General features: G+C 37.5%; 1 protein-coding gene across 8 annotated transcripts; it reads right to left on the reverse strand.

Annotated features, from left to right (window-relative positions):
• Positions 1-5,338: 5,338 nt before the first annotated feature.
• On the reverse strand, positions 5,339-119,480 carry LOC129768263 (proton channel OtopLc). Of its 8 annotated transcripts, none has more exons than XM_055769800.1 (13): positions 119,270-119,480; positions 62,413-62,635; positions 62,165-62,349; positions 62,011-62,067; positions 27,497-27,681; positions 23,640-23,845; positions 23,336-23,428; positions 22,194-22,296; positions 21,971-22,131; positions 21,018-21,904; positions 20,671-20,955; positions 20,264-20,612; positions 5,339-8,853 (listed from the first exon to the last, which is right to left on the reverse strand). In XM_055769800.1, the coding sequence occupies exons 2-13, from the start codon at positions 62,590-62,592 to the stop codon at positions 8,713-8,715; spliced, it is 2,832 nt and encodes a 943-aa protein (XP_055625775.1). In that variant the 5' UTR covers positions 62,593-62,635; positions 119,270-119,480; the 3' UTR covers positions 5,339-8,712. The 8 variants fall into 8 exon arrangements, with proteins under 8 accessions (XP_055625775.1, XP_055625768.1, XP_055625760.1 ...); XM_055769793.1 differs by lacking the exon at positions 119,270-119,480 and adding an exon at positions 110,900-111,660; XM_055769785.1 differs by lacking the exon at positions 119,270-119,480 and adding an exon at positions 72,216-72,722.
• Between the last annotated feature and the right edge of the window lie 8,652 nt (positions 119,481-128,132).

The following is a 128,132-nucleotide window of genomic DNA, read 5'->3' on the forward strand; positions in this document are numbered from 1 at the left end:
GTCCTCTGATCTTCGCCATCACGACTCGATACGCGTTGCCCCATGGGTTGGCATCTGCCTCTCGGCACAGCTCCTTAAAACAGTTCGCTTTGCTCATTGTAATTTCCCGTTTCAAGGCGGCTCTAGCTGCTCGGTACACAGTATTACGTTCCTCTCTATCAGCACTGTTTCGTGCTCTCTGAGCGCGTCTTCTGGCTCGAAGACAGCCAGCGCGAAGGTTGCGGAGAGAGTCGTTCCACCAGTAAGCTGGGCGTCTTCCATTTTTTGGTGCAACTTTCCTCGGCATGGTAGTGTCGCATGCTCTCACCAGTAGATCTGTCAACTTTTCTGCGTTCCAATCTGAAACTCCGCTATCTAGACGAAGTGCTTCGACGAAAAGGTCCTTGTCGAAAGCATTCGTCTTCCACTTCCACTCACAGCTTGTTGTCCTCCGAACTCGCACGTGGTTTCGTTGACCGATTCTGTACCGGATCGCCTGGTGATCACTGTGCGTATACGACTCGCACACTTTCCACTCCGTACTCGCCAACAGCGACGGACTGTAAAAAGTATCGTCGATGATGGATTCGCGCCCATCTTTCCGGAAAGTGCTGGTGGTACCTTCGTTCAGTAACGTTACTTCCAGCTTTGCTAGAGCTTCCAGTAGACTGTACCCTCTGATGTTGGTGAATCTACTTCCCCACTCCACCGCCCAGGCGTTGGAGTCGCCTCCAATGACGATCGGTGTTCTACCAATTAGTTCCTCGGTCATTGCGTCTAGCATCTGGTGGAATTGATCAGTTGTCCATCTCGGGGGTGCGTAGCAACTACACATGAAGATTCCATTAATTTTGGCGATTACGAAACCTTCATGTGAACCTCCAACCACTTCCTGGATAGGATATCTGCCCATCACCTGTATTGCAGCAATCCCTAAACTATCCGTCGCCCAGCTGCCGTTATCACGGGGTACTCGGTACGGCTCCGCTATGATTGCAACGTCGCATTTTGTCTCTGTTGTCGACTGCCACAACAGTTGCTGAGCTGTGTTGCAATGGTTCAGATTGATCTGAATTATCTCCGTTACTGCGATTCTGCTAACGCCTTCTTATACGAGGGACACTTGAAGCTTCCTGTCGCATGGTCGCTGCCGTTCTCTGGTTTGCAGAGCAGGCATTTCGGTTGCTTCGTGCAGTCTATCGCAACGTGCCCTTTCTCACCGCATCTCCTGCACAGTTCAGACCTGTCGGGGCCTGTGCAGCTTCTTGCCTGATGTCCAAAGCCCATGCACTGGAAGCATCGCTCCATCCGCTCGGTCACCCGGGGCACCATCTTCAGCGAGCAAACCAACCAGCCAACTTTTATTTTGGTCGTTTCTACCATCTTATTGGCTGCGACTGTTGAGAGCCGTATCGACGCCGTCTGCGTACCACCATACGCCTTCCTCATACGGATCGTCATTGGTGTATTGTCCAGCTTACACTGTTCTATCAACTCGCGCCTTAGCTCCTCGTCTGTCGTGATTTCGTCCAGATTTCTGCATTCGACCACTGATTCCTGGGAAAGAGCCCTCACCTTCACTTCCTCACCGAGCGACTTCGCAACCAGTTCCTTGAAGGCTGAACTTTTGACCACCGGACCCCTCTTGAGCTCGAAGAGCATCTCTCCTTTCTGGGTACGCCTGGTTTTCACCACCTTCTCTCCCAGTTCTTTCAACTCCGGATCGTCCCTCACTTTCCGTAGGAGTGATGCATAAGTCACTCCTTCCTTCACCTCGACGATCAAGGCCTCTCCCTTACTTCGCTCGCGTCGGGGCCTAGGTTTTTTTGTCTCCTGCACCCCTTTCTTCTTTTCTTCTTTCTTCTTTCGTTTCTCCGTCTGTTTTTCGACAGTGCGCCATCCACTGCCTTCACCTTCCTTTTTGTTTCCCAGGTTATCATTTTTAACCTTCTTCAGGTCTTCTTCATCCCCTGGGGTATCCCTCTTCCTTTTGTCCGATCGTGTATTTCGTGGCGTCTTCGGCGTCTCCTGTATCTCGACGGACATCTTCACCCTTGCTTCAGCGAGTGCTTTTTCGACAACCTCTGCTCGCGTGATCATCTCCTTCTGTTCACGGTCAGCAGCCGTAACGGCCGATTTGATGCTTGTGACTAAATGTTTTATCTTAGTATGGACATTGTTTTTGTTGTGTTGGTACGAAGTGTGGTAAATTCATAAACACGAGAACGTCGAATGAACACAGCACATAATTCAGATACTTTACATCGTTTCTCACTTGTGTAATGCGCCCCTCATTTTATACACACACACATCAAATTCTAGCGCCCGTTTTTTCTTCGCTCCTTCTAAATACGGCGCAAAATATGGCGCAAAACTCGTTGCAAAACGGTGCTGATAACAAAACATTTGATATGTGTTTCGGGGCGTGCTTATTCGCCAGAGCACATGTGTATACATGGAGTGAGAGCTCAACTGAGTGCAAAAAACTTGTTATACATCTGCACCGCGTTGCATTCAGGAGACTGCCTGGCAATACAATCATTGCGACCCATCCCAGGCAATGAAAGCTGATGAATGTAAGCTGATGGTTTCTTATCCTATTCGATTATGAACTGATCGATCATAATTTTTGGAGGGTCAGTATTATTAATAAGGATTTTTATGTATATTTATGAAAATCTATACAATATAACATTCTCGTTGAGGTTTCCGTCTTAATGTTGAGACATTTATCTGATTTTTTTCAACCGGTTGCCTCTGAAAATAGAAAGTAGTGATAATTGATGCCAACGAATTTTTTCATCACTAAAACTCTTGAAACCCGTTTGAGGTACGATTCAATTCAACAGATCAGCAAACCATATCCGATCGTTTAAAAGCAATGGAAGTGATCCGCAAGAAGATGTCTATTTGGTGGGACCAGCTGTGTGTGGTGAACTATGAGCTACTAAAATCGAATGGAAGCATTACGGGGGACCTCTACCGACGACAATTGATGCGTTTGAGCCGTGCACTGAAGGAAAAACGGCCACAATACGAGCAAAGACACGATAAAGTTATTTTTCAGCACTACAATGCTCGGCTGCATGTCGCGAAACCGTTCAAAACATACTTGAAAAAGCTGAAATGGGAGGTCCTATTCCACCCGCCGTATTCACCAGACATTGCTCCGTCTGATTACTACCTTTTTCGATCGATGCAACATGGCCTGGTTGACCAGCACTTCTCCAATTTTGATGAAGTCGAAAATTGGATCGATTCGTGGTTAGCCGACAAACCGGCCGATTATTTCCGCAAAGGGATCCATGAGTTGCCAGACAGATGGGAAAAAGTTGTGACTAGCGATGGGCAATACTTTGAATATTAAATTTGTAACCATTTTTGCAGAATAAAGCATTAATTTAAAAAAAAAAAAACAAAGAAACTTACCGGTACTTCTATTACATTTCATTCTTTGATTGAAATTTTGTAGGTATCAAAGAGTTCAAGTTATAAATTTTTATAAATGAAATAAGAAAAAAATGTTTTGGTGAAAGATTACAGTGGAACGCTGTGGGACATTGGGCATCTATTTAAGCAACTTTGCATACTTGAAAACATTAGACATCTTTTTGAAACGGGCCAATTTTGTTTTCTTTTTTTTTACAGAAATTTATAACTTAAACGCTCTTGTAGGTAAATTTCGTTCAAAGAATGAAATGTAGTAATTGTTGAAATTTCAGTAAAATGTCAAAACATTTTTTTTAGATTACAGTGAAAAAAAATATTCAAAAAATTGAGTTTCATTTTTCTTAAAGACGTATTTTCAACAGTGTAATAGTATTAGTATTAACCAAATAATTTTGAAAATCAATCAGAATGCTGATTACTGACAAGAAGTACCTGACGAATTTCATACCGACTCGACTGGTCGTTGGCAGCAATATCTAAGAAGATGACATGACATTCTGCATTCTCTAAATATGTAATAAGTAGTAGAGTAGTCGTATATTTTGCTAAAAGTGGCTATCAAGTAGATTATGAAGCTGATCAAATGTTGCCTTTAAAGTTCATTGGTTACCTGGATAGTGTCACTTAAGGTGAAGGTGGAACGAAGCCATTGTAGCAGCATAGGTAAAACCACGTGTATTCATTGGATTATAATTTTTTGTGAGAGAAGAGCAAAGCACACCGTTTGTTTTGGTTTTGGAACGTATATAGATCAATTCACTTATCAGACTGTGTGGCGCTTCACTGACACGAGTGTCAGAATACATTTGAAAAAAATAACAATTCTATACTGAAGTAAAATGTATGAACGGTAAACGGTTCCGATGAACAATTGCAAATATAATATATATATATATATATATATATATATATATATATATATATATATATATATATATATATATATATATATATATATATATGTATTTGCATATGAAGTAAAATACTGATCATACGCGAACGTAACATGAGCAAATTTATAACACATGCTAATTGGGGCTCTTTTGGTATTAACAAGTTCTTCCGCACAGTAACTCGATGTTGATAATAACTTAATATTTTCCTTCGTTGATCGCATTTTCCTATTCATGTTGGAGAGCCTTAACCCTTCTCTTCGTTGGCTGAGGCATTTTGATTGAATGTTACATTTTTCCGTTTACTATCCTTGAAAGCATAGGCAGCCGTGGCAGTGTTCCGAGCTCTGCGATACAATTTTCTTAACCAATGTTAAAGTTGCTGAAACTTACATTATAGACCGATTAAACGTAAAAATAATAACCGTATTGATATCAACACAGTTTTATTTTATTGATTTTCATGACATGAAACGCTATGACTCAGGATTAACATTGTATTGAGATGTTGTTATAGCTGTTTCTATTAAGTTGTCTGGCATTAGTGTCGAAAGAATAACGATGCTTTCACCAATACAAACAAAACCATTGCGGAAAATTGAAAAATGAAAATTGACCTTTCAGAGCACTAGCTCGAGTTTTCCGACGTTTTTCATTATACATTGCGACGGTAGATGAACATTTAATATCTTGTGAGTAATCGATTAGAGTTTTGTTGATATTACTTGATGGAAGTGTGCAAAAACGATCATTTTTCACACACTGTTTCGCAGAATTATAGATTTTTTTGCATATCTGGTGAGGGGTAAGGGAGGGAGATGAAGGAAATGAGCGACATTGTGGCAGCCATTTGTGGCTTCCTTCCATCTTCACCTGAATTATGGCTTCCGCCGTAAGGAATGTCATCAAACTTTGGGAGTGTGTTGAGAAAGATTCCTCTACATAAATCAATCACCAGTCGCTACATAACATATGAGAGGACCATCAATTACCAACTAACATAGGAAAACTTTTCTTTTATTTTCATCTTTATTTGTTAATGACTTGTTTTTCTGCATCTGTTTGTACAATCAAATTGAGACATATCATTGTGTTATTTAGTACATTACAAATATGCTTTTCTGTTTCTGGATTTATTTGCACAGTCCCCCCTTTGATGCGCCTCTGCTACTGCACCAACTCAACCACGCTTTCGTTAGTGAGCTCTTCTTCCATTCATAGCGGTTCCTTGTTTTGATTCTATTTGTCGACGACGACGACGACGACGATAATTCTGCGATTGTATACATGTGTGTGTGTTTACAAGTGTGAGTATGTGTGGATGTGTAATAGTGTGAGTTATGTCGTCTTGGTATTGATAGCGGTACTGAATTCAGACTACGAGGGGTGTAGAATCTTTAAACCAGAATTTTTACTCTTTTATGACTGTGATTTTTTCGTTTGTCTACTATTTCGGGAAATGATTTTACCGTTCAAACTGCTTTGCCTTTCTTTTTCCTTTTGTTTCGATTCGAGAAACGGTAACTCAGCGCTGAATAACGAAACCGACGAAAATTCAACCGTTACAGTCGTTTGAACAGGATTACTCAATTTGTATCTTATTTTTTTCACTTTTGCTCAAAGTTTTGTATATAAAAATAGACTTCAAAAAACGGATAGAAAAACAGATATCGCTTCCTAAAATTTTCATCTCGTTTACTGCTTGTGTGTGTGTATGTTTGTCATTTGTTTTCGTTTGTTTCCGTTGCTACAGAACAACTCTAGTTAGACATTTTACGTTCAAACATGCTTTTTTGGCTTCCTTTAAATGACTATATTATTGTTAATTTTGCTCACATTGTTCACCAAGTAGTTATGAATTTACGGGTTAAATTTTGATTATTAGTTTACTTAGTTTCGTTTTTCGTTTTGTTCGCAAACTAAACTTTAAATAATTAAATCGATTATTTCCCCTTCTGCTAGGTATCGGAAACACTCTCTCCCGTTCCTCGCCATGTTTGGATAGCTGTTTCTCTGTATGGGTGTATGTTTTTAAATTCGGCAGTGTTACACACGGATTTGAGTTTGGGCAATTGTGTCTCCGCCCTGTTTTTTTCTTGTATTTTCCTTCCTCTGAACAAGCGTTTAACTACTGAATCGGTTTGGATATGACAGTTTGTGATCAGATTACAGTTGAGAGATGATTTTTGGGACAACACTACGCGTACAGATTCGAGACGAGTGCTCGCGTTTCGCTTTGCTTCTTCTCTTCTAGGGGATCTGCTAGGAGTGCTAAACATCAAATTTAGAGAAGAATTCGGTGTCGATTCTCAATGGCTAGGTGTTTATCTTAGTGGACAGAGTCCATTAGAGATAGCCAGCTGATCTGTGTCAGCCATTGCTACCGTTGAGCTGATGGAATGATTTTACCTTGATAGACATGTTTTGGCCGATCGCGATTTTGTAAAAAGTTTCATTTAAAAAGTGTTATCAATAAAAGCTATCGGTTAAAGTGGTTCAAACTGCTTCATTGTTATTCTTTTGTTTATTCACTTTATACTTCTAATATTAGTAAATGAATGAGCGAAAAGTTTCCAAAACTAGACTGGTCCTCGATAAATGTATTTCAGTTGGAACGAATTTCTCTTTGTAAATGTTTTCACTAGGTTAGAAATGATGATGATTGACAGCTCGAAGTAATTTAAAACAGTGACTAGCCATAATAATTCTGAAGCTACATCACGAAACAATGGTAACAGAAAAAGTTAAAGAAAATTTTGATTATTACACTGAAATCTAAAATGCCAATAATTGTTTCCCAAAAGTATCACAGTTTAAAACTAAACGCAGAAACGAAAACATATTATTCAATGAAAATAATGAGCATGAAAATACTTAGTACTTATGATGTGTTCGAACTTTACTCACGAGATTCATTAGATTTTATCTTAACACTTTAAACTGGTTCACTCTATTGATTTTCTGTTTTTTTTCTGTATTAATAATTGATACCACAAACTGTTATAATAAATTTCAACAATTTAGAAAAGGCTGACACGTTCTGTTGCGCTTACTTCAGCATCTAGCGTTTTGTTCACACGTTTGTAAATATGGTGGGCATTTTGTGTTTTTTGCGTCCTTACGTTTTAGAAAAAAAACACTGTCGTCTAGTCTCCGGGGCCTACGGTTGTATCATAATTTTTTTTCAATATACTTTTATGTTTTGTTCTGCTCTACCGGTGATCGTTGCTTCTGTTCTGTTTTCAAGTTGCTTTCGAGACTGAAAAATCGAGTCGACTTTGCATTTTCATTTTGATGCGTTTTTTCTTCATCTTGTTTTTTTTTTCATATTTTCGTTTTTGAGTATGGGAGATTTGGTTTTGTATGGTTTAAACATGTGACATGTTACTAAACTAACAACTACACATAGATTTGAACAAGTTTCGTCCATTTTCCTCACTATGTTTTTTTTCTTCCATAGTTGAGATAATCCTAACGTCTAATATTTGCTTCGTCTATTTTAATAGGGTTTCTTTAATCTGCTGCTTTGTTTTGTCTTCCCTTAGTTTGTAATGAGTGAAATGTATATGTATGCATTTAATATTCTGAGTAAAATTTTCAAATTTTATAACTACCAATATACGATTTCATCCTTAAAGTTCCTTGCTTTTCTTATTTTTTTTTAGCTGGTATGTTTACGTTACAACTTTATGAAAGTATAATTCATACTCATTTCATGTAAGTACCTGGGGATTGACACAAGTCTATGTATATATTTAGAAAACCCAGCAAAAGACGAGTTACGTTTTCATACTTCTAAAAAATAAATAATTTAAATAAGTTCGACTCAACATAGAGTGAAACGTTTGCACTACAAACTGCAATCGATAATCCGGAAGGTGAGAAAAAAAAAGATAAGTACTCACTCGAAAACAAATGAACACTTTCAACCGATTTGTACAGCGATAGTAAGAAGTCTACAGATTTCAAAACTCTGTTCCTCTCGGAACGTTTGAAAATGATTGCTAGACAAATTACTCTGCGGAAACTCACCCTCCGTCGCCGTTTATTATTGACCCCTGCTCCCACGTTTTCTATATACCCCGGGCTACAAGGGGCGCGTGGGATGGTCCGATGTTTAATGTGCTCTACAAAATGGGAACCCCTACTGAGCTGTTGTTGTAAACTGTTGTTATTTTTTTCTCCATTTCGCTTCCTCAAATGTCAACGCTTTCGTGCTTTCGTTTCGATCTCTGTGTGTGTGTGTTTATGTACGAGTGGGTGACGTTCATGAATGACGTTCCGAAAGCGATGTTCTCGTTTTTATTTACGTTTTTTTCTTGCTTTTGGGCATGTGCGTTTGTGGATAGCTCTGAGCCGCTTACTTGCTGGCGTCTTCGTCACCGGTGCCTCACTCCAAGCGGGCCTTGTAGGTGGTCTTCCAGACCTCGGCTAGCGTAACGGCGCTGTGGAACCGGTGGAAGATACACAGTGGCAGGGTGACGCGTTGAATCAGAGCCCAGGCGATAAATCCGTAGAAATCCAGTTGAACCTGAAAAACAATGGTTTATTAATTCATCAATCAATTATTACTATCATATCGAATCATCATATTGATCGTTGTTATATTTCTGTTGCATACGAGATGTGGTTGTTTAATAACGAGATTGTTTTGGGAGCTCCTCCTCGCTCAAGAATTAAAACCGAGAAATATTTTCAATCGATTTTGTCGAGAAATGGTCGAGTATGAGCGTTCCGAAAACAATTAGTAAATCCATAATTCATAATGTTGCTTCTTATTTTCTATGCAATGCAGATGTGAACCATTAACAAAGCAGCGAAGCAATAACATTTTCAAATTAACTCTCGGCCTCTGCATTAATAGGTACCATTGATGCTCGCTGTCTAGAGCGACACTGAATCACTTATTGAATATACAAGTGGTTTCTCTTATCAAAACTACATCTTCAATGCTCCCAGATACGTCATTCCTAAAGAAAAGAAATAACATACAAATTAGCAGCAACTCTCGCTGAACGGTAACAGAAAATTCGAAATCGAATGTGTTGGCGCACGTAGTAACAATCGCAGTGGATCAAATTTTCAACCGAAGAACACAACTCTCATAGCTTAAAAATACATTCTCCCCATACGACTTGCACTGTGCTATACTTTGACGCCAAAAACAATGGACGAATTCGCGAAAATTAAATGATTCATCGGAATGTCAACAACCAATAAGCCCAAAAAACACTTAAAGGGCCTAGCCCACCCGTAAAAAGTAAAAAGTTGCCATACAGCTAGTAATTTGGTTTGGGGGAGTAAAAAGTTCCCCCGAACCAAATCACTAGCTGTATGGCAAATATTGTATAGGATATTAAATAAGAAATATTGACGGTTTATTTGAATCCCTATGTAGTTTAACATAGGATCTATAGTGAAAAACGTACTTTTTCGGTCATTTCACGCCATCCTCATAAACTTCGAGATAAAAATTTGAAAAAAAAAACTGAATGTGCATCTTACTACGGTGTATCAAGAAAAATTATCAAAAAAAATTTCATCAAAAATACTGAAGTACTGAAAAAATATTGAAATTTTGATTTTTTTTTTGTAATTTAGAGATTTCGTACTACTCTAATTCATATTTCAATGTGTTCCTAAGACTTTTCTAGATATGTGTGATTTTTTCCAGTGTTGCGCGGCACAAAAAAATATTGTTTTCTATATTTTCAAAGAGTCTGGCTGGGTAAGGGAGTAAAAAGTCCCCTAAACCAAATCACCAGCTGTATGGAATATATTGTATAGGGTACTAAATAAACCATTTTGGCAGTAGTAACATATATTTGAGTCCTTATATGGTACACCATAGGATCAACGGTGAAAAATGCACCTTTTAGTTTTTTTCACGCCATTCTCAATAGCTTTGAGACGAAAATATGAAAAAAAATACTGAAAATACATCTTACTTAGGTGCATCGATCAATATTTTCAAACAATTTTGACGTAGGACTACGTCTTTCATTTCTATACCGGGGTGTAAAATCAAAGTTTCGAAAACGAAAGCGTTACGCCGGAGACCGAGATTTTGAGCGTTAATAGCTCCTAAACAACTGAACGAAATGGTATGATGAACACTTCATTCGAAAAATAAAATGTCTACGTGTTCTATACTTGTTACTTTTTGATCCAAAAACTTGTTTCAATAGTCTTAAAATTGCTTTCAAAACAGGCTATTGAAATCACAAATCGGTATATAAGCGAGCGCCGCTCGTAAATCCACTCAGTTCTAATTGAACAGCGATTGGAGCATGTTGTCGCTGTTGTGGTGAAGCTCTTCGTTTATCATGAAAGCGCGGATGAACGGTGTCACCAAGATCCTGTTTGTGCACCCTAGGCCAGAAGGGAATCCATCAAGAGGAGAGTGATGTCACAAACGGTTCCCCGGGAAGACATCGCTACACACACATACACGCGCGGAATTCTTTCCGTTTGGATGCCATTCAGCATCGAGAAAGTTCCGGAAAGATCTAATCATTTTTGGAAAATAATCTGCCAGTTCCTCTGGGAATTTAAAAATACATTCATGTGAAAGAGTTTATTTTAATGTTTTCTAACCATATAAACAAAGCGATCAAATACATTTGATTTTGTAATTTTTCAACCAAGTGTAATTAGCAGGAAAGCTTCTGAAGATTATTCTTCCCCATCAGTAGGATATTTCCGTATCCAATATTGTATGCGTACGCAATCGATTATTGCTCAGACGCCGAAAGTTTCGAGCTCAGAGAGTTCATTTCCCTCTAGTTTGCCTTCCAAATTGCCATCGTAAACCACACCTTCTCTCGATTCAATCACGCACCAAAAGCATACTTAAGCGATATTCTGGTGGTGAGACACATTCATTTTTCGTGAGGACATCGACAAGACAACATCGTTGCCTAACGTGCTGGAGGAGGGGACGGCGAAGGATCGACACATACACGCGCAGAATTCTTTCCGTTTGGATGCCATTCAGCATCGAGAAAGTTCCGGAAAGATCTAATCATTGCTGGAATAATCTGCCAGTTCCTCTGGGAATTTAAAAATAAATTCATGTGAAAGAGTTTATTTGAATGTTTTCTATCACTGTGACCAAAAACATTTGGTTTTGTGATCTTTCAATCAATCGCAATTAACAGGATAGCTTCTGAAGATTATTCTTCCTCATCAGTAGGATATTTCCGTTTTCAATATTGTATGCGCACGCAATCGATTATTGCTCAGTCGCCGAAAGTTCCGAGCTCAGAGAGTTGATTCCCCTCTAGTTTGCCTTCCAAATTGCCATCGTAAACCACGCCTTCTCTCGATTCAATCACACACAAAAAGCATACTCAAGCGATTTTCTGGACGCATTCATTTTTCGTGAGGACATCGACAAGACAACATTGTTGCTGAGGGTGCTGGACAGCGAAGGATCGAGATCTGCCCTGAAACGCAAGCAGTTTGTTTGAAACTGTGAGGGAGCACAGAGAAGCCGATCCTTCAGGAGAAGAGAAGGTGACCATCGAAACAGCCGCTACACACACACACACATACACGCACGGAATTCTTTCCGTTTGGATGCCATTCAGCATCGTTGCTGGAAAATCTGCCAGTTCCCCTTGGAATTGAAAATTACATTCAAGCGAAAGAGTTTATTTTAATGTTTTCTATCCATAAAATATCCATATAATACATTTGGGTTTGTGATTTGTCAATCAAGTACAGTTAGCATGAAAGCTTCTGAAGATTATTCTTCAGAACAAGGTTTTTCGTATACTCTATTGGATGCATAAAACCTTGTGCCTCCAACGTAACGCTCTCGTTTTCGAAGTCCCCCAAATATTCATTTATTCATTCATTCAGAATGGATTTAGATTCAACTTCAAACAAATGATTTCTAAATCAACGATAGTCCTACGTCACCCTTGCGGTTATACCATATATATAACCCACTTCCTGTTTTTTTTTTCATCAGAAAATCAAACACTAAAAAAAAATTAAATGAATTTTTATTTTTATTTTAAATTAATATTCTTTTTGATTTTGAAATTGAATACTACTCTAGTTTGTACTCACATTTCTTCCTACGTCTATTTTAGGTATATGTGATTTTTTTCAGAAGTTTTAGAGTGTTTTTCGCGGCAAAAAATATATATATATTTTCAGGCATTTTGAAATTTTGAAAAAAAAAATGCTTTAAGACCATAATTTTACTCAAATTTTTATTTAAGTGCGTTCGTTTGTGTTTTATTCCACATGTAGCGTAATCTTTTCTTGAATTTTCAAGAGGATTGCGCTAAAAAAATATGATTTTTGGGCCTTTCAGCATTTTTAATTTATTTTGAATTCAGAGACCCATTACTGTTCTAATATATTTTTTTATTTTGTTTTTCATATGTCTAAATTTTTTCGGTATATTTAGAGCATTGTGCTATAAACAGATTTTTTTATCGTATCTTAAAATATATATATATATATATATATATATATATATATATATATATATATATATATATATATATATATATATATATATATATATATATATATATATATATATATATATATATAAATATTTTTTTGAGATTATCTTTACATTGGATTTAGATGGTTTACCAAATTCACAGAAGTTAGCAGTACGATAGAGTTCTGTGAGAAAAAAATAAAGTGAGAAGAACACTTTTAAAAATCCGAATTATTTTTTTAAAATTTTAATCCTACAATTTAAAACCACTAATACAATAAAATAATCGATTTCAAGAAAATAAAAATAATAATGCAGACGATGAAGAAAATTATGTTTGTGTCTCGCAATGCTCTTAAAAATTCAGGAAAAATTACTCCACATGTAGGAATAAAGACACATACGAATGCATTTAAATAAAAATTAGAGCACTTCTGGTCTCATAGTTATATTTTTTTTTCAAAATTTCTAAATGCCAAAAAATATATAAAAAAATTTTGTACTGCGTATTTTTTTATTATTAGATTTTTTGATAAAAAATAGATTGAAGATATTTATCGATACACCTTAGTAAGATGTACTTTCAGCATATATTTCATATTTTTGTCTTAAAGCTATTGAGAATGGCGTGAAAAAAACGAAAAGGTGAAATTTTCACCATAGATCCTATAGTGTACCTTATAAAGACTCAAATATATGGTATTACTGCCAAAAAGTTTTATTTAGTGTCCTATACAATATTCTCCATACAGCTGGTGATTTGGTTTGGGGGACTGTTTACTCCCTTACCCAGTCAGACTCTTTTGAAATATAAATAAAAAAAAAATTTTGAACCGCGCAACACTAAAAAAATCTGAAAAAATCACACATATATAAAAAAGCCGTAGGAACACATTTAAATATGAATTAGAGTAGTACTAAATCTCCAAATCCAAAAAAAAAAACCAACATTTCAATATTTTTTTTGTACTTCAATTTTTTTTTGATAATTTTTCTTGATACTTGATTACATCCAAGCATCCGAAAACGCGCTCTCGGAGAAAACTCTGCTCCGCAGCCTTCGTCGTTAACAAACGAAAACACACTCAGCACGATCAACGGCCACAAAGAGGAGAACAAATTCTCTTTCTCTCTCTCTCACACACTCACTCACTCACTCACACACAGTTCAATTAATTTGGTTTGGTTCAGAAAAGCAAAAGTTGTTTTCGTTGTTTTTTGTTTCTACAGAAATTTCAACTATTTGCTTACTGTTTCAACTCAAAACGCAACGTCTGGTCAGCGTCTTTCAATGTCGTTTTGATGTGTTCAAATGTGTTGTTTCTTTACCATGCTTAAAAATGGAAACGAAAATGCTATACATATGATTGTTATACAATTTAATAAACGATTCGTTTAGAATCATTGGGCAAAAATCTTCAAATGATTATTGAACATTCCATATAAAAATAGGTTTCAAATTAAATTACATAACACCTCCTAAAATTAAGGCTTCTTTTCAGTACTACATTTGATCAATTTGTCCCCGGATGATGGTATCGAACTTTTCCATCATTCCCATGAAAGCTTTAGAATAATTTTAGGTAGCGTACTTTTTGAATTAGAGCCAGTTTAAGGTAAATAGAGCCAAAAACAAGATAAGTTTGGTAACGCTGTTATAGTTGAGATTCAACCGTAGAAGTTTTTGTGTTTTTTTTTTATTTAAATCGTTTATTTTTACAGGCTCAGTTACATAGGTTTAAAGGAGCCGAACTCCTTACTGGATTGTTACTAGTATATATACATTTTTCCTTAATTCTAATGTTAATAATATAGGAAACCGATTACTCGCGGTCAACTCGAGTTTAGAAGGGTGACATATTTTCTTCAGGAAAAGGAGGGGATATGAGGATATGTTGACAATGATCACACTCACACTCTCAATCACACTCATCACACTCAATTCTTAAACCTATCTTATATCTAATATGTATTTACATTTCATCTTATTCTTAAGAAGGGATCCGATCTCTCACAAAGGAAAAGGAAAAGGAAAAACTAAGGGTATAAGGACAATCACACACGAAGATCGATAGCTTTAAGGAATACATATATTTGGGACATGTAATCAAGGTCTAACCGAGCCAACACGTCTCTCACCGGCACATTGGGCTGCCTTCCTCGGGCCCGAAGGGTGACTACTAAATTCGATCTGGCGACAAGATACAGCTCGCACGACCAAACAACGTGCTCGATGTCGTGGTAACCTTGGCCACAAACACAAAGATTGTTGTCGGCAAGATTAATACGAAAGAGTAGCGCATAAGTTTTTGTGTTATCATTTCCCGAAAGATTCCGGGTCACCTTGTATAAGAACCCAGATTCCTATATTTTCGAGCGGTTATAAGCACAGTGTGGACCGAGTGACGAAAAGTGCTACAAAAGTGCCCGAATTTTACCCCGCCTTGACACCCGCAGGCAGCACTGCCCTAAGCTTCTGCTATAATCACAATAAAACTACACGAATTGAGCGAATCGCTATCACAGCAGCATTTTTTTTTCCTCATTGAACTGTCAAAACACAACACAACAGTTTTTGGAAAGAGAAACGATTTTTGTAAGTATTAAAAATTGCTTTTATTTTCAGTTTAAACTCAATTTAATTCGTTCCAGATTGGCTTGATCGAACTCCCGAACTGCAGAGTAGACAGATAGGACAGGTGAGTAAGTTTATTTCACTGTTCTATCAGAAAAATCTGTTGTATTGGTCGGCAGAGACATAGAGGCAGTTGAATTATTAAAATAATTGTGCCGGATAATTTTCCCGTATCCAGGGATGTGACCGGAATAAATATTTGTTATCTGATAACGAATATTTATTCCGGTAATATAATAAAAATTATATCGTTTCTATAGGCTATAATATTTTATATACATGTATACTATTTATTATTTTTATTTCAGGTTAATTTCACATTGCCTTTTATTGCTCCAGCTTCAACAGGCATCATAGTAAATACAGGTGAGTACAATGATTTATTTGTGTTGCATAGTTTTCATGTTTTTGTTATGAACGGAATCGACCTAATAGTGAAAACGGTTCCTTGTTTTTGGTTTTTTTCTAGACCAAGGAATCGTTTTTGTTATCGTTCCTATTATCTCTAACGTATAATGTACTTTCGTATTAATTATTTTATTTATTTTCAGGTTAATCTCGCATTGTCTTCCACCGCTCCACCGACAGCAGGCATTCACATTAATATTATTATATACTACACATACTTTTAACATGAATATATATTCAGTATACATTATAAAACTAAGCGAATAACCGATAAGTTGATGATTGTATTTCAAGTTGCAATTGTATTTAAGTGTGAATTGCTTTTTCTAGAAATAAAATACATATTTTTTATCAACGGTATTTCTTTCATTACATTTTATTTTCATTTCCTTGAAAAGAAACAGAGCCATAATAAGGGTCGAGCAGTTTTGCGTGTGGTCGATGCGGTGCCAGATTGACCCAATGTTGGCTCATAATTGGTTGTCAAATACGAAGGGTTGGTCGACAAAATCATTGCAAAATGGCACGATATCGGTACCGTTGTCGACACCATTTGTTGGGACCAATTTTGCACAACAAAGTAGACTGGGAATGTTGACGGATTGCATGTTAACTCGCCCAGTTTCATATATTTTCGAGCGGTTATAGACATCATGTCGACCGAGCGAAGAAAAGTGCTACAAATGTGCAGGAATTTTACCCCACCTTGCCTCCCCACAGGCAGCATTGCCTATCGTTTTAGCTATAATTGTACAAGATAACTCGGACTGAGCGAAACGGCATCACTGCAGCGATTGCTTTTTCTCTTTCTCACAATTGTGTCATTCAAAACAAAACAGAGAAAGAATCCGGAATCATTTGGTAGGTATAGTTTAGGTTTTCATTTTTACTGAAAAAATACAATTGATGTATTTTCATTTTGATCTCAGAGACAAATTCAACCATACCGGGGCAAAATTAAAGATATATTACGTCAAAGGCAACGAAGCAGCAAGAAGGTGCGAACGGTGCAGACGATTCAGAAAACCGTTATGTTTTATATAAACAAAAAATCTACGAACGAAGAACATCATCCCAGAGGATAGATACAGCTGAAAACATCAACGAAGAAAAAATAGCAGATCGAATGGAGCGGAATCAATTCGATTGAGTGCCATATTTTCTCCAAGCAGGTCGCATTGAATGATAGTGCCGCCGGAGACGATGGAAAGTATTATGAACAAGCAAACCATTTGTCATGACAATTGTCATGCGTAAATGCGAAAACAGAATAGAAACATACGGTATGAGGCATGATGTCGACGCCAACCTCTCTCAGTTTCTATTCTGTTTTCGCATTTTCGCATGACAATTGTCATGACAAATGGTTTGCTTGTTCAAACTAATCATACTTACAGGTCTTCAACTTGGTTATGTTCGTGATGATGTTTTCGTTTGCGATTTCAATGAGATGACTGCTGATCCAGTTATAGTTTACCGAACATAGTAATATAGAATGGTAACATATCGAGTGAGACACTTCCGGGGCTAAAACCATTTCTACGCTGTCGAAAAAAACAACTGAACCAGTGCAAGCAGGAAGGTAGCTGAAAAATTTCACAAGTCAAAATTCCGACGTTCTATTGCACATCAGAAAAAACGTCTCACCCACATCACCGTTTCGGTCATCATTCATAATCAAGCAAACCATTTGTCATGACAATTGTCATGCGAAAATGCGAAAACAGAATAGAAACTGAGAGAGGTTGGCGTCGACATCATGCCTCATACCGTATGTTTCTATTCTGTTTTCGCATTTACGCATGACAATTGTCATGACAAATGGTTTGCTTGAGTTTGAACTTATTCTTATATGTTATAAATTTTATTTTCTCAATTTTATTTCAGAAACAAACTCAAACACAAAAACCAGCACGAATCTCTAGACTACACCGAAAATAGAAACCTTATGGAAACCGGTTGCATTGGAAACGGTTTTAGAGGAGCCGACGGCAAGATTATCAGGAAACATTATTAAAATTTATAGTGAAAATTACACAATTTTAGCAGTCGAAAACATTTAGATTCAGATTCAATTTTTCTTTTCATTAAAAAGACTGGCCATTTAAACTTTATTGTTGTGTTCAGGCGCGAACCATTAAAAAAAACTAAAATTCTAGTGTTTCATAACTGCAGAACCAGATGGAAATACTTTCACTCCTTTACGAAATTAACGTAAATTTCGCATGAATTACAATAAGTTTCTAATTCGTAGGTCATCTTTAGTTCTCAATCAGTTCAAATAACCCATTCGGAGTGGTTTTGACCAAGCTGCGCCATGTTGTAGATATACGTTCTACGCAGAGGACACTGCTCGTTTAAGCTCTTCAAATCACTCATACTGTTCGTAAGCTGCATCTACTATTCGTACAATCACTCCTCATAAGTTCTTGAATGTGTTTTGATCTGGTAAACGAGCTGACTAGTCCAGAATCTGAAGAATCATTAAACCATGCCATGACTTTCCGGATTTTATGAATTGATGCCAAATTACCCAATTATCAAAATGTTGTTGATGTAAAAACAGCAGTAAATGATTCTGAAGTACTTTTTTGCACTTCTGACTTCTCATTCGTGTTGATGGTAAGCTACCTAAACCAGGCTTTTCTGAGAAAATTCTCCCCAAACCATAAAAATTTCATCTCCAATGCTGCGGCTCCAAAATCTAATGTGGAATCCCATGGATTTCACTATACCAGGAGAACTTCTCTGATAACAATAAATACAACTTCAATATAATTTCTTCATACTGGAAGGACTTACGGAATGTGTCATGTAGTTTTTCAACTCGTAATTTTGCAGGCGGCAGTTTGATGGTTTGAGGAACATATTTTCAAAACGGCCTGGTTCAGATAGCTTTTCATCAACACCATTGTACAGTCAGAAGTGTAATGAAGTACTTCAGAATCGTTTATTTCTATTTTTGGATCAAAAACACCGTGATAATTGGGTAATTTGGCATCCATTCGTAGCATCCGGAAAGTCAAGGCATGGTTTATTGAATAGGGGCTTCAGATTCTGGACTGGTCAGCTCGTTTACCAGATCAAACCCCTATCAAGAACTTATGAGGAGTGATCGTACGAATAGTAGATGCAGCTTACAAGCAGTATGAGTGATTTAAGGAGCTTAAGAGCAGTATTCTCTGCGTAGAACACGATACACACTACAACATGGCGCAGCTTGGTCGAAATCATCCCGAATGGGTCATTTAAACTGATTGAGAACTAAAGATGACCTACGAATTAGAAACTTATTGTAATTCATGTGAAATTGACGTTAATTTTGTAAAGGAGTGAGAGTTTTTCCATTTGGTTCTATAATTATGAAACACCGGAATTTTTGTTGTTTGAATGTTTCACGCCTGAACACAACAATAAAGTTCAAATGGCTAGTGTTATAAATGAAGATAGTTGTTATATCCTACAATATATATACTTCAATTCATCCGAACTCTTACATATCTCTGGAAACTCAGAAAAAATGAGTGGTTCTATAGTTGTGAAACGCAGTGTAGTGTATTTGGAAAAGTTTAAGATAATATTCAAATATGGACTTTTGTTAAAGAAGTAAACTTTGTATCTCTTATAGCAAACCTTTCCTACTTAGAAACATGTCAAAAACATGGTCAACGCGAGAATTTACAAACAAAAATGTTACAAATGAAACACGATTTGTGTCAGGAGTATCCATAGAAAATTGCCATTTATTCCAGAAACCACAGAGATGAACTAGCATTTGGCTGAAAATCTCTTTAATAAAGAAAGAAAAAAGAAACCATAAAGTATAAAAAGTTCACGTCTTCGACAAAAGGCCATATTTTAATAAAATCCTAAACTTTGCCAAACACACTATATCGCTATCTTGACTTGGAACAAAATTAAGTACTTATCTACCAATGTATGGATGACTTGTAGTTTAATATTCATAAACATTGTCTTCAGATCTTCAAAAAATACGTTTTTACAGAAAAATGAATTAAATTTTTTTCAGCGTAATTTTTTTGAAAACTTTATTTGATATATTTCATCATATTACTAAAACTTTGTAGGTTTTGAGCTGTAAAAATTTAAGAAAAAAGTGAGCTCTTCTCAAAAACCCGTCTAGATTTTATTTTATAATTTCAAGTTTGTAAAAGCTGCTTACAAAATTTTACTACAATCTGAGGTACTGCCAACTCTCAAGATGATTTGGCATATAATTCGTCTATTTCCATCCAAAACGTTGAACAGTTAGAGCCGGATTAGGTATGCGAAAACTTTAGAAGTTGAAAGCAATTTATTAAACTAATGCTGAAAATATTCTTTTAAAAATCTGGCAAAAACGTACAAGTCTACAATTCATGTGTGCATTCTGCATTCTGAAAATCGTTATGCTTAACGAATAATACTCACGGGATTGGCAAACACCTTCTGCGCCTCGAATGTGTAAATGGCAAACATCGATACGTTGCATATCAACAGGAATGTGACGATTTGACGACCCGGTTTGATGCGATCGTGTTCCGGCAGGTGGACTCGGCGACGGGAAACATCAGCGATGAACAGCAGCTGTAGGACAACTTGCAAAACAGCCACAATCCCGGTCACCATCACCAGCAGATTCGGTTCGCTCTCCAGCGCATTCAGCGACCCAGCGATCACACTAAATGTCGAATAGATGAACAGTCCGAAGGCCGAAATGCGTAGCAGAATGTCGTTGAGATTGCTTTGCTCCTCGCAGCGGAACTTCAAGTTTTGCACGCTGCAAGAAAAATATATTACATATTATAAGGCCTCGGATGAACGACTCGAAGTCTCACCGAATGAACCCGATAATGATCGCAAAGATGGCCAGAACCATCAAAGCACAGTGCGACGCGTCAGCCAGGTAGATCGCCAGTAGCGACAGCTGCGGGTGTCTAACCAGGACGAAGAACAGAATCAAACAGATCAGCGATCCGACCAACAGGAGCAAACCAAAGAACAACCCCTTCGAAGCTCCCACGCAATCAACGCGTCCGGTACGGGCCTGCTGGGCCATCACAACAGCGCGACGCGATAGCATAACTTCCAGACGATGTTCCAAATCTTCCTCACTGGTGAACCTACGTCAAAAACAAAAAGAAAATTATGTTGATGTGACTTGAGTGTCATCCAAAACACTTACTTCGGGTATCGTCCAATGTGTTTCCACATAACGTAGATCACGGCGGCTCCGATCAGCGAGTACTCGATAATGAACGGATACAGATACGGGGCCGAATCCTGGACGATCGTTCCCATGATGTTGACCCGGCCGCAGCTAACGGCGGTTGCATTCAAAGCCGCCGCCGTCGAGGTGGCAATGAACGCTTGGGGGAATAGCGACTCCAGCGTTTCGTACGACTGCTCGAGACTGTTGTTACGCTGCAAGAAATCAACATGATCTGCGAATTGGTCGAAGAATCCTCCACTTCCGATGGTCGCCGTGCTCGTTGCTGCCGCAGTTGTGGAATCAAGACCGTCCGCGTCGGTGGTTGTCTCCGCCGAGGTTGAAGTACTTTCGGTTACCACAATGTCACGGATCCTATCGAACAGGTTAGTTGCGGTGCTAGCGATAGTGCTGGTAATGGCTTCCGTAGTGGTGGTTGCCCCTGGAGTTGTGGTTGATGTGCTAGTAGTAGTGCTGGTACTTGTGGCCCGAGCAGTTGTTGTGTTTATGATCGCGGTAGTTGATTCCGCTAAGGTTTGAGCGGTATTCTGAACCATTCTCGACAGAATGCTACCATCGTGGGAGGTGTCCGGCGAGCTCACGCTAACGCTGATCGGTTCCCATTCACCATTCTCGCGGGGTCCCAACTCAGTGCCCAGAACCATTCCGGCGTTCCTGAGCGTGTGCTGACGAATGTTCTCCAGGATGGCATTGTCTTCCGGCTCGGGCCCACGCCGCTGGTGATAGGCAGTGATTTCTTTGAGGGACTCCAGAACCAAGGTTCGTATCCAGACGCACACGTTGGTGGCCACGATGTGCATCAAACCGAAGCGAGCCAGCACCTTAAAGCGATGGATGTTGAGCTGCAATAGAAGACAATTTTGTTTAAACAACATTCACTTGATTACTGCTATTCGGGTTCTTATTACCCTAGCATTCATGAAAATGAAGTACATTTGCATGAAGGTGAAGATCATTTGAAGCAGCGGGTTGACACCTCGCAGTATCTGGTGGCAGGGAGAGGTAAACGGAATTTCGAAGAACGATCCAAACTCCAGTCCCGTGTAGATCATTGTTCCCAACCCGAATGCTGTTCAAAATAAAGGTTAGTCATAGTACGCAATCCCAGTTGAGATTTGAACCATAACTTACCAATAGCACCAACGCGCAGGAAAAAGCTACCGTGGACGGGATCTTGGGTCGTTTTGCGCTTGCAGCGCGGAGACAGTGCCACTTCCGGATCCGGCGTTGAATCCTACGTAGATTTGGAACAAAAAGCAAAAACGCCATCCCAGGGTATGATTAATCAAATTTGCTCTATGAAAACGTCTCAATGAAGTGCGAAGATCAAACACAAAAAAAGGTTGATACCCAAATTGTTGCTGGTTAATGGAACAAAAAAAAAATACCGAAAGGGAAACTGAAAAGAATCAATCCAACCAATCGAACTGAACTGAGATCCACGAGATTCAATTAGTCAAGCCAAATTAGGTGCAACCACAAACACAAAAAAAAAGCGAAAAAAAATCAAAGCCAAGTAAACGAATTCAATACCGAAACAAAGCGATTACTTTCGCATTGTTTTTATGATGTTTTTTTTATTAAGTGTGGGGGGATTGGTTTTATGATCGCGCGGAATCATTCGGAATCTACAACAGGGATAACAGAACTTTTAACAGCTAATTCGCAGAAGTTGATGAACTTGATTGTGTCGACAAGTATGCGTACATTCACTAAGCGTTGGAGGCTTTTTTTTGTTATCCTGAGAGACAGAAACAAGTGATTCGATATGCATAATGGAGTGGACAGATTGAGACTCAATTTAGGTAGCTAGACGATGTAGGAACATGATGAACTAATAATCTAGAAAGGTTCCACAGTGTGATACAGACATGAAACACTAACAGAATGTTTTGGCCAAAACTTTTCAGACGAATAACTCTAACATTGAAACGGAGGGAATGTTACAGATACTTTTTGGCGGACATTTTCGTCGACGACAGGACGACAAGAGAGAACGGTTGTAAATCAATTCGACATTGGGTAAAAAACTAACTTTTGCTATCAGTAAAGTGAGCGCTAGTCATAGTAGAACTTTTTTGTCATCGACAGACAGGATCGCTTTGGCAATGACAATTCTCTCGAGGCGATGTGACGGCTAAAGTTTTTATTAGTTCCAAAACCGTGATCAATTGTTAGTTATTAAAACACAAGCCAGAGAAACCAAACGGAGAAATGTTAGACACACCATGATGAAACGGGTTAAATCAAGTTACACACTACTTGGCAGGTACCTTTGGTAGGCTGGAATGGCCACTTCTACTACTACTACTGGCTAACCTCTGCGATTCGCGGACCAGATCACGCTTCTTCTTCGGATATACTTCCTTTTTTGTTCGGGACCGAGTTCGTGTGGGTGTGTTTGTATGTTACACAATTTTGATGTTTTAATGTGATGTGGTGTTGTTATGTATGAACGGTCAGTAGTTTTGACGAATTTTGAAAAGACAAATAAAAGACAAATTTAGCGAAAAATTATAAGAAGAGCGATAACAAAGAGTGCGCTAGGATATCCATTTGCGGGTGCTTTGGAGTCACCTGATATGGGCTGGGTTTGCCGGTACTCTTGGTGCTGGACTTCTCGTCCTTTCCTTTGCCGCCGCCGTCCTTGCCATCCTTTCCGCTGGCGGCTCCGTCCTTGCCGTCCTTTCCTCCCACTTCGTTGTCACCCTTTTTCGATTTTTTCTCCTTCTTCGGTTTCTTCTCTTTGGGGGGCTTTGGTTTTCCGTTGCAACAAGTGCTCTCTGGTGGAACAAACATTAAAAGGAAATTGATTAGAATATCTCACTTGCAAAATTTTTCAATTCGGAATTATTACGAAAGAGTGTAAGAGCTCGCAAGCATCAAAACATAATAAAAACAAACACACAAACTATCGTACAACAACTCCGTACAGGACGACTAAAACATTATCGGTCCTTACCCGACCATCTCAATTTCTTCAACTATCATTATATACTACTAACTGATCCGGCAAACTTCGTCCCGCCAAAAATTTGTTTTTTGTTATCAATACCTTTAAACATTCACATTTTCTCCAATCGCAGAACTGTTCATTGATTCATCTTTTAATCGACCCCGTTGAATTTATTTCTTACAATAAAATTCCTAGTATTTCTTACAAAACTCATCATAATAATATCAGATTATTTTCAGACACAATTCTCGTTCAAGATTTTTCAACCAACCAACCAACTTGCAAATAGCATGTTCCTCCGTTACATGGAATAAATGTTTTGTACAGAAAATATGATAGAATAAAGACAGCTCTAAATCGGACAATTCCTTCCTCGAGTTCTGCTCTTATCAACACATCCGACGATCCTTTTTTTGGTATAGATAGAAAAAGATATAGGAGTGCGTTTCATCACATTAAAATCCATTTCCAGTTTCGAACAAAGATCAATTTCGCTAGCGCAAACATCAAATGGACTAACAGCACTTGTCACCATGTAATTGTAGAACATATGGGGATTTAATTTTCCGAATTTTCCCATTTTCCTTCAGAGTTTTTCGAAAATTTTCAATTGTCATGTTTGGAAGAGTGTCATACCATCATAGAAACATTTCTCATACCCAAAAACCCTCACATCCCAAATTGTGCTTGATTAGTTCTCGAGTTATACAGAAATTTGTATGGCAGCCCCCCCTCAGAGAGCCACCATAGAAATATTTATTGCACCCTAAAACCTCCATATGCATAATTTGGTTTCATTTGCTTGATTAATTCTCGAGTAATGAATAAACTTGTGTTTAATTTGTATGGCAGCTTCCCCTCCCCCCTTTAGAGAGGGGGGTGGAGAGTCTAACCATCATAGAAACATTTATTGCACCCTTAAACCTCCACATGCCAAATTTGGTTTCATTTGCTTGGTTAATTCTCGTGTAATGCAAAAATTTGTGTTTCATTTAGATGGCAGCCCCTCCTAAGAGAGGGTGGAGGAGTATCTAACCACCATAAAAACATTTATTGCACCCTAAAACCTTCATATGCCAAATTTTGTTCCATTTGCTTGATTAATTCTCGAGTAATGTAGAAATTTGTGTTTCATTTGTATGGCAGCCCCCTCTTAGAGAGGGGGGTGGAGAGTCTAACCACCATAGAAATATTTATTGCACCCTAATACCTCAATATGCCCAATTTGGTTTCATTTGCTTGAATAATTCTCGAGTAATGCAGAAATTTGTGTTTCATTTGTATGGCAGCTCCCCCTTAGAGAGGGGGGAGGGGGCTCAAACTATCACGAAAACCTTCCCCGGCCCCAAAGACTCCTACATACCAATTTTCATGTTGATCGGTTCAGTAGTTTCCGAGTCCGAGTCCGAGTATATATAGATTGGCTGTCCAAATTACCATCTTCGATATTTATATGGCCAACTTCAGTTGAAACTATATTTTTATGAAAGCGGTATCAAAGTTAGGGACGTTTGGGATGTAGAAAACTTACATAGTTTAAGACATTTCTGTCTGTCGAAATGAAATGAAAAACACATTTAAGGCGAAAATACCAAAAATAACCGGATAGTGTAAGTCATCTCCCCTTATTTGGGTGCTAGTTTAATGTGCCGTAGATACGCTATTTGAAGGAGCAGTAGTGACCTACATTCCTTATAACAAAACATCACCGCTCCGATTTATGCGTACTCTATTGAGACAATTTTCAAAGCCACGCCTCTGCTATCATAAATATTTGACTGGACTTGCTTTTCGTGTAGCAAGCTCCAAGTTAAGACCCTAGACATCCGTTTATTACCAAAAGTCTACAATCAGATACTTCGAAGTTATTTAATACAAACCCATTGCTTTCACTACGAGTTCGCTTTCAAAAATGTGTTCGAAATAAGTTGTACATTACCAAAAAATTAGGAAAGGGCCTTAGACATGAAGCGTTAACCAAGATAATTCAAGAAGTTTGACAATACCATTTCACCCATAAAAAAAAAGGCATCTGGACGGAAAAATCCTATTGCAACAAAACTATATTCCAATCGAATTTTGATGCGTTCACTAAAAAAGGCTTCGTTTCCGTGCCTCAATCAACCAGCTGATGATTTCAATACATTATATCAGGTTGGAGAAAAAGTGATCCATTATTTTCTCGGTAGCTGGCTTTAGTGATTAATTTCTTGCGTAATATCGATCATACAATTTCACCGTTGTAAAGGTGGCATTTCACACTAAAAAAATCTTTTGCTGTTTGCTGCTGGTTTGTTCCATTCAGTTGTGAGAAAAATCGGTACATTTTGCACTTTTCCTTTTATAAAGACGAAGATGCAAACCAGGCCGCTGAAATTGTGAATGGTGTCAATGGTGCCGATACTGTAGCAGTAAAATACGTACAATTTATTTTTTATAATATTTTGTTTCTGATTTTTAATAGTGCAATAGACTAAATTTTGAGAGTCAACAAATGGACCGTTTGAAGCTAGCGATTGACCAGAAACGTCCAGAACTGCTCAACAGCGAAGATGTTGTGTTCCATCAGGACAACGCAAAGTCACACATTGAGCTGGATTGAGATGTTTCATTGCATCCACCATATAGTCCTGACCAGGCAACAAGCGATTAAAACCTTTTTCTCGCATTGTAAAACTTCCTTAGTAATATGAAATTGGGATCGATAGAGGATTGTAAATATCTATTGCCAGAGTTTTTCACTAATAAGGTCCAAGACCTCTATGAGGGAGGCAATACGAAACTACCTTCAGAATGGTAACACATTTTACAACAAAACGGTGCATATTTGACCCAAAAATATCGGATTATTTTTTCTCCAACCTAATATGTAGGTTTATTAACTCTCCTGTACTCGCGCGCAAAATCGTAACTTGTATACTCACATATTGTGCGTGTCTCTGTAATATTGCGTATTTGTGTATTTTTAGGAATTATCGATATTTATTTAAAGAAAAATGTATAGTTGAATAAAAAAAGCTTATAAAAAGAAAAAAATATTTTTTCTTTAACTTCATTCAGTTTTAATAGTCATTTAATTCAGCCACCTCATTGATTCTCAGTCTGTCAGACAGTATGCGCGAGTACACTCTGTCCAACTTCTATAAGACCACCCTGATTCTGTTTCGTTGCAACACAAACAGTTAGCATTTCAACAAGACACATTCATACATTGTTGAATGCTTAGAATAAAGAATATTTAACGTCAATTCTCAATAAAATTCTATAATAAATTCATAAGTATTAACAATGAAAAAATGCAAAACGATCGACTGATTTACATGTCAATCAAACCTTGCCATTTCGGCTGACAACCAGGAAAATTCGTGTTGGAATACTATTTATCATATTTTATAAATATTTTTTTAAATTTATTTTTCCATGTTTCTGAAATTGCGAGCTCTTCAATCGTGGTGTAGAATATGGATTTGTGACTCACCTTGCAGCAGGAAGCAGAACACATACAGCAGGAAGAGTATACTCGCTCCGTACAGGTAGGTGAAGAATCCTTCGTAGTAGATTACGGGCAGGCGGTGGGTTGTTACATCACTAATTACGTACGCGACGCAGACCACTATCAGCAGCATCGCGTAGACTAGACTAGTTACGATGAATAGGGACGTTCTGTTGAGGAGAGAGAAGTAAAGGAAAAATATTGAATCAACATGGTCCGTTAATTATAGATTTAACCGAAATGACTTGGGAAGGTGAAGATTTGTTTGGATGAAAGAAGCATATAGTGATTACATGCTTTGTTCAATATGCTTGCTCATGTACATACACGATTATTGCTTGAGAGACATCTACAAACATCTTCTTCTTCTTCTTCTTCTTCAATGGCACTAACGTTCCTAGAGGAACTTCGCCGTCTCAGCGTAGTATTACTTGCGTCATTTTTTATTAGTACTTAGTTGAGATTTCTATGCCAAATAACACGCCTTGAATGCATTCTGAATGGCAAGCTACGCGTGATACGCGTGATCACAGTGCAAGTCGGAGGAAATTTCTTTGACGAAAAATTCCCCCGACCAGAACGGGAATCGAACCCGAACACCCGGCATGTTAGTTATGACGCTAACCACTCGGCCACGGGAGCACACAAATCTTCAAACATCTATAAAATTGAATAAGAATTATTATTTGCAACATTTTTTTTGTTTTTTTTCTACTTCATTTTTGTTTGTTTTAATTTATTGAAAACGTACACCTATCTTAACATTTCATAATCGACAGAAAAACATGAAAATTCAAATGTTTATAGTTTATAATAACTGACCAAAACATATCAATAGATTCCGGATAATATCAATTAATTCAATAAAGAATAATCGCACCGCAAATCGAAAGGCGATGCGATAATTATTCATTGAATTATTCATCATCAAAGACAAATAGTTAATTTTTCATTCGAACTAAAATATCTCTGTATTGAAAATTCCCATATGAATGTTTTTAGAATTTAATGAATGTTGGTTCATAAGGTCGCTTGGATTTACTATTGAGACAGTTATCCTAAAATTATGTTAGTCCACACTTATATTTATTTCTTTTCGATATTTATAATAAATATAATAAATCACTAAAATATCACCTTCAATTTTCGACTTCGAACACTATTCCTCTATTTTATTTTATCGAGTGTATGTTGAAAGGCAAATATTACTGCCTCCATGGTTTCCCCACAACTATTAATTCGAACCATACTTGAGGCATCATAAACAACTGAAGAATTACCGGAATACAATATATTCTTATTATCAAGTAGTAGGGTGAGCAAAGAGTGGTAATTATCACTATTATTACATTGTGATTGTAATGAATAATCTTTGTTTTATTTTGTGAAATTACATTCTACATTACACAGTACATCAAACTGTGTTGCAGTCCGATCGGCACAATGTCAATATTGGCAATGGAATGCCGATAAGGACCTTATATAAAGGGTGTGTCACATCAAATTGCATCACGGAAAAAACGCTGTAGAAACTTAATTTTTAGGAATTATATCTTTAGCTTACGCTTATAATCAGATAAGAGTGTATAGATCACGTTGGCCATGCTTCACTGTCAATTTTTCGTAAATTTGGAAAAATGTCGTCGAACGAAAAAGAGCGTCATGAATTAATCCTGTGCACTCATTTCGAGAATCCGGAGTTGTCACATCGGGGCATCGGTAAGATGCTGGGAATCGTCGAATCCACGGTCAGCAGAGTACTAAAACGATACTTCGAGAACCTAACCATCGACCGGAAGGTGAAGAACGGCAAAAATGGATGCTCCGTCAGTGAAAAAGATCACAAGCGCGTAGTTAAGCAGTTTAGACGTGATCCGAGAAGTTCGGTCCGGGATGTCGCCAATAAGCTGAATTTATCAAGTTCATTCGTCCAGCGGACCAAGCAGCGGGAGGGCCTGCGTACATACAATGTTCAAAAGGCCCCTAACCGCAGCGAAAGGCAAAACATGGTGGGGAAGACGCGAGCCCGGAAGCTGTACACCGAAATGCTGACGAAGCCGCATTGCCTGGTAATGGACGACGAAACCTACGTCAAAGCGAACTTTCGTCAGCTGCCGGGCCTGTTGTTCTTCTCCGCAGAGGACAAATTCAGCGTTCCGGAGGAGATTCGCAAGCAGAAACTATCCAAGTTTGCCAAAAAGTACATGGTGTGGCAAGCGATCTGCTCTTGCGGAAAGCGGAGCGCCCCCTTCGTGATGACCGGCACTGTAAACGGGCAGGTTTACCTTAAGGAGTGCCTACAGAAGCGCTTACTACCACTATTGAAGCAGCACGAGGACCCGACCATCTTCTGGCCGGATCTCGCTTCGTACCACTATTCAAAGGACGTGTTGGAGTGGTACGAGGCCAACGGGGTCACCTTCGTGCCAAAGGAAATGAACCCGCCTAACGCGCCGGAGCTTCGCCCAATAGAGAAATATTGGGAGATTATGAAGCAGGCCCTCCGGAAGAACCCAAAAGTTGTCAAATCGGAGGCGGACTTCAAGAGAAAATGGATTTCTGTTCAAAAAAAACTACAACCTGACGTTGTACAGAACCTTATGGACGGGGTAAAGAGGAAGGTGCGAGCATACGGGCTTGGGCTCGATGTATGAATAAAAAGAAAATGCCAAAAGTTGTTTAATAGTTTTTATTTTACTGTCCGAAATTTTCAAAAGGATCGGTCTACTGGGCGAATTTCTACAGCGTTTTTTCCGTGATGCAATTTGATGTGACACACCCTTTATACAACAAGGTTTTTCCCACGCACGTATAACTCATCTTCACAAGAGAATAGCTGTCAGATTTGCGTCGTCTATATAGGGGAACCCGGGGCAAGAGTGCCACCTTAAGCTAATACGCGTTTTTGAATGCTCTTCTGTTATATTTTTTTTCATTCTTTTTTGCTGGTTTGTTCATTTATACTCCTGCTTAGGTGTAGCTATGCATCAAATTGTTCAAAAGTTATGTTTACTGATGTTTTTGGCTTGTATTTTTCCAGTACGGGGCAAGAGTGCTAATCTTATAAAAATATAATATAATATAAAAATATATAAAGCACTGTGAAATTCACGGTGGTTCCAAAGAACGCAAACTCAAGTTCTGGTGGCGTTCACGAAAACCGGCAAGCCAATCTTCTCCGGCCAATTTGGATGTTTTGTCGAAAGAGTGATCTAATTTATTTCACTCTGCGTTTTTATACCCTAGGTTCGGGATGTCGTGTGTTGTCAGCCCACAAAATAACTTCTGTATATTAATTAACACAGTTTTAAAACGGCCTAACTTCTGCACATATTTGGTCAATGTTCTTCTGGGCAAACTATATTCCTCCGCAGCTCGTCTCCATGATTTACAGATTGTACGGCAACAACCATAGTCCATCTGCCACTGGTTTCGGAACGAAATCCGTTCTGTAAATATGACCGTTCTGTAACCATGACCACAACAAACACAACCAAGGCAGGCTGTTGAAATCACCAATCGGTATGTAAGCGAGCGCCGCTCGGAAATCCACTCAAGTGCGATCAACGTAAGACCACGTCTTTCGGCAATTTATTAGAGGTGCAATGAATCTTAAGAACGAATTACCGCTCTACGCGCACTGGCATACGATGTTTACTCGACAATTTCTCAAACTAGAAATGGCTGTTTTGAGAAAGGATAAGCGAACGCAGAAATTATGTAGACTGGTGTGATGCAACAGATATTTTGTCTATTGGAAATGGGATACAAATCATATCACAATACAAGCAATGTATTATGTATTATACAACTTTCGTGCGATTGCTTTTTTTTTTGCTGAATATTGTGCCTTAAACGTAACGCTCTCGTTTTCGAAGTCCCCCAAATATTCATTTATTCATTAATTCAGAATTGATTCAGATGCAACTAAAAACAAATGATCACTAAATCAACGATAGTCCTACGTCACCCTTACGGTTATACCACAGATATAGCCCACTTCCTGTTTTTGATATTTTTACCAACCAAAATATTCTTCAAAAATAATTTACAAGTTTACAGAATAATGTTTGACGGGCCGGATAGCTATTCCTAGGGCGATGGAAAAACGAAAAAGAACATGACGACGACAGATCTTTCCTTAGATGTAAACGGGAACTGTCCATGTAAACCGTTTTCCTCCTTCCCTCTTTTCCACTTTTCCTCTGAGAAAACTTACCCTAACTTTTATTACTCGCTACAACTTCAAGAAAAGCATAAAGATTTTGTGTTTCACATGGTTATTATTCATCGTTATTTGTACTCCTTATTTCGCGCAGCGAATGATTTGACATATGTAGCAAAGTTTCTCGCTTTATTGTAGAAGCCACCCCACTTTTCAGCTCTTATTTGATACCCGAGTCGATAACATATGAGAGCACGACTTCAAATCTCACCTAGAGGCAAACTATAGTCACGCCATTCGCCTTCGGGAACACCGTGACTTGAGCCATCGCACGTCATTCGCCACGCGGAATAAGGAGGAGTATGATTTTTGGTTGGAGATATGTTGGTGCTCATGTATCCAACTGTAAAGCTAGTGCATACTTTAGGGCGGATATTTTGTCCTCAACCACAATGCGATTGGTTTCTACACTGAGGATATATATTTGTAATTTTTGTGACGAATTTCTTTGTAATTGAGATTAAATTGAAAAGTCATGTCATACGTGGATTGAAAGTTTGTTCAAAATTGGATTCAAATGTTGCCCTGGTTCGATTTTGGCAACAATAATTTTCTGAGTATAACATGAATTGCCACAGCCAAAGTTTAAAAAAAATTGAATTCCTTGCCTCAAACATATCATATCAAACATAACATATCAAGCGTTCTTGGAAAATCAAAATTGAAATTCAACCAGAATCCAAAAACATTGCCTCAGTATTGCCCAGTTGAAGATTTCTATGAATATTTGATTTTGTTAGCGTATCATAACAATTGGAAAGCATGCATTCCTTGACAAATGTTTGGATTGATAGAATCAAAACATGCGTTCGCCAATCTGATCAAAAAGCTGCACGACCCCTCCTTTTGCAGTATAATGACAAGGTTTTATAATCCAAGACAAAAAATCTCATTTCCCAATTATTACCCGTTATAATGAATTGATGGGTTCCTGGGAGTCTCATTTTTTAGTGTACAATAATATGCGAGGAACAAAAACTTATCGATTAGTAAATATACCGACTAATGGCTACAGGATAGATTGATCACAAAACTTCATGGCTGACAAAAAAGGTGTGGCGGTACATCAGTAATACATTAACGCTACGAGAAATCGATCTCGTACTCAAACTGCAAACTACATAATGAACCTTCCTTGTTTCTCCACATCTTAAATCTGAAGGGAATCGACCTTCTTGACAACATTAGGATGTATATTGTTATAGGATATTCAAAGTAGTAAACGGTTTGGCTCTTTCACAAAGCTGCCAAGATATATTAAACGTTCAACAACACTCACCGAATTTAAGAGGCACTGTATTTCACACGTGAAAATTGTATTTTATTATCAACCATATGATTTTTGTTTTTATTTTTTTTAAAGTATGATCTAGAATAAATTAATTTTTTATTGTTTTTTTGACGATAATTTAATGTGAACTTTTTCTGCAGTTTTTTCAATATCTAAAATGAATTATCGTACTTGACGAAGTTTTTTAACGGATTATATAGTGTGTACAATTTATTTTTGACGTAGGACTGCGTCTAACCGGAAGATATAGGGGGTGAAATGGAAATCTAGGCACTGAACAAGTAGGAAAAAATGCAAGATTTGGAACGCTTATAACTCGAGCATTTCTCAATAGATCGCAAAGGTTTTTGCATCAATTGATAGGAAATATATCTACGCATCTATCAAAACGAATAACATTTCATTTTTCTTGAGATAAATAATTGAATAATTGTGAAATATCAAGCATTGTTAAAATGCACTATGTGCCCATTTTTGATTGGTCCATTTTGTGCTCCTCAAATCGTACCGACCAAAACGGGCAACCAGAGCAGCAGCGAAATAGAATGAAGCACGATTGGAAAGGAAAAAGAAAAAAATTAACGAAACATTGGTCGCAGTCTCCCACATGCGTAATTCTCGAGCCAGCCAGTCAGCTTAAAAATCCCCGCTCCGCTGCCGTAACGATCACTCTCATTCAAACCGTACACCACATCGGTTCGCATCACAACACATCAACAAACCAACCTAAGCAGCCATGTCTGGACATGGTAAAGGAGGAAAAGTGAAGGGAAAGGCAAAATCCCGCTCAAACCGTGTTGATCTGGAGTTCCCCGCAAGGGTAGCTAGGCAGAGTGCGTTAGTACCAGTGCACCAGTCCACCTAGCCGGCGTTATATAGTTTCGGCCGCCGAAGTGATGGAGTTAGCTGGCAAAGCTGCTCGCGACGATAAGAAAACGCACACATTCGGTTCGGTGGACATCAAGACAAGAGGCAGTTGCAGCGAGTGGCGAGTGGCAAACGCAATCGCAAAACGGCAGCTGGTAGCAGAAGAAAAAAGTTTGTTCTTTATACAAACTGCTTTGGTGGTAAATCCAGAACAAGGCGGCATCGAGGGCGTTCGAAATGGTTTTTTTCAAAACCACGAGTACTAAGTTTTCTAAATTGGAACCATTCCATAAAACAAGGCGCTTTTCAAGGCCATTAAACCTTCCAAAAAAGAGTTTAGGAAATACAGTTCAATGCTTTCTAAAACAATATCCAAAATAATAATAAAACACAAATTGATTTTTTCATAATTTGTTTGCCAGGATATGATGAGTATGTGAATTTGGCAGTTGTTCTGAGCTTATTGATTTTCACCAACTCTTAAATTGCTTCTAGATTGAAAGTACAGTAATTTACGCTTATCTCGACATTCAGCTAATTGGACGGACCTGTAATGCGACATATTTAGTTGGACATTTTTGTAAACATAGAGTTCGGGGTCCAAATTAGGACTCCTCATTGAAAGCCGACACTGTACCACTGTCATCGCAAATGTTCAATTACAGTTTAAAATTACCTCCAATCCGATACTGAGTGGTGGTAATGCGACGTGCCATTGAATGTAATTTACTGTAAAATATGTCACAAGCTGGATGGGAAGAAATTTTCCAACTGTGAAAGCTGTGGCGAGTGGCAAATGAAATCGCTAAACAGAAAGGTTTAGCCGAACAAGATGGGGATATCGAGTGATAACAAAACAATAAACTCTTTAGATTGAAGATAATTTTGTGATCCTGAAAAGGACCCTTTTTAGCCTGCATGTGAATCCAACGAGCGAACAAATCGAAATGAATGTATTTTTTTGCCATCGCTCCCTTTTAACGCTCATTCGTTCGTCTCGTTGGACTCGCCCCTCTGGCTGAGTCTGCCGATTTGTCTCTATCCTGTGAGTGTGTACCGCTAGAGTATAAAACACGCGGACCCCACAAAAATATTTTATTTTCTTTCAAACCGTAAACCCGTGTGGTTGTACGGCATCGGCATCGTGGACGTAACAAAGGAGGACAAGTTAAGGGAAAGGCAAAGTCTCACTCGAACCGTGCAGGTCTCCAGTTCCCTGTTGATCGCATTCACTGATTGCTCCGCAAGGGTAACTAGGCCGAACGGATTGGTGCCGGAGCACCAGTATACCTAACAGCGATTATAGAGTTTCGGCCGTCGGAGTGCTCGAGTTGGCTTGCAAAGCTACTCACGACAATCAGAAAACCCGCATCAAGAACAGAGCAGCTTCGGTTCGGCGCTCAGCAAGGCAACAATTAGTTTCAGTGAGTGGCAAAGTGTTTCTCCGGCATGTCGCATTAAATGTAATTTACTGAACAACATGTCACAAGCTGGATGGGAAGAAATTTTCCAACTGTGAAAGCTGTGGCGAGTGGCAAACGCAATAGCTAAACAGGAAGGTTTAACCGAACAAGATGGGAATATCGAGTGATAACAAAAACACAACACCAAAGGTTCTTTTCAGAACCATCAACATATTCATAAAGAGTAAACAGTAAACTAATCCATTTTTCAGGTAGATAGGTAGGTATTCAAAAAAAATAGGTAGGTAGGTAGAAGAAAATAAAACAATATATTTAAAATATATATTTAACAAAAGCTGTCCCCTTTGTATAGTCCTACGTCACTCCGGTTATGTCCCCGACATTACCCACCCGTCTTTTTTTTATCTTGTCTGTCATGAGTTTAGTGATAATGGACTGTTATAATTCTTATTTTGTTTATTGTATTTGTTAAAAAAAATAGAAGTTGTCTACAAAAGTATATTATTGTACAAACGATATGAAATTAAAAGTTATTTGAGACCGATCTAGGAATTTTTCTTAAAGGAAAATTCCTCGATTTCTCTGGATGGAAATTTTAAAGGTCAATCCAAAACAAGGCTGGCGGATGGACTTGTACTTTGGTGGATCACTTGGCTGCAAGGGTCTCGTCGGGACCGTATCGGCTCTGTGGCGTACAAGTCTGAGTAATGACTTGTGTTTTGACATTGTACTTTTTTCAACTTATATATTATATGTTTATACAGCCATTCCATGCCAAACCGATATAGTGGTTCTCAGATTTTCGTCAGAAGGGGTAGTTTTGTTCTTTATCGCAAATTATGAGACCCGTATTTTTTTTTTGTGGGGGTGACCATTTCCATTTTAGGGTGGTCCAAAACAACATTTTTTCGCCTTTTTGCCAAAAATGACTTTTTTCAAAAATTCTTAACTTTTGACCTACTAGACCGATTCAGATGATCGATATATCAAATTAAAGCCAATCACCTGGTCTTTTTAAATACTACACCTGCAGAAAATTTAATTCTGCTCTCGTTATTATCGATTGTATCCGTTTTTTATTGTTTTCATAGTCTCGGGACCAAAGGCGCTATAGTTTTTTATGTTTTTTTTTCTGGAAAGCTGAGGATTTTTCACACAATATATCTCGAAACCAGGGAAGTGTTTTTTTTTTCGTTTTTGAGTTATGATTTTTCAAAGTTAGCCGATGGTCCAAAAAATCATTTTTTTCCAAAAAAGTCATTTTTGGCAAAAATACGAAAAATTTTTTTTTTGGACCACCCTAAAATGGAAATGGTCACCCTAACAAAAAATAGAAAAATACGGGTCTCATAATTTGCCAAACTGATTTCAATGCTGAGAAAGAACAAAAAATATCTTTTAGACTCGGTGGAATCATAATCATCATTATTATCTTCAAAACTACTGAGAGAGAATAATTTCTCATGTTTGAAGAATATGTGAGGCTAAACTCTAATGCCAAAGAACAAGCAAACGATGTCATGCGATCAACCTGCGTGCTATCCAATGAAAATGGGTGTCTCCCTCCAGATCAGATCTAATGGCTACGAATAGCGTTTCTCCTCAAAATCACTGATTTTTACCCATTGTCGTTGACAAATTATTACTGGAATTCCCGGCATTTGAAAGACAAGGGTAATGGTGGTCACATGAATTCTTCACAATTTGACCGACAAACAACAAGAAAATCGTTGAAGCATTTGCGAAAGGTCTTTTTTTGCATCGGATCTCAACCATAAATGAAAAGAAGATATATTTCAAGAATCCCAAAAACAAAAGATCATATATCAAGCCTGGTCAACATGTCACATCGACCGCAAGTCCGGATCGCTTCGGAAAGAAGACAAAGTTGTGTATTTTCTGGGATCTGCGATGCAAATGATACACGAAAGCAATGGGTTGTTGTAAAATTTCACATGTAACTCAGAGAACCCGCTACGAGATCTCTCAACTTATTGGAAGAAACGTATGCTAATGAATGTTTTAATTGCAACATAAAAAATGGATCACGATATACACCCAAAATTGATTTTTAGCTCATGTTTTGTCATCCTAATTTATGACATTAAATGAGACATAACATAACAGAAAATGTCATGACTCACAAATACTGGTAAGCATTTGTATAATATACATGGTACAGCAATATAAGATTAATACGAGCGAGCGAAACAAAAGACAAATAAGCTTTCCGCATGCTTTGCCACATACACGGCCCCTACCGAGATAGATATTGTTCTTCTTCATGCGCTCATTTTTTACTCTTAGAAAACTCTTCCCAACTTCATTTTATAATCAGGTGCAATACTATCACGTATTTGCTAAACAACTTCTTAAGCATCATTAGTCATGTGGATAGCGTGGTCGTGTAAATTAGCTTTGCATTCCAGCCGGCCTAGGTTCGATCCCCATTGGTGGACGTCGTATGGACTTTTTTTTTGCACAATCCCAAATGAAATGAGAAAAGAGAACAGAAAGAGATGTCTGCACGCAAACATACAAACTATTTTTAAGCTTTCAAAATAGCTCATTATTTGCGCATTTGACTCAACAGCACATTAAATGGCATCATTTCTGCCAACGCTAGTTTGGGTGTAGAAAAAAAATCAGCAACATGGTTTCATTCGGCAATAGTCTAGAAAATTGCCAAGCTTTACATAATAATTTCAACATAAAATGTGTTCCAAAAAGGTGCCAAGTTCTTAAAATCTAAAAGATTCAAGTGTATAAAAATGCAATGAATAAAAATTACTCAAACTTAAAGTATTATTGCAATTTTTTTTCGTAACTTCGAAACCTTATTCAGAGAAAATGCTACAATGTATTGTATCAAAAGTATAGTTCCTTTTTCGAGACGATTTTAAGAATCGACATTTTGGCTTCTTTGTAATATGACAGCTGTTTTTCGGCCAGGCCATAAGTCGTTGACCGCAACAAATTGTGATCGGAAGAATCGATGGATGTGAATCTCGTATCAAAAGGACCTCGCATTTCCTTCTCTGGCATTAAGAGGCTATTTCTGCACCTTAACTCGGAGACTGATTCTTAATATATCTGATGAATGTGGAATTATCAAAAAGCTACAGGAGGGTTGCGTCCGAGACACGACCGCATAGTTGACGTAGGATTCCGTTAGGCTATCTGTTGATTTTGAATATGTTTGAAGAATTACATCTTTAAATTCTTTTATAATGATTTGGTGGCCCTGAGAAAGACAATTTTGTTTGGTAGTTGGGTATGGTTTGTTTACTCCATCAGTGTTTATCGAGTGATGATGACAGAAGTATGGTAAACAGTCGTTGGGTGGTGAGTATCAGATAGAAGATGCCGAAGTGGAATTATATATGATGAGAACCGCCCTCTGTGACCCAAGACGAGATGCCTCCTGTGTTATGTATGGATGAAATAAAGATAAAAGAACTCACCAATATAATATAACATAATTTCCAATACCGAACACAATTATCAATTTTTCTCATCAGTAAAAACATGTTACTTTAATATAGAGAAACTTATTTGAAATGGAAAAGGTAATTTTGTTTTAATGGTGTTTATTTATGAAAATTGAAATAGTTTCATATATCAAGTCATTTTTAACATTTTTTACTTGGTAGCAGCATACAATTTTACAATTACACTTGTGCTAAATTTTTCACAATACACTATCGGTCATTGATATGAAATTTCACGAACATTGAAGTTCCAAATTTAAATTTTATTTGCTAGAATTAATCGAATCACTCACCCTACGTACAATATAAAAATGCCCCCGACTTGCCTATATTTGTAGTGCCGATTCCCCTCGGGCATCTTGGTTTTGATGTCTCTGTTAGGGAACACATTTCGGTGGGAGCAAAAGCTCCCCCTACTTTCATATATTTGCAATGCCGATTTCCCCAGGCAGCTTGGTTTTGATATCTCTGTTAGGAAACCGCCGTATATGTCGTCAATTTCGACCAATTAGAAGTGGATATTTCCGTTGGAATAGGGGTTGAGATTATTCAATTGTTCGATAGTTAGTTTCATGACATATATTATTCAATTCGATATAAAAAAAAATGGTATGGAGTGCCGAAATCGATTGACGCAAAAATTTAATCAATCCATCATGAAATGACTGACCAATAAGCGTTTGAAATTGTACAGTTTCCACGATGTGCTCGATTTTCGATATTCAATTTGTACCCCAATATATTCCCGAAAGACGTAATCCTACGTCAAAAGTGTACCACAAACGATCTTATCCGGAGAGGAGAGATGATGTGACATTTCAGATGGTTCAACATTTTTATAACTCAAGGTATCTTCATGACTCAACAAAAAAGTACAAAGTTTATTGGTAAGAAGGTAGACAGACTAAATGTGAATGTGATTAATTTAATATTCAAAATTGAATTTAAAAAGAATCTTTAACCTCTATATCTTTGCTAAAAATCTATGATACAGATTCTGTATCTGAAATATGGCGTAAAATCTGTAAAATGCAGAATATTCTGTATATATGGCAACTCTGCCTCATACGAACAAGTCTTCCATGAAGGCAATTCTAATTCATTCGGCCGCTGATCCGATTTCTTTTAAATTTGGTACTCATGTTAGAAGCTACCAATTTTTTTTTCATACGACCAAGCAAACCATTTGTCATGACAATGTCATGCGAAAATCCGAAAACAGAATAGAAACTGAGAGAGGTTGGCGTCGACATCATGCTTCATATCGTATGAGTCATACCGTATGAGCGCCAACCTCTCTCAGTTTCTATTCTGTTTTCGCATTTTCGCATGACATTGTCATGACAAATGGTTTGCTTGCATACGACCAATTTAAATTATTATTATTTTAAAAGTGATCCGCGGAATCGATTTCCATAACAAATATTAGGCTGTCAAAAAAGTCCTGCGGTATTTTTTTCTGAATTTCCATTTGTTCATAAAATTAGTTACAATCATCTGTTTTAAGTCAAATATGCGCCGTTTTGTTCGATGACTTGTTCCCAACGAGATGCCAACTTCATAATAACCCTGTTATAGAAGCTCGCTTCCTTATTGGCAAAAAAACTCGGATAGCCAATTTTCACAGGCCTCTTTTGTGGCTAACTTCTGACTACCTAGCTCGTTCGCCATGGACAAAAACAGGTGGTAGTCACTTGGTGCAAAGTCCGGACTATACGGCGGATGCAAAAGAACCTCCCATCCGAGCTCCCGGAGCTTCTGGCGCGTCACCAAAGAAGTGTGTGGCCTGGCGTTGTCCTGATGGAAGACAATGCGGCCTCTGTTTATCAAAGATGGCCTCTTCTTCATGAGTGCTACCTTCAAGCGGTCCAGTTGTTGGCAGTACAGATCCGAATTGAGCGTTTGGCCATAGGGAAGCAGCTCATAATAGATTATTCCTTGACAATCCCACCAAATACACAGCAGAACCTTCCTGGCCGTTAATGAGGGCTTGGCCACCGTCTGAGCCGCTTCAGCGGGCTTCGACCACGACCGTTTGCACTTCACGTTGTCGTAAGTGACCCACTTTTCATCGCCAGTCACCATCCGCTTCAGAAACGGGTCGATTTCGTTGCGATTCAGCAGCGATTCACATGCGTCGATACGGTCAAAGATGTTTTTTGCGTCAACGTGTGTGGCACCCATACATCGAGCTTCTTTGTGAATCCAAGCTTCTTCAAATGGTTAATAACGGTTTGATGACTTATCCCCAGCTCTTGGCCGATGCTACGGCTGCTACTATGCCGGTCTTTCTCGGCTAATTCAGCGATTTTGTCGCAATTTTCGACGACAGGCCTTCCGGAGCGTGGCGCATCTTCGACGACCTCTACACCAGAACGAAAACGTTGAAACCATCGTTGTGCGGTGGAAATGGAAACTGTATTGGGTCCATAAACTGCACAAATTTTGTTGGCAGCTTGAGATGCATTTTTGCCTTTGTCATAGTAGTACTGTAAAATATGTCGGATTTTCTCTTTATTTTGCTCCATATTTGCGACACTATAACTCACGAACGACTTAACCAAACAAAACACTGTCAAGGACTATATCAGGACTATAAATACCTTTCCAACAAGCTATAGTATGACTCGATACAATGAATACAACTAGAACTACGCGCTTACAACGACACCTCGCGGAAATACCGCAGGACTTTTTTGGCAGCCTAATATATTGGGCTTCCTGGAATCTGCTGGTGAGTGACAGGCGCATGCTCTTTTGTTGTGGTCATGGCTTTCACATTATCCTGACCATTGGTGTACACTACCTTATAGATGGACAGTTTAACACATTGCGGACCGCTCACGAGATTTCTCGTGTTTCGCGTTCCGTCTGTTACGGATGGATCACGAAATAACCAATGTTTTCTACACTTGAAGGTTAAATCCTTGGTTTCCCAAGAATCTAAGAATGCCTACCGTTGCCTCGCTTTCGTCTAATCCACATCGAAGGAAACGATCGTGGAATCCGAACAAATGAAGCGTTCAAGTTTGCCCCAAAACGTGCGGTCCTTAATGTGTTAATGATTTTCGTATTGATAAAACATAGGTTTCATGCCGAAATATCATTTTGTCGGTCGTGTTTGCACCTCATTCCAAGCACTTTATTGCATTATCCGCGATTTTCGTTATGTGCGGTGACTTTTCCATACTATTTTGCCGATAATCGGGATTCTACTTTATTTAAATTAATTAGACATAAGGATTTTAAGTAACAGTTTTTTGAAAAAGGAAAAAAACATTAATGATGTTGAATACACCCTTTTAAAAATTAGTCGTCATTGATCATATGATAAAGAAAATTGGGATTTTGGGTAGCTCTACGTTTCAAAAAAAATCGAAGAGATCGCCTCAAAATTTGCTGTTTTCCGCTGATTTTGCGTGGGATTGCTCTTGGTTATGTTCTCGAAAAGGAAAGGTTCAATTCAATTCAGATATAAATATGGCGGCATTCCGCTAACCAATGTTGACGATGTAGGAACTTTTGAGATTGCAAACCCGATTTCAATGACTCAAAAACCGTTTTCAGTACTTCAGTACGCTCTAGCTGGTCCTACTACCGACACGGAGTGAACAGATAATTAATATCGTCAAAGCCGAACAGAGTCTGTTGATTGTAACTATGAAATGCATGGCATATAATCCAGCGGCAGACGAGTTGAGAAGCTCCATACTGCATATTTCAATGGTTCATTAAAAAAATGATTTCAAATGATATTGCTCTACGGATCCATTGTGTGGAAATGAAAAACATTTTTTGTATTGTGGCTATATTTACAGATTCACTATTACAAGCTCTCCACTAGTAGCTTCACGAGTGTATTCAACCACAAAAAGCATCAAAAACCACATTCTGCTGATTTAAAAATAAAAACGAACGTCGAATCTCGGCAAACAAACAAAACCCCCGTTGCAAAAGCTGCGGATTATGATCGCCATAATTGCCAGCAAGATTCAAAAGCCCGTGCTATTACCGTACCACAACTTCCGCTCGAGAGTTGTAGGTCAAGTCCCGTATTTACGAATGTTTCAACATTTTCCCCACCGCCACAGACCCTGCAACACGGTGTTGTCGCTCACCGCCGAATCTCTCGGCCGCACGGAGAGCTGGAGCTGACCCAATTTCCCGAACACACCACAAGAGTCCCCCGCTGGAAGGCTCAATCTCCCCAGTTGTTCACCGAAAATACGTGTTCCAATTCGAGGAGTGAATACCTTGTAGTACCCGTGAAGATTAAATCGTAAAAAACGCCCTCCAAGAAGAAACTGCCCATTCAGCAAGCGAACTGTGGGAGTCAGGCAGTCTGGAAAAACAATTTGGGTTTCTCCGAGTAGCAAGTGCTAGTGAATTGAAGCTGTTAGAGAGCGAGGCACTCAGCGTGTGGAGAGTGAGCGCTGAGGTAGCTCGTAGCCAGAAGAAGGTCCTTCCGATGGTCTTATCTTGATTGTGCGAACAAAGAGAAATCCTTTCTTCCGATCGATTTTGCGCCACTTGAACGAAACCATCCCAAAACTGACCTTTGCAGCGGTTTTGGCATCACATTTTTGAGCTCCATCTCCTTGTTGGCGGCATTATTCTTCTCTGCTGTATCACTTTGGCTACCTCCGACTCCGCCGAGGGTTCGTCCCACGGGGAGTGTAGCCATATTATCACTACTCTCGACGTCCACGGTGGCCACCTTCATCTCACCGGTGACCATTTTGGGGCCGTTCGATCCCGTTAAATGCTTCACTTAAAATCCACTGGAAATATCACTCGGATCGTCTCACCAGAGACACTTTTCACTGGCTCACAGCGGCGACATTTTGTTGGTCACAATCCGATTCTGAAAATTCACAATAAATTTACACAGAATGCTCACTCGTTGCTGAAACGCGGTGCTGAAACTATTTGTTCAACTTTCGTCCCAGCGAGCCAATTTGAGAAGGGAACACAGCCACCGTTTCAATAGTTCAGTGACTCCTGAAATATCGCCACACTCGCTAACCCGCAGAAATCTCTTCCCCGAAAAGACGCAATCCGCGGATTAACACCAAACACAAATCGAAAACAAATATCCTGAAGGGAAGCGATGCTGCGTCCTGAGAATGAGAGCCACACACATACACACTGCTGGCGAGTGAGAGTGACAGGAGAGTGAGGATGCTGCGCGTCTGGATGCTGTGTGAGTGACCCTGCCTTGCTATCGGAGGGCGATCGCTTTTCGATTTTTTGTTAGGCGAATTTTTCCCTTCTGGGGTGGGGTCGATACTGGCAAGCTAGGACGAAAAAATTTGGGAAAAACTATTCGTTTTTCACCTAAGTATTTCACTTCTGTCTCAAAACACAAACTCTGTTGGCCTAATTGGCGAGCACTAACTTGCATTCGCAAATTCACAACCAACTCTGGTTTTGTGCGACATTAAGCCAATTCTTGAGCGAATATTTTCCAACCCCGTGCTCCGTGAACTCCGAAATGTTATTTCCAGGTAATCCTGTGGACGGAACTGACACTATTTTCACAAGAAATAAACTTTCTTTGTCCCAGCACTTGGCAAACAATTTCAATTTTCGAAGGGGGCCCCACTGAGCTCCAGCTATTTTCCACTGAAGAAAGAACCCGCGCGACACAGCGAAACGGTGAAACGGTGTGAACTGCGAATCGCCCGAATGTAGACTGAGTCCACAGGAGGCACGTAACTGCGAGATGCGAGATGCGAGAGTGCCCCGCGAGATGAATCCCGGTGAGTGCCGTCCGTTCTCACGACAGCAGCATCAGCAGGGAATAAAACGACGGATACGACTACACGTACCGATAGGGACGTGATTCTTCTGAGGAATTCTGCTTGCTGTGTCTTTCCTCCGTGACACGACTGTAGAAGGAGGGTTAATTCCTTACGCTTCATATGCTGCGGCGAATAGCCCATTCCGTGGGGTAGTTGTCTGCTTGGGAGGTTGCCGTGGGGTGGCGGGAAAATCAAGAGTTCGAAAGTGTGTGTCGGTGTGTGATTTCGCTGCAGAAGGAGGCGTACTTCGGGTGTCCTTAGCCTCTTACTGGCAGTGGGCTTTTGTTTCGTTTCTCATGCATCGAGATCGATGCGCACGGCGAGAAATGGCAACTCATCCAGTTTATAATAGTTTTTAGTTTACACAACATTTGAATTGCTTCTCAAAATAATAAGATTTTAGTAAATTTTCACCCAGATTATTTTTAATACTACTGATGAGATCATAATGAAGTAAACTACTGAAAATATTTAGGTCACATTCAGTAATTTAGATTTTTGTAAGTCGAGTTAAGAAGTAAGAAGTTCAAACAATATTTCGGGTCATTTTCAAAGATGGGGCGAAGATTTGGTTCAAAGATCGGAACGATCAAAATTTTCTCAACTACTCAAATATTAAAATTTGGTCAAGATACTCTCATATCATTGTACATATAATAAAATCTCACTTGATAGATTTATTCGACGTTTGAACGAACCCTCATCATTTTTTTACCAAATTTATTAGCCTCAAAGCTTGGCTCAAGCTATCCGTTATTGCATCGAATACATAACATTCGTGCAACGAATACATCTTTTATGGGAATTCCAAATATCCAAGATCCACGAATAACTTTGTCTCAAAAATCAAAACTAGGCAATTTTTCCAGCAACCCGAATCAAATCCCAAATCAATGGATGTTGATCCTTCGGTTAGATCATGACAAACAAACTATGGCAACCGACTTTCATTTAAAATGCTTAGGCCCACCTCAAACTCCAAGCACACAATTCGGCACTGAAACGATTTGCCAGTATTGTAGATATCAATGAAGAAACTGAACATTACGAAAAGTAGTTCAAGGTAAAACATAATAGAGAACGAAACCGACTACCATACACGAAAGTTGCCCTATCTAACGGCAACATGAAATTTGTTATTAGACACTGATGCTAATATTAATATCATTGATACCGAAGAATGTACAAATGATTCTATGTAGAGATACCATCTGGTGGGAGTTGAAAATTAGGACACTTGTCACTGCTACGATTATGACCAAACCATTGTAAATCTGCGAGATGTAAATAAATAGAAAACACGTGAAATTTATTTATTTAACACTAGCTGACCCGGCAAACTTCGTCCCGCCCAAAATTTGTTTTTTGTTATCAATACCTTCATTCACGTTTTCTTACTAAGCGCAAGATCATGAGTCCAATCGCAGAACTGTTCACTGATTGATCTTCTAATCGACTCCGATGAATTTACCTTTAACTAAAAAATTCCTAGTACTTCTACCAGAACTGATTATAATATCAGATTATTTTCAGACACAATTTTCGTTCAAGATTTTCAACCACTTGCAAATAACATGTTTCTCCGTTACATGGAATAAATGTTTGATACAGAAAATATGATAGAATAAAGACAGACCCCTCCCCTCTTCTCCCCTTAGAGAGGGGGGGGGGAGAAGTGTCTATTAACTATAGAAACCGTTCGTGTCCCCTAAAATCTCCACATGCCAAATTTGGCTCCTTTTGCTTGATTAGTTTTCGAGTTATACTGAAATTTGCGTTTCATTTGTATGACAGCCCACCCTAAGAGAGTGGGGAGGAGTGTCGAACACCAACCAGAAACATTTATTGCATCCTAAAACCTCCACATGCCAAATTTTGTTTCGTTTGCTTGATTAGTTCTCGAGTTATGCAGAAATTTGCGTTTCATTTGTATGGGAAACCCCATTAGAAAGGGAGGAGGAGTGTCGAGCCAGACAGACAGACAGACAGACAGAAATCCATTTTTTTATACATGGATGGATTTCTGTCTGTCTGTCTGTCTGATTCATATGGACTCGGAAACTACTGAACCGATAAACATGAAAATTGGTATGTAGGGGTTTTTTGGCCGGGAAAGGTTTTCGTGATGGTTTGAGACCCCTCCCCCCTCTCTACCATATAAATGAAATGAGAACTAATCAAGCAAATCGAGCCAAATTTGGGATGTGAGGGTTTTGGGTACGATAAATGTTTCTATGAGGGTATGACACCCCTGGATCAGAGAGGGGTTCCATAAAAATATAACACATATTTCAACCAAAAGTATTCCAACCAAACATGACAATTGAAACTTTTCGAAAAACTCTGAAGGAAAAAGGGAAAATTCGGAAAATTAAATTCCCATATGTTCTGCAATTACCTAGCATTGTTAGTCCATTTGATGTTTGCGCTAGCGAAATTGATCTTTGTTCGAAAGTGGAAATGAATTTTCAGGTGATGAAACGCACTGCTATATCTTCTTCTATCTATACCAATAAAAATGCCCAATTTCGTTTCATTTGCTTGATTAGTTCTCGAGTAATGTAGAAATCTGTGTTTCATCATTTGTATGGCAGTCACTCCTTAGAGAGAGAGAGAGGGGAGTCTCAAACTATCATGAAAACCTTCCCCGGCCTCAAAAACCCCTGCATACCAATTTTCATGTCGATCGGTTTGGTAGTTTCCGAGTCTATAAGAATCAGACAGACGGACAGACAGACAGACAGACAAACAGACAGACAGAAATCCATTTTTATATATATAGATAGATAGATATTTGTTGAGCAATCCATTCGGTGAAAATACTCTGGAGATGATGGCTTCTGTCTTTTCACGAGTACAGGAGATTTTTTGGCGGTTTCGAAGTCATCAAACATCAACTGCAGTAGTACCGAACTATGGGTATAAAACGCAAGAGCTCCTTCTGCAACCCAAATTTTCTGAACGGCTGGATTTCTACACCACATAATTCAGCATGGATTTGAAAGTGGATTCGAATCGAATGTTCTGGCAATGTTTCGGTGTTTGGATATGCTTTTCCTAATCATATCTACCTGTAATGTTTCATTGTTGATTTCAAACTTCTGCTTCAACAAAATGACTGAATCTAAATACAGCTATGAGCCACCGACACTTATGAATCACATATGCAAAGTTGGCCTCATAATCCTTAAGTTCGGTAAAACATTTCTAGTAGTAGTACATTTCTGACATTTCTGAAAAAAAATTAACTTGGAATATCGAGACAAAAAACGCAAACATCATCTTGGCCAGTGAAATCCAATCTCCAAATGAAAATAGATGAAAGATCTCGTGGATGATCCAACTGCTACTCTTTATATGCTCATAAAAAAAGGTTTTACTCAAAAACATAGTACACAGAAAATAATTCTGATTCTGCAACAAAATTGAATTTCTCATGAAAATCAGGACATAGTCTAGATTGTGAAAAATAAATCAGGACGCCCCGAATAGATCTTAAAATCAGGACATGTCCTGCTAAATCAGGTAACCCTACTTCTGTAGGAGTCTTGAGCCACTCAGCAATTCCAAATGAAATCGTCCTAAAAATGCAGATTTTAAAAACTTGTATTTTTGATTCCAAAGAAAGTGTGTATTCCGTTTGGGTTGGAGGAAATATGAGTTTTTCATTGCAATTGGGAACTGAAAAATCTTTTTTATCTTAATACAAACTTCAATCAATCAAAAAAATTGTTGGAAATTATAAGAAAATTCATAAAATTTCATGAACATGACGGTATAACACGACAAACACATTAAAAGAGATTATTTACTATAAAAAAGACAATAAATTAGAAATATTTTTTTTAAATATCTCGAGAATGGTTGCATTTAGAAGGAGATTGATATAACCTGTTTTAAATCACATCAGAATTCATAATTTGTGGCTAATGATTGCTAACATACAAAAATTCGAAGTTTCGAAAATTCCTAAAAAATTCGAGGTTCCACAAATTTCGTCAAAAATAGTTTTACCATCCTGGGTCCATTTTTCAAATTTTCTACATGACTTCTATTTTATATGAAAAAATTGAAAAAAATATGAAAAAATACATATTTTTTGATATCGCAAATTAAAATTTTATTTTGTAAGTAAAAAAAAAGTACTAATTTTTTTTCTCAGTGTATATTTTTTTCAAATTAAGCTAACAATACTCTATAACTCTTCCAAACACACTATTTCGGTACGACTCATATTTTTTGAGATATAAATTATCAAAGATTTCTCTTACTCAAATCGATACGCCCTTTTCAAAAGTTACGCTTGAGTCAAAAAATGAACCATAATGATGTATTTGGAAAAGTTGTTGGAAATTATAAGCAAATTCATAAAATTTCATGAACATGACGGTATAACACGACAAACATATTAAAAGGGATTATTTACTATAAAAAATACAAAAAAAAAGGATTTTTTTTAAATATTTCGAGAATGGCTACATTTAGAAGGATTCTTAATTTGTCACATCACATCAGGATTCATAATTTGTGGCTAACAATGATTATTAACATACAAAAATTCGATGTTTCGAAAATTCTTGGGCCCATCTTGGGCCCATTTTTTAAATTTTTTTCATGACTTCTATTTTGAATGAAAAAATTAAAAAACAAATTAAAAAATATGTATTTCTCGAATTTTTTTCTCAGTGTACATTTTTTTTCATATTCAACCATCAATACTCTATAACTCTTTCTAAGACACTATTTCGGTACGACTCATAGTTTTTGAGATATAAATTATCAAAGATTTCTCTTACTAAAATCGTAGTTCCGATCGGGCCGTCGTCGCGTGCAGACGTGTTTCTTTTCGCTCCGCGATTGCTTGTTGTATTGTCGTTCTACCTTCTTGTGTTCTATTTATGCTTTCTAGGTGCCAGCGGTTGTTTGTTGTTTCCGGTGAAAAAGTTCAGTGATTTCGCGTAAAAGTATCTTTCACGACGTTCGCTTAAATTTCCTTGTTAGTTGCCGAAAAAGTAGTGAATGAAAAGTCTATTGTTCGGCGAAGAAAATATGTTTCTGTGTGTGTTGGTGCTTTTGTATTCATTCGTCTGTCTCTCGTTCTAACATGTTCGTTCGCTCAGTTCGTTGAGAGAAAGATTCTCTCTGGTATTCGCGAGGCATGTGCGCGAGTGTATTTTTATTCAAGCGGCACATTGAGAGTGATTCTATTTTTATTTTGCGTAATCGTCAAAATTATAGCGGTATCCGTATCATACCACTACGCGGTAGAATCCAGTTTCGCAAAAGTGTTTCGTCGGATTGCTATTAAGCAATATATCCGATTCTAGTGGCGTTTGAAAGTCGTGTTTGAAAGAAAGCACAAAATTCGATTATACGGTGGAACTTTTTTTTCGTTTTTCCATGTGTTAATCAACGAAACCTTGTTTTAATTTTTGACGTGTGTAGCATAAGAAGTCTCACTCTTCACCGTGTGTAATAATACACGAGTGTGACGAAAAGAATCACCTACAAAGTGCGGAACTCCGAGTGATTTTAGGAATGCAATTGCACCCATATGCGATCTTTGTAGTGTTTGTATCACGTTGCTTATTTATTAAATATTGAACGTGGAAATTTCGGTGCATATATATGAGTGCGTAAGAATGATAAATTGTAATTGGAGTTCTATAAAACAATTGGAGTTCTATAAAGCGTAGAATAGTTCTCTCGGTGACCTTATCAGGTTTCCCAAATATAACTCTTCGCCTTAGCGGTTGGATTTAGATTTAAAGAACGTGCGATAAAAATATTACACATCCAATTAGTTTTATAGGTTTTCCTTCTCAGGATACCTAAAAATGACCTTGTCGATAGTTCGCACTTACCACAGTGAATCCTGATTCATACCTCTCCCTACTAACAACTATCCCTTCCATGATAAACGCTAGGGAACCACGCTATAGAGGCGACCCTTCTGGCCTTCGGGCGGCGAATATCATACTAACATTCCTTCCCTTCCCCTGGTGACTGTAAGGACGTGGCCGGTGTCGTTATTGACCATTTAAAGTTCGAATCACCGAGAACTGCACAACGAGAATGATTTGCTAGTCCCAAGCGTCATTCTGTGTGTTCTTTGTGCAATTTGATTGGTTCAGGTCAATCACGGAGAGCAACTACGAATTGTACAGTCTACCCAAGCTCAAGCTCAAAGATTTCTCTTACTAAAATCGATACCCCCTTTTCAAAAGTTACGCTTGAGTCAAAAAATTCCCAATTGCTGTGGAAAACTCATATTTCTTCTAACCCAAACGGAATACACACTTTCATTCGAATCAAAAATACTCATGTTTTGTCATTTGTCGATTTCATTTGGAATTACTCGATACTGAAGGCGAATGAACTTTCGCGGTTCGTGAACTACGTAAACATGAGATGTGCAATAATTTCAGAGAAAAATGTAAAATACAATGATCGTTTGACAATTCTTCCACTCACATATTTTGGTAGTCATAGGCATCATATCAAACGTAAAAGGACGTTCATCAAATTTATTTGTAACGAAGAACATAATCTATTACAATAATTTAGATCGTTTTTTGACGTAGGACTACGTCTTTCATTTCTATACCGGGGTGTAAAATCAAAGTTTCGAAACCGAAAGCGTTACGCCGGAGACCGAGATTTTGAGCGTTAATAGATCCTAAACAACTGAACGAAATGGTGTGATAAACACTTCATTCGAAAGATAAAATGTCTACGCGTTATATACTTGTTACTTTTTGTTCCAAAAACTTGTTTCAATAGCCTTAAAATTGTTCTCAAAACAGGCTATTGAAATCACCAATCGGTATATAAGCGAGCGCCGCTCGGAAATCCACTCAGTTCTAATTGAACAGCGATTGGAGCATGTTGTCGCTGTTGTGGTGAAGCTCTTCGTTTATCATGAAAGCGCGGATGAACGGTGTCACCAAGAGCCTGTTTGTGCACCCTAGGCCAGAAGGGAATCCATCAGGAGGAGAGTGATGCCACAAACGGCTCCCCGGGAAGACATCGCTACACACACATACACGCGCGGAATTCTTTCCGTTTGGATGCCATTCAGCATCGAGAAAGTTCCGGAAAGATCTAATCATTTCTGGAAAATAATCTACCAGTTCCTCTGGGAATTTAAAAACATATTCATGTGAAAGAGTTTATTTTAATGTTTTCTATCCATGTAACACTGTGACCAAATATTTTTCAATCAAGTGCTATTAACAGGTGGTTATCGAGTTAGTATTAACTACTGGTGGGCTTCCAGTATCGAGGAAAATGTGGAAATATCTAATCGTTGCTGGAAAATAATCTGCCAGTCCCCTTTGAATTGAAAATTACATTCAAGCGAAAGAGTTTATTTTAATGTTTTCTATCCATAAAATATCCATATAATACCTTTGGTTTTGTGATTTGTCAATCAAGTGCAGTTAGCAGGAAAGCTTTTGAAGACTATTCTTCAGAACAAGGTTTTTCAGTATCCTATATTGGATGCATAAAACCTTGTGCCGCCAACGTAACGCTCTCGTTTTCGAAGTCCCCCAAATATTCATCTATTCATTTATTCAGAATGGATTTAGATTCAACTTCAAACAAATAATCTCTAAATCAACGGTAGTCCTACGTCACCCTTGCGGTTATACCATAGATATAACCCACTTCCTGTTTTTTAGATCCTAGATACAACCCCTTAGGGGAAGTGGGGGCATAGTGGTCATTCTAAGGAATATGCCCATTTCCAGCGCCTACATATCGCTTCAATCACCGTTTTTGGAAGAATATTGCAGTACAACTTATTGTTATTCAACACGGTTTCACACGGTTTTTACTTTAAAAATTAAAAAAAGTACATTTTTCATTTTTAGAAAAAAAGTTGAAAAATCGAACATTTTTTAGCGTGGAGGCAAAGTGGTCACCCATACATATCATGCTAAATTGTATAAATTTATGCGTTTTTTTGTCAGAATTTGTTAAAATCATCGTTGAAATAGTAGGTACGTGTATGAAATAAGCTTGAGCTATTCGCCTAGAGTCGTAATTGAAATTTTCTCATACATACAAAAACGTAGTAAGAAAGACATAACGTTTCACATAATGAGGCTTGGTTTAGTTGGTGTGGCATATTTTTCCACGGTCAAAACCACAGAAGGGACTCCTTCAAGAACAGAATGTGATGAGGTATATCAGCTTTAGCAAACATAACATTGTAAGTCATTATAAACCACTGACCACTTTGCCCCCAAATATCAAATTTATTCCTATGCGAATTAATCACTGAAATTAAACCAAATATCTCTTCACCTCACCTAAAATATGTGAACAGTCGTCAAAACTGATGTTTTGTCGAAGATATCAGGTCGAATAAACTAAATTTCACGAAAAAAAACCTTAAATACGATGTGCACAAAACTACGGCCGAACGGCTACCGAGAAAACGATTTCTGTTTTTATTTATATTTTGACATGCGGTAGCTCTACTGAAGTACATGGTGTCTCAAAAGTCATTGAAATCCTCAAACATAAGGTGAGTATCAATGCGGTGTCTGTAGTCAATAGTTATACTACCAAACAAGCAGGTGACCACTTTGCCCCCCCCATGACCAATTTGCCCTCACTACCCCTACATTTTTTTCATTTAGAAAATCGATATCCCGATACCGATACTTCCAACCATCTTCCTGCATAAATAGTATTTGTGTTTGAATATAAACTTGTATGGTTTGAGCTTGTGCACAATTTCACGGACTGCTATAATAAAGCTATAACAATTTTTCGATGACTATATTGTTCGTAGAGAAAGTGTTTTGCTTCAGAAGGAGCAAATAATATTAATTTAGAAAAATAGATGAAGCATTTTCTTGAAAAATACAAACTCCTGATATATATTTATTATAAAAGTTACCGAAATCGCACGAATAGAACCAGATAAATTACGAGTTGTCGTTTTGCGATTAAGTATCACGTATACGTACCCAGTTGTGACGATGAAACAGATGGCGTAATGACTGAAAGGTGTTTTTTGGTATCGAATTCCAATGGAGAATTTCAAACTAAACAAAAACATAATTTTACAAAAAAATAGAAATTCTTTACTATATAATTTTAAATTCATGCAATATTCAGTTATCACTCGATTGACATAATCGAAAATGTTTCTCTCCGTGCGTCAATTTCCTTCCTCGGGACGTTACTCGTTTTACGCTTACAAATACATCCTCGAGACCACACATAGCGTGTATGTTGCCTTTGTTCGCTCCATCCATCGATTCGAATGCGTTGAAATAGCGCGAAAAGCCACACAAAGTTCCTCTGTACGACAACCCTTACCGTACGCGGTGCACATTCGCCCCTCCGGCGGCTGCAAACGCATCTCCCGTAAATCCTCCCTCACAGTTTTTCATGAACTGGAATAATGTAGTACACCCGATGCGCCCTTCGCGCGCTTTTCTTCCAATCAACTCCCAGTCAATTCTTTTGTCCTCCGCGTCACGGTAAAACAATACTCCTTGCCAGACTTAGAGGGGTTCAGCCTTGGAGTGATCTCTTCAGCCTGTTAACGGGAATGTGCTTTTTCCCACCTAGCGTGAGAGCAAATTTTCTGAGGACTTTAGAAATTTCACTATTGATTTTTCCACTTCCCGCGGTTGTGTGCTCGTTATCTTCCGAAGTGGTGGGAGGGCGCATATGCTACGCTAGTGGGACTCACAGGTAACCCAGCGAAACTCACCGGCGCTCATACTCGCGAGATGAGTGACGGAGGCAAATCTGGTTCGGAAATTTTCACCCCAGTTGTTTTTCTTCTGCATCTCGTGCGATTTGGTAGAAATCCGAGGTTATGTTGAGGAAGGCTATGTAGGCTTACCGAAAGCCTTAAATCCTATCGCGTAGACAAGGGATAAGAGATGTTTTAGGAAATGGAATTTCTGGTTGGTGCTGTCGAAAACACGGAACTCTAATCGCCAAAAGAGGAATGTTTTTCGCTCAAATCGTTGTATACCTTTGTTTATTCTTCAATTGCTGACTCGCGTTTTTCAAAACTGTCGTATGAATATGACAATATTTTGAGACCAAAAATATCGAAATGCAATACACAACAAGCCTTTCAAATCGCGATTTCCATCGCTGCCAAATCGTTCCGAATCAATTTTTGCGTGCATATAAACAACAAACAAACGCTGCAATCCGGCGATAAGCCCCTTTTAATATAAGCTCCATGAGAACAGTTCACCCATTAAGCTCAGCGATAGTTTCTCAATAAACAAAACCCGGAAATGTTCCATCATAGCCTTCCCATTCTACTGCTGTTGGTCGGAACCATACTTGCGATGAAGCCAGCTCCAGCTCCAGCACCAGCTCCTAAGGCCTCAGCCCCTAAGGCCCCAGTCCCGGATGACCAAGGATTCCGACAACTTTGCTATCCGCTGTGCGCAAACCGCTGTTTCGACGATCGAGGCGAATGTGCGGCCAAAATGTGTCCCAAGATATGCTGTGAGAAAGCTCCCAGATGCTGAACGATCCACCCCGAGTTATCTGGCCGTAAATAAATGTGTGCATTGAACTGATCTAGTCTTGTTTCTTCCCCTATCCTGCCAACCCGAGCGTCGCCGTCGCCGTCGAGCCGTTGATTTATGGGAAAAAGTTTTATGACCTTCAACTTGAACGAGAAACGGTCACGTGTCGCGAAACGCTCCTGGGAAGGAAACATTAACGGCCCATGTGGTGATTTCATTATTGCATTGTTCCGCACGCTGCGTTTTGGGGGGAAGGTTTGCCTCGTTTCCTGCGCCTTACGAGGGTGGAAGACCGTTTCCCCTAGGCTATCACAAGCGGGAAATGAATTGCAGATTTCACGCCAGAAAGCATATTCATCGTAGTTCTCATCAAAAAGGGTGGCATTGTATATTAGAGAGACTCGTCGTATGAAAACAAAATTTTGGGATGTTTGAATGATTAGCTGTTTCTCGGGATAACGAATGGGCAGGATGAAATCCTTTGGAACTATCACTTCAAACGCTTCGTTGAGTGAAGGATGAGGGTGTCACAATCCTCCTCTCAGAAGTCGTCATGGCTGACATTTTCGGAGCAAAATTACAAAAAATAACACATTCCCTCACCCATGTTCGTTAACATGTTCGGATTTGGTGTGACTTCAAAACAATATTCTGTTTCATTTCCTGCTTCCTTTGTATTATTTAATTCAGGACATTCTCCTGAACAGTCATTCCGTAGTCATTCCATGCCAAAACGATACATGTGGTTGGTATTGTTAGATTTCTTTGTAATTGGTAGTTTTGTTCCTTATCACAAAATATTAGACCCGTATTTTTTAGTTTTTTCATTAGTGTACCCTTTTCTATATTAGGAAGATCCGCAAAATCATGGTTTTCCAATTTTTCCCAAAAATTATTCTTTTTTTCATAACATTTGAAATACTGTACCAATTCAGATGATCTGTATATACCAATAAACTAGTCGTTTTTGGAAAAAATATTACAAATATTACAATCGGATTTTGCTTTCGTAATTATTATTGTATTTGTTTTTTCTAGTTTACATGGTTTCGGACCAAGGGCACTATATCTCTATATATAGAAATGGATTCCTGTCTGTCTGTCTGTCTGATTCTTATGGACTAGGAAACTACTGAACCGATCGACATGAAAATTGGTATGTAGGAGTTTTTGGGGTCGGGGAAGGTTCTTATGATAGCTCGAGACCCCTATCCCCTCTCTAAGGGGGGCTGCCATACAAATGAAACACAAATTTCTGCATTACTCGAAAACTGATCGATCATATGGAGCCAAATTTGGCAAATGGAGGTTTTAGAATACAATAAATGTTTCCATTGTGATTTGACACTCCAGGAAGGAATTGTCCGATTTAGAGTTGTCTTTATTCCATCATCTTATGTATAAAATTCTCGTGTCACGATGTTCGTGGTCAAACTCCTCCGAAACGGCTTGACCGATTTTAATGATATTATACTCAAAAAACTTGGTAGGCATGAGAATAGGTCGTAAACTATATATGATATCCCGCTAGGATACCTATTACTTTATATTTGATACCGATTAGGGTGATCCCATGCAAATAAAATCGGAATAAATTTGTTTCCGTATTTTTGGCATAAATTTGGCTTGAAAAAAAACTTATAACCATATATAATCAATTTTCACCCTCATCTCCTTTTTTATCGCGATATATTTATTTTTATATAAATGATATCAAATAATTGATTCATCGTTCGTTTTTTAAACAGGACGAATTTATTTACGTTGTTTAATGCCAGATGGCACTTCGTCCTCTTCATCGAATTTCACCCTACACATACGCAAGTAACCTCAATTCGACTAAAACTAGGAATATCGCCGGTGAGCTGGAAGCCTTTTTGGATGAGCAGGATGAATTATTGAAATTATTCTAATCACACCCATGCTCGGAATGTAAAATAACAGTCACGCTATTGTCGCCAATCCTGATAAAAACCCGATTAAAGTGCACGTGTGTAGATCCAATGCGCCACAGTTACTTTAATTATTAGGAACATCATTACTCATTTTGAATTAATCTATCTATCTATATATATGAAAATCTCGTGTCACGATGTTTGTTACCGAACTCCTCCGAAACGGCTCGACCGATTTTGATGAAATTATACTCAAAATACTTGGTAGGTATGAGAATAGGTTGTAAACTATATTTGATACCGGTAGGATACCGATAACCATACATTTAATACCGAATAGGGTGGCTCTATGCAGAAAAAAAGATCTGGATATTTTTTTTCAAAAATTTGACTTCATACCATACATATAACCTTAAATTTTGACCCCAATTCCCTATTTTTAATTGCGATATTATTATTTTTGTGTCAAAAATATTCTAATAATTTTTACCGTTGTTCGTTTTTTCAACAGAACGAATTCATTTAAGTTGTTCAATGACTGATAGCGTAACGCCCGCTTCATTGAACACCCATCTACAAATACACAAGTAACATCAATTCATCTAAAGCAGGGTGCATCTCCGACGAGCTGGAAGCCTTTTTGAATGAGCACAATGAGTTATCGAAATTCTTCAAATCACATTTGCTCGGATTACAAAATGACAATCACATATTGCCATCAACCCTGATAAAACATCAGCTGGAGATCACGCGTGTAGATCCAAAGGAATCATGATAGCACGGTGACACGAGAAATTTAATGCGAAGAAAAAACAATAATCTGGAATTCATCGTTGACACACACCGTTCTTACGACTCTCGCTATGTTCTTCTTCAATGGCACTAACGTTCCCAAGGTTTACCTTCTCAAAGTAGTACTACTTGCGTCATTTTTATTAGTAAATAGTTGAGATTTCTATGACGAACAATACGCCTTGAATGTATTCTGGAGTGGCGAGCTCAAGAATACGCGTGACTACAGTGCAAGTCAGAAGGGTTTCTTTAACGAAAAATCTCTTGCATAAACATTAGACCAACGAGACCCCGTCACAGATACTTAATTCATTATGAACATCATTTCTCATTTTGATTTAATATTTATGAACATGCGACGAAACAAACAGAGGGCGCCGTCGAAGGATTTTTATATTTATCATATGGTGATTTGACATGGTCAAGAAATGCCAGTTCAAGATATCGTAAGCTGTGCCAAAAATTTATGGTCGACATATACGCGAAGGTAGAGATTGAACGACTGCAATTCTTACTACACAATCAACAAAAGCGGTGCGAGGAATAATACATTCACTTGCGAGACACTATCATGAGCAACGCCGACACAGCTTTAGTTATAGCCAGGCCAAAGCGCAATGCATTGTCATGATATTGCGCGTGTGTTCAAACACAAAATGAAGTACGATCGTATTCGTCCCCACATATTGTTGGTTGTATTCTGTTGAATGGAAAAAGCGCAATTTTGCATTCTGTCCAAGCTCAAGTCCAATCGAGTTGAGCAAATGTGACAACCTTGCCACGCAATTCGACGTAAACAACATTGGTCTCCATGTTCCATTTCTATGAAGCAAAAATAGTAATGGTTTTTCGGGTGGAATAAACACGCAAAATTTAGCATTCAAACACATTCAAAACAAATTTAGCATCCAAACGAAATCGAATAATAATTTTCATTCAAATTTCAACAATTTAGAATTATTTCCGGAATTATGCCGATCAGATAGAGAATAAATTGAACCATAAATATGGATGACTTATTTTGACCATTGTTTCGCGACAAGGCGAACGAATTTAAGAGTGTAAAAGTCGATTTCGATCGAATTGTAAAATCCGATCACTCATATGCATATATGAATATTGAGTTCTACAAATCGGTGAAGAGTAATAAAAACATCCATGAATAAAGGAAGCAATATGGCTGTGTTTCAAACTTAGATTACCGATGTGAATACTCCTTGATTGAATGACAACGATAAAATAACGCGATTCCAAACAGGCCGATTAATCAGCTCCATTGAAGTTAGCTGGCGTATCGCTGTTTTCCAATTTATGAACGAGACCAAGCTGTTATAAACTAAGCCATGTTGAAAATCACATGCACGTATTTTCTAACAAGGAGACAGCAATAAATATTAATTTTCTATATTTAATTTTTTCTACTTTACGACAAACTTATATTACTTTTTTCAGTTGACGTTTAACTTTTAAGAGATCAAACATGTCAGTTACGTTAATGAAATACACCAAGAAACATCATATAACCTTTCGTTCAAATCATTTAATTCGTTTTTTATCGGTCACATTCGATTTATTTTAAAGATCGTTAAAATATTCAAACACACTTACAAAACATTAGTGTGTTTTATTCAACACCCAAAATATTCACTAGAAATAATTTATTTGGCAGAACAACGTTTGCCTGGTCAGCTAGTCTTATATATAAAATTCTCGTGTCACGATGTTCGTGGCCAAACTCCTCCGAAACGGCTCGACCGATTTTAATGATATTATACTCAAAAAACTTGGTAGGCATGAGGATAGGTCGTAAACTATATTTGATACCGCTAAGACACCTATTACTTTATATTTGATACCGATTAGGGTGGTCCCATGCAAATAAAATCTGAATAACTTTGTTTTTGTATTTTTTGCATAAATTTGGCTTAATACATATAACCACATATAATCAATTTTACCCCTATCTCCTATTTTTAATCGCGATATTTGTATTTTTATATAAACGATACCAAATAAATGATTCATCGTTCGTTTTTTAAACAGGACGAATTTATTTACGTTGTTTAATGCCAGATGGCACTTCGTCCTCTTCATCGAATTTCACCCTACACATACGCAAGTAACCTCAATTCGACTAAAACTAGGAATATCGCCGGTGAGCTGGAAGCCTTTTTGGATGAGCAGGATGAATTATTGAAATTATTCTAATCACACCCATGCTCGGAATGTAAAATAACAGTCACGCTATTGTCGCCAATCCTGATAAAAACCCGATTAAAGTGCACGTGTGTGGATCCAATGCGCCACAGTTACTTTAATTATTAGGAACATCATTACTCATTTTGAATTAATCTATATATATACAGGGTTTTCCATTTCGGGCTTCCGAAAGTATACAGCCCTGCGCTGACAACCGTTTGACATAGCTGTCAACCAAAGCGTCATATCGTTAGTTGTCTGCCATTTTACAATATGGATCGTTTTAGCATCGCACAACGTGTTAATTTTGTTAAATTATACTATAAAAATGATGAAAAACCGGCAAAGGTTTTCATTGTGGCGAATTTTGCATTTGGACTTGCACCTACATCCATATAAAGTCCAACTGGTACAAAAATTAGAGCGTGGTGACCATGGAATGCGTCGGGCATACGTCGATTGGGTGAACGAACAACACCAGCAAAATGCTGAATTTTCGCATCACATTTTCTTCAGCGCTGAGGCACATTTCGAGCTCGGTGGCTATGTGAACACCCAAAATTTCCGTATATGGGACACATAAAATGCACACGTGATTGTTGAGAGGCCATTGTCACTGTTTGGTGCGCATTATGGTCTGGTGGAGTCATCGAGCCGTGTTTCTTTGAAAATGAGAACGGCGAGACGGTAACTGTGAATGGTGAGCGCTATGGCCGCATGTTAACCGTTTTTTTTGCCCCAAATTGAAAATATGGATACGGATAACATGTGGTTTCAGCAGGACGGCGCCACGTGCCACACAACACGACCGAACATGGCCATATTGCGAACGAAATTTGAGGGACGCATAATTTCGCGTTTTGGTGATACCTATTGGCCGTCCAGATCATGCGATTTGAACCCGCTAGACTTTTTTTTGTGGGGTTATGCGAAAGACCGTGCCTATGCCAACTCTCCGCAAACTCTTGAACATTTGAAAGACAACATTCGTGAAGTTATGACCGACATACCGCCCCATATGTGCCGAAAAGTCATCGAAAATTACCTGTTCCGGATCAAGGTCTGCGAGGAAGCCCTAGGTGGACATTTGAATGATGTTGTATTCCACACATAATGGCATAAACCAAACTTTAATTTGAAAGTTTCATCGAAGTTCGAATTCTAAGTGTGTTTTATTTCAATTTACTTTCGGAATTTAAAGTTGGAAAACCCTGTACTTCACTTCAACTAATCACAAAACTGGACGGTTTAGCTAGCTCCCATTCAGAACAAATTGCATAGCTCCGCATCGGCACAGCAATATTCATCACAACCTTCCATCAACCTACAATCATCTAGGCTGTCCCAGCACTTTATGTTGCAATAACGGCCACATTGATGCTCAGCTTCCGGATCTTCAGTTGGAAAAATACGCGAAAAACCTTCCACGACGTGCTTAAAGAATGGCGGCAGCAGCAGAAGAAGTCGGAACAATTGTCGAAACATTATCTGACAGAATGAATTTCCATCCCCCCGTTAACCATTAACATGCGCTTGGAACCGTGTATGAAGTCAGGAAAATCCATTTGTTATGTTGCAGAAATTGATTATCAAATGGAACACTGAAACAGGTTCATATATGAAGCCGCAACAGTGTAAAACCATCGAACACACGTCGGTTTACCCTCAGTACGTGATTATCGTGATTATCAACCGTCAAACATCATTCCCTCTGAGAATCGCAATCTACATGTCGAAAGCTATCGGATACGTGCATCTGCAACGCTAATACATGACTATGCCAGAGAACGGTTCTGTATTTCGACTCAATCTGTTACATCATCTTTGCGGGAATGATGTGAAAGATATGGCGGAGATGATTACTGCTGAGATGATGCGAACAAAAAGGTGCCATCGATGGGGGCGCGTTATGTTTGTGCATACTAGACAGACAAATCTCAACAAAAAAAAAAAAATTAAGTTTTAACAATACTTCGAACAAGGCTAACCTTCTTCGTCTTTTCTCCCTCTTGGCGATGACCGGTTGCCAGAAGGTCCAGAAATCGCTGGTGGAAATGGCGGGGAGAAAATTTGTTCAGTTCAGGCTTGATGTTGCGCCACACTAGAATAACTTCATCATTGGCTGTCTGGAAGAACACTTACTTTGCATTTTTAGGCTTACGGCCCTCGATTATGTTCCGGATGTGCGTTCGCAGGTGGATCCCATCGTCCTCGGAATCGGTGACGGTCGTTCCGAGCGCGTCCTCGTCATCGGTTCCGTTGCAAGGCACTAGCGGTGTTTTGTGATGTGTCGGTGTGGTGTGCGACCCAAAACCGTCTGGGTTTAACTGGGGGACGGGAAACTGAAGTTAGTTTAGACACAGGGGAAGTAAATTCCGGACAGAACCTACCCTAACCATCGTGCCAATCTGTCGACTCTCGGGTCTGCTCTCGAGCAGACAGTCACTTTCACGGTCCATAATGTTCGTGTTTTCCGGCTTGGCCAGAGGTATCGTTATCGGTATAGTGCGTCGCGGAGTTGGTCCCAGTAAACGTTCATGCATCTCATGAAGGTATGGGCAACGTATCATACCGTGCTCGAAGCTCGTTGGTATCTAGAAACTAGTGGCAGTGCTGTGGAATAGAGATAAGAGAATATTTTTTTTTTTATTGCAAATAAGTTTTTAATTTCGATCGATTCAACAACAACAACTAGCGAGAATTTCGCAATCAAAACGGCAGTGTTCCGCAACGTAGCGCTACTCTGGCTCATAATTTATTTTGTTTTCGTCCGCCGCGCCGCCACTTTTCTTCCGCGGCGGACGCAAGCTGTTATATTTCCCGCCAACCGAACAGAATATGGGTCATTACGCCTCGGGCATAAACGTAGTTTTTTTTTTCTTTGCCTCAGTCATTTCCACTCCTTTGTTTGGAAAAAGGAAGTACATAAATATAAAGAAAATTATAACGCCCTACCGCTGCTGGAGCTAGGAAAACCGGGAATGAGTTGGTCGCGGTTTTTGTGGCAGGTCCAAACAACTTGGTTCCGCAATCGCCATTTCCAGTTGCATCGGCATTTTATTGGTCCGAAAACTTCCCTACTCGACCAACATCTTGCGCTAATGTGTGTACATGTTTTTGTTATTGACTCTATTTTTGTGATTTACATGCCAATGTCTACCACCATTGTTTACTTAAGCATCGAAAGGAGCGTGTGAGCACATGTGTGTTGTGGCTGGGTGGTTGGGTGAGCTCATGTAGCATATAGCATTTGTGGTTAACAGGAGCGATTCTCGGCGCGGAAAGGATTCCGTGCACTAATGGATATAGAGCGTTCACTCCAGGGATGTTTAGGTAAAAAAAAGCACCGCAGTGACAACCCCTGTGGGGGTTTGTTTTATTATTATTTGTATAATATGGGTTGGGACACGGGGGCAAAGCAAAAAAAAAACTAACCCAGTTTGGTGGTAATCGTAAAGTCTTCTCCAGAGCTTGGAGGTGCGAGTGGACGACAACGAAGGCGCGAAATGTAGAGTCGGGATAGTTTTGTGCATAGTTGTGGAAATAAAATGAGATGATTTTAATAATGCCATGACAGTATTTAATTGCATTTCCTATATGAGGGCTCCAACACAGTTTCATATCAAATAAAATATTTGCGGAAGAAATTGAGAGTTCGGGATTCAAATACGAATTTTTGCCGAACGGATGATCTGTTTGGTAGAAATGCGAAATTTTAAACTTGAGCAAGAAATATAAAAATAGTATATTTGAAATTGCAGGATGGGGTTCAGAGTAGCCGAGCATGACTATTTTGTAAATTTCTCGAATATCGTTTATCATGAGTGCCGAAAATCTTGGTAAAACAAGTCGGACTCGATTATCCGGAATTTTAGACTCCATTATCCGGAGTATTTTATTTGTGATTTTTTTTTATTTTTAGATCAGATTTTGAATAATTACTTAATATGCTTTATAAATTTGATAGATCAATCAGTTGCGATAATCCGCAGTAGATTTATACAGCGCGGACTCGATTATATACAGTCTCCGATTTCTTTTCACTGTATATAATCGAATCCTGTATATAATTGAATAAAAAAAAAATTCTATTTGTTTTTATACACATATTTACCGTTTTTGATTATAAAAGAAGAATTTAATTTTTGATTAATCCCCTTTAAGTCATAAAATACCTTTCTCATATGAAAAATCCTAATTATTTCAGAATATGGTAGAGGATCATATTTGATGAAAAAAATCCTTCTGCGCATAAGTTCGAATTCCAACAATGACAGAGTTATTAGTTTTTTTTTTCTCTGTTTCGGGCCCTGTTTGCCTTAACTGGCTCTAATTCAAAAAATAGGCTACGTAGGACAATTAGGTTGCTTGCATTTGAAAGATATGAAAATTTTATACAGGATACTGCTGTGAAACTTACAAACTAGTGGATTTAAGTAACATTTTAGAAGTGAAAAACATCAATATTTGTGGTTTTTAAGCTTTATTCTTAATTTTATCCAAAACCAAACCAACCAAATTGAAGCTTTCTAACCGCTCTAAAATTTGTTCTTTGACACCCAACTTCTATCTTTTTTAATTTCGCTGCAATATCATATTAAACAATTCCTAGTGAATCTTCCACTAAAATCTACCACAATCACGATTTTTACTTAACTGTGCACGTAATTGCCAATTGACTTTCACTTTAATGTTGTTTAGTATTTAAACATACCTAATATGATAATTCAATGAAAGATGGGTGTAGCTAAGATGAGCACGGCCCGTTTAATATGTTTAAATCGTACTTTTTGCTTCAAAAATCATAAATTCAAATGAAAATATTAATTCTACAGGGTTTTCCAACTTTAAATTCCAAAAGTAAATTGAAATAGAACACACTTAGAATTCGAACTTCGATGAAACTTTGATTTCAAATTAAAGTTTGGTTTATGCCATTATGTGTGAAATACAACATCATTCAAATGTCCACCTAGGGCTTCCTCGCAGACCTTGATCCGGAACAGGTAATTTTCGATGACTTTTCGGCACATATGGGGCGGTATCTTGGTCATAACTTCACGAATGTTGTCTTTCAAATGTTCAAGAGTTTGCGGAGAGTTGGCATAGACACGGTCTTTCGCATAACCCCACAAAAAAAAAGTCTAGAGGGTTCAAATCGCATGATCTGGACGGCCAATTGGCATCACCAAAACGCGAAATTATGCGTCCCTCAAATTTCGTTCGCAATATGGCCATGTTCGGTCGTGTTGTGTGGCACGTGGCGCCGTCCTGCTGAAACCACATGTTATCCGTATCCATATCTTCAATTTGTGGCAAAAAAAATCGGTTAACATGCGGCCATAGCGCTCACCATTCACTGTTACCGTCTCGCCGTCCTCTTTTCCAAAGAAATACGGCCCGATGACTCCACCAGACCATAATGCGCACCAAACAGTGACTGTTGGCGGATGCAATGGCCTCTCAACAATCACGTGTGGATTTTCTGTGCCCCATATACGGAAATTTTGGGTGTTCACATAGCCACCGAGCTCGAAACCAAATGACGACCAAAATCCGTCCGTAATGCTCGAAAAACATTTGCCGGTTTTTCATCATTTTTATAGTATAATTTAACAAAATTAAAACGATGCTAAAACGATCCACATTGTAAAATGGCAGACATTCAACTAACGATATGACGCTTTGGTTGACAGCTATGTCAAATGGTTGTCAGCGCAGGGCTGTATACTTTCGGAAGCCCGAAATGGAAAACCATGTATAATCATAAATAATAGGATTTTATGTGCAACGGAGTACTAATGAAAATGGTCAACTGAAATTCACGAAAGGGACTTTCTGATAAATATTGAAAAAACACTATACAAAATTTCAGCTCAATCGAACTTTATTTACTAGTATCGCAAAGACGTCAAAGTTAGAGTTTCTCGAAAACCGTAAAATCGCCCAATGTACATGAGTTGAGAGTAAAATGTACATTTCATGAGGGAGTACATGATTTCCGAGTTTTTGAAAAATATCAAACTTTGACGACATGGCGAAACTAGTAAATAAAGTCCAATTGAGCTGAAATTTTGCATAGGGTATTTTCCGCGGGAATCAACGTCAAAATCTCTTTGAAAATTCGAAAGTCACTTTTTCCATACATTTATTGGCACTCTAATGTATTATACTTCCACCAAACCACGCAAATCATCGGCCCTTTTCAGGCCTATCAAAACCTCCTATGAAAGAGTTCTCACAAAAATTTCCATGCGTTCTTAAATAATATTCGAAATAATATAAAGTGAATTTAATCAAATAATTCCGTAGACAACGGAATTACGTCAACAATGCTATCCAGCCCCTTATTTTTTTTCCTTTTCCCATGTTGAAAGATTCATGAAAGTACGGTGATTTGCAATGATTGAGGTAATGAAGATTGCATCTATGGAAATGCTCAAGTTGTAACAAAAATGCTAATCAAAAGTGCTTCGAAGATTGGAATAATCGTTGGCACAAGTTTATTATATACTAGCTGACCGAGGGGAATTTCGTCCCGCCCAAAATATTTTTATATGGGTTCTTTCGAACATTCACGTTTTCTTACCGAGCGAACGTTCGTGGGTTCAATCGGGTACGATTTCCATTTACTTTAAATTTCTATTACAACCGTTCCATGCCAAACCGATATAGTGGTTCTCCGATTTTCGTCAAAAGTGGTAATTTTGTTCTCTATCGCAAAAAATTAGACCCGTATTTTTTTTTATTAGGGAGCCCATTTCCATTTTAGGGTGGTCCAAAAAACATGTTTTTTCCACTTTTTCCCAAAAATGCCTTTTTTTTAAATTCATTGACCGACATTCATGAACCGATTTAGAAGAAAATGAACTATCCTTTCATTCAAAAATATTGAACCTTCAAAAAACATGGATTTTATTTTCGCAATTATTGATTGTAGTCGATTTTTAACATTTTCATGGCTTTGGACTATTTTATTTTTTTATTAGGGTACCCATTTCCATTTTAAGGTGGTCCAAAAATTCCCAAAAATGACCTTTTTTCCAAAAATTCATAACTTTTGAACCACTGAACCTATTTGGATTATCGACATATGAAATTGAAGAAATATATCACACTTGCGGGTAAATTGGATTCTAGTCGAATAGATCTAGTCTAGTCACATAGGAATAGTGAACGAAGACTTAAAACATGTTAAATCTGCAAAATAATATCTTAAAAACGAAAATTACACCTCTCTGATTTTCGGATATATTATGTAAAAAAAAGCTTCAGCTTTACAGAAAAAATATCAAAAAACATAGCGCCCTCTATCTTCAACCGAGAAAACTTGGAAAAACTAACTCAATCAATAATTACAAAAACTGAAACCCAAAATTTTTGCATAAGTAATATTTTTTCTATGAAAACTAACTCATAAGCTTCAATTTGATATACCGATCATCTAAATTGGTCCAGTAGTTCAGATGTCATGAATTTGTGTAGTGAAAAAAGGGAGAAAATTTGTTTTTTTTCGAATCATCGGTTAACTTTGAAAAACCATAACTCAAATATGAAAAAATAGCATCTCCGATATCGAGATATGTTATGTAAAAAGCTTTCTTGAAAAAAATATAAAACAATATAGCGCCCTCTAGTCCAAAGCCGTGGAAACAACGAAAAACGACGACAATCAGTGATTACGAAAATAAAATCCATTTTGTTTGTAAGTTCAATATGTTTTAATCAAAGGCTATCTCATTGGCTTCAATTTGATATGTCGATCATCTAAATCGGTTCAGTGGTTCAAGAGTTATGATTTTTTGAAAAAGTCTGGGAAATTGCAAAATTCCACAATTGGGAAAAAGTGGAAAAAATTGATTTTTCGGACCACCCTAAAATGGGAATGGGTACCCTAATAAAAAAATAAAAATACGGGTCTAATGTTTCGCGACAAAAAACAAAATTACCACTTTTGACGAAAATCTGAGACTCACTATATCGGTTTGGCATGGAATGGCTGTATAGATTAAAATGGATCGTCAAATGTGTTGGTAAGCGCGAAACTCGAGAAATAAATCATCCGATTTGAGCTGTTTTTTTTTTATTATATTTTGATATTAAACATGTATTCCATGTATTGGAATTTGGGTTGGGTTTTCTGCTTTGATGGAGCCATTTGTAAGCGCAACAGAAGGAATGAAGACCACTCATATTTTGCACGAACATTAACTTTCTCTCAGCATTATTTTTACATCGAATATTTAATTTTATTAGGATTTTGTTTTGCCTTACATCCAAAATTAATTTTGAGCACATGTTTTGGCATCCCGATTCATTACATCAAATGAGCTTAAAAATAACGGAAAATTTGCTACTCTCAAATACTGGTTAATGTATATGGTATCAATAAGATCGAGCGAAACAAGAGACACATTGCAAATAAAGACTCATTAAAGCTTTCGCATACTTCGCCACATACACGGCCCAGTCCGAGAAGGATATAGATACACGTTTATGCTCTCCTTTTTACTCTTAGGAAACACATGCCAATATCATTTTATAATGAGGTGTAATATTATCACGCATTTATGCAACAGCACCAGTGGCTATGTGAATTGCGTTGTCGTGTAAAACAGCCTTGCATTCCAGCCGATCTTGGCTTGATACCCGTTGACATTGTTTAGCCTTTTTTTTGGTACATTCCCAAACTGACGTTTAGTCTGAGAGAAAGAGATGTCTGTTCCCATACATACAAACCTTTTAAAGCTTTTGAAAAATATGGTTTTATTTGTTCATTTCACCCTTCAGCACACGAAAAAGGATTTTTTTCTGCCGAAGGTGGAATATTTTCTGTCACCGCTAGTTTTTGGTGTATTGACGAATTAAAAATAAAATTACTCAGAAATAACACCTGAAGTGATTACGCAATCCAATTAAATACAATAATTATATAGTCCTACTTTCATCGAATAACAATACACTCTGTCCAACTTCTATAAGATCAGGTGATAATCTTGCTGCTTTGTGTCATTGGGAACAAACAGCTAGTGTGTAGGTATTGGTGACTACCATACATTGCATGATTTTCATATGTGTGCGTGCAAGCGCTGAGCGTAAACGAATGATCTTTGATCAATTAAATCTGGAAAATGCCGAAAAGAAAAGTCCTCACGGAGAGAGAAGAGAGACAAATCGATGCATTTCACCAAGAAAATGTTGGTATCAGAGAAATTTCTCGTAGGATTGGACGATCCCAGTAAGTAGGGCCCAATTATTATGACGAATCCTCAAGGATACGATAAGAAGAAGAGAACTCCACGTTAATCAAAGCTCTCTGACCGGGATAAGTGAGAAATAGCTAGAACAGGTTCGAATACCTCACAATCGCATGTGCAAATAAAGCAATAACTGCTCGTGTGACAATTCTTCAAATTTTGGTAAAAAATCCTCACATAAAGAGGGCTTAAAAGGTTAAAACTCCTCATCTTACACCATCTCACCTCGGAAGACGCCTAAGTCTTGCCAAAGCTCACATGAACCGACAGTGAGACATGGTATGCTATGACAAAAAATGTTTCCAAAAGAATACATTCTGCTGCATGATTTGGGCGGGATTCTGTGCAACCGGAAAACTCAAGATAGTTTTCACATCATTCAAGGATTACATACATGTTCTGAAATCCTCTCTCCTACCGTTTTTGCGTGGATATCGTCACAAAAAATCACATTCCAGCAAAACAATGCTACTATTCATACCAGCAAGGAAACTATGCAATGGATTAAGGACCAAAAACCTAATTTTTTTAGACTGGCCGGCTCACTCTCCAGACTTGAATCCTGTTGAAAATCTTAGGGGGGATCCTTGTACGCAGAATCTACGCTGAGGGAAAACGGTACAACACGATTAAAGAACTCAAGGTCGCAAATTCGGAAAAATGGGAAAATATTGAGAAATCCGTTCAGCAGAATTTGATAAATTCTGATTTGATTCCATCACGAATTTTCAAGGTTATTAGTCGAAATGGCAAGGTTACCAATTATTGACATGTAAATCAGCCTATCGTTTTGAATTTTTTATTGATAATACTTATGGATTTTGAAGTGGTCTTATAGAATCTGGACAGCTGAAATGATCATATTTAAGCACAACAAATAAAGAAACAACTTATTTGAACGTAATTGACGTTAAATATACTTTATTCTAAGCAGTTTATAATGTATGAATATATCTTGTTGAAATTCTAACAGTTTGTGTTGCAACGAAATAGAATCAGGGTGGCCTTATAGAAGTTGGACAGAGTGTATTCTAATTTCCACATGAACTCAGACAATTTTGTTGCTTGTATAGCAGTTTCGATAAATAAAAAAGAAGGGTCTCCAGCACACGGACTTACCACATATAATTGGTCAGGCGAAAAGCATATGGACTCGAGATCATTCCCACCTACTACTAGAGATAAGCCGTAGGTTGGAAACCCTTCTTTTGTATTTTTTTTTAAATTCGATTAATTATTATTCAAAACAAATATTATTCAAAACAAAAATATATTTTTGGCGGGGCAAAGGTCACTGGGTCTACTAGCTCTATGTAAAATTTGATTTGAAGTCTTTTTGAACTAAGGTAAAAAATGAATTGGACCATTCTTTAACGAGGAAAAAATTTGCAATTGTCATCGTTTTCGTTTTCGAAGTAATCATACGAAGTGAGTCGTGCGATAAAAACATGTTGACAAACAGTAAAGGCAAACCTAAGCTTAAAAACTTGTTCAGAGCACCTGAAATAAAAACAACACAACAACTAGAGAAACAATTAAAATGATTCGATGCGAATCGATGCATTTATTCGAAATTCGGCGTAGCGGTGAGGTGATTCACACCTTGGTGTGTTCAAATCACTGAATGTAATTCCGACGAGGCTAAATGTAAAAGATCTCACCCCGTCCACAAATAGACACATGCAGTGAAAGAACATTAAAGAAGACTGAAGGCTATCCGAATGTTCGTGTCTTGGCATAACAAATTGAATTATCTCATTCGGTAAGTCATCCGAGGCGTCACCTATCACGGTGACAATATCTATTCTATATCATTTCTATATTTAAAATATGACAATGAGCAAGCAGTCATCGACATGACATGCGTATTCAAAACGCATCTCATGAGTTTAAGAAAAATAATGATGTCTCTATTCGATGGAAATCGAAACATATTCAATTATCTACGATGAAGAATCCCTTTGGTAGCCGCAATACTATTCCTAGTGTCCGATACAGAATTAGCATTTCCGCGAAACCGCGGCGATCAAATTACGACCCAAAAATGGCCATCTCATTTGGGGGCGGCTATTTTTGGCTGTCATAACTCATTGCATCAATTCTTCAAATCACTCCACCGCCGGCTTCCAGTGCTTCGAAGTGACGATGCTTGCCATTCATTTTTTTTACGTATTTTAATTGTTTGTTTAGTTGCCGGACAAAGAAAATTATACGCCGAGGAATTAAGTTTAGCGAGTGTAATTGTAATGATGATAAAACCCGCTCCGCTCACGTCTCGGCGCGCGCGATGTATTTACATAAAAATGGCGCTACGCATGGGTGGACTTTAGGCAGCTCCCCCAGCAGCATGGTGAGCTGATGCGTTTCATTTTTTTTTCATTTAGAGCTCGAGCTAGGCAATCATATCGAGATTAATCGTGGTGACGCGGGGGAGCGATTGGATGAATGCAAGCAGCAATGAAATTAAATCAGTTTGCAAGCCCCGCAATGACAACCACTATTTGGTGGGGCATACAGCAACAGTGTGCACTTATAGTTGTTTGATTGGTTTCAGAACCGATCGCAATTGAGATTTGATATAGCAAAAAATAACAATCAATCCATCAACGTGACATCACCGCAAACCGTCGTTCTATTTTTCCATCGTCAAAAGACGGAACACACTTTCAAGCGGTAGGTTGTAGCTAAAATAAAATGTATCTCATGTTTTCCGTCATCGCTATGAAATAGACATAAAATAGAGAGAGCGTATTTCTAGCACCTGTCTAGACAATTCATGAACTAGATCTCAGTCGCATTTATCCAATTTGTCTTCTCTCATTTCTTCAGCCACTCGAAAAAAAATGGGAATCCTGAAAAACACCACAGATTGTTCGGACGCTTTAATCTCTGGCTCAAAGTCAACCTCTAACAGTGCGGTGAAATATAATGCCTACCCATTTCGTTCCACGGTAATCCCCCGCGAACTTGTACTGCTTCCAATTCGCACCACCACTGGCAATGTAGCAAAATAGTTATCTCTTCTGCTTCGAAACGAGCTTCTAAACAACAATTGCGGCAATCGAACGGAGCACTCTCACGAAACGTCAGGTTTAGCACAGGTACTATAATTACCAGCCCGGATCCGATCGGTCGTAATTATCATCGCACGCGAACGTCACAAGATCTCGCCAACAATCGTTTTCACGTTCACACGTTGGCATTGAGGAACATCACCCACTATCACAACACTTGTACCCGCTACCACCCACTACATCATGTCGTTTCTTTAATCAAAAACAACTCCAACAGGTTCAACCGATTTCAATCGAGTCGGTCTCGATGCGATGACTCGATAAAAATAAATAAATAAATAAATCCGAAAACTATCGACAGGAACCACTTCTTCCCGGATGATAATGACTCGCCCCGACGAGGTTCTGACTGCGACTGCGACTGTGGTTAGAATGCCGCAGTTCCGAAAGTGTATGCCGCCGCAAATAATAATGAATCGGTTCGGGAGATAGGTTTTGTTCCTCCGCCGCATGGGGGAGGGTTTTTAGTGCGCTACCAGAGGTTGCGAAGGGGTCGGCACACGATGGATAATTTTTCCCAGCCGTGAGCCTAGGGGACAGGAAGGAAGAATGGGGGGTAAACTAGGTATTCCTGCCGACCGACCAATCTTGATAATGACAGCGCAGACACAGTGGTGGCAGGTGGTTTCAGCGTTCCAGAACGCTGTATTTAGCGCGCGCGGTGCGGTGGGTGGGTTCTTGAATTTTTAATCCACGCCGGGGACGAATAGTTTCACTTTCTTGGGTGCATACGGAATGCGCCCGTTGGTTGGCCCGTCGCCTTGTAAACACATTGTATTTGGAGTCTAGGTGGGTCACCTAGACGACGACCACCTGTTATCGGAGTTCATTCGCACGGGGCCAATGTTGCCAAGGTTGATTGCCAAAATGCCTCGAATCAAAATTCGGAGATTAATTGAATTTACATGCTACTATCATTCAACCCTTTGCGGTCGTATTAAATTTGGGCATGGGTATCGTACTGGTCGGAATTATTTTTCCTTGAAAAAGCATTGATACATGCAAGATTATGAAAAACAAACATTTTTCCTTTTTTTTTGTGAACATACAGGTCAGACTCGATTATATACAGACTCGACTATATGTGATTCGATTATATACAATTTTGGACTCGGATACAGTTTGATAAAACATATTTTTTATAATTCAAATATGTCTTATTTCAAGAAAGAATGTAAATGTAATTGATAGGAACAATAAAATTTAATATAATTATCTAGGATAAAATTAATAATAGCACATTCAAAATTATTAACTTGTACGTTTTTAACTTCCAAAATGTTATTAAAATCCATCAATTCAGATGTTCCGCTACTAAATACTGTATTAAATTTACAGAATCGTCTTCCGTAGCGTAATTTTTTATGTAGAGCCAGTTTGAGGCAACAGAGTCCGAAACAAAAAAAAAAGTTCTATAACTCTGTCATTGTTTAAATTCGAACTTGTGTGTAAAAGGATTATTTCCATCAAATATGATCGTCTATCACCTCCTGAGAAAATCTGGATATATTTATGTTTTTCATGTGAGAAAGGTGTTTTCTGACTTTAAGGGGATGAATCAAAAATCAAATTCTTCTTTTTTATTAAAAAACTAAAAATACATGTATAAAAAACGAATGAGAAAAAAAAGTTTTTTTTGACTCGATTATGTACAGGTTTCGATCCTATCTATACAGTGAAAAGAGACTGAGCCTGTATATAACCGAGTCCGCCTACTACTTCAACTTCAACTACTTCAACAACTTCAACATAATTTGAACCAGTAGTTACTCAAATAATGATTTCTGCGTATCCGAAATGATCAGAACTTTTCACTTCAGATGAACAAAGATTTTGTCGCTTAAGACACTTATGCGATTATTCAAATAATTTGAGACATTTATGTAAACAGTAGTTCTGATACTTAAGAACAATCTTTTCCGTCACACCAATGTTTTACAATGGCTAAGTTCTGCTGTTATGATTTTTGTCCCACATTCCTATGCATTCAACGCACTGTGTGGTTTTGTGTGGGTGACTACTTTGTTTGATACTGAGTACCTTTATATATTACTCATGGAAGCATCGTATTGATTCGTGAACACTAGACATCAATCTTCGTTAAGGAAAAGCATAACGGTAAAAAAGGTATGGTAGCTAAGAGCAGACAGACGATCACATAAAAGTTAATAGCTGCAGACTGATGAACAGATGTGCAATTCGAGATACGAGTTTTTCACATTTTTTCAATGGTTTCAACATTTGAAAAAAAATGTAAGTGGTTGTATCTAGGACACGACCGCATATTTTCGACGTAGAACAACGCAATTATGTTATGCAATCCACTTGTTTACCACTTCGAATATTATTTTAGAATGCATCTAAATCATTGTAATAGATTATGTTCTTCGTTACAAATAAATTTGATGAACGTCCTTTTACGTTTGATATGATGTCTAGGACTACCAAAATATTTGAACGGAGTAATTGTCAAACGACCATTGTATTTTACGTTTCCCTCTGAAATTATCTGTTAAGAAATGTGCGAGTTATAAGCATTCGAAATTGACAGCCAATTGGATGGCTGCAAAACTTAAACAGGCGGAAAAATTTATTACACCGAGTATTAAAATTGCTCAACAGCTGCTAAGCCTTAATAAGAAAGACTTAAGCACATTTACTGGTCTTGTAACAGGACACTGCCCGAGTAAATACCATCTTAAGAACATAGCTTTAGCACAAGATGATATATGTCGCTTTTGTAATGCCGAAAGCGAAACCTCGAAACATTTGCTCTGTAACTGCGGAGCTCTAACTGGACGCAGACTTCAACACCTTGAAAAGGCTATTCTGGAGCCCAAGGAAATTTGGTCTGCATCGCCGATCATGATTATAAATTTTATCAAACAGATTATTCCGGATCGGCACCTATCACGCTATAGCTTTCAGTCTACTCCTTCATCATAGTAGATAAGCTTGAAGTGTAGTATAAAAAAGGGGTGTACCACAATAGTTCAAAATAATGGACGCAGTGGTTCACACCCAACAGGAGAAAAAAAAACATTCGAAATACGGGTAGGGTTAGCACACAAATCGGCAGAACAAATGTATGGAAAAAGTAAGTTCTTCCAGTTTTCATGAATTTAAATCATTAGGAGATAAGCATTTCAAACAAATCTTAGAGAATTTCCGATTCGATTGGTATGCAAATCATGAGAATTCGTTCACAGTGAAAATAGTTATTAGCGTTAACTTTATTTCATAAAAACGTGACCTGTTTTGCGATTTGGCACCCTTCCTGAAAAAGTTCTACGTCGAAACACAGTATTTTTTAATAATGAAAATGGTTTTGCGTTTCAACATGAAAGAAATGCAGCAAAACCACGTCATCTGTATTAACAAAGCCCCGGCAAACATAAATCAACGCTAATCACTTGTGGGGTTAGTTCACCAATGATATGAATGTGACACCGAAATTAACAAACAGATTGCTCTAACTGTCAATGTAATTCCCGTTCCACTGTGTGATTGATGCCATTTTTTTTTTAATTCGTTTTCCACATACCAGATTAGTATTGAAGAGTGTTTGCGATCAGTCATGAACATTGAAAATGTGCATTTAGAAAAATGGCGCAGAATCCTATATAATGCATTTTATGCCTTTCATTTATTTTATTGAGGATCCTTGATATTTTCAGTTATAATAGAGCCGAATTTAATCGTGTTTAAATAAAATCGTAGGACATATGATGAAGTCGCCAATTGTGCATGATGGAATCCTAACGTGCCCCACGATTTTATTTTAGTCTTATCAATGCCCTAAACTAATGAAGAAGAGGTGTGATAACTGCTAACTGCTACTTGCCTAATTATTTCTAGCTTTTAGTACATTGTTATGTTTACTTACAATGAAATCGTTTAACTTATGAAGTTTTTTTTACTTATTTTTTTTCTAGTTTTTAGTACATTATCTGTTTCATCAGAATATTTCTCTACAATAAACCCATTGTACTGTATTCTATTAATCAAATCATTTCATTTGATACCGATATTGAGTGGTTTGCAAAAAATACATAGTGTGTTCTTCAAGTTAAGATCCTTCGTTTGAAACACATATCTGAATCAACATTTTTGTGAGATAATATGGAATCAGCTAATTTGTAGCGGCGGCCAAATTGAATTTTTCTAGATAATGGGATAAGCAGTTTTAAAATGACAGCAGAAATAAAGGCGTTTCATAAGTTCCTATTGGTCAAAATTCTATTAATGTGGGACAACCCTACAGACATACAAACATAAGCCGGCTTCAGACGGTGCGAGTAAGCATACGAGTCGGTCTAGTCAGTTACTGCAGTGCAGCTACTCACACCGTGTGAACAAATCATGCCAGCTAGTGTCATGTGTGATCCGGCGTGCGAGCTACTTCAAAGTTTTTTTTAATTTACTCGCACTTGCATCCCTTGAAACGTCAAAAACAGAATTTAGCGCTCAAATCAGGGATATCAAATGTAAAGAAATGTCTCTATTTTTAAGATATTTAAAAATATGCGAAGATATTTATAGATTTAACAGTTCTTGGAAAAACTAAGAAAACCCTCATAGTTCCTAAACGATATCGATGTTATATTGTTTTGCACGCTGGCGGGGCACGCTTTCTTTTTGAGATAGTTTTCTTGAGAATCTCTAATATAGAATCATTATCAGGCACAATTTTCATTCAAAATTCTCTCACAACTTGCAAAGAAAGTATTGTTCTAAAAAACATAATACATATTCGATTTTAAAAAGTACATTTTCATTCATTATTTCAATTTTTGACGCGTATTTATTCCACCTGCAAATCTACCATAATTTTTATTTCACAAATTGGTACACGAAGCTGCTGGCAAGGCGAACTAAATAAAATTTAAAAAAATCTTTAAGGTTGTCATTTATAGCATCATATACTTCCGGAATTATCTTAGCTATGAAAGCTTTCGAGATTCCAAAAAATATCGACAACAATCTGAACGATATTCCAGAAGCAAGGTACATCAATGTCGTTTTTTAATTTCACTCTTGCAGGTATAGCATCCCTCATGAGTGTATCTCGGCGTTGTATTTTTGGACCAATGAAATCCAACAGAGTTTCCACTAATTCAGGTGTTTTTTTCAACACTGCTCTGTATTCCAGAGGATCATCATCATAGATTCCTACAATATTGTTTTTGTTGCTCCTTTTCCTTGCATTCAATTCCTGGCCCAAATCCTTTTGCCTTTCTGCTTTTTCGGATAGTACCTTCAGTTCGAAGAAATTCAGCACAAAGTATTTTTATACACGGTCAGCGTGTATTTCGCGATAAAATTGTGCAACTAAATAAAATAAATGCAACTGGAAACCTGAGACGAATACTGCCTATAGAGAAGTCGAATTCGGATCAATCATCTGTCAAATTCGGTCCTGATTGCTGTTTCTGACTATTTGATGGACATTTGAAAAATCATCTGGCATCCCTGGTAAGCCATTGCTACAGTATCTAGTTTCGCGTCAGCAGCTCACACTGTGTGAACGGACAAGGTGAGTCAACTAATTGTCAAGCGAGTTCACCGGGTCAGTAGCTGCTCATTCTCAAGTCAGCTACTAGCAATGTATAAATGGGCCTATACATACGAATAAACATACAAACAGTTCAAGCTAAATAAAACCGTTTAATAAAGTAATTTGCTATTTTGTGATTGCGACCATCTTGGATTTGGATGTTTCATGATCTACTGTGATCTACTATTCAAACCCTCTCATTTGATACCCATATTAATGAGGTTTTGAGAAAATATGTATTCCGACATTTTGTAGTGGAAGCCATCTTGGATTTGCATTTTTCATAAATAACTGTGTTCTACCAGTCAAGCTCTTCCATTTGATACCCATATTGATGGAGTTTTGAAAAAATATATATATGACGCCATTTTGTGGTGGCGGCCATTTTGGGTTTGCATTTTTCATAAAGAACTGTGTTCTACTAGTCAAGCCCTTTCATTTGATACCCATATTGATGGGGTTTTGGAAAAACCCATATCGATGAGGTTTTCAGAAAATATGTATTCCGCCATTTTGTAGCGGCCGCCATCTTGGATTTTCAAGGTAATGAAATACGCAATTTTATAATGACTACAAAGATAAAGCTGTGTTCCAAATTTCATATCAATCGGTCAACAGGAAGGGGGTCAAATTTGTATTAATGCGGGGAAGCGCTACAGACAAAGTTACAAAGCTACAAACGTAGGGGAAAAGGGGGGAATTTGGACCACCTAAGCAAATTGCCTCATATTTCCAAACCAATACGGTCTAAATAAAAAATACCACATTGTATACTAAGCTACACTTGTTTTCTCTCAATAAATATTTTTTTTTTATCTGTATTATAGTGACTTTCAACTCATTTGGCTGGTTCGTCACTTGTACTTCCATTTTTGGAAGAATGTCGGGAGTGAGAATTGAACTCGTGATCTTTAGCGTGAGAGGCATGAATGTTACCACTACGCCAGATCGCCACCTCGTCTCAATATATAATGTTTAATCATTATATGAAGCTTCAATATACGAAATATATCATAGAATAAAAGAGATGATTTTTGGACATTAAAATTTGATGCGGGGTGATTTGGTCCAGTGTGTGTTTTATCGAAAAAAACATACTTTTGTTTATGTAAAGCATTTTAGGATAATGTTACAATCAGTAACAATGTTTTGGGATCGATACCAGGTGTCTTGGCCAGATTCCAGATCAGAAAAGTTGGATTGACACCATCTCGAATTCTGCATGAATCTTTTCACTGTTGGTCGAGCATTTTCAAACACTTTTGATGCTTGGTCAATTAAAAACCGTTCTCGATGGCCTTTGTTGCTCTTTTAAGCTCCTCCTTCTTCCAACGTTGTCTGTCCATCCTCTTTTTGTAATTCAGTGGCATCTGGTATCAATTAGACCAAAGAAAAGTCTCAAACCTGTAGGACCAATTCACCCCACAGAAACGTGTCCATGTCACCCCACACAACACGCAAAAATTATAATGCAATTAAATTCATTTATTGTTATCAAAATTACAGTTTCGCTACATCAAATTGTTTCTCTTTTGTAGGCGAACAGAACTATACTGCACAATACACGAAAAGTTTGTTTAATTAGCGGGAAAAACCTTAAAACCACCATGGGAAAACTCACATTTTTTGACGATCGAAGTGCTTGCTGTGTTTATACTACCGTTTCCCTCTACTTGTGAAGTTTTACCAAATTTTTTTTTTACTTTAGGTACATACGGTTTAACAATAGAAGGAAATGACATTATAAAAAATCCAAGGTGAGCCGTAATTTTTTAGTTAAAGGGGTGGTTCAAATCACCCCATATGACCAAATCACCCCGTGTTACCCTACATACAAACGGGTGAAGCAAAATAAAACCGTTTGAAAAGATACTTGTGATAATGCCCTGTTGTACTACGATTTATTTGGAAACCCGTACATTAAGTTGCTTCTCAGCAAAGACTAGTTAGTGACCTTCCGAACATTCATTCGCCATGTTTATATAGATTATATGTCTGTTATTTGAGATTATATATCCGCTGTTAATTTTGATGATTTTATTAGAAATCCTTAACATAAAAAGAAGGAAATATGTTTGACTAGCTGGTGCAAAGCGTTCTTAAAAAAAAAATATAGGGTTGTATCCAAGAAAAAGCCACGTTGTTGATGTAGGACTAAGGAATTATTTCATTCAATTCGTATTTTTAAATTTTCTGCCGGAAAGGAGGTAAAAAGGCTGATGCCATGAGGGCTTGGGTTTCCCTTTTTAATCACTATAATACGAGGGTCGTTCAAAAAACAACTTTCAGTGCCTCAGAAATCGCGGGAAAATAAAGTTAGGACAAAAAACAAGGTGGTTTCCGTAATCTACGTTTCATTTTCTATTTTTCTACATAATCGCCGTAACGTTCGAGGCATTTTTCATAGCGTGGCACGAGTTTTTCTATTCCGAGCGCGAAGTGCGTAGCGTCCAACTTTTTGGAGTACGATGTAACTGCGTCACGAACTTCTTCAGTGTTATCGAATCGTTACCCGCCGAACGCAAATCAAGCAAATGAAACAAATTTTGGTTTCATTTGCTTGATCAATTCATGAGTAATGCATAAATTTGTGTTTCATTTGTATGGCATGTTTGCTTTGTTTGTTTTTCGTTTGGAGTGTGCGACCGAAATCGTATTATTTTTGTTCCTCTTTTATCTCGAATTTCCGACTTTCGACATAAAATACTCCTAGCAGAAACCAGCCAACATAAAACCAATGTGTCTGCATGATATATGTAAGTATTTTGAAGACATGCTAGTGTGGCTGAACATTGAAAATGATGTCTGAATAATTAAAAAAATCCGTGAAACCCGTCTAAAGGCGGATTTAGCTTGTAGAGGGTCAAAAAATACTCGAGATCCAAAATTTGAAAACTCAAAGGTCGCCGCAATCCGCAGAACGAGCTTGCATTTCGACCTTCTCATCACTAACCACAGTGAATCAGCATATTTACCCCTCCTATCTAACAATCATACTTTCTGGATAATTGAATAGAAACCAAGGAATTGAATCAACATTCTGGTCTCAAATATATACTTCCCTACCAAATTGGCAACCATAAGTGCGTGGTCGGCGTCGTTATTAACACGTTGAGCCCCGAATTGTTCTTGCTGCGCTTTCAATTCAGCCCACATCAAGAGCATTTGCATAATATCAGTGTCGGACCCAGCTGCAACAGATACTTATTTTTTTTTTATCCCATTTATTTATTTTAGGCTCATTAGCATTTTAGCTGTAACAGAGCCAAATTTTAATCGTGTACATGTCACATGGTTATCATATCTATAATTAGTACATTACACAGTTGCCATTCGCCAGTATTCCTTCTATACCATTACATATGGTACATTTACACAGTAGCCATTTAGGCGTAAGAGTTTTCTTTCTGTTCTTCCATTATCCAGTTGGACCACCGGACAGCGGAGACAGTTGATTGATCATTGTTGAGTTATTTATAGAACAGCAGCCCGATGTGTCTTGCAGAGCAGAGCAGTTGTATGGAGGAATCGATCTTATTTCGACCGTGGATCGATCTCCATCGCTAATGATTGTTGCGTGGACGTAGCTATTCTGTAACAACACAAAGATGGTCAATGAGGGCCCTGAGTTTTGAACTCACGATCGATCGCTTACCAAGCGAACGCGCAACCAATGTGGCTACGGAGACCCCCAAGAGATACTTATTGTATACATAGAAAACAATCAGAAATTCGACTAGAAAGTAGTTTTGTAAAACATTCGAAAACAAACCATATATATTGTTATTTTCTTATGTTGTAACTGTCAGTCCCAGTCTGTCAGCGTTTTCCTACCAAATAGTTCAACGTCGGCTCCTAGGGACCGACGCGGGGCTTAACGTGTTAACCGTTCAGTGTTACAATAACGGAAACTCACACAATGAGCACTCTCAAGCAGCATTCAGTGCGTTCTTTATGTAAATGTAAATTCTTTATATGAATGTGCACACTCTTTCCAAGCTCCAAGCATCACAAAAAATGAGAATAAGCTTACTCGCAACACTTCCTCCAACGATAGGCTCTAATAGCGTTAAACGTCTTCCTGGATGCAGCCAAGAAAATGCAAAACTTGTGCAAAGGGGTAGTCAACCTCTACTTCTGACCCCGGTTTCCCGGAATATACGTATACAACACAATCGCATCGTGCAAAATTAATTCAAAACATCGCTAACGACTGCGGAGTAGTACCATTCGGCTAAAGACGTGCAACAGGGAATACGGGAAATGAGCGCCGTCAGAACGGGTAATGTCAATTTGATGGTGAATGAATAGACATTTTATTTTTTGAAAACAACAGGGGGAAAATAGGCGTAAAAGAAAGGAAGGGACGCGAAACGGAAACGCGGAACAAAGCTTATCACGGAAGCAACAATTGCGTGGGGCGTAAAAAATGACAGAGGGTAAGAGTGACTAGCATGACAAGGGTGCGGGGGAAAAAGTTTGGTGGAGTCGAACGGAGTGATACGGGCAAACGATGAAATAGGGTGAACTTCAACGAGGCCATTTTATTTGTCGATATTTTCCACTTCTGGTGAGGAATAAAAAATATTACGGACGGTAGCAAGTGATAGTATTTTTAGGGGAAATAGAGCTGTTTAACACCGGTTTATGTTCGGTCATCCATGTGTGTTCGTTCCTGTCTCTCCGCAAGTGAAACCATTTCAGCCATGCGTGGAAATTTTGTCTAATCTATTTTGGGAAAAATTGACATAGTTACCTAGTGCAGTATGGTATGGTAACCGAACACCCAAAATAAATATTTATCACATTTTTTGACAACCTCATATACTACTTTAAATGAGCTTAAAAGTTTTATCAAATGTTATATCCACCCATACTGGGAGAGCATTTTTCCAAGTCGAGAGGCGAGTTTGTGTATAATGTATTGGGTTGGGAAATAAGTTCATAGCGTTGTTCTATTTCTTTTATTTTACAACAATTTGTTTGATTTTTTTTGCAAAGAGTAAGTATTCATTTGAAAGAACTCTTTCTGCTCTTCAAAACTAGTTTAATTGTATTTTTTAGTTATGTTATGCTGAGCAGTCGAACATTTACGTATATATATTTTTTCAAATAGTTCGCTTCTTCGCTGAAATGAGAATTATGAAAGTAACGTATATTAAGAGCCCCCGCAGACTACAAACTTTTTATCGGCCGACAGATTCATTACGGATAGGATTGCATCGGCAGTCTGCGAGGGCTTTCACTGTGAGCGGTAGAGTTATTTCCATTGGTAGCAGAGGATCATGCATTCCGCTAGGATGTTGACACCACCAAAGAATGTTAGAATTTTGTAGTATCGTATCAAAAATGCACGAAAATGCAATTTCCTTATGTGCGAGATTCGATCCAGCTTCCTCTCTTAACCCTTCTCAAAATGATCACGATCAACTTAAAGTGAGCTCGTTCTTTTATAATTTTTGGTTTATGGTTGTGGTTGTGGTGGTTCGGATAGTTTGGATATTTTCACCATTATTAGTTCAGTAAGATGAAGTAAAAACCGCTACGTTTATCTTATTATTGATTTGTGGAGGTTTTGCGAAAATGGATGACAAACAACGAATTCATTCATGGATGGACTGACGAATTAAAGTTAGTCACCCGGAACAAACGTCTGAGTTAGCCAATATTTTGTTTATTTATTGACTTCGGCTTGGATCATACCCTCAGCCTCATTTCGCTAATTTGCACCGAACAGTCGATGTTGCCAGATTGTTATTATTCGTCTCGCTGTTAACGCTGTTAACGCTGTTAACGGTCCCAAGTTAACTAGTCTTCAACAATGTTCATAGTCGGGTAGATGAGTTGCATCGTTACTTGGTAGCATCTTCTCTATTCGGATATCTTACGAGAGTTACACATCTATCTATCTATCTATCTATATATATATATATATATATATATATATATATATATATATATATATATATATATATATATAAGTTAACTACGAGACCAACCTTAACCCCCGAAGTGTCAACCCTGGGATGAACACGACTCCAAATTTACCTGAAGATAAGCAGTGCCCGCTCGAACAACTCAGAGCCCTACAACAGATACAACAACAACAAGCAGTTGCTCTCGAACTTTTAGAAAATAAGGAAACGATCCTAAATAAACAATGACAATGTTTGCCACACCGTAGTTAGACAGTAAAGATAAGCAACGAACAATAAGGACCGAAATAGCAATAAACGATTTAGATCATTAGCAGTATCTCACATTCAGGGAAAACACAACACAATGCCGATAATAGCAGCAATAAAAAGGATCGAAGGATCGATAGGGAAATATAGAACAAACAGGTAGAAATAGGAAGTTAGGAGTAAAATGTAATGATGAATAAAAATCAGTTGGTATTTTAGCTTCAAGAGAACAACATCTCTTTTATTTCAAATATATCACCTCCCGAACGTAAGTTATGTAACTGGCGCAGTCGAAAGCCCGGGGAGAGCGATAAATCGGTAAAAGTGTTAGTGCATCGGAAAATCTAAGTGTGTGGTTCGCGACTCAGTGCAAATCGGAAGAATTTCGCCGCGAGTGAAGTGAACAAACGCAGCGATCAGGACGGAGCAACGTCGGACGAGAGATTTATTGCCACACCCGGAGCGAGCAACCTACCTGGACGCACCCGCTTGTAAGCACCACTGGCGGAACACCAGTTGGTTCGAGGACCTTACCACTATAGAAGAACAAGATAGAGTTATAGAAGCCACACACGGCAGAGCCCACCGAGGAATAGAAGAAAACCAATCAGCAATTGCGAGAAATTTCTACTTCCCTCGAATGAGAGACAGGATACAGAAATTTATCAACTTTTGTGTCACCTGTCTTGAATCCTTTCCAGAAAATGTGGTACTACATTTTGATGTTTCTTGTAACAGTCAACGCACATCATCTGGCGATCGAAAACTTGCGAGACAACCCCCTGTTATTAATAAAAGAGAGAGAATTACAAAGTTCAGCAACTGTACACAACGTTCTACGGATTGAAATCCAGAAAACCTCGAAACAGACGTTGGGACATCATTGGCACAGTATTCAAATTCATCGCAGGAACACCTGATGCAGAGGATCTGAGAATAATTAATTGTACAATGAACGAACTGATCAACCAAAACAATGAACAGCTCAAGATTAATTTTCAAATAAGCGAAAGAGTTTCACAAATTACCAACACTATCAATAAAATCGTGGAGAATTCTTTCACAAACAAACTTATATTGGACGAAATTGAAACGATAACAACAATATTAAACATCGATAACATTAACCATCTTCTTGACAGTATCCAGGATGCAGTAACTTTATCAAAAAGCTCGCTTGTTAGCAACAAAATACTATCTTTGAGAGAAATAAACGCTATAAGGACACTGTTGCAAGATCAAGGCGTCGCAGTAAATTTTCCGGATGAGGCTCTACAATTTGTAATCCCGAAATTGGCGCTGAGAGACGATATACTTTTATATATACTTAATGTTCCCCAGCTGGAAAATACAACATCAGACATCATTAGAATTTACCCATTGGTAAACAACAACCGTATCTTACACCAGAATCCAACCTACATAATTAAAAGGAACAACAATCTTTACACAACAACAAAACCCGAAGATTTTGTCCAGAAATCATCATTCCTGAACGAGTTACGCGATGAATGCGTAGCTTCGTTGATTCACGGAAGACAGGCTACATGTAGCTATGTAATGCAAAACAAGACGACCCAGAAACTTATCACGGAAAATTCGATCCTGATTTCTAACGCAAAAAACCAAATCCTACAAACTGCACGATATTGTTTAACAATCAACGTTTCAAGAAAGCCGAGATAATAAGCGAAGCAAACGTCATCCAAAGAGCGTTTCACAATCTCAAAATCAACTGGAAACACCATAAAAACTACGAATTAGAAAAAATCAACAATGAAACTATCAGCAACAGAAATAAACTGGAGCATGTTTACCTCAAGCAAGTTCACATTAATTTTAAACTCTGGAGTCTTTTCGGCGGATTTTCTCTCATGCAAATTACATGCCTCATTGTAATCAGTTTCATTCTTTACAACAAGTTGTCGCCCACAAGAACCTATTCAAAAGCATCAGATATCGAAACGGGACGTTCCTCACTCGAAGGGGGAGTAGTTAACTACGAGACCAACCTTAACCCCCGAAGTGTCAACCCTGGGATGAACACGACTCCAAATTTACCTGAAGATAAGCAGTGCCCGCTCGAACAACTCAGAGCCCTACAACAGATACAACAACAACAAGCAGTTGCTCTCGAACTTTTAGAAAATAAGGAAACGATCCTAAATAAACAATGACAATGTTTGCCACACCGTAGTTAGACAGTAAAGATAAGCAACGAACAATAAGGACCGAAATAGCAATAAACGATTTAGATCATTAGCAGTATCTCACATTCAGGGAAAACACAACACAATGCCGATAATAGCAGCAATAAAAAGGATCGAAGGATCGATAGGGAAATATAGAACAAACAGGTAGAAATAGGAAGTTAGGAGTAAAATGTAATGATGAATAAAAATCAGTTGGTATTTTAGCTTCAAGAGAACAACATCTCTTTTATTTCAAATATATCACCTCCCGAACGTAAGTTATGTAACTTATATATATATATATATATATATATATATATATATATATATATATATATATATATATATATATATATATATATATATATATATAATTTGTGATAAGTGATAATTTGAAGGTGCAATAGACTATTTTCAGGTTGCAGTGAAACGTTTAAGGTGTAAAGACATTTGTCATCTTAGCAACTTTGCATACTTGAAATCTTCGAAAAAAAATTAGATTACTTTTTGAAGAGGACCTGGACGCGCGTTTTCTTTATTTAAAAAAAAATAATCAAAAACTATAATATCTACTAAATTCTGAATTACACCGTAAAAAAACATTATTTTAAAAATTGGAATTCACTTTTCTCAACGTATAAAACGTATTCTTTTAAAATTCTCAAAAAAAAAGACCTTATAATTTCCAACAAATCACCCATACATCGAAATATGGGCACATACAAGGAAAAGGTTTTTCTAAATACAACTTTGTCATGTTTAATCTGAAAGTCTCTGTAGTAAAAGAAAACATGATAAAGTGGTTGTGTCCATCTTCCGATTTATGGGTGAATTATTGAAAATTGTAAGGGCTATTCATATTTGATTTTTTTAAGAATAAAAAAAAACATATTTTTTTAGAAAAATGAATTAAAAGTTTTTTTGAAATATTCTCTTTCAATGATTTTTTTTAATTTGTTTGATATTTTTTAATGCAAACAAAAATAATTTCATACATTTCATTTCTCACCAACATTTTGTAGGTCTTATAGTTTTGGAGTGATTTTAAATAATTTTTTTTCAACTTTTTTTTCGAAAAATTCTTGCTCAAAAACTATAAGACCTACAAAATGTTGGTTAGAGAATGAAATGTAGGAAATTATTTATGTTTTCATTAAAAAAATATCAAAAAATGAAAAAAAAAATCATTAAAAAAAATATTTCGCAAATAAAAACTCCATTTTCTCAAAATTGTTTTTCAAAATTGTTCGAAAAAGTTTTTTAAATCATGAAAAAATGAATAAACTTAACAATTTTCAACAAGTCACTCATACATCGAAAAATGGGCACTTTTACAGGTATTTTTTACCCAATAATCAAATTTTCATGTGTCTTTTGAAAAATTGATATTAATGTGTTTAACATTAATAACATTTTTATGTATAATTTATCGCGACTTACAAGAACATGTCAAATGCGAGAATTCACACATAAAAATGTTATGAGCATCATTTTTTCAGGAGTCTTCATACAAAAATACCATGTATACCGGGAACTATAAAAGATAGAAAGTTAATGTCTTCGACAAAAGTTCATATTTTTATATGATCTAAAACTTTGTCCAATACGCTCTATTGCTAGCTTGACTTCAACAAAATTAGGATTGATTGTAAATTTTTCAACGAAAACATGAAAAAGTTGTTGATAGAAAAAAAATTTCCGTGTAAAAGTTCCGATGTATAGGTGAAAATTGTAAGGAATATTCATATATATTTTTTTGAGCATTTTAAAAGAAAACGTTTTTGAGAAAAGTGAATTCGATACCAGCACAAATTTGACCTATCAGAAAGTGATACTTAATGCGTTTGGATAATGCTTGACATTTCACGGTTATTCAATTCGATTAATCAATTATTCAATATTCCCTTTTAATTGATGCAAACACTTTGCGATCTATTAAAAAATGCTCAAGTTATAAGCATTCGAAATCTTTTTGATTTTTTTCTTGCAGGTTCTGTGTTTACGTTTTCATTTTACCTCCCCGTATATTCCAGTTGGACGTAGTACTACGTCAAAATTATGAATTTTGCCATCTCACGTCGTTTGCCGCGTGGAACAAAGGGATTTTTTTTGAGATTTCGATGTTATCTTGGACAGCAAACTGAAGTCTACTGAGTATATTCACACTGTTATTGCAAAAAGACTCGTAACCTTGGGATACATTCGGTAGATCTCCAGAATATCTTCGTACTGCTCATTGGCATGAAGTGTATCGGAATATATGCAACACTAGCTAACCCGGCAAACTTCGTCCCGCCCATTTACTTGATTAATTCTCGAGTAATGCAGAAATTTGTGTTTTATTTGTATGGCAGCCACCCCTAAGAGAGGGGGGAGGGGTATCTAACCACCATAGAAACATTCATTGCACCCTAAAGTTTCCATATGCCTAATTTGGTTTAATTTGCTTGATTAATTATCGGGTAATGCAAAAATTTGTGTTTCATTTGTACGGCAGCCCCCTCTAAGAGAGGGGGAAGGAGTATCTTAACACCATAGAAACATTTATTGCATCCTAAAACCTCCACATGCCAAATTTGGTTTCATTTGCTTGGTTAATTTCCGAGTAATGCATACATATACATATATATATATATATATATATATATATATATATATATATATATATATATATATATATATATATATATATATATATACATATATATATATACATATATATATATATATATATATATATATATATATATATATATATATATATATATATATATATATATATATACATATATGTATATATATATATATATATATATATATATATATATATATATATATATATATATATATATATATATATATATATATATATATATATATATATATATATATATATATATATATATATAAATGGAGTGATGTCTGTCTGTCTGTCTGATTCTTATAGACTCGGAAACTACTGAACCGATCGACATGAAAATTGGTATGTAGGGGTTTTTGGGGCCGGGGAAGGTTTTCGTGATATTTTGAGACCCCTCCCCCCTCTCTAAGGGGGGGCTGCCATACAAATGAAACACAAATTTCTGCATTACTCGGAAATTAACCAAGCAAATGAAACCAAATTTGGCATGTGGAGGTTTTAGGATGCAATAAATGTTTCTATGGTGTTAAGATACTCCTTCCCCCTCTCTTAGAGGGGGCTGCCGTACAAATGAAACACAAATTTTTGCATTACCCGATAATTAATCAAGCAAATTAAACCAAATTAGGCATATGGAAACTTTAGGGTGCAATGAATGTTTCTATGGTGGTTAGATACCCCTCCCCCCTCTCTTAGGGGTGGCTGCCATACAAATAAAACACAAATTTCTGCATTACTCGAGAATTAATCAAGTAAATGGGCGGGACGAAGTTTGCCGGGTTAGCTAGTGTTGCATATATTCCGATACACTTCATGCCAATGAGCAGTACGAAGATATTCTGGAGATCTACCGAATGTATCCCAAGGTTACGAGTCTTTTTGCAATAACAGTGTGAATATACTCAGTAGACTTCAGTTTGCTGTCCAAGATAACATCGAAATCTCAAAAAAAATCCCTTTGTTCCACGCGGCAAACGACGTGAGATGGCAAAATTCATAATTTTGACGTAGTACTACGTCCAACTGGAATATACGGGGAGGTAAAATGAAAACGTAAACACAGAACCTGCAAGAAAAAAATCAAAAAGATTTCGAATGCTTATAACTTGAGCATTTTTTAATAGATCGCAAAGTGTTTGCATCAATTAAAAGGGAATATTGAATAATTGATTAATCGAATTGAATAACCGTGAAATGTCAAGCATTATCCAAACGCATTAAGTATCACTTTCTGATAGGTCAAATTTGTGCTGGTATCGAATTCACTTTTCTCAAAAACGTTTTCTTTTAAAATGCTCAAAAAATATATATGAATATTCCTTACAATTTTCACCTATACATCGGAACTTTTACACGGAAATTTTTTTTCTATCAACAACTTTTTCATGTTTTCGTTGAAAAATTTACAATCAATCCTAATTTTGTTGAAGTCAAGCTAGCAATAGAACGTATTGGACAAAGTTTTAGATCATATAAAAATATGAACTTTTGTCGAAGACATTAACTTTCTATCTTTTATAGTTCCCGGTATACATGGTATTTTTGTATGAAGACTCCTGAAAAAATGATGCTCATAACATTTTTATGTGTGAATTCTCGCATTTGACATGTTCTTGTAAGTCGCGATAAATTATACATAAAAATGTTATTAATGTTAAACACATTAATATCAATTTTTCAAAAGACACATGAAAATTTGATTATTGGGTAAAAAATACCTGTAAAAGTGCCCATTTTTCGATGTATGAGTGACTTGTTGAAAATTGTTAAGTTTATTCATTTTTTCATGATTTAAAAAACTTTTTCGAACAATTTTGAAAAACAATTTTGAGAAAATGGAGTTTTTATTTGCGAAATATTTTTTTTAATGATTTTTTTTTAATTTTTTGATATTTTTTTAATGAAAACATAAATAATTTCCTACATTTCATTCTCTAACCAACATTTTGTAGGTCTTATAGTTTTTGAGCAAGAATTTTTCGAAAAAAAAGTTGAAAAAAAATTATTTAAAATCACTCCAAAACTATAAGACCTACAAAATGTTGGTGAGAAATGAAATGTATGAAATTATTTTTGTTTGCATTAAAAAATATCAAACAAATTAAAAAAAATCATTGAAAGAGAATATTTCAAAAAAACTTTTAATTCATTTTTCTAAAAAAATATGTTTTTTTTTAATTCTTAAAAAAATCAAATATGAATAGCCCTTACAATTTTCAATAATTCACCCATAAATCGGAAGATGGACACAACCACTTTATCATGTTTTCTTTTACTACAGAGACTTTCAGGTTAAACATGACAAAGTTGTATTTAGAAAAACCTTTTCCTTGTATGTGCCCATATTTCGATGTATGGGTGATTTGTTGGAAATTATAAGGTCTTTTTTTTTGAGAATTTTAAAAGAATACGTTTTATACGTTGAGAAAAGTGAATTCCAATTTTTAAAATAATGTTTTTTTACGGTGTAATTCAGAATTTAGTAGATATTATAGTTTTTGATTTTTTTTTTTAAATAAAGAAAACGCGCGTCCAGGTCCTCTTCAAAAAGTAATCTAATTTTTTTTCGAAGATTTCAAGTATGCAAAGTTGCTAAGATGACAAATGTCTTTACACCTTAAACGTTTCACTGCAACCTGAAAATAGTCTATTGCACCTTCAAATTATCACTTATTCAGAACACTGCCAAATTTTCTCAATGGCAAACACTTCGACTTTTTGGATAACGTAGGCAAGCATCTCACCCAATTTGTTTTATAAGATAAGATGATGATGACCCACCTCATACCCCTACAAAGGTTTGAACTGGCCGATTTATCTAATAGATAATATTTATATTTAACCAAATTAAGATATCAGTATTATAAAACAAAACAGCGAACTGACTCTGTTGCAGGCATGAATTTCTATTAATCGAACATCATAAATAGGCAAAAACTTTAAAAGAAAAACAATGGTCCTATCCTTATCGACATTATCATAATGATAATCCCAACTTCAGACCCAAAGTTTTTTTAAGGCATGTCAAGAAAATTTCCAACCCGGGAAGATCCTTGACAGATTGGGAATCTTACCCAATATCTAAAAGTGTCTACTTAGAACATGATAGAGATCTGCCACATTCACAAATACTCGATATAACCATCTTATGATAAGATAGTTTACGATAATTCTGAATGAGCTATCCCCATTCCAGTTTCCACTTCAGACCCACATAAAAATTTCATTATATATCAGTGTTCTGCCAGTGTTCCATTAACATAGTCCAGGCCGACCAAACGCGCGCGAGGCTCAAACTCTCGTAGACAACGCTTATTACTTTTTTTTTACAATATACATAAACAAAACAAAAAAAAATCATCATCATCAGTACGAACATGGTAGTTTAACCTGTAAATAAATTTTATTAGTTTTTATCAATTGAAAACATAAATGAATGATTTAGGAAAAAAAAATTATAAAACCTGTTTACAAAACAGATTTTACGTGTGAAATACACATTTTCTTGAACTCTGCCATTGTTGCCGCACGTTTAATTTCTCTGGGCATCGAATTGAAGAAATTTATACCTTTATATAACAACGAGTTCTGCGACCTACTAAACATAAAGTTGGGTGTTCTTGCATCATTCGCGTTTCTTGTATTGTATCTATGAACATCACTTCCTCTTTCAATTCGATCACACAAATATCGAGGCAGCATATCGTTCAAAATTTTGAAGATGAACACCATTGTCATGTAATAAATTCTCTGCTTCACAGATAGCCACTGTAGCGCGTCCAACATCAAACTGGAGGAAGTGTATCTACTACATCTTAAAATCAAACGCATTACTTTATTTTGTAAACGCTGCAATCTCGTTAATTGTGTATTATTTGCAAGGAAGAGGACCGACGAGCAAAAATCTATGTGCGGTGAAATCAATGATTTATACAATTTAATTTTACTGTTTATTGTCAACTCTTTCTTCGAACGACACAAAACGCCGTATTTCTTGGCAATCTTTTTGATGACATTATTGATGTGAGACTTGAAAGTTAACGTGTCATCAATAATAACTCCTAAGTATTTGATTTCTTTCACGCGTTCTAATGTCTCACCATCTATTTCAAAATTTACGTCAATACTGGAGTTTGCTGCAGAAATGAGCATGTATTTTGTTTTGCCAACATTTAACTTTAATTGTTTAAATTTAAGCCACTGAGCCAGAGAATGCAAATCTTCGTCTATGTGTTCCGCGGTTTCTTTTATATCCTTAGCTGCGATGAACAGGACAGTATCATCCGCGAACAAATTAATGTCACAGTATCGTAAAACTCGTCGCAGATCATTTATGTATAAAATAAACAAAATGGGCCCTAAAACACTTCCCTGTGGCACCCCGAGTGAGTTGCCAATGGGATCGGAAACAGAATCGTTGAAACGAGTCTTTTGAGTTCTATCGCACAAATAGCTTTCAAACCATTTGTACGCCATCCCTACAATTCCAATGCGCTTCAGTGTTTGTAACAATAAGGGCCTAGAAATTGTTTCAAAATCGCGTTTAAGTTCCAGAAATACCGCAAATATAGTCTCTTTCGCCTCGATATTCTCTTTCCATTTTGCTAATACCAGATTCAGCGCGGTTTCACAAGAGTGTCCCTCTCGATATCCCGACTGTTCTGGTATTAGCAAACTGTTATTATCTATAAAATGTATCAGCTGACCTTTCACAACAAGTTCTAACAGTTTCTCTAATATGTGCAGCATGTTAATAGGGCGGTACAGATCGTGTCCAATGATGTGAAAGCAATCTTGAATCACTTTCGCGTTGACATTATCGGTACCAGCCGATTTTTGCAATGAAAAACAGATACCTTTCAATTCAACAAAAGTGATAGGTGAAAAACAATCTAGTCTGCTATTGATAGTAATCGGCTGTATTATTTCGTCAGGTTCTCTGACCAACGCAAAACTTTGGTTGATCAGCAGAACACTATTAACGAAATAACTGTTGACGAGAAACCAAGAAAGTTTTGGGGAATACAAATGATTGTAGAAAAAACTGATTTACGAATTTCTGTAAAAATTATGCTTTTGTTTTTTTTTCATAAAATTGGCACGAACTCTCCGGACAATCCAATATTTTCCAAGATTTGCGAAGTTGCACCGAAAGCAATGGTAAATTAAACCAGCAATCATGAAATGATATTGAATTTTTATTGTTTTGATAGGGTTTTGATAGGGTCATAGGGCCGCTAGGCATCCCTACCAATTTCTGTGCTATGTCAAAACGGGAGCAATCTCAATGGAATAATGAACCTACGGATCAACTAAGTGTACGACATCGGGAATTGTGCACTGATTAACGTCTGTGAGTTTGAGCGGCAATTTGGAGATTGAACGAGAAAAAAATACGTTATACAGCATAATTTTGTTTATAACTTGAACAGCGTTATGATATCTACATTGCTTTCTTTAATACGACTGCAGTCTTGTTTAGAGATTCACGTTTTCTTGGATAATTACTAATAACTGTTTAAATTACTAATTACTAATAACTGTTTAAATTTTCCACTTCCAAAGTGTTATTTTAATCCACTAATTTAGATGTTCCACTACTGTATCCTGTACTAAATTTTCTCATCTTTGAAAGGAAAGCAACAGAATCGGATTACGTAGCGTACTTCTCAATGTAGAGTCAGTTTGAGGCAACAGAGTCCGAAACAAAGAAAAAGTTCTATAATTCTGTCATCGTTAAAATTCTAACATATACGTAGAAGGATTTTTTTCGTGAAATATAACCGTCTATACCCTCCTGAGAGATTCCGGAAAAAATATTTTTTTTTATATGAAAAAGGTGTTTTTTCACTTTAAGGGAATGAATCAAAAATTCAAATTCATACCATAATTGGGACACTTACCGTAATATATGACAATTTATGACATAAAAAACAAAATGAAAAAATGTTCTGTATCTCGATACTCGATGGTCCCTTTGGATATCGAGTTAGGAAGAGTTGACTGCATTAATAAAGTTATCATTTCAAAAAATTAAAACATAGGATAGAAAATAGGAACAAGTTCAAAATTCAATTTGAGCGCAAATTCATTATTTTCTTGACTGTTCCAAAAATCGGAGGAATATTCACGTGGACAACAGGGGAAGGGGTATTGAAAATGTCCACGCTTGTTCACAGAGGGGCAGGGCAATAAATTTGTACAACGAAAATTCCCACAAATTATTCAAAATAATTATTGAAAATTTTAGTTTATATTTCAACTGTATGTCACACATTGCGATTGACAGCTGACACGAAAACCTGTCGAATATTAATGTTGACATTATAACTTATTGGGAAAAGCGGAGTTATTTTCACACATCTAATTTTTACTAAGTCTCACATAATCCAAAATAATAGCAATCATATGGAAGCAATGTTTTCATGAAAATGTGCATCAATTTAGCTGATAACGTTTTACTCCATATGCAATTGATCCTTCGTTGATCCCTTCATAAAGGAACCTTTATTATTTTCTCATACATATCATACATGTCATCATAGAAAAGCAAGAATTATAAGTGAACTATGAATAATCGCTTCACATCAGCAATATGCAATATCGATTTTCCATGCTCTCTGATGCCCAATAATGGCTGTCTAGGCTCGGTTCGTTTATTTACTTGCGGATAACTCTCAATGGTAGTGCTAAGACGGCGAAATACGCTAAGAAGAAAACAAAAACAACAAAAACTAGGCTCGGAAATCCTGCTGGAAATCCTACCCCCGAGAGAAGAAACTCCTAGTGAAAATTCAATTCAATTGAAATTTTACAATGCTTTTATTTATTTATCTCTCCCCAACCGTTCGCATGGATGGCCGCCGGGCACAGGGAAGGTAATAACAGCAGCAGCAGCATCAGTAGACGAAGATAAATCCGTAGGAAATCTTCCGCCTTCGCTTTCTCGATGCTTCGTCCTCTGACTCCCCCACCGAGGAGAGTATTTGATTTGAACAATTTGAAAAGATTTTCCCTCTGCTTTTGTTGTTAGTTGCGCTTTGTGGAGTGCAGGCAGATGAGATGGCCTTTGCCACATTTTAGGTTCTCGATGATATGCATAGTGATGCTCACTATGCAAGGGAGAGAATTTTATGATGAATTTGCATCGAGGAAGTGCGACGAACGTCTGCATGATATGAGATAAAGGGTTGTTGGAAAGAGCTAAATGAACTGCGGGTTTAATAGGTAAACATCAGTATAAATATGGTAGATAAAGCACGCATCTACATGAGGTAATTAGTTTACCATGTTTTGTCAGTATGAAATTCATTCATAATCTTGAAAAGCGTGAGTAAATGGTGTGTCACATCAAATTGCATCACGCTGTAGAAATTTTATTTTTAGGAATTATATCTTCAGCTTTCGCTTATAATCAGATAAGAGTGTATAGATCACGTTGGCCATGCTTCACTGTCAATTTTTCGTGAATTTGGAAAAATGTCGTCGAACGAAAAAGAGCGTCGTGAATTAATCCTGTGCACTCATTTCGAGAATCCGGAGTTGTCACATCGGGACATCGGTAAGATGCTGGAAATCGTCCAATCCACGGTCAGCAGAGTACTAAAACGATACTTCGAGAACCTAACCATCGACCGGAAGGTGAAGAACGGCAAAAATGGATGCTCCGTCAGTGAAAAAGATCACAAGCGCGTAGTTAAGCAGTTTAGACGTGATCCGAGAAGTTCGGTCCGGGATGTCGCCAATAAGCTGAATTTGTCAAGTTCATTCGTCCAGCGGACCAAGCAGCGGGAGGGCCTGCGTACATACAAGGTTCAGAAGGCTCCTAACCGCGACGAAAGGCAAAACATGGTGGGGAAGACGCGAGCCCGGAAGCTGTACACCGAAATGCTGACGAAGCCGCATTGCCTGGTAATGGACGACGAAACCTACGTCAAAGCGGACTTTCGTCAGCTGCCGGGCCTGTTGTTCTTCTCCGCAGAGGACAAATTCAGCGTTCCGGAGGAGATTCGCAAGCAGAAACTATCCAAGTTTGCCAAAAGGTACATGGTGGGGCAAGCGATCTGCTCTTGCGGAAAGCCGAGCGCCCCCTTCGTGATGACCGGCACGGTAAACGGGCAGGTTTACCTTAAGGAGTGCCTACAGAAGCGCTTACTACCACTATTGAAGCAGCACGAGGGCCCGACCATCTTCTGGCCGGATCTCGCTTCGTGCCACTATTCAAACGACGTGTTGGAGTGGTACGAAGCCAACGGGGTCACCTTCGTGCCAAAGGAAATGAACCCGCCCAACGCGCCGGAGCTTCGCCCAACAGAGAAATATTGGGCGATAATGAAGCAGGCCCTCCGGAAGAACCCAAAAGTTGTCAAATCGGAGGCGGACTTCAAGAGAAAATGGATTTCTGTTCAAAAAAAACTACAACCTGACGTTGTACAGAACCTTATGGACGGGGTAAAGAGGAAGGTGCGAGCATACGGGCTTAGGCTCGAAGTATGAATAAAAAGAAAATGCGAAAAGTTGTTTAATAGTTTTTATTTTACTGTCTAAAATTTTCAAAAGGATCGGTCTACTGGGCGAATTTCTACAGCGTTTTTTCCGTGATTCAATTTGATATTTTATTTTATTTATATATACATTCATCGGACTTAACATGGTCTACATGAAAGAAAAACTACAAATATACATGTGGGCAACAAACACTACGTTGAAACATAAACAATTAAGAGATTCATCATTTTTAAGCCGCTTAAATTATCTAGTTGAGCTAAGCAGCTGGAGCACTTTCAGTTTGAAGACAGATGAGGACTCATTGAAATCAAATAAATGGTAAAACTCATTAAATGCTGAACACATGGATTGAAACGGTGAATTTTTTGTGAAATCCGAACGGTTCCGTGGCATACGCAGAAATCCGCTGCGCTGGCGAAGATTACGGGGTAACACGTTTGCTTGCAACGATTCCAGTAATATTGGGCTGTCCACTTCAGATGTAAGAATTTTAGCTGCCAAAACAGCTTTTGCCAGTTTTCTCCTTTTCTCGAGAGTAGTCAGTCCAAGTAACTGACAGCGAGCTTCGTAAGGCGGTAGATTCTGCGGATTATTCCAAGGTAACTCTCTAAGGGCGTACCGAATGAATTTACGTTGAATGGCTTCTATTCGATTCGTCCAGTTGCTGTGGTACGGTGACCACACGATTGAAGCATTTTCCAAATGAGAACGAACGTGCGCGCAATATAAAGAGCGAAGGCAATGCGGATTATCAAACTCTCTCGCCGTCTTAAACATAAATCCAAGTTGTCTTTTCGCTTTGTCGATTACGGCAGACTGGTGGTTTCGAAATTTCAATCTGGAATCAATCAGGACGCCTAAATCCTTGACGCACTCCACACGCTCAAGCTTTTGATCATTGATACGATAGTCAAAATAGAAGATCTCACGGCTTAGTTTTCGATGGAATGAAATAACGATACATTTCTCAATGCTAATAGTCATGCTGTTCTTTTTACACCAGTCGTAGAATTTGTTCAGCAGTGATTGTAGAACGTAGTGATCGTCCAAACTTTCCACAACGATGTATATTTTCAGGTCATCGGCATATACCAGTTTGCACCTTCCATCAAGCGGTACAGTGACATCATTAAAAAATAGTACAAATAGCAAGGGACCGAGATTGCTGCCCTGGGGAACTCCAGTTTCATTCACGAAAACATTCGACAACGAAGAACCTACTTTGACTTGCAGTATTCTATCGTTGAGGTACGATTCCAACCAGCGGCAGAGGCTACTAGAAAATCCGAGTTTAGCAAACTTCTTCAAGGCAATGTCGTGCTATCAAAAGCTGATTTCAGATCAGTGTTAATAGCATCAACTTGGTTACCGGATCCAGTATTGTCAATGCAAAACGTGATGAACTCCATCAGATTTGTATGAACAGACCTGCCTTGTACGAACCCTTGTTGTTCTTGAGCAATGTAACTCCTGCAGCTGAAGCGAATTACTTCACTCACAATTATTTCCAGCAGCTTAGAGCCAGCGCACAGCGAAGTGATGCCTCTGTAGTTACGTACAGACCGCTTTTCACCTTTTTTGAAAACTGGAAACATGTATGATTTTTTTCCATTCTGCAGGAAATTTTGCTTGTTCCATTGAAAGTCTGAAGATCTTCAGGAGTGGCGTTGATAGTGGTTGAATGCATCGTTTCAGAACAATTGCTGGTAGACCGTCGGGTCCAGGAGTATACGAAGACTTAAGCTTGTGCGCCGCTCTAAAAAGCATTTCTTCGGATACAAAGAAGCAGTCAACATCGACAAGATCAGCAGGAACAGTATCGAGAAATTCATTGGATGGATTTTCCGAACCAGCTTTGCCAAAAGCTGACGCAAAATGCTGCACAAACACTTTACATTTCGTTTCGTTCGTCGAGGCTGTAGAGGTTCCGAGTGACATAGTCAAGGGTAAACCATCTTCCTTGTGCTTTGATTTTACAAACGACCAAAACATCCTTGGATTGCGACGCAATTGCTCCTGAATTCTCCTCACATAACCAACATATCTTTGGAGATTGTATGCACGGTAAGCAGAGCATGCTTCCTTGAATTGAGTCTTCGAATACATACACCGTTTCGATGAATATCTCCGAAGCGCCGTCGAGCGTTTGGTTTTTAAGTTTCGAAGCCTGCCGTTCGACCATGGTGGCTTAGGTGATGGTTTGAATCGGGGAGTATGGCTCATGGGCAAGTTGTTCACGATGAGGCCAAACTGATTAATCGACTCATCAACATCTGTACAGCTAAGAACAGCAGACCAGTCAGTCAATTCCAAACCTTCAGTCAATCCAGTGAAGTTTATCCGTCTGTAGTTCAGTGACCCGGGGTCGACAACATCTTCGTATTTCAAGAGCTCAATGTTTTCAAGTGTAAATATAAGGGCTGGATGATGGCTGTCCAACGGCACAAGTGGGTCGACAGTTGTGGTTACTGAACAAGCCGTTCTATCACTGACAAAAATCAGGTCCAACTGACGCTGGTTATAGTTTTGAATCGTACTGCATTGGATCAGATTACATCGTGCTACACCGTCCAATAACACCTCGATAGCAGAATATTGTTGTCCGAGTCCAGATCGCACCGATCGCATATGACACACCCTTTATACGTTGACCATTTAAGTCAAAGTCAAATTAATACTATACGTACAAGTCTTTACATGACTTTGCGGATTTTCGTTTTTTATATAAAAAAGAGATTCGTTTGAAGCATAAAATTTACTGCTACTTCATTCGAATTATGATCAATCGAAAACCGCAACCTTGGCCTTCTTCCGTGTAATACACGTATTCCACACTGGTTAAAGGTGTCTAGTTGTTTTGAAGCGATCCAGTCATCAAACTTGATTTTTTATATTTTGGTTGTTCAATAACATCAAAGCCGCGAACATGACGGGCGAGGTAGAACCTCTGAATTTATTCTTTCTCGATAATTGTTGACGGATCCATGAAAATGTGAATGAAGCATCCCAACAGGACGACTTTAGTCAAATATTATAAATCCGTAAAGTGGTATGACTTGTACACCTAATATTATTAGAACAAATAGAGCAAAAACCTGAACATCCCTCATGCGGTCCACCCGCACCCGCCAAAGGTCATTCACCAGGGCACATCTGTCGGTGACACGTACAGGGGAAAGACCAATCTGGATGGGTGGGTGTGTGAATGTGCCAGTATGTATAGTGAGTAGATCATCATCATCATCACATCCAGAAGAGAGAAATCAAAGCGGCGCGCGCTATATCAGGAACTCAACACATCCGAAAGGAAGTCAGAATCTGGGTCGGCGTCTGCTATGGGAAAAACTCCGTACCAAAGGATGATGGCGTGACAATTGGATAATGCCGAAGAATGGAGAGATCACAATGCAAAGTGCAACGAAAAACGAGAAGTGGAGTAAAACTCACATTGATATGATAACGAGAGAATGCTGCTGCATAGAGTGGAAACATTGTCTTTTTCCCAACTTCACGCAGGGGTACAGACGATAAATCAAACCACGGCTTGTAAATCTCTTCAGTATTCAATGTATGTATTTTTTATCCACTCGTATGGCACTCGATGATTGTTTGTTTGTTTTGTTAATGAGGTATATTTTTAACGCTGCGCTTTGAGCGTAGCCACTTGTGAAGATTCCCGTCGAGGAAGCGATTGATTACTGCTTTCAACCGAGCGGCACTTCGTGGGAGGAGATCTAAATTGATTGGGAAGATGGGTGGGTGTTAGCAGCTTCTTCTGACGACGTGATGCAGCTGACAAATTGAGTTTGCTCAGCACTTCTTGAGGCCTAGAGTCAATGTGTGAAACATGCTGAGATTTATGGGTATCAACAATCTCCGCGCGCTCTGTGATGGCACGTAATCTGATTGATTTACAAGATCAGCGTATTCGGAATGTAACGAAAGGTGAAATATCTGAGAACCGTTTAAACCGTACCGTAATTTCAACCATTGATATATTTTTATTTGTTTATATTTTGGAATTTCTCTTATAGCAATAATCCATCATACAAACATTATTCATTGATTAAAACTACTAGTAACATACTATCTTAAGTTACAGACCCCAACACTGAAATCAATCATACACATTCATTAATGAGTAGTACATTTAGACTTGACAACAGTTTCGGTCGTGTATTGTCAAGCTGTCGTAAAATCACCTCCTAATAACCAACCAGAACAATTTACATTACAATTGAAGATTTTTGGAATGGTGTGATTTGTTACAGCTTCTTGTTTTGTGAATCTTTGCTAAAGTTTACGGATATGTAATTAATTTATATATATATATATATATATATATATATATATATATATATATATATATATATATATATATATATATATATATATATATATATATAAATGGAGTGATGTCTGTCTGTCTGTCTGATTCTTATAGACTCGGAAACTACTGAACCGATCGACATGAAAATTGGTATGTAGGGGTTTTTGGGGCCGGGGAAGGTTTCCGTGATATTTTGAGACCCCTCCCCCCTCTCTAAGGGGGGGCTGCCATACAAATGAAACACAAATTTCTGCATTACTCGGAAATTAACCAAGCAAACGAAACCAAAGTTGGCATGTGAAAGTTTTAGGGTGTAATAAATGTTTCTATGATGGTTAGACAGTCCTTCCCCCACTCAAAGGGGGGGCTGCCATACAAATGAAACACAAATTTCTGCATTACTCGAGAATTAATCAAGCAAATGAATCCAAATTTGGCATGTGGAGGTTTTAGGATGCAATAAATGTTTCTATGGTGATAAGATACTCCTTCCCCCTCTCTTAGAGGGGGCTGCCATACAAATGAAACACAATTTTTTGCATTACTCGAAAATTAATCAATCAAACGAAACCAAAGTTGGCATGTGAAAGTTTTAGGGTGCAATAAATGTTTCTATTATGGTTAGACAGTCCTTCCCCCACTCAAAGGGGGGGGGGCTGCCATACAAATGAAACACAAATTTCTGCATTACTTGAGAATTAATCAAGCAAATGAAACCAAATTTGGCATGTGGAGGTTTTAGGATGCAATAAATGTTTCTATGGTGTTAAGATACTCCTTCCCCCTCTCTTAGAGGGGGCTGCCATACAAATGAAACACAATTTTTTGCATTACTCGAAAATTAATCAATCAAACGAAACCAAAGTTGGCATGTGAAAGTTTTAGGGTGCAATAAATGTTTCTATGATGGTTAGACAGTCCTTCCCCCACTCAAAGGGGGGGCTGCCATACAAATGAAACACAAATTTCTGCATTACTCGAGAATTAATCAAGCAAATGAAACCAAATTTGGCATGTGGAGGTTTTAGGATGCAATAAATGTTTCTATGGTGATAAGATACTCCTTCCCCCTCTCTTAGAGGGGGCTGCCATACAAATGAAACACAATTTTTTGCATTACTCGAAAATTAATCAATCAAACGAAACCAAAGTTGGCATGTGAAAGTTTTAGGGTGCAATAAATGTTTCTATGATGGTTAGACAGTCCTTCCCCCACTCAAAGGGGGGGCTGCCATACAAATGAAACACAAATTTCTGCATTACTCGAGAATTAATCAAGCAAATGAAACCAAATTTGGCATGTGGAGGTTTTAGGATGCAATAAATGTTTCTATGGTGTTAAGATACTCCTTCCCCCTCTCTTAGAGGGGGCTACCATACAAATGAAACACAATTTTTTGCATTACTCGGAAATTAATCAATCAAACGAAACCAAAGTTGGCATGTGAAAGTTTTAGGGTGCAATAAATGTTTCTATGATGGTTAGACAGTCCTTCCCCCACTCAAAGGGGGGGGGGGGGGGTCTGCCATACAAATGAAACACAAATTTCTGCATTACTTGAGAATTAATCAAGCAAATGAAACCAAATTTGGCATGTGGAGGTTTTAGGATGCAATAAATGTTTCTATGGTGTTAAGACACTCCTTCCCCCTCTCTTAGAGGGGGCTGCCGTACAAATGAAACACAAATTTCTGCATTACCCGAGAATTAATCAAGCAAATTAAACCAAATTAGGCATATGGAAACTTTAGGGTGCAATGAATGTTTCTATGGTGGTTAGATACCCCTCCCCCTTTCTTAGGGGTGGCTGCCATACAAATAAAACACAAATTTCTGCATTACTCGATAATTAATCAAGTAAATGGGCGGGACGAAGTTTGCCGGGTTAGCTAGTAAAAAATATATTATAGAACTAAATTTCTGCAAATCTCATTCTTTTTCTTCCTGAATTGCATTAGCATAGCATTACCGTTCTGAATCATATTTCGGACACTTTGAAGACGTTTGATGCAGAAAGCAGATCTAAACATTATGCACAGGTATTATTTGGTTGATATTTTGAATAAATTAGATCAAAATGCTTTTAAGCTTTCTACTTCATATGTAATTCTCAAATGAAGTGATAGTGAAACCAAGGGATTACTTTAAAGAAGCATCTGTGATATTAATTTTATAGTTGTATCATCAGTGCATTAAGCATTTCAAGATATTAGAACAAAGTGTCCGAAATATGATGTTGTCCGAAATATGATTCAGAACGGTACATGCGTCATTATTAGTAGTAAGGAAGTGAGGGTGAGAACAGTTTTGGTTGATCTTTGGACACATATGGTTTTCAAAACTTAAATACAGTTTTTTTTTAATATACTGTTTCCTAAATCAATCGGTTAAGAGTTTCGAGAAAAAAATGTAGGAGGTGAATTTCCAACAATTTCCAACATAGGACTACGGAATTATATTACAAAATCCGCTGGTTTATCACTCCGGACATTGTTTTAGAATGCATAAAAAAATTTGAAATATCTTTTTAGAAGAGTGTTTTTGTAGAATCAACTAAAGGTGGTTGAGTCATGATTCATTCTTTCCATCGTGAGAATAATACGACGAACACGAAAGTAATGAGCAAGTATTGCAAGCGTTACTTATCTCCTTGGTGTGATAGCCTAACACATTCGTCACGAGTGTATGCTCTAGGGGCTCCGTCACATGTGTGAGTGACCCTTTTCTCGTTCAAATTGAATGGGATGTCTAGAATGAATTCGATGAAACATGCACCTAAATATACATTCATTCTAAATTTAAAAAAAAAGGAATGGTGCTCGGAGATCGTCATTTAAGTTTGAGAGAGCTGGCCCGTGCATTAAATATCCCTCACGAGACCGTTCTTCATATTTTGGTTATTGTTTTGGACATGAGAAAATTCGCAGCACGACTAGTGCCGAAAAAGGTAAACTTTCTTCAAAAAATCATCGCAATAAAGTAGCTGAACACATGCGCGAGCGATCAAATTCTGATACCACGTTCATCCAACACATAATAACTCACCTCATGTGACAAGTTATCGAAAAATCTTCAGTTGCAATTTCTCACATTTTTTCACGAAAAGAACGATCTAAGAAAAACTAATACACATCAAATAAGTAATGACGTTAAATTCACCTCGTTTAACTTGTTTTTTGTTTCGCTCCAGCATCCAAGATGAGATAGCCGACTCCCGGCGCCGAGTTGATAGCGTCACACATATAATAAAGGTGGTTCGGATCCAATTCCCGTTCTGGGCGGCGGATTTTTCAAGTCTTAACACATTCGTTCCGACTTGCACTGTGGTCACGCGTAATCTAGAGCTTTCCAAAGAAGTTTACTTGATATATTATGAGAAATAAAAACTGAATTCTGCTGTGCTAACATATCGTCAAAATGGAAAGATAGAGACATATATAGACAGTGATGTCCAGGGTCCAACAGTAGTTAACGTAGGACCCATTTGTTCAGTCCATTTTCTTATTTATTTCTTTGAATATCATTTTGAAACGTAACGAAATTTGTGAATGAACTGTATGGTAAAAGTTGTTGTACATTCGACAAACAAAACTAGAGTAACAGAGTGCGAAAACGAAATTTTGGAGTAATTTTCGAAAACCTGCGACATCGTGAAAAATCAACTCATGAAGATGTAGTGCACATCATTTAGAAGCTTTAAGTACCTAGTTTTGGAATATACATATTACGTACGTACGTATTTTTGTTTTGGGACGTGAAGGTATTGTGGATAACAATATCGAGAAGAAAATTTAAAAAAAACATTTTTATTCTGTTTCTCAAAGCTTCCGTCTTCTAACACAAAATTTCACCAACCGAGTTAATAGCAAATTCAATCAACCATTTTAATCAGCTTTCATCAGATTTCTGGAATTCTTGCAATTCATTCTCCTCTACTCGACTTATTTCATGGTTCGGAAAATGAACCTCTGTATTTAGACAGCTGATAAAGTGAATATGAAGTCACGGTCGAAATCAGAACAAATGAGTGAAAAATAATCGAAAATTACATCAAGTAAAGTCCAAACATCTAATTGAAATAAAGCCTAAATAATATGTGTTATGTATGTGTTGTTACTTTACTTCCAGAGCTGTATGTTCTACATTATCGATCAGCAGACTTTATACTCGGAAATGTAAAAATCGGATGATGTAATGAGTGGAGCAATTGAATAAGTTACGATATCTGTAGATCTGTTACGATAAGCAGTAGACAGAGGACATCGATTCAAAGCATTCAAATTAAGTTGAATGTGAAGCTCATTGGGGGGAATTATTTCTACACTCCGGAGGGATTTAACAGAATTGCGTTAAATGTGTTACATATTCTATTTGAAACAGAAGAATTTTTTGAACTTTCGTTTCGAAATATTATATCCCCCATTTGATAATAGATGATTACGAGCTCCTGTTTTTCTCTTTGCATCACAGGGAAACTAAACAAATAAAAGCTGGAAACATTGGTTGAAACGATATATAAGCACAATTATATAAGCACAATTAAGGAGATTTTGCCTTAATTGAGTAACGTGTTAATCATGTCATCCATTGAAGAAACACACATAGAAGAAATGATCAAAATGTGAGGGCTTTTTCTGAATTCAGACCAAACACTACGTAGAAATAAATTTCTCGACTCGAATGGCGATATAGATCCTATTGATTGCCCCTTGACAGCTGAAATGATAATTCTATACTACATATTCAAATCTTCAGGATGGGTATTCCAATAAGTAATTGTTGTGGGTCAATGAAAATGTATCCTCGTCTTGAATTTTTATTTAATAGCCTCTGTATTTACCCCATGTTCATTTTCAGTACAGGCAAGCCTTTTTTTGTGCGGGGGATAGGGACCGCACAAAAAAAGTCGCATAAAAAAATATCGTGTTCGTGTTCGGTACACATTTTGAAAAAAACTTTTTTTGTGCGGTAGATAGGGACCGCATAAAAAAGTTTCCCCCAAGAAAATAACTCAAATCCACGCCATTCACCGTTCAATTTCCTTTTGTTTCCTTACTTTGCGATGGGACACTTTGCCTCTTTGGTTGCGCGTGGCTGTTTTGTGCTTTTAGTTGCATGTCGAAACGTGTTGCTGTTAGAAATCATATCATGCAAAATCTTAGAAAAACTTAGAACATTTAATGAGAGGAGGGGAATGATTTCAGAGGTGGACAATTGGGACGCAAATATGCTTTTTTCGCACAGAAATGCATATCAACCATCGAATAAAACTAAATGGTCGATAACTTCGTCAAATATGTTTCTTTTCATACACCGCACAAAAAAAAATCGCACAAGAACAGAAAATCGCACAAAAAAAAAATTGCACAAAAAAAATCGCACAAAAAAACCACACAAAAACAGGTTTTACTGTAAAACACGACGCAAAAATAGTTTTATGACATCGAGTGAGTTCTTGTTTTACCTAAAATTTGATGCCTCTATTGCGTTTTATTTAAGCACAACCATCTTTAAATAATCTTTAAGTAAATTCAACGGGGTCGATTAGAAGATCAATCAATGAACAGTTCTGCGATAGGACCCATGAACTTGTGCTTAGTAAGAAAACGTGGATGTTTGAAGGTATTGATAACAAAAAACAAATTTTGGGCGGGACGAAGATTGCCGGGTCAGCTAGCACTAAATAAAGGGTCGTTGTCATCTGATAACGTACCAAAGGAGGAAGAAGGAAGTTAGACGGGGGCAGAGTGTGAACATATCTTCTTGGAAAACTTAAGGATCCGCCTTTATGAATAATCAAATTGTTCATTCGAATGAGTTGAATCCCTCATTTGTCTGGCAACACCCATTTAATGATGTGAAATGTTCGCAAGTGTCCAATTTCCACCAATCCTTGCACGCATTCTATTTCTCTTCATAGATAACTGTACACTCGTGGCTCAACCACAAGAAAGGTCTGCGAAACGAATTACAAGCGAAACGCTTCGTCTCATCCAGCATCAATCCAGCATTAATCCAGCTGGAAAATTATGTTTTTTCAACGGGGAATGGACCTAGGCCACTGATTCTGAAATGGTCGTATAATATCTCTTCCAATCAACATTTCTTGATGAATTGTACGGGGCATTTGAGTAATTCCAATTGAAACCGACAAATGACAAAACATGAGTATTTTTGATTCGAATGAAAGTGTGTATTCCGTTTGGGTTAGAGGAAATATGAATTTTCCACAGCAATTGAGAATTTTTTGACTCAAGCGTAACTTTTGAAAAGGGCGTATCGATTTGAGTAAGAGAAATCTTTGATAATTTATATCTCAAAAACTATGAGTCGTACCGAAATAGTGTATTAGAAAGAGTTATAGAGTATTGATGGTTGAATATGAAAAAAATGTACACTGAGAAAAGAAATTAGTACTTTTTCTTTTATTTACAAAATAAAAATTCAATTTGCAATATTCAAAATACATATCTTTAATTTTTTTTTTTTTTCATACAAAATAGAAGTCATGCAGAAAATTTTAAAAATGGGCCCAAGATGGTAAAACTATTTTTGACGAACTTTGTGGAACATCGATCTTTTAAGAATTTTCGAAACCTTGAATTTTTGTATGTTAACAATCATTTTTAGCCACAAATTATAAATCCTGATGTGATTTAAAACAAAAAAGGTTATTATCAATCTCCTTCTAAATGTAGCCATTCTCGAAATATTAAAAAAATATATTTCTTATTTATTGTCTTTTTTATAGTAAATAATCCCTTTTAATATGTTTGTCGTGTTATACCATCATGTACATGAAATTTTATGAATTTGCTTATAATTTCCAACAACTGTTCCAAATACATCATCATGGTTCATTTTTTGACTCAAGCGTAACTTTTGAAAAGGGCGTATCGATTTGAGTAAGAGAAATCTTTGATAATTTATATCTCAAAAAATATGAGTCGTACCGAAATAGTGTCTTAGAAAGAGTTATAGAGTATTGTTGGCTTAATTTGAAAAAAAATATACACTGAGAAGAAAAATTAGTACTCTTTTTTTTATTTACAAAATAAAATTTTAATTTGCGGTATCAAAAAATATGTATTTTTTTCTATTTTTTTCAATTTTTACATATAAAATAGATGTTATGTAGCAAATTAAAAAAATGGGCCCAAGATGGTAAAACTATTTTTGATGAAATTTGTGGAACATCGAATTTTTAGGAATTTTCGAAACTTCGAATTTTTGTATGTTAGCAATCATTCTTAGCCACATTGATGCATTCTGATGTGATTTAAAACAAAAAAGGTTATTATCAATCTCCTTCTAAATGCAACCATTCTCGAGATATTTAAAAAATATTTCTAATTTATAATCTTTTTTATAGTAAATAATCTCTTTTAATATGTTTGTAGTGTTATACCGTCATGTTCATGAAATTTTATGAATTTTCTTATAATTTCCAACAATTTTTTTGATTGATTGAAGTTTGTATTAAGATAAAAAAGATTTTTTAGTTTCGCTACGTTTTGTATTAACCTACATGTCTTCGAAAGTTTCATAACGTAACTCCTAAACATATGTCTTTACCATAACAATGTATTTGGAAAAGTTGTTGGAAATTATAAGCGAATTCATAAAATGTCATGAACATGATGGTATAACACGACAAACATTTTTTTTTTTTTTTTTTTTTCCTGTATTATAGTGACTTTCAACTCATTTTGGCTGGTTCGTCACTTCTACTTCCATTTTTGGAAGAATGTCGGGAGTGAAAATTGAACTCGTGACCTTTAGCGTGAGAGGCATGGATGTTACCACTACGCCAGATCGCCTCCACACGACAAACATATTTAAAGGGCCTATTTACTATTAAAAAGACTATAAATTACAAATATTTTTTTAAATATCTCGAGAATGGCTACATTTAGAAGGAGATTGATAATAGCCTTTTTTGTTTTAAATAACATCAGGATTCATAATTTGTGATTAAAAATGACTGCTAACATACAAAAACTCGAAGTTTCGAAAATTCCTAAAAATTCGATGTTCCACAAATTTTGTCAAAAATAGTTTTACGATCTTGGGCACATTTTTAAAATTTTCTACATGACTTCTATTTTATATGAAAAAATTGAAAAAAATATTTAAAAATACTTATTTTTTGATATCGCAAATTAAAATTTTATTTTGTAAATACAAAAAGAGTACTAATTTTTCTTCTCATTGTATATTTTTTTCAAATTAAGCCAACAATACTCTATAACTCTTTCTAACACACTATTTCGGTACGACTCATATTTTTTGAGATATACATTATCAAAGATTTCTCTTACTCAAATCGATACGCCCTTTTCAAAAGTTACGCTTAAGTCAAAAAATTCCCAATTGCTGTAAAAAACTCATATTTCCTCCAACCCAAACGGAATACACACTTTCATTGGAATCAAAAAAACAAGTTTTTAAAATCCGCATTTTTAGGACGATTTCATTTGGAATTGCTGATTTATAGCTCCATACGATGTTGAGTAATTTGAAATTGAAATAGAGGTTGGCAAATGATCACTGCCTTGTGAATCTTAACTTTCCAATTATCTTCTAATGATAATGTGGAAGAACAAAGGATAGATCTAGGCTATTTTCATTGACAGTTGATGTCAACATATACAATTTTTCAAGGGGCATGACCTTAAAACAATTGTATATGCTGGCTGGATTTTATCGAAAAATTCCAAAACTAGACTGACTTCTAGAATGACTTCCAATTTGTGTAACAGTAGTCAGGAGTGCAACAACAACATTGTTTTATAACTTCCTGAATTGAACATCCACCATTATTGGGCGAACCAGAACTCTGAATCGGCAAAATTGAAATATTTAGCTCATACCGAAACATCATCCGCGAAGTAACGCTAAGCAGAACAGATATGCGTTCGTGCGCGAACAAATATCGCACATTTGCAGCTGCTAAACATTTATTCGCAAATTACAAACATCGAGTCGAGAGATTCAGCAAACCAAACAACAATAATAATAACAAGAGCAACCGGGTTCAAATAGGCGGATCTCACTTCGGGGGGACCGATTCGGACTTCCCGAGAAGGGCACGTATCGTTCGAGAATGTGAAAATGTCTTGCAGGACTTACATTTTTCAATCTCACTTTTGCACTCCTAAATAGATGTTTTACAGCTCCGATTATTACCGTATCGAGTTCGAGTTTAATGGCACTTATCTTTCACACACCACAAGATCCACAGGTTGCACTCGTCTTCCACTGATGGTCTCCAGAGAAAAAGCTCTGTCCCGATCCCGAATAGTGACTATAGTAATATCGTACGTTCGCGTGATCCGCGCCAAAGGTTTACAAAAATAGTGGAGTAAAATTTACACATGAACACATACACGCAAAAAGTGACACGCAATAAAGGTCAGCACATTACGAAAAAACTTTCCAACTTCATGATCTCTGTACAAAACGGTACTGGTACTAGTGTGTAAAAATAGCAAGTTTCGGGATCACACTATGATTTACGGAAAAGAGATTTTCGAGCCGTGAAAAACGCATAGCACCCCGGCGTTCGAACGCCAGCTATCGCTACTCAGACGCTTCCACCACCGAACGCGACACTAACCGGACTCCAACTGGTGGACGGTGGATCCATTGGCAGCATTCGTAGCGGCATCTTCCATCTTTCTGTGTTTTTTTTTCTTATTGTTTTTGGTTTTGCACTTCTCGTCCACTATTTATCTGCACATTCATGAAACTTCCTGCCATCCCACAATGGGCCGTCACTATTTACGCCGACGCTGACAGCAGTCAACACAGTCTGTGAAAAATTCACTAAAAATGAAAATGCGCCACAAGTGCAGCGAGGAATTACGTTGGCCGAAAACTACGACTGCATTCCGCGTAGATTCATCGCTGGCAGCAAACTAACCGAGAAGCAAAAAAAAAGCCCGCGCGTCGAGACGCACTTGTGTACGAAAATGCGCGCCCTCGAGAGCAGAAAGTATCGCGTCGAGAGCTACCCTAGGGGCGACCATAATGTAAACATACAACGTAACACAACAACATAACACAAAACGCAACGGTTTGGAAGCTGGAAACCCATCGACGGCGAGGAGGGAGAAGAGGAAAATCAGCGTCGTCATCAATGCGCACAAGTTGGAAAATTGTACGGCCGCCCGAGCCGACAATTGAAAAGGGAGGGAAACGTGAATACCAACACAGAGAGATGAGAGTTTTGCGATGATACGCACACACGTGAGAGCAGAAGTGGATTTCGGGAAATAAGCAAAATGTATCCGGAAAAAGGATTATGTAGACATTAAGCAAGGTTGGCAGATCAGAATGTTGTAATCTTGCACCAAGTCTAGAAGATTTCTTTCGCACCTGGTAACTCTGTTTGTCATGATTCCAAACACTCTTTTCCGGGTGGGGTTAAACCCCCCACCCGGAAGAACAAAGGATTTCAAACAACGCTTTAGGTGTATCGCTGGAAACGCACACCCAGACGACGGAGCAGCAAATTACACCCTTCAGTGCGTATCGGTTCGAAGGATTCGAAGGACCCAGCACTGTCATCGGCGGCGTTTGTTTATCGCGCCAACCTCGTACACACAAGATTATCTTTCAGTGGTCTTTCAACAAGTTAGACAAGTCCCGCGTTCCTTCACGAAATAACCCAAAACATGCAGGTTCATTCTTTGTTTTCGTTCCCACCCCCTTTAAACGTTGGGTGCGTTGAGTGTGTGCGAGGAGGGAGGAAAAGCAGAAAACCTTTTGAGCAGTGACCCGTCATTAAAACGAACTCTTCTCGGCTTCGGAGCAGATGTTTAAATATTTTCATTACGCGACACGCCAACGCAGATTTGGGGGTTTTTGTGATGTTGTGGATGAGATGTAATGGCGTTTCACAGTTGTAATGAGTTTGTTTTAAGCATAATAATAAAAGGAGAAAAAAAAACTTTTTAAGTTAAACGGTTTATTTGTGGGTAAACATAATAATTATACAGATAATGTACTAAAAGCTAGAAAATAATTAGGCGAGTAGCAGTTAGCAGTTATCATACTCCCTCCTTCATTAATCAAGGACATTGATGAAATTAAAATAGAATCGTGGGGCATTTGGCAGCCATTTTGGATTTGCATTTTTCATAAATAACTGTGTTCTACTAATCAAGCCCTATCTTTTGATATTCATATTGATGGGATATTGAAAAAAAATTATATATGACGCCATTTTGTGGTGGCGGTCATTCAGGATTTGTATTTTTCCTAAATAAATGTGTTCTATTAAACAACCCTTTTATTTGATACCCATATTGATGGAGTTCTGAGAAAATATTTTTTTTTTTTATCTGTATTATAGTGATTTTCAACTCATTTGGCTGGTTCGTCACTTTTACTTCCATTTTAGGAAGAATGTCGGGAGTGAGAATTGAACTCGTGACCTTTAGCGTGAGAGGCATGGATGTTACCACTACGCCAGATCGCCTCCTCTGAGAAAATATGTGATCCGCCATTTTGTAGCGGCCGCCATCTTGGATTTACATTCTGCGTTAAATTTTGTGGTGGCGGCCATGTTAGATTTGAATTTTTCATGAACAACTGTATTCTACTAGTCACATTTAATTACTCTCATTTAATACCCATATTGATGGGGTTTTGGAAAAACCCATATTGATGAGGTTTTGAGAAAATATTTAGTCCGCCATTTTGTAGTGGCGGTCGCTACAAAATGGCTTGAATTTTCAAGAGCTAAATAAAACCGTGCAAAAAAAGACGACACTCGTACAGAATAAGTACCACGTTTAATACAACAAATATAGTAACATGAAGACATCTCAAATCGGACTGTTGTCGAGTGTTGCGCTTATCAACACATTTGGCGATCCATTTTTTTTTTATATAGATAGAATAAGATATACGAGTGCGTTTTATCACCTGAAAACACATTTCCACTTTCGAACAAAGATCAATTTCGTTAGCGCAAACATCAAATGGACTAACAACGCTTGTCACTATGCAATTGTAGAACAGATGGGAAGTTTAAGTGTCACTACCTGAGCATTCGTATAGAAAATGGAAAACAGGAATATCGTATTTTGATCCATTTTTTTTTTTTTTTTTTTTTTTGATGGAGAAAACCCCTGAATAATCAATGCAGCGGTTGACGAAATGTTATTCCTCTTCTGCTCCTTCGACAGTTTATCGGTGGTTTAGTGAATTTGAAATGGACTTTACTCTAGAAGGCCAAAAAAAGGCTACGAATCCAAAAATCGTAGAAGAAGTGCATCGACTCGTTTTGAACGATCGTAAGTGAATATAAGTGAGTTAGCGTAGGCCGTAGACATTTCAGAAGCACGAGTGGAATACATTTTGAACATGAAAAGGTATCCGTGCGATGGGTTTCGCGTTTGCTGATAGTAGACCAAAAACAGCGGCGCGTTGATGATTCAACAGTCGGTTTGGCGTTCGAGTGTTCGTAAGTTCGTAATCGACTTATTTCGACGTTTTGTGACAATGGATGAAACGTCGAAGTTTCCCGTTTCCTTGGTCATACTGTCCCAATACGTCGGTATATGAAAATGGCTGGGAAGACACCACAGCTCAACAACTCAAATCCTGTATCGACAGATGTGCCAAGTAGACCTCAAAGTGGTACAGACTACCCAGCAAACATTAAATCGTATAATTTTGCACGTGCCAAGTCTTACAAGAAATCCGAATAAATCATAATCGCATATAATATCAATCAAAGTATGTATCGTGTATATTTGAAATCGCATAAAATGTAAAAACTCGATTTTATATACCATTATCAAATTAAGTCGCAATTCGGTATAATAGACATCAATTTTATAATGTACATTGTCGTAAAATATATTTGATCCGCGTCATATGCGTATATTACGCTGATGCAGTTTGTGAGTTGTATAAGCGTATAATTTAAATCGATTCAGTACTGTGGTAAATCGTGTTGCATGCTGAAGAAAATCATGAAACAGTAAATCATATTAGATCCTAATAAAGAACATATTACATCATATTGAAATGTCAATGAAATACTGATGCACTCGAAAGTTTTAACCGCTGTTGAATTTAATTTCAGATAGCCGCGCGAGATAGCTGATGGATGATAATCCAGACGACCGGAGTTCGAACCCACATCGGAGCAGTTTTCACCAAACATCAATCTGTGCCATTTTAAACATTCATATTCCACTCCCAACACAAGTCAATCAAACAATTATTATTTCTACGAACATAAATACTCATATATAAAAATGGCGATTCGTGAGGCTATAAGGCTTTTCACGGAAATATTTTGATTGTTTTTTTTCTATGTCTGTAATAAATCGTATATGAGTATGGCAAAAGTCGTATTTGGTGCTTTGACAATTCATGAATATATTCATATTAGATCACAATTCAATTCCAACATTTTCGCTATTATAGCCGGTCAAAGTTGCATATTCATCCAAACAAATTCGGTAAGCATTTGCCATGTATGTATATGGTCTCCACTTTTGCATGCATATGCCAGTTAGGCGCATTATATGCCAACCAAATTTTAGGGCATATGATGTTATATATGCGCTTGTTATGCGATTTAATGTTTGCTGGGTATAATGGTGAGGGTTCCGGGAATCATGAAGAAAATTGAAAAGGATAGACCACTAAAATTGTTTCACGCCTCAAACGCACATTGTATGGATTTGTGAAAATGCAATGAAGAATTTAACTAAAAAAACTTTTGTACCAAACGTGTTTTTTTTTTATCCCAAAGAGTATTACTTTGGCGTTATGAGGCGTTCGAGAGAGAATTCGTCACAAACGGCCAGATTTGTACACATAACACATGGATTTTGCAATTCGCTGCGTCAATTGAACGCAATTCCCGAATAAAGCTATAAACAGTGTTTCGATTATTGCACTGTTCGAGGTAGAAAACGAACCGGACTGTCGACCTATAAAAAGCTAGTAATTATGCGATGATAATCAAAATAAGACGGCCAAATCATGATCCCGGAGCTGTATACTGTAAAACAAATGAAAAGGTTTTCGGAAGCTGTAAATGAGAATACGTGTGGTCTTGTTGATTGTTGAATATAAAACTGACTTTGTTCTTCTTCTTTCTTTGTTTTTAAGAGGCTTTAAACTTTGCAGTTCATTCGCCTCTAGCCCAGTGAAGAGCCACAATAAAACCAGCCCAGAGGGGACTGGCGAAAGGGAAACCAACAAAATCACTCATCAGACCTGTCCGCTCGACTCTCGGTTAAAGAAGAAGGTAGGAAGGGATCCTATGCTTCATAAGATATTTAATATATGCTGTAAAGAAAAGTAAAAATTTACTGATCCGAGGACCAAAGCAGTAACGAAGCACAAGTGACCCAGCGAAAGGCGTGTTCCAAAGCCAAAAAACAAAAAGGCCCTTCTCAGGAGAATAGGAAGGAAAGGAGTGGAAAGGATTTGGGTGGGATTAGTGGAGTAGGAGGGGGTGGGAGTGGAATGGGAAGGAAAGAGGGGAGGAGTAGGTGTGGGGTGGGGGCGACTTTGTTCTTGATTGTCACTGACATTTATCAGTCGGCGCAGGCGTTACCTGCGTTACGAACGGAGTCCAGCTCCGACTACACTGTAACAATGTTTTATATTGAAGGTAGACAGAACATATACAAGGATACTGACCGAGTTCGATTGCATTATGATTTATGACAAAATTCACGTTAAGACAGACTACGAAAAGCTTCCGGGATGCAACGAGCACGATAGACAAGGTAGACAAGGATGGGTCGTAAACACACTAATTCAATGCTGCCACAAGGAAAAAAGGAACTTCCACCGACCCTGAAGTAGATTATTCTACAAAAAGACAAATAACGAATTGGTGAAAAATATAAATTTGAAATGTTCTCCGCTTGTTTTTCGTCGATCTATTCCAATGCACATTCAGTGCTTATCACCGACACCGAGAAAGCGAGTCCACCTGCATCCTCTCATGAATTGCTTTGTCGTTGAGGGCAATATCTTTACTTTCCTTCCGAAGTAAGACGTAACCAGATATTTTTCGTGTCATAGAATCCCATCGAAGCCAGCTGGGATTGACTCCAGACCGGCCGGGGTAAATTTGAAACTTTGAACGCGTTTATTTCGAAACTTGTTTATTGGTGTTTTTTTCCGTTGCGATGCTCACAATAACTCAAGGACGAATTGGCCGATGAATCTGTGTTGTATTATTCTTTACTACTATAACTGGTTCGTGAACATCGGATTTCCCTATTAGTCGAATTTTATTGATTCTCGTCGGATCACTGCATTTTCAAACGTAAAAAACGTATTCTCGATTTCGACCGTTTTCAGTAACTTTTTTTTATTTGTTCAATTGTTCGACGTTCGCCAACCAGCTCGTGAATCATGGAAACAAAAATTACAATTTTTGGAACTTGCATTTCACATTAATTACGTTAACTTGTTTGAATAAATTCTCAATAAAATTCTTCGCTTATCAATAAAAACTATATTTTTGATCGAGACCCTTATGTTTACAGTCGCTCAAACCTTTTATATAGTGTTTTAATTTATGTTTTATCAATCACCTGTAAATCGTCAATCTTTTCGAATAGTTTCAGGGTAATAATACATTTGAAATTATTAAATCCACTGCAAAAGATCATCATTTTCAAATACAACTAGGTTAAGAAAGGTTAATAAACGGAACAGACTCTATCATCAGAATGTGCAAAAAAAAATAAAGGTGAGATAATTGAGATAATTTATTTTTGTATACTTGATAATCGATAGTAATATTTCAACAGTATTTTAATCCACGCGTTGGAGTCGAAAGAATAATTAAATTATAAAATAAGAGCGAAATATTAATTGATATTTTTCACTGACGAATTGTTAATACGGGCTCGATTATATACGGTTTTTGATTTCTTTTCACTAGATATAATCGAACCCTGTACTCGTATAATCGAGTCAAAAAAAACTTTTTTTTTCTTCCTTTTTTTTTGTGTACTTTTTGTTTTTTTTTAATATAAAGGAGGAATTTGATTTTTGATTCATCCCCTTAAAGTCAGAAAACACATTTCTCACATGAAAAAAAACAATATTCCATATTCTCTCAGGAGGTGATAGACGATCATATTTGATGAAAAAAAACTATGGGTGGGTTATACCTATGATATAACCGCAAGGTTGACGTAGGACTGCCGTCGGCTTAGTATTCATTTGTGTTTCTTCAATTAGCAAAAATAGCAACTCGAATGTTCTTTGTTGGGTTCGTCATGAGGTATTGGGTACTGCAACTAATGATCTTCGACCTACTGCGCAACAAAATTGACTTCACGGCAGCTGAGATTATCACAGCTCATCCCGGTACCTGCACACCGGACCGGTTATGGCTTCAACAATCCATTGGACTCATGCCTACGAGTATTCAATGACATCAGTGCACATTTTGATTGTATGACTAGCAAACCTGCTCTTAAAATAATATTAGGAATATTATTTAGAGTAGTATGTGCCTCGAAGCGAGTTTTCACAATAAATAAATAAATTAATTAATTAATATCACCACTGCGCAGAGCTATCTTTTGTGTTTATTGATTAAATTATTGATTAAACCTAGTGAATGAATAAAACAATTTACGATTTCAATTGCAAACAAATCCCGAATTTTGGTCAATTCATGCATTATGGTGGTAATTATCGCTGAAAACAGTTATCAATATTATGCCTAATCATCAAACGGTATGCGTAGGAGTTCTGTGAGCTGGCGACATGAAGAGATCTTTCAATGCGGTCTTGAATAACCGAGCCAAAGCGTTGCATTTGTAACCGCTTTTGTAGACCGTGTTAGCAATACGAATTCCGAAGTGTAAAAATCAAAGACTCCAAACGCTGTAACTTTGTTATTTCGTTATTATTTTTACGATGTTGCACTGTATTATGGTCTATCACAAAACATTCATATATTTATTTCTATGTAAATGAATAGAGATTCAACGGACAGATGAAAGCTATGGAATTAGTTACATCCGAGAGCTACAACTAAGTATTCGGTTCGTATACTTTGACATGAATATAGAGAAAATAATGTTTCAAGCTCCTCCGAGCGGCAAGTGTTTTCAGTGAAGGCTCAATATCTCAGAGGAACCATATTTTTCCACCTTCCCTCAATTATGAGAATGTTTACTACAATCCCAGTAGTAATCGTATCACCGTCATCCCAGAAGCTTTATCAATGTCACTCACAAAATCGAACAAAACAAATCTGTAGCGATAGAGAGGAAGTATCAAATTCTTCTAGTAGAGAAAAGATCGCTAAGAATGTTTGCAAAAATAAAGTACAGAGAGGTGGGGAGCACTCACGCGAGAGAGAGAAGGAAAATGCGGGGCCAAGTCAAGAATATTTGAGTTACTAAAGCAAGCAGAGGAAAACAGATTGACTCTCAATTTATGAAGATTTGAACAAATTTAGCAAGTGGGCAAATGGATCCAACTTACGTTTGTTTCTACTGAAGCTTGCTTGAATTGTTTTGTTTTTCTTGGTTTCCTGGCACGTTAAACGCGCACTGATTCTAAACGAACGGACTTTTTTTTTTAATCTTCAGATTATTCAAAGGCTACGACCTATGGTCGGGAGTGATAGCTATCTAGGCGAAAATTTCTAACAAATGCAACAACACGTGAATCAAACGGCAGTGAAAGGCCTTACGCCAGATGCGTTTCGGAAGCTGGCTGTAGGTGAACTAGCCGAGTGTGTGTTCTCTCCCGCCCAGTTTGCCCAGATAAATACTTGGCCATCTGGGAGGGTGCCCGCGGAAATTGATAGCAAAAACAGAGAGACGCACTCAGAGTGCGGGTGGAGCGGCCAGGTCTACTCAAATACCCAGTGACCTACATCAATAATCTACAATTAATCACATTCATACCAACGTTTCAATATTATTAATACCATTCGATCAATATTGAAACGTTTTTTTAGTGTAAATAATTAATGTTGAAACACCCGGTCACATGACCTGACGGCTGAAAGTTCAGCACCAAAAGAGTTCCCAACAAGTAACTCGTGAGTTAACATTGGCACCAGAGTCCGTGAAGGCAACCCACGTTTCTAGAGCGTAAAATCCGCACGGAATCGTTTCACTCCACGGAATAGAGTGAATCGCAGGAAGAGAAAACCGTAATACTATTGCCTCATATGAATCGTACAATTTCAATCGAAAATAAACAAGCCGAAGATTATATAGCTCAGGGTTTTTGCTACCACCACCACAGGGATGTGAACAGGGTGCGTGAAAGGGAAGGGACTTTATGACGATATTCATCCTGCATTTGCGCAGACGGAACGCGCCAAATCGAGGGGTCTTTCGATTGTCGAATGTGAAAATTCGAGTTGTTTACGTTTAGAAGAATTTTTAAAACGTAAATTCATAACAAACATACATTGAAAACTTTCAATTACGGTCAACCGAAAAATTGTACAGCAAGTACGAACCCAACTTTTGAACGAGAAACAAGATATATTCCAATTTGACTCGTTCAACTGTTAGATCCGAGACGAATCATACAAAGCTGAATGGAAATCAATCCTTACGACCCACCTTGCATTACGCTGCATCCATGCATTCTGTCAAATACAAACCAGGAATGCTTTATTTATCACTTAAATTTATTTTATTGCTTTCAAAATAAGCCTCTTCTGAAGCAATACATTTTTTTCAACGAACAATCCAGTCATCGAAACATTGTTTATAGCAGTATTCAGGAATTGCCTTGCCTGTTCAAGCAACAAATTCGTTTTTATGTCTTCAATGCTGTCAAAATGAGTCCCACGAAGCGGTAATTTGATTCGTTTGCTCGTCATACTCGTACATCCATTTTTTGTCACCAGGAATTATGCGTTGGATAAACGTTGGACCAAACGTGTGATCGTTCAGACATGTCTTCAGCTACCTGATTGCGATGAAATGCTTGAAGAAAATTGAGCTCTTTTGGCACTAGTCGTCCTGCGACTTTTCTCATGCCCAAAACGTCACCTCCTAATAAGATGAACGGTCTCGTAAGAGATATTTATTTCACCGGCTAGTTTGCCCAAACTTAAATAATGATTTCGGAGCACCATTCGTTTTATTTTATCGATGTTTTCATCAGTTGAAGAAGTGGATGGTTGTTCTTGACGTGTTTTTGAATGTCTTATACCATTCATGCACCCGTATTTTCGACCTAGCTGAGTCGCCAAATGTATTCTGCAACACTTTCAACGTTTCGGCACAAGAAGTCTTGTTTGCAGCACAAAATTTCACACACTATTTTTGACCAATGGAACTATCCATATCAAAAATCGCCGAGTAAAAAAAAATAATTGTTTTAATGGCGCTGTAAAAAAAACTGAATGACACATCGCGCTAAAAATTGACAGTAAAACCACTAACAGTGATACCAACTTAAAGAAAATTGAAAAATTTTCAGCAGGGACTTTCAAAATTACATATTCTTGGTGTATATTCGACAGAATGTGCATAAAAGTCCTCTGATACTGTGGTAGGATCCAGTGAGGGAGTACTCCGACCTGTCTGCCCGGGCAAGTACAACCCTACGACTTACCATTCGATACCTAATGTGAAACTATGTTTTACTAGACATAATATCTGTGAACACGCCAGACATTATGCCGATTGATACCCACCAAACCGTTATTTTTTTATGAGACACTAGCACTAATAGGAATGAATCAGGTTTCCAACGCCACGAGGTCTCAAGATAGAATTTATACTTTGTAGTGTACTGAATGATGCTCTCCTGACCATAGATTGATAACAGCATATTATAGGTACTATCGTGGACACGTAGACAAAAAGGTATTGTTTGTAGACAAAGGAAAATTATTATTTGTTGCCGTTCATATTACTTTTAATATATAAGGAATACAAAGATAGCTTTTGGAATGGGAAAGAGGATATTATAAAATACATTCTGTGTTACGTAATATATGAACAGTACATATAGTTATACTGGACTTTGCCTACCACTCAGCTTGGTGCTCTTTGAACACTTCCACGGTTCTTTCTCAATTGAGGGCTTACTATGCCTTTCCAAAGCAACCAAACGTGTATTGTGTGCCATGCACAACGATATGGTTATGCTCCAGGGCTTTCGTGCGAATTTTCAACCCGAGAAAGACGTTTGACAGCGGCGGTACTTGAACTCCCAACCTCCGGTTTGGAAAAACGACGCGCTTACCATTGCATTAGAAGGTCCCTCATTTCACAGTGAAAATGATTTTGAGCCATGAGAATATGTGTATTAAATGCAATATTTTTTTTTTGCAAGTAAATTTGTAAATGGATTAATTGGATAATTCATAACTCAAAATTTTCTTTATAAAACCTAGTTATATAATCCCCATCCGGAATATAGAATTTCAACTTCCTAAAGTCCTCGATTTTCTTTATGTTGATCGGAACTTTTCAATCAGGATATGCAGGATTACCAGGGAGACTTAATTGTTGTGGTATTTATTGCAACAGACGAAAAGTGCTGTTGTTGGCATTACATATATGAATTTGCCGCCATCAGGATTTAAAGTCCACAACAACCTTCGCCACAACGATTTGCACATCAAATCTATCGTTCTTAGAAGCCGAATTGAAAAGATCTGCTTACTGCTGTGTTTTGTAGACGCGATTCACCTTATTTTTCTTCTTCTTCAAAACTGTAAAGTGTCTGTCGCATGGCATGAAAACATCGGGAAACATTGATCGACGGATTGAAATTTTCTCAGGGAGACAAAATCTGCATCAAAAACGAGCATACTTCATTTGGACCCTTGGAGCCGTCCCTTTTGTGGTACTCGAGAAATTTTGCATTACCATCCTCTAAATTGTTCCGCTGTTCGCTGAACATCACGCATACATTTCGGGGTCGTGTCCGAATCACAATCCGGATCACAAAATATTTCAACTGAATTGAGTTGTGCATGCCTCTTACGGCATCGGATATAGACAATGGATGAAAATGTATACCTATCGCAGCGCCGCTCGTTGTGATAATTGGAAACATGGGCTAATGGGGTTTCGTAAACAAACGAATTTTTGCATCCCCGATTTAAGGGGTTTTCAGAACTCACTGTTTCTTAAATTTTGATGGTAGATGTAGGTACCCTCAAGGGCTCAAAAACTGCGTTTATACCCCGCAAAATCTCAAACAAACGATTATTTAATTTGTTCAAATCATATCAAATTAATTCCTCGCCGATAGCTTGAAGTAGGCAAACGTGATCCTATTACATCTCCGCTATATAGCAATACACCTGGTTTTTACTGCTAAAGTATTCCTTTTTACACATCGCGTGGTTCATACTGTGGAACTAATATGCTGTGCCAAACGCAATACTGGAAGAAAACGAGGAAAAATAACCTCAGCATAGGCTGGTAAGGTGATCTTTTGTTTTAATTTTTTCGCAGAATCATCGCTATCACTATTGACACCAGCATTTGCTGTGCCACGCCCCTACCAAATGGCAGAGGATGGGGAATCTCTCGATATGGAGATCTGCGGCAGAGTCTATTGACTCCCCTTCGGTTGCCGTTTGTTAAAAAAAAAAATGAAATATCAGAAAAAGAGTCAACCCACCTTAAAGAACTCTCTCCCTTCAAGCAATTCGCGAACTCCTCCTTTCAACCCCCCGAACCTTCCGATCCCACTCAACTCTCGATCTCGCCATCTCCCTCGGTTGTCTCGGATCCCCGTGTCAAGGTCTATCCGGAAAATGCACCTCGAACTGGTTCGTAGGTATGTTTTGCCAGATCTTTATTGATATGAATAATAAACATCTGGCAAAACATTCTTCCGTAACTGAAATTTGCATGGCAAGGCTTAACAAACTGCGATTTGCCGTGGCTGGCCAGAAACAGGCAAACTCTATATTCGTCGACATTTTACGTTAGAATATCACGTTTACATTCTCTCTCACGTAGAAGAAATTTGTGTTGTGATAACGGAAACAGGCCTAACGTACGAATCCATTACGAGTTGGAGCTGATATGATCTAAACGCCCTGGATGAGTGTCGAAATTGCAGCTCGGAATATTTTTCCTTAAATGGGAAAGTAACTGAATTTACACCGTCAGGCTTGTCTTGGGCCGAGTATAAATAACGGTAGGGAAATGGACAACAGTAGCAAGAAAAATTGATACGTTCTTGTAAGGAACACTCCAAATGAACCTACGCGAATATCTAGAAGTGTGCTTCCACCAATGGCCCAACAACAGCAGTATCAACCATAAAATAAAAACAAAGTATTCGCCAACTTGCCACATGACGAAACACACGCGGACACAGCTGGGTACATCGTTTATTTTCCAAGGGGAACCCCGTCGTAGAAATCTGTTCAATTCCAAAGTTTGATCGCTTCAGAACCATTGTCATCGGAACGCTTCCAATAGTAAATTAGAGTGAATGAATAAATGAATGAATGAGTGAGTAGATTCACTATCGTTACATTGGAAGAGGAATGTAATCAAAGATCCCAGTAATGATGATCACATGCCCATCGAAGTTTCAATTACCAAAGCTTCCAATTCTTGCAAATAAAGAGTGGAATGATCAAAATTTGGTCGAAGAAGAATGCGTGTGTTTGGTGATTTTTTTTCAATTAAAAAGCATTGAACTTAAGTAAAAATTGGGAGACGGGATTTTGAGGGTTTGGACAAAATTTTCTCAAAAAGGCTTAGCTTTCCATCAACACTAATGAACAGTCAGAAGTACAACCAACTACTTCATAATTATTTACTTCTGTTTTTGCATCAAAAACATAATTGGGTAATTTGGCATCAATCATAAAATACGGACGACCATGACTTGGGTTAATGAATAAGAGCTTCTTATTCAGGACTGGTCAGCTTGTTTACCAAATCGAAACCCAATCGTAGGCTTATAAGGAGTGGCCGTACGAAGAGTAGATGCAGATAACAAGCAGCATGAAAGTTTTGAAGAGTCTAACACACAGCTAGGTCGAAACCACCCTGAATAGGTTTTTTGAACTGATTGAGAACTAAAGATGACCTAAGAATTAGAAACTTATTGTAATTCATGCGAAATTGATGTTAATTTTGTGAAGAAGTAAGAGTTTTTTCCATTTGATTCTATAGTTATGATATAGTCTCGTCCATAACGACACTACCGAATTTCGTGAACAAGTCTGTAAACAGGTTCCGGGATTGTGGTTTGGCCGTCGAGTTCTGTCTGTCGTCGCCATTCGGAGTATTCATCTGCTTGTAGGACGACAGCCTGGCGTGATCCTTGGCACACTGCACCGATTTTTGCGAAATTCAAAGCTTGTACCCAACATCTCGGATTGGAAGGTTGGGGTTCCACCTAAAAACACTGGCCACTTTATTCTGTCATAGCTACAGCCTCCAGCTTCCGGATTTCCCCCGTTCAAGGCATCCTTTCCTTTTATTAATCTCTCTCGTTACAGTTGACTTGTCTTAATTTGTCGATTTTGGCAACTTTGCGTGCGAGAAGCTTAGATTTTCTCGCTGCGCGAGAAAAGCTTTCAAGCGTTGTAACTCTTGTTTAGACGCTATTTTGAGAATTGAAGAACATACGTCAAAATCAAAACAAAACAATAGTTTACACGCACACACTTACAAAAAGATGGACGTTCAGGTTTTTCCAATGCACTCTCGAATACAAATACTTGAAATTTGAGTTGACCAAATTTTGATCGTTCCACCCTTTATTTAATACCTTAGGTTAATCGCTCGAAATGTAGCATTGTATTAAAATTTCAAATTTAAAAATGAAGCAAATTCAAATCATAGGCAAAAAGTAGAACTTCGAGCCTAGGGGCATAGACGTAAGTTTGACGTAGGACTGTGATTGTTCGGAACAACTGTTTTTTTATGTAATTTTTTCCATTGTTCCGAAATCTGTTATTTTGACTCTTTTGAAACTCCAAATGGTGGCCCCGAAAAGAGCCGTTGGTTATATGTACTCATGAACTGTCTAACAGAAAATGAATATCAGTGGGACCCATAATAGGGTGGAATGGTAGACGAAGTATATGTGGATCGGTAAACAAAAAAATTATATCGTCGTTTTTTACATTTAATATGAAGAAGAAACAAAAAATGTTGAAAATACTTACGTTTCGTGATATTTTAAGGCAAAATACAAGTGAAATCATAAAACTTGTTCATTTTTAATGGATATCTATGGTATTTTAAGTCATCATTACTTCCGACGACTTTTTCGGTGAAATAATGTTCGTTTGCAGACTATGAGCTCTATTTCCGTACACACTCACGTTCGCTCGTTCACGTCATTGAACCACGTTTTACAAGTTAATGAAGCATTGAAGATAATAATGGGTTTTCAGGCAGAATGAACACCTTTCAAATAAAATTATGAATGAAAATTAACTTCTCCGTATCAAGTGCTCAATATGAAAGGAAAACTTTGTTTTTTAAGTGGCAAATAATCTCTTACAAAAATTGTATATAACGATAATCTTAAATTATAATAATAAGTTTTAGTGGAAAACTAATTTCATATCGATACATTTTCGTTTCCTCCGTGAAGTGTATTCGGGAATAAAGCCCAATAAATTACTATGGGATCTCTGGCCATCTTACTAACCCACTTCACCATCTACATCACCCTTACTCATACTCATTGACTGGAAGTCCAATTTGATAGATAGAATGAATTACTGCACACAATCTTGTGTTGCATACAACATTCACGGGAGCCAAGTTGAAAGAAAGAATGCATAATACATGATTTACCTTCGCATTTGCCTGTAAAACATTCCTCTTTTGTTAGTTAAATTGCTCACTTGTTTCACTATTTCCACTGTTGATGTCTGTGGTGAAAGAATGCTGGATAAATTTGCCGTCTAATGGTATATATTATAACATATATCGTAAAAATTCTGCGTAATATGCATTTGAAAATCCTTAATAAACGTTACATATTTCAAAGAGTGACCCCCTATATAGAAATCAAAGACGTGGTCCTACGTCAAAAGGGCAAAATGTCTCTTGTTCCTATTCCCCGATGTGAATCGATCGTTTTACGGGTGCAACAGTATCCCTGTTTCGATGGTCAATTCTTATCTCAGAAACGAATACGGTCATCCCTAAGATATTGCGGCTTTTAACGTAGGACTAGGCTCAACAGGAAGGTATATTGTGTAAAATAAAAATCTAAAAGGTGAGCATGCAGTTGTACTGTCAAAGGAGCAAGTAAAATATCGACAATGATGCAACATGTCACGATGCATCAAGCGAGAGGTATAAATTGTTCTGCTCTGTGAATTCGATTCTCTGTTTCACTCTAGATAGCGATCAGCCAACATCATGTGGTCAAGTTGAGAAAGTTGAGTTGAGGAAATTTTGCTGCTGTGCCGATTGCTCGCGCCGCTCAGTGGAAGCATTCTGTGCAATGAAATATGCGTTTATTGAGTAAAATATGGAACTGTGCTATGGAATATGTGTTTGTTACTACTTTCCGCCGATTTGAGAGTCGATCTCACACATATCACGATGGATAGAACCTAGTGAAACTATCGCCGAAATATCCATCATTACCGGTCTGTATTGTGATCTTAATTCTGTGGGGTGACGAAAGTCTTATAGCTGGAACTATTGAAGGCGTTCTTCATTCGTCATTCATAACCACCGCGCAATACGAATATTCTCTCCGTTTGTTTGAGGGGTAATTGAGCTTTCTCGATTACTGTCCGCCATAGACTTTCATTTCAAGAATTCCAACTTCATCGGCCACGTATGTGAATAATAACTCTCTTCAAGAACTTCTCTTATATATCCAGTAAACATATGGATCTTTACGACGCTGGATCTCCAGATGAAATCATGGCACTACCAGTTTTTGAGCTTTCTATTCTATATCAAAATAAACGTGAATGTTTAGTAACCTTAAACAAAAAAAAAACGAAAGAGAAAAAATAGTATCAAATAAAAACGCCCGCCCTTAATGATCGTATAAATATGCGTTTATTTACCTTTTATATATTTTTTGTAATACATCTTAAAAAATTGCGTTTACAATAAATTCTGCCCGTTTCTAATATATTGGTAAAGTTTTGAATAACTTAGCATCGAAATGTCGGCTGTTCGCTTCCGCAACTAACTTTTCCGTAGTTTCGCTCTCGTCTAGGGTTTCGAACAAATTAACAATCTACAACATATTTGGAACACATTCACCAAAATTAAACGAAAACAGTATGGCATAACTCAGTTTTTTTCGGGGTTTGATTTCTCAAAAGCGCAAGCAAGGCATGAAGAAAATTCACATCAATGAAACGTAATTCATTGCTCATTATATCGAGTGCCCGTTT

Source organism: Toxorhynchites rutilus, chromosome 1 (genome assembly GCF_029784135.1).
Source record: "Toxorhynchites rutilus septentrionalis strain SRP chromosome 1, ASM2978413v1, whole genome shotgun sequence".
In the NCBI taxonomy this organism is placed as follows: Eukaryota; Metazoa; Arthropoda; class Insecta; order Diptera; family Culicidae; genus Toxorhynchites; species Toxorhynchites rutilus.

Excerpts from the sequence above, each read along its gene's own strand:
- LOC129768263 (XM_055769800.1), bottom strand. The coding sequence starts at position 62,592 with ATGATACGTTGCCCATACCTTCATGAGATGCATGAACGTTTACTGGGA. Across the intron at positions 22,297-23,335 it reads GCCATTCCAGCCTACCAAAG|GATTCAACGCCGGATCCGGA; the intron begins GTACCTGCCAAG and ends AAATCTACGTAG. Across the intron at positions 21,905-21,970 it reads TCATTTTCATGAATGCTAGG|CTCAACATCCATCGCTTTAA; the intron begins GTAATAAGAACC and ends CTTCTATTGCAG.